The sequence below is a fragment of the Pan troglodytes genome, chromosome 1 (genome assembly GCF_028858775.2).
Source record: "Pan troglodytes isolate AG18354 chromosome 1, NHGRI_mPanTro3-v2.0_pri, whole genome shotgun sequence".
Classification (NCBI taxonomy): Eukaryota; Metazoa; Chordata; class Mammalia; order Primates; family Hominidae; genus Pan; species Pan troglodytes.
In genome coordinates this window covers 87516557-87633354 of record NC_072398.2, presented here as the reverse complement: position 1 = coordinate 87633354, position 116798 = coordinate 87516557, and the positions used below count along the sequence as shown (strand labels likewise).

At 43.8% G+C, this 116798-nt stretch overlaps 5 protein-coding genes and 4 non-coding genes across 15 annotated transcripts; 6 read left to right on the top strand and 3 right to left on the bottom strand.

The window, feature by feature from the left end:
* The first annotated feature begins 13398 nt into the window (after nt 1-13398).
* FCGR2A (Fc gamma receptor IIa) lies at nt 13399-27568 on the top strand. 4 transcript variants are annotated; one of them, XM_054679669.2, is made up of 7 exons: nt 13400-13543; nt 13978-13998; nt 14325-14582; nt 17809-18063; nt 18823-18945; nt 21880-21917; nt 25963-27568. In XM_054679669.2, exons 1-7 carry the CDS (start codon nt 13459-13461, stop codon nt 26134-26136), a joined length of 954 nt encoding a protein of 317 aa, XP_054535644.1. In that variant the 5' UTR covers nt 13400-13458; the 3' UTR covers nt 26137-27568.
* Nucleotides 27569-29155: 1587 nt separating this feature from the next.
* Nucleotides 29156-34802, top strand: HSPA6 (heat shock protein family A (Hsp70) member 6). The gene has a single exon (XM_054687507.1). The coding sequence runs from the start codon at nt 32648-32650 to the stop codon at nt 34577-34579; it is 1932 nt and encodes a 643-aa protein (XP_054543482.1). The 5' UTR covers nt 29156-32647; the 3' UTR covers nt 34580-34802.
* TRNAG-GCC (transfer RNA glycine (anticodon GCC)) lies at nt 31842-31912 on the bottom strand. Its single transcript has one exon. It is a non-coding gene; the product is annotated as a tRNA-Gly (tRNA).
* Nucleotides 34803-38346: 3544 nt separating the features above from the next.
* Nucleotides 38347-38429, bottom strand: TRNAL-CAG (transfer RNA leucine (anticodon CAG)). Its single transcript has one exon. It is a non-coding gene; the product is annotated as a tRNA-Leu (tRNA).
* A 688-nt stretch (nt 38430-39117) lies between these two features.
* On the top strand, nt 39118-39189 carry TRNAG-UCC (transfer RNA glycine (anticodon UCC)). The gene has a single exon. It is a non-coding gene; the product is annotated as a tRNA-Gly (tRNA).
* Nucleotides 39190-48267: 9078 nt separating this feature from the next.
* Nucleotides 48268-48341, top strand: TRNAN-GUU (transfer RNA asparagine (anticodon GUU)). The gene has a single exon. It is a non-coding gene; the product is annotated as a tRNA-Asn (tRNA).
* A 1507-nt stretch (nt 48342-49848) lies between these two features.
* FCGR3A (Fc gamma receptor IIIa) lies at nt 49849-58857 on the bottom strand. Of its 4 annotated transcripts, XM_024349634.3 has the most exons (6): nt 58455-58856; nt 57620-57721; nt 56934-56954; nt 56344-56601; nt 52719-52976; nt 49849-51227 (listed from the first exon to the last, which is right to left on the bottom strand). In XM_024349634.3, exons 2-6 carry the CDS (start codon nt 57657-57659, stop codon nt 51040-51042), a joined length of 765 nt encoding a protein of 254 aa, XP_024205402.1. In that variant the 5' UTR covers nt 57660-57721; nt 58455-58856; the 3' UTR covers nt 49849-51039. The 4 variants fall into 4 exon arrangements, with proteins under 4 accessions (XP_024205402.1, XP_024205421.1, XP_024205429.1 ...); XM_024349653.3 differs by lacking the exon at nt 57620-57721 and having other exon boundaries at nt 58455-58857; XM_024349661.3 differs by lacking the exon at nt 57620-57721 and having other exon boundaries at nt 56344-56598; nt 58455-58857.
* Nucleotides 58858-89126: 30269 nt separating this feature from the next.
* On the top strand, nt 89127-108097 carry LOC107973075 (low affinity immunoglobulin gamma Fc region receptor II-c). Its single transcript, XM_063796114.1, is given in 9 exon segments — nt 89127-89345; nt 96216-96236; nt 97357-97611; nt 98936-99190; nt 99922-100035; nt 101226-101282; nt 103357-103394; nt 107432-107466; nt 107468-108097. Coding segments are annotated over 9 exon segments (1023 nt in total). The 5' UTR covers nt 89127-89233; the 3' UTR covers nt 107604-108097.
* Nucleotides 108098-112258: 4161 nt separating this feature from the next.
* LOC748740 (heat shock 70 kDa protein 6) lies at nt 112259-116390 on the top strand. The gene is made up of 2 exons (XM_016931002.4): nt 112259-112904; nt 113102-116390. Exon 2 carries the CDS (start codon nt 114128-114130, stop codon nt 116084-116086), a length of 1959 nt encoding a protein of 652 aa, XP_016786491.4. The 5' UTR covers nt 112259-112904; nt 113102-114127; the 3' UTR covers nt 116087-116390.
* Nucleotides 116391-116798: the final 408 nt, after the last annotated feature.

The following is a 116798-nucleotide window of genomic DNA, read 5'->3' as shown; positions in this document are numbered from 1 at the left end:
TCTACCTCAACAAGGTGAACTTTTTGAGCTCCCATATAGGAGTGAGAACATGCCCTTTCTTTCTGTGCCTGGCTCATTTGATGTTACATTGTGACCTCCAGTTCTATCCATGTTGCTGCAAATGAAAGGATTTTGTTATTTTGTATGGCCAAATAGTATTCCATGGTGTATATATGCCACATTTTTTTTTTCATTTCCTGGCTGATGGACACTTAGGTTGATTTGATGGTTCTGCAATTATGGATAGTGCTGCATTAAACACAGGGGTGCAAGTATCCCTCTGATATCTGGATTTCCTTTGCTTTGGATAAATACCCAGCTGTGGGATTGCCGGATTCAATGGTAGCTCTACCTTTAGTTATCAGAGTGGGCAGGGGTTTGTTTGTTTTGTTTTGAGAAATCTCCATGCTATTTTTCATGATGTCTGTACTTATTTACCTTCCCACCAATGGTGTCTAAGTCTTCCCTTTTGTCTATCTGCTTGCCAGGATTGGTTATTTTTCCTTCTGTTTAATGATAGTCATCCTAATTGGGGTAAGATGACAGCTCATCATGGTTTCAATTTGCATTTCCCTGATAATTGGTGATGTTGAGCATTTTCTTCTTACACATATTGGTTGGCCATTCCTATGTGTTCTTTGCCCACTTGTTAATGGGTTTAGATGGTATTTCTATGTGGTGGTGGTCAGCTGTGTGTGTGTGTGTTCCTGGGCTTGCTCACTGTTGATATGTTTGAGTTTCTTGTGTATTCTGGATGTGAAAATGAATCTTGAGAGTTCTGGCTAGTTAGACCAACCTGGCAATGGAGGTTGAAGTGTGGAGAGAGAGGATCCTTTGGGGAAAACTGAACAGTCAAACTGACCAGGAGTGTGTGTGGTGGGGGGGTGGGCATCAGGATAGACTTCTAGCTGACATTTGTTTTTCACACAAAGAACAACAAGAACAACACACACACACTAACAATGGATGTATGTACGCAGACAGAGACACTTATAGAGAATTGGCCAGGACTTTGCCACAGCAATCCTTCTGCCAATGGAATCTTTGTGACTGAAAGGTTACTTTTCTCTCTGCTGAGGGCATCTTTGTCTACTGGTTTGGCCACGTGTCAGAGTCTGTGATTTCTGAGGATAACACTTATACCATCAAGTGCTCAGGCTGTTTCACTGGTTCCAGATCCTGAGCTGTGTGTGTAAAAAGTTGAGGTTGTGTACTCTCATTTGTGTTTCAAAAATTTCATTTAATTTACATATATTTATAGTGAAATGAGAAATCTTACTCATTTTTGGGATGTTGATGTATTAGTCTTTAATCAGGTATTTCTGCAAATGAGAAATCTTACATACTCATTTTGGGGTCTTTGAAGATGTATTAGTCTTTAATCAGATATTTCTGCAAGCATTCAGTGTGTCTTATCATTTGCAGCTTGGTGGACAGCCTGTGGATAAAGTGAAGGTAAATGCTGTCTAAAATGAGGAGAGGACACACACAAACACACTGAAAAGAAGTCCATCTGAAGGTGTAGACAGAGACTCAAGTCATGTTGCCAAAGACCAAGGAATGTCAAGGATATCTGGGAGTCAGCAGAAGGTAGGAGGAGGCAAAGAAGGATTCTTCCCTAGTGGAAGCATGGGAAGCCTTTAGTGGGAGCATGGTCCTGCTGACATCTTGATTTCACACTTTTAATTTCCAGATCTGTGATAGAACAAATTTCTGTCATTTTATGCCACCCAGTTTGTGATAATTTGTTGCAGCCATCCTGGGAAACGAATAATACTTGCAAACTCATCTAGATTTTGTCTTTAACATCCTATGTCTTTATCACATGTCCATCCATCTATGCAAACTTCTAATTTGTGATATTTTTTAGCCTTTGGTATTATTTTAAATATTTGGTAGTGCAGCATTGCTGAAGGTCTGAGAAAATGGTCACTATTATCGTTTTTTTTTTTTTGAATGTGAAATTATAGTACTGTTACTGCTGTTACTGTACGGGAATCCTAGGTTCTTCTTAACTTGGAAGCAGGAATGCAGCCAAGAGACGTATAGCAAGGGTTAAGTAGCAGAGTTTATTGAAGAAAGACAAAGTACATGCCTAGAGAGGAGTAAAAAACAGCTCCAAGCTGGCCTGGCTGAAAAAATAGTAGTAGTAGTATCTATTTAAGTAGACATTACACTCTGAAAGATGAGTCTGAGTGGGTTGCTCAAAAGAATAAGCCAGCAGCTGGTAGTGCTGGGTGACTCTCTCTATGAGAATCTTACATAATTATTCATGAAAGGGCTTGAGGGGGTGTCACTTGCAAGCATGTTTTGGGAGGTCCCTTTGGGCATGCATGCTCTGTGGTTGTACATGCTGGTATACATGTTGCAGGTCTAATTAGCATTTAAAATCTCCACCTAAGGGTGTGTTTTTACTGTTAAAATGAGCAAAAGTATAGTCTAGGGCAAGTTTTTGGAGGATTGCATTTGCCAGTGGGGAAAATCCCTAGCATGGTTATCTCTAGCTAGGGCCTGATAAGTCCCCTTCAGGGCTGGAGGAGCCTAACCACAAGGCCAGATGTAGCCAATTTAGCCACTGTCTTTTTGGTGACTGTCAGTGGGCAGCACTGACTATAGTGGGCAGCATCTCCAGGACTTCTTTCTCCAGGGGGCTCCGTTGCCTGCTCATTTCTGGCTGTCTACCTAATCTAACACTACAAAGTTTTGGAATAAAAATTTGGAAGAATGCGTCTAAATCTTAAATGTTTATTCTTAACCCTAACAATTCCACTCTAGATATTTATCTTACTCAAATATTTGCACCCATTGGCAAAGTTGTATCTTCATTGCTTCATTATCTCTAATATAGAAAATTAGGAAATATGCCACATATTTATAGTTAAGAGCCTGTTTATGAGCTACATAACACTATGTGGCAGTTTAAAAGTATAAGGGAGGAGTAGGTAAGTACATATGTCAGTTATACTTTTGTGGTAGTCAACCTCTAAAACAGCCTCTAATTATCCCACCTTCTTATATTCATACCCCCTGCAGATTGCTCCCACATCATATCACAATTTGTCTTTGTAAAAATAGAATATGGCAAAAATGTAGGTACATCCCTTCTAATATTAGGTTGTAAAAGCCTATGGCTTCATCTTAGGCTCCCTGTCCCTCTTTCTCTGTCTCTCTCATAATCCACTTTTCACAGAAGCCAAACATCATTTTGTGAGGACACACAGGTACTTCGAAGAAGCCAGTAGACATTTTGTAGGACATACAGGCAGCCGATGGAGAGGCCCACATGTGGAAGAGCTAAGGCTACCTAAGTGAGCAACCACCAGAATGAGCTTGGAATGGCATGCTCCAGTCTCAGTTGAAACTTCAAATAATGGCAGCCCCAGCTAACAGCTTGACTGTAACCTCATGAGGACCCTGTGCCAGAACCATGAGGCTAAGCTACTCCTGATTCCTAACCCACAGAAACTGTGACATAATAAATATTTGTTAGCTTAAATTGGTAAGTTTTGCAGTAACTTATTACACAGTCATAGATAACTAACATAAGTAGTTCATTAGAAAAGTAAATGGTATCAAAGTATAATCATATAGGTGATAATAAATCATGTGTATGTATTTTTCACATAACCCCCTGAAATTCATGACATGATAATATGATGAGTAGGGATTTATGTCATTTGTCTTTCTGTATTAAATATTTTTACAATTAGCTTCATTTCACAGCTTTATTGACATGTAATCAACAAACAATAAAATGTACATATGTTGATGTTCTATCTCCTAGTACCTGCAAGTGTGAGCTTATTTACAAATGAGACTTCTGCTGTCTACATAGTTAAGCTTAGGTCATACTGGAGTAGAGTGGGCCCCTATCTAATATGACTTGTGTCCTAATTTAAAAAGTGAAATTTGGATAGAAAGACAGACATATAGACAAGGAGAACACCATGAGAAGTTGGAGCTCTGCTGCCATATGCTAAGGAACTACCAGAACCTAGGAAAGTGGCCTGTAACAGATCTTTCCCTAGTGTCTTCACCCTACTGACACCTTGATCTTGGACTTTTGGCCTCCAGAACTGTAAGACAATAAATTTCTGTTTTTTAAGACACCTAGTTTTTGGTACTTTGTTATGGCAGCTCTAGAAAACTAATACATTGGGTTAAATAAAACATATTGTTAAAATTAATTTTAAAAATGTAAAATTGAATTTCTTATATTTCTATTGGTATATTTTAGAGGTATATTCTAGAGGTATATTTAGCAATAAATTTATCCTGTCAGGTTTAACAGGAAGTGATTTCTTCTCCAAATGCTTTATGTGGGGATGCCTATCTACTTCACGTCCCCAGTTAATATAGAAAGTCAATCTATAATCAGCAAACAGCAAACAGCAACTGGTATTGCTTTGGTATTTACCTAGACACTCTTCCACTGATCTGTAACCCAAATCTCAAACTCTCAGGTCTCTCTTTTTCTTTTTTTTTTTTTGAGACGGAGTCTCGCTCTGTCGCCCAGGCTGGAGGGCAGTGGCGCGATCTCGGCTCACCGCAAGCTCCGCCTCCCGGGTTCACGACTCTCAGGTATTCTTGATAATGTATTTGGAAAAAGTATCTGTCTTTGACATCTGATACTCTCTCCTGAACACAATTCTTTGTTTGAACTTAAAATTCATGCACCTTCAGCTATAGAGATTTAAAAAATATTTTTAGAAAGCTATGATTTTTAAAATTTATTTTAAAATTTTTTATGGATATTTTTGCTATCAACATACCAATAACCATCCATCATCCATGACCCCATAGAACCACATCAATTGGGCTGACCTGCTTGATTTTGATACTAGGGGTGGAGAACTAAACACAAGCTATATTGTTCAAAAAGCAGTCAATCAATGGGAATGTAAACATTGTTCTATGAGCCATGGTGAGCATTTTAATACCAGTTGCTTTGACAATTTTCTAGGTAAATATCATCTTGACTGTATGCAATGGTATTAAACTTCAGGGACAAATTGTTGGCTTATTTATAAGTTGATGAAGATTCTGTGTGCTCTTTGAAGTTCTGGCCTGCAAGAACTTTCTCATCCTATCTTCTAATGAAACAATATAGAAAACTAAATTTGGGGGGAATATTTACCCCCAAAAATCACTTTAGAGAAGCTGATATTAGAGAGATAAGCTGATATTACATAGAAAAATCAGTAATTATGATAAAGTCGGATGCTCAACAAATAGTATTCTTGTCTTCCTGTGCCCATTTACCCAATTCAGCAAAAATAAGTGTAATGAATCTATTAGAATTTCTGCCCTAGAGAAACTTTCATTCTGAAGGTCTTACTCTTGAATTATGGAAAAACTAACAACAGAGACAATTAGATACATGGACATGATAAAATATGTCTTGAGTAGGCAGTGCAGATAACTGAATGGAGACAATGAGGTAGAGTGGCATGGGAGAGGTCTGCCTTGGGTCAACTCACAATTCTTTTCTGAGCTGTGGTTTCCTTATTTGTAAAATGAAGGGGTTGGATTTCAATGTTCTATTCCTGTGATTTATAAATAAACCTTCTGCCCTTAAATTCTGATGTCAGCAGCTGGAATTAGCTGTCATCAGATGTCATCCTCCACATTTTTCTCTGTCTTTCCTTTTTTTTTTTGGCAATGCATAAATCTATTGTAAAATTTATCAAAAATTCAAAATTTTGAGACAAGATGCAGCACTTAAGTACTCTTGCATCCTGGGAGAATAAACATTCCTATGCTTATTTAGGTAATGTTAACTTGAACCCCTAGGAGCCAAACTATATTAGAAACAATTATGGTAAGGGATAACTATAGCTGTTAAGAGGGATTTTGGTAACACTAAACTAACAATTGAGGTTATGCTAATGAAATAATAAAAAAATCGATTACAAAGAAAGTTGAGATGAAGAGATTTTAAGAGGGCGTTGATACCCCTTGTACATGTGAAAGTTACCAGGTTACAGCAAAATAAAGGAATTTTGTTTGCAAACCTCTGCCTACAAAAAACCTGGGGGCAGGGGCAAAGGCATTCAAGCTTGGAACTCTCAGAAGCCTGAGGGTTCTAGGATTTCTAACTCTCAAGAGAAATGATGAAACTCTGACCATATGGGGAAGGAGTGCAATGCTTCTAAGAAGGGTTCGGAGGGATCTCACACATGAGTTTCCAGATGTCTTCAGCCCCATCAAGGGTATGAGAGCAGCTCTGTCCAATACATATATCACATAAATCACATATATAGTTTAATATTTTCTAGTAGCCACATTAAAAAGAGTAAAAAGAACCAAGATAGTAATTTTATTAATATTTTATATAACCAACATATTCAAAATATCATTTAACATGTAATTAGTATAAAATATTAATGAGATATCTAATATTCATTTTTTCATACTGTTTTCAAAAGCCACTGTGTATTTTATGCTTATAGCACATTTCAGTTTGGACTAACCACATTTTTTAATAGCCATATGTGGCTGATGACTCCCATCATATTGGACAGCAAAGGTCTGGAGGAAGACAATGTATAAAATTACTAATTCCCCAAAAAGGTCAAGATTGGTCCCTGTTCCCTGGGACCAAGACCTTAGATTACCCAGGACTTCTACTGTAACCCACTTTATCCGGGTCAAGAAAGGCCATATATTTGGAGTACTGCGTGGCTTCTCTAGGCAACCTCAATTCCATCAGCTGGGGTCAGCACACTCAGAATGAACTCAGGACTTACAACCAGTCTTTTGTTAACAGGCATCAAGAGAGAGCCCCAGATTACCACTGTCCTCTACATGCCAACACTCATAGCTTCACTGGCATTACTCATCTTGAATATATCATGATATCCTTTATCCATGTTTATGCCAGTCAACACAAGAAGCATTATTCTCCCAGGTCATCTCCTGCATTCAAATCTGCATAAAACTCTACCACTGACTGCAGTAGCATCAAAGACCCCAAACAAAAATGCCCAACTGAGCCCAGTCAACCCACAGAAGAAGCATAAGAGATAATAAGAAATTGGTTGTTTTAAGCCATTAAGTTTTGGGGTGGTTTTTTATGGTGCAATAAACAACTGAGACATTTAGGTTAAAAATCTTGGACTCATCTCCTTCTCATATCTAGTCTATCAGGAAATTCTGGTGGTTTTATCTTCATTTTATTTTTTTATTTTCATTTTCTTTTTGAGACAGAGTCTTGCTCTGTTACTCAGGATGGAGTGCAGGGGTGCGATCACAGCTCACTGCAGGCTTGATACCCCAGGCTCAAGCAATCCTCCGACCTCAGCCTCCTGAGTAGCTGGGACTACAGGTGTAGTCCTACCATGGGTGGCTAATTCTTTTGATTTTTTATAGAGATGAGGTCTTGCCATATTGCCCAGGCTGGTCTCAAACTCCTGGGCTCAAGTGATGCTCCTGCCTTGGCTTTCCAAAGTGCTGGGATTACAGGTGTGAGCCACTGTGTCTGGTTGTTCTGTCTTAAAACATGTATAGAATGTAGACTTCCTACTACCTCTATACTACTACCCTAGTACTAGCCTCCATCTTTTCATGCCTGGCTTGCTGCAACAGCGTCCTACTTGTCTCACTGCTTCTGCCCTTACCCTGCTACAATCTTTTCTCAAGACAGCAATCAGAATGGTCTTTCAAAAACATTTCAGATCATATCATTCCTATGCTCAAAATCTCCCAAAAGTTCCCCATTTCATTTGTGTCAAAGTGAACAATCTCATGAGGTCTTGTGTGATCTGGTCTCTCATTTCCTCTCTGACCTCATTTCCTACCTCTCGCTCCCTCCCTCAGTTCCACTCCAAACAACTCCTGGAACATTCCAGGCATAAAGCAGTTTCAGTTCCTCTCCTGATTGTTCTGTCTGCCAGAAATGTTTTTTCACTAGATAGCCGCGAGCTCAGTTCCTTCATCTTTCAATTCTTTGCTCAACTGTCACCTTCTCACCGTACTTAAAATTGCAATCCACTTCTGCTTCTAATCCCCTTTCCCTGCTCTTTTTTCTCCCATACTTTGTATCATTTCATATAATATTATATATTTATTTAATATGTTTATTATTTACTTTATGTCTCTCTCCAATAGAATGAAAGCTCTCTGAATGCAGAGATTTTTGTCTGTTTTATTTACAAATGTATCTGAGGCATCTAGAACAGTCTGGTACCTGGTAAGCACCCAATAGATACTTGCTGAATGAATGAAAATCTGTTGTCTGGGTGCTCTGAGGCTGTTTCCCAGGCAATTCTCACAGTTATACCTGAGGACACCCCTCCGAGGCTCTGTTTGCACTTTGTCATTCTAATGGGTCAGAGGCATATCTAATCACAGGAAAAATAACATTGCCCAATATAATAATGAGAGAAGATATTCTTTTCCAGTGGCAGTTGTGCTCAGACACATTTTAACTCTCCTGCCTCAGGGAGCATTTCCTATATATGAACTTCTTCCACAGAAAGGGGAAGACTTTGTATCTTTGTTTTTGTGGGCCATACTGTTTCTATTCCTGATCTTGTTCACAGGTTATCATAATCCTTACACTCTTTTAGGTCTTTTGCACTAAGTTTGAAATCCTCTTCAACACCACAGGAATGCTGCTCCTGAGATCTGGATGCTGAATAGAATTTCTATAAGTTCTGGAAAACTTATAGACCTCAGCCTCTGGAAAACTTATATAGTGTTGGGGTAGGTGGTTAGGAAATCTTACAGCAGGATTGTTAAAAATCCAAGCCTCGTAGGATTTCCTCCTACAAAGGAACTGCTACAGTTCTGACCACTAACCTGAAATAACAGAACAAGTCACCAGGAGATGTGTGTACACAAGGGCCCTGAATCTTCTTGGAGTGAACTCCTCTTCCCCTGCCTATCATACATTTAAATATTAAATCCAAGTACATATTTCTTCTCTCAAGAACTGTTCCTTTACAAAACCTGTCTATAAAGCCTGCAAAAACAACTAATCTTCTTAGGTTCTTTGTAAATTCTATTGCCTGCCTTTCTCAATATCAAAACAGACAAAAAAACAAAAATAAAACCTTGGGCCCCCCTAGAATATGGGATGACTCATGGTACTCTGCTAGGTCACATTTACACACACACAGAGATACATACACACACAAACACATACAGATACATACAAATACACACACACACACATGCACACATATACACATATGTACACACACACATTTTTCTCTAGAAAAATATACCCTTTCCTAATTTTCCCTAGAAGGGGAAAAGTATACATCTATTGGCTTTTGATATGTCATTTACATCTTTAGTAGGTTCCCTTTTATATTTCTTCCTCAAAAATGCCTTTTTCTTCTATTCTTGTGGTCCGAATTCCAATTTCTGTTCGGTCTCTACTTGCAGTGTGGTAAGACTATAGTGCACTCTCAGCACATTGTGAGTAGTAACAAGCCAAAAACCAGGGGTCATGTCCAGGTTCAGATGCTCATGTGGGAGAGGTAAAATATTAATATATAGAGGCAAAAGTGGAGTAAGGGGGAAGGCAAAGGCTGGAGCTGAAGTTTTGAAAGAAACATACCTTATTTAATGCTACTGACTGCTCAGAAGTCCTAGCATGTTTAATTTGCCAGGACTTCTTAATATCAAATTGCTCTTGTGTCTGAAATCCTGGTTCTCTTGAATTCTTTTTTTTTTTTTTTTTTTGAGACGGAGTCTCGCTCTGTCACCCAGGCTGGAGTGCAGTGGCACGATCTCGGCTCACTGCAAGCTCTGCCTCCCGGGTTCACGCCATTCTCCTGCCTCAGCCTCCCGAGTAGCTGGGACTACAGGTGCCCACCACCACGCCCGGCTAATTTTTTTGTATTTTTAGTAGAGACGGGGTTTCACCGTGTTAGCCAGGATGGTCTTGATCTCCTGACCTCGTGATCCGCCCGCCTCCCAAAGTGCTGGGATTACAGGCTTGAGCCACCGCACCTGGCTGATTCTCTTGAATTCTTTGTTGTGTAGTAATGAATAGTTTTCTATCTTCTTTAGTATTAAGAAATGGCTTTTCTGATCTTCTGAGAAAGTAAAACGTTATTATTTCTAATTTTAGATTTCCCCTCACTTCTCAAGGCCTCAAACACAATATCCTCTAATGACATTGTCTTTGGGGTGACCCAAAATTATCATTTATTTCTTACTTATGAGCAGAGAGTTTGCAGCTTTTACTTGCCTTGTCTCTTTTAATACCTACAGCCACCCCCTGGGAGCAGAGGAGGGAGTGTGTATAAAGTATCACATTTCCACAGTTTGCCATTTATTTCCACTTAAACTGATTACAGGTTGTGTTTACTTTTCGTTATTCCACAGCATCTCTTTAGCTCTGTTTCAATGGTAAATCCCTCCAAAGTGCCAGTCTTTCTCCCTGAATTGGATTCGATCTGAAAAGTAACTTAATAAAATCCTAACTGTAGACTCCCTCTCCCTTGGGGTCAAACTAGAACCCCACTGAGGAAGGAACTCCTACAAACAAAAAAGCAGGAGTAGCCCTTCTTGAGCTGGCTTGACATTATTGATTATGTGTGGGTGCCAACATCCCAGTCATCTCAAAGAGGAGATTTTGTGAACGAAACAACATGAAGAGGTGAACTGTCTTTTGAGAACATAAGCCAGAGGTAGATGTCCTGGGAATGTGAGTGCTACAGCATTGGGTAGGTGAAAGGAGATGCCTACTTCCACACTCAAACAGAGCACTGCACCTCGTGATTTGCTGCGCAGGGGGAGTGGGTGGTTGACCTAGAGGCTTTGATTCAGACCCACATCACAATTTCCCTCTAGAATCTTCTTATTTAATAACTGCTGACCCTGCTATAATAGGTCTCTGGGGGATACACCAATTCTCTTTCAATGTTCTGGCCAAAGAGTGGACAAAAATCCCTTCCCTTGATTTTCCAAGACTTGGGACTCTCAAGAGATTTTACTAAATGACAATGAAAAACAAATAAATTTAAAAAATTATAAAAAAATAATATCCATTGCAGAGGGTACAATAGTTACTTAGGAATGAGGAATACAAAGTATTGTGAAAAGTCTGAAGAATTGACAAATATTTGTGGCTGGTTTCTAGGAAATTTCTCCTTGATGAGAATAGCTTTATCTGGCTACCCAGAAGGTTTAAGTCCCTTCCACAGAGTCAGTTCCTAGGAGTCACTCAGGATGTGGTCTTGGTGATTGGGCAGAATATATTGCTATAAAGTCTGAGAAAAGTTTTAGGAAAAGTGCTGGGCTCAGTGACTCATGCCTGTAATCCCAGCTCTTAAGGAGGCAGAGGTGAGAGGATAGCTTGGGTCCAGGAGTTCGAGACCTGCCTGGGCAATATAGTGAGCACTCATTCTCAAAGGAAAAAGAAAAAAAGTTTTAGGAAAAGTTTAAACATATTTGTGTTTTTTAAAGGCTACCTTAGATACAAAATCATTGTCCTGAAATTTTACAGTTGGACTGGGGTGGGGTATAGTATATCTCTTGGGTAAGCAGACTATAGATGGCCTGAGAACAATTTGTTGCTCCTTCCTTTGCCACCTGCATATGTGAGGATAACATTCTTTTGCCTGTATAGAAATGAAGTGTGCATTTAATTTTCAGTGTATGGGTATTCCCCTAGGAATCTCTCTAGTCCTAGCCATGATCACAATGTCTGAATCTACCATAACCAGCCCCCTCTCAGACCCATATACCCTGTCACATTCTCTGTAAGATACTCTCCACAGAATATGTCTCTAGCTCTGCTGGCACCTCCCTGGGGGTCTTTACTAGCTTACTCCCAACTTGCCACTCCATGGAGCATACGTTGCTATACTTCCCACCCTGGACTGCATCCTGTATGCCTTGACTCTCAGGAGGTCCAGACTATGGGCATGATAACTAGCAACCACTATGGCGAGCAAGATTCCCACTGCACCAACAGTGGCTCTCCACCTGCTCTGGGAAACATTCTTCCTTAGGCACTGGGAATGAGCACCCTTTTCAGGTAAAATACCACCCACTAAATACAGGGGTGTCACTATCTTCTCACAGGCCCATCCATAAAAGAGTAGCATAAAGATAGTAATTAAATTATTTAACATTTTCTGATATTTTTGTTATTATTCTAAGTACTTTATACAATTAATTTACCTGACATTATTTAACCTTCAAAACAACTCTATAAGGCAGTTACTATTTTATTTTATTAAATTTATAAAAATAATAATTTTTTTATTTAATAAAATCCCCCATTTTATTTACTTTTTAATTAATTTTATAGAAATGAGATTTCACTCTGTTGCCCAGGATGGTCTTGAACTGTCTCTATTATCTTCTAATCTTGACTTTTTTCCTTATACGCTACAATACTGCAATGAATATTCTTGTTGATTTTTTTTTTCACACCTAAGTGTTTCTATTGGATGTATTTTTTGAAATGGAATTTTTAGGTGATAAGGCTTACAAATTTCAAATGTTTAATAGATAGTGCCTAAATCCCCTTCAAAAATGTTTGCCAATTTATAACCCCATTATTTGTGTTCCATTTTTGAAAGATATAAATATGTGTGCAAATCAACTGCTCCGCATGGGTAGTTCCTTACAATTTCTGTAATGGAAAACATAGAGGGAAAACTACTAGCAGTTTCAGTGGGAGAAAAGGTTCCCATTTCAAGAAAAGAAAATTTCAGTAGGAGAAAATATTGTGAAAAACAAGGTAATTTTCTACTTTAAGTTTCTGTCCTATGGGTATAAAAAATAGCTGGACATTATCTTCTTCCCAGGCTCTTCTCTCCTCTTCTCCGTCAGGCTGCATTGCTGGTCATTTTTGGCTCCTGTTGGAAGCAAACTGCTCTAATGCCTTTGGATAAGATTTTGACCAGGAATTATCTTTTTTTTTTTTTTTTTTTGAGACGGAGTCTCGCTCTTTCGCCCAGGCTGGAGTACAGTGGCGCTATCTGGGCTCACTGCAAGCTCTGCCTCCCGGGTTCACGCCATTCTCCTGCCTCAGCCTCCCGAGTAGCTGGGACTACCTGCTACCGCACCCGGCTAAATTTTTTTTTGTATTATTAGTAGAGACGGGGTTTCACCGTGTTAGCCAGGATGGTCTCGATTTCCTGACCTCGTGATCCACCCGCCTTGGCCTCCCAAAGTGCTGAGATTACAGGCGTGAGCCACCGCGCCCGGCCGACCAGGAATTATCTTAAACAGAAAAAGAATACTCTAAGGAGGGGTATACCGGCCAGCAGAACAGTAACCCCTCCCCGGGGTTTTCACAAGGACACAAGCTGGTGTGTAATAGACTTATCTATAAAGCAGACTCAACTCCTAACTGGAATTGTTCCTGATTGGTTAGCAGAAACAGAATTGAGGACTGACGACAGCTGCACAAGAAGATGAAACCATTTCCTTCCTCTTTTCTAAGCTTGTCTCTTAAACCCCACTGGACGTTGGCACAGTGCTGGGATGACTATGGAGACCCAAATGTCTCAGAATGTATGTCCCAGAAACCTGTGGCTGCTTCAACCATTGACAGTTTTGCTGCTGCTGGGTGAGTGAGGGTCATTCTGAAATAGGGCAATTTCAGACACTCCTACTGCCTGGACTCCAGGTACCAGTGTGGTAAGGAGCAGGCCTGGGCCCTGGAAGCAGGGGATAGATTGAAAGAGGAGAGAGGACCCTTAATTCTTAAGTGTTCCAATGGTTCCTAAGGTCAGAACTCAGAGGTAGTTTCGTAGTCCCTGGAAAGTCCATTCTGCACCAAACATTCATGTGTACTTTGTAGTCATGAGGAGGAACAGGAAATGAGATAAAGGGGACATATGAAGTGAATACTTTTATAAAAGATCAACTGGAAACAGGATCTTGAGATGGGTCCTGGAGAAGGAAGAGCCCAAGCTCACCTCCCCAGCATTTCACATACGCAGCTAAATTTGAAGCCGTGTTCTCCTGCTCGACGTTGATCCACTCTCTTCTCTTTTACAGCTTCTGCAGACAGTCAAGCTGGTGAGTATGCCCTTTGCTTCCTTGTATTGACAGTGTTGTATCCTCATAATATGATGCTGTGTTTGCTGGGGCGGCGGGGGGGTATGTCTATTCCACTGAAAATCAAGCTTGGGTTCAGCATGGGCAGTTCCCCCATTTTAGTGGGGTCTGGGATTTGCTTCTTAGCTCCACTGAAGACCCAAGGGAATGAGGCTGCTGCAAGTACAGATCTTGAACTACATCTACAATAGGACTCTTGGGTGCCTGACCTTCCTTGGGAGCTCCTTTGGCATCCACAGTCCCTTCAGGGTTATTTATTCCACACCCCTTTCCACTCTGCCCCTCAGCAGCTCCCCCAAAGGCTGTGCTGAAACTTGAGCCCCCGTGGATCAACGTGCTCCAGGAGGACTCTGTGACTCTGACATGCCGGGGGGCTCGCAGCCCTGAGAGCGACTCCATTCAGTGGTTCCACAATGGGAATCTCATCCCCACCCACACGCAGCCCAGCTACAGGTTCAAGGCCAACAACAATGACAGCGGGGAGTACACGTGCCAGACTGGCCAGACCAGCCTCAGCGACCCTGTGCATCTGACTGTGCTTTCCGGTCAGTGGAGGAAGGCCCCAGGGTGGACCTGGGAGGGCCAGGACGGATGAAATCTGTTTACAGACAGAGGTTTGCAGGAAAGAGTGGGCATGGACTGCTTACTGGGAAGCACTGTTGTGAGTTGCTCATTCATTCCCCATTTCACCCACCCCCTTTGCTTAGCATGCGTGGTGGGGGAAGGGGGAATTTCTAATAATTTTCTCAGCATGTGTTAGGTTGTTTTTGCCTCAGTCTTGATTGAGCAAGGGGGTTACGAGGCCACAAACAGCTGAGTGTGGGAGAAGCAGAAGGAAATCCCTTACTTTAAAAAACTACCCTCCTCCTGTGGCAATGTGGTAAAGCAGAGAGGTTGGGGGAAATAGACCTCTAAAGGCTCTAAGGCAGGAGGCTGACAGACAGGTGTGTGGAGGTGGGAGTACAGAATTCAGTCTGGAAGATGAGGTCAGAGGTGAGGGGAGGGTGAAGGGTAGATCAGGCAAAGGCTGATAGGCGGTTGCAACTATTTTGACTTTTATTCCTGAGTGAGTTGAGATGGCTTTACTTAAAGGAGTCACGTGATCTGATTTAGGTTTATGTAAACATCTGACAGTGTTCAGTTTAATAGAGTCTGTAGAGAAAATGCTTCTAGATAGTATTTCTTTTTTTTTTTCCCCCCCAAGTAGCTGGGACTCCAGGCACACACCACCATGCCAAGTGACTTGTTTTTATTTATTTTTATAGAGACAGGGTCTCAGTATGTTGCCCAGGCTGGTCTTCAGCTCCTGGCCTCAAGTGATCTTCCCTCCTCAGGCTCTCAAAGTATTGGGATTATAGGCGTGAGCCACCACGCCTGGCTTAGATACTGTTTCTACCTGCTTCCAATGTCTGAAAATATAAGCACATTTCTATTGTTGTTTACTTGAGCTGCACTCTTGGTGCATAAACCCTGGAGATGGTCACAGGTAAACATTCAGTGTTTTAGATTCTCCTGTTCAACACTGAGAGGGTGATTTGTTTTTGTGGTCCTTTAAGGCTGCTGCTGTACCAGAGAGATCCTGGCTGTGGAGTCGCTTTCTGTTGATGGTGCTTTACTGAAGGGGAATAAATAAATATTGAGTTGACCTCAAAAGCTGCCTAATGACATCATAGCTCCTCTCTGTATTGGCTTCCCAGAGACAGCCGATAGTAATTCTGACTCTTCTTATGAAAATGTAAAAATATAGATAATAAAAATTGAGGGCTGGGTGTGGTGGCTCATGCCTGTAATCCCAGCACTTTGGGAGGCTGAGGCAGGAGGATCACCTGAGGTTGGGATTTCGAGACCAGCCTGACCAACATGGAGAAACTCTGTTTCTACTAAAAATACAAAATTAGCTGGGCATGGTGGCGCATGCCCGTAATCCCAGCTACTCGGGAGACTGAGGCAGGAGAATTGCTTGAACCTGGGAGGTGGAGGTTGCGGTGAGCCAAGATCACACCACTGCACTCCAGCCTGGGTAACAAGAGTGAAACTCTGTCTCAAAAAAAAAAAAAAAAAAAAAAATTGAGATCTATAGCGTTGTTAGAGAGAAGCTACCTAGTCCCACCTATCCATTGTACAAAGAAATGCAACTGATTAGACCCAAGAGCTCAGCAGTTAATGGCACAGCCAAAATCCCAATCCTGACTTTAGTTTCTGTTTTATGCCATCTCAGTAATGGTACCTGGCCTTTCATATAAACAATACTTTTTTTTTTTGGCCAGGCACAGTGGCTCATGCCTGTAATCCCAGCACTTTGGGAGGACGAGGTGGATGGATCACTTGAGGTCGGGAGTTCGAGACCAGCCTGGCCAACATGGAAAAACCCCATCTCTACTAAAAATACAAAATTAGCCGGGCGTGATGGCGCATGCCTGTAATCCAGCTACTCAGGAGGCTGAGGGCGGAGGATTGCTTGAACTTGGGAGGTGGAGTTTGCAGTGAGCCGAGATCGCGCCATTCCACTCCAGCCTGGGCAATAAGAGCGAAACTCCATCTCAAAAAAAAAAAAGAAAAAGAAAACTGTTTTTTTAAATGAATTTTTATTTAAATAAGATCGAATAAATTATATTTATTCCTATGATACAGCAATTTGATTTTCATCTTTATTAAGTCTATTGAAACTTTGTTAATAGATTTGTCCTCCGAGGTAGCTGAATTTTGGAATCTGATTACTCTGCCATCAGTGAAGGGAAGGAATTGTTGGGAGTGAGGATGTTTGTAGGCAAAAAGGAAAAAGTGATTTTAAGTTTAAAATTTTTCTTGAATGCCCCTTTTATTCAGAGTCACAAATGAATACTGAATTCACCTGTGTGAATTCAAGTCATACCTTTTTATTTCTTATGTGGATGGAAGATTTTATGCAGGGTATAGTATGGTCTGAATGTTTCCGTGCCCCCAAAATTCATATGATATGAATTAATCAAATAGCAACCCCCAGGGTGATGGTATTAGGAGGTGAGGTCTTTGGGTAGGTGATTAGGTCATGAGGGCAGAGCCCTTATAAAAGAGGGCCGAGGGAGCTCAAAGGCCTCTTCCGCCATGTGAGGACACAGTAAGAAGCCTCAGTTCTGTGAACCAAGAAGTAGGCTCTTATCAAAGAAGCTGTAAGCACCTTGATCTTGGACTTTCCAGCCCCCAGAACAGGGAGAAATAAATTTCTGTTGTTTATAAACCACCCAGTTTATAGCATTTTGTTATAGCAGCCAGAACAGACTAAGACAGGGTGGATGAGGGATGATTAAGGCTCTATCTTTTTTTTTTTTAACCAGCAACAGCATGTGGAAAAAAGGGGGGAAGAAGGCTCTACTTCTTTGCTAATACAGTTCGTGGCTGCCCACCCTCACTTCCCAAAGCTTGTACAAAATTTACCATTAAATTAGTAATCTCCAGACCACAAAAACTGACGGCTTCAGGCCCTGTCGAGTAGCCTCTACAGTTACTGAAATGCGCTCATTTCTCTACTCAAACATAGTATTTTAAATTCCTCAGAATTGTTTTAAATATCTGCTCTGCATCTTTGAAACCTCTGAAAACTTCTGCTTTTAGAAGTCCCATAGATATAATACCATATATTGCCTATAAGAGAATGCTCACATCTGTCATGAAGCATCTTCATTTCTGTCTGCCAGACATCATGTCAAGTTCTGTGAGTAACGTACCTCTGAGACTGAAAAACCCTTGGAATCTATCCTTACAACTTTTTCTTATCATATTTGTGTCTTTCAGAATGGCTGGTGCTCCAGACCCCTCACCTGGAGTTCCAGGAGGGAGAAACCATCGTGCTGAGGTGCCACAGCTGGAAGGACAAGCCTCTGGTCAAGGTCACATTCTTCCAGAATGGAAAATCCCAGAAATTCTCCCATTTGGATCCCAACTTCTCCATCCCACAAGCAAACCACAGTCACAGTGGTGATTACCACTGCACAGGAAACATAGGCTACACGCTGTTCTCATCCAAGCCTGTGACCATCACTGTCCAAGGTATGGGGAGTCTGCCAAGATGTAGGGAGGGGAGAAGAGGGGATGGACAAGGGCTGAGGTCACATGGGCCTACATGGAGGTCTGAGAAAGGCCATAGCAGCAAAATTGGGCACTGGAGCAAAGAGGAGTGGTGTGGAAGCCTGGCTAAGTATTGACCAACAAGTAGGGGCCAGAGCTTGGAGCCCTCACATCCCAGGTAATAGGTAGTCAGGCTGTTGTTTCACTTTGAAATGTAGGCCCCAGACTAAAGATGGCAGCGAAGCAGAGCTCCCTCATTGATGCAGAGGTTCCCTAAGCTCCTGGGCATTCCTAAGAGCTGAGGTTTGCCTCGTTTCTTCTCATGGCTCATGTTATAGCCATTCACTCCAGAAAGCCTGGCACGTCATGGACTGTTCAAGGCTGTGCTCCATAGAGTAATGATGCCTCCAGCTATGCGAGGCTTTGGGCCCACCCTCCGTACTGTCCCCAAGGGCTAAGGGGAATCCTTCCCTCTGCTCCTGCATGCTCACCAGTGTGCTTTCATTCATTTGGTGGAGAAACCTGGGTAGGGAGGAGGCACAAGTCCAGCCACAGAAACCCTGTGCCAGTGAGGCTGGGGATGTGGTGAGTCTTGCATTGGTGAGTGACTCAGACACAGAAGAGCTTCAGGTGACAAGCACTGGGACATAGCATTGGAGGTGGGAGGTGGGACAGGGAGAATACAAACGTTGTCATTAAAATAGTAACCCCCCATCCTGCCCTAATGTCTGTCTTCCCTAGCGCCCAGCGTGGGCAGCTCTTCACCAGTGGGGATCATTGTGGCTGTGGTCATTGCGACTGCTGTAGCAGCCATTGTTGCTGCTGTAGTGGCCTTGATCTACTGCAGGAAAAAGCGGATTTCAGGTTTGTAGCTCCTCCCAGTCCCTTTTGTTATCAGTTTCCATTTGGCCCAGGGCCTAACCCCAGACATTGCCAGAATCCCGTTCTTAGGGCTAGATACGCATTCCGATCTAGGCCCACCTTTTATTTATTAGTTCATTTATTAGTTCATCCTCAACAAGAGCACTAATAGGAGTCACCTCACAGGGTTGCCATGGGGATGAAAGAGGCTGATGCTCTTACACCAGTGCCTAGTAGGCAGTAACAGCACACAAACAGGGCTGTTGCCATTCTGGAGGAGGTGGTATATGAGGGCAGCACTTAGCTAGGGAAGGAGGACTCTCCAGGCACTGGGCCAAGGCAGGGACTGAGGCTGGGTGGGGCTTATATGAGGGGGGAGTAGATACGGTACTGCAAGCCTCTGAGAAAGAGAAATAATCCCACTAACACCTCACAAAGCACTTTGCAATTGGTTCATAGCCAACACCTCAGTTACTGATGATAAGTAAATACAGAGAAACAGAGAGAGAGAGAGGCAGACTGTGAGACACAGGGGTGTTTTTAAAAGGCAGAGCAAGCCTCAGACAGATGCCATGGCGTGGCCTTTCTGACACTCCTGGGCGTCCCCATGGGTGAGCTGAATTCTGCCTCTGGACTAGCCCTTTTCCAGGTGGGAGCAGCCCCTGAGCAGGGGAACTGGGGGTGGGAGGACAGGAAACATCTGCCAGAGGGAAGGCCTGAGCTGGTCCCATCCAATCCTGGCCCTGGTCCTTGGTCCTGAGGACTCAGGCCCCACCGCCTAATCCTGCTAACCTCCTGTGTGTCCCTCCCAGCTCTCCCAGGAGACCCTGAGTGCAGGGAAATGGGAGAGACCCTCCCTGAGAAACCAGGTGAATACAGGGTTGTCTCAGGGATTCAGTGATGGCTCACCAGGGCTGCCGGCTGGACCGGAGCCAGCGAGAAGGGGCTTGTGCGAGTTCAGCTGGGAGCCAGGGAGGGAGCAGCGATGGGGGGATGGCCGGGGCTCAAATCGCCTGGTCAACTCTGAGTCTAATTTCTGGGCCTAAAGAGGACCTTGCTGGAGATGAGAAGAGAAACACCAGTCCCAGATACAGAGGAGAGGGCGGTGTTCAAATTTCTAGGACCAGGAATCTGGTGATATTTCCAGAGCAGGAAATCAGAGATACTTTGGTCTTTCTGTGGAGCTTTGGCAGAGCTGGCAGAGGATGGGGTTAGGGGCTGTAAGACTGAGGCCAATCGGATGTGGGAGGCAGGAGTCTAAGGGGAAAGGAGGAGGAGGCCTGGAAACCCCTCGATTTGCTGAGGAATCTGCCTCTGTGGAGGGATGGGGTGGAGTGGCCAGGCTCAGCTGTCTGTGGAACACTAAGAGGAGGTTTGGGCTTGAGAAAATTCTGGGGGACTAGGGGCACTAGTGGGCTCTACTCTGTGGGCAAAGCTCGGTTCCAATGCCCATGCACTCAAGGTTGACTGCATTTTGGCCTGGTTCTGCCCCCATCACACAGTGGAGCCCTGAGCAAGTCAGTCTCCCTGATGGGGTTCAGTCTCCTCACTGAGGAAATGAGTGGGTGGCCAGGGTGACCTCTCAGGTCTTCTAGATTTGACATTCAGGTGGGAGTATGTAAAGGAACTTCCAGGAGGATGCCAGGCAACTTCCAGACTGTAGTTAAAGTCAGAGCACAAAGGAAACCAGTGCTTTCTCTGGGGGCTTCCATGACAGTAGGAACAGGCAGGAAAAAGGCTGTCAAAGACCCCACCTCAGATGGCTGGAGTATGATTCAGAGCAGAGCCAACAGATTTAAGAGCTTGAGCAAAATATCACTTGTTCAGCTGTGCTTGCAGCAAGGTTGCATGTCCACTGGCCAGGCCCAGTGGTGATAGGGGCCTGTGTTCACACCAGGGCCAAAGCAGATCTGGAAAATACAAAGTCCAAGCAACTGGATTATCTGTCTTGTTGTGTGGTTCTGTCTACACTGGCATAAGCACACTTCACGAGGCATTTTTGCAGCCAGGCATTGGGGCTGCATAAATGGTTTTTTAAAAATCCTTTCCCAAAAGGCAAAGCTGGGTTGCTGGAATTGTTGGGGAATGTATTAGAATGGGAATTCAGAATGTGGTTTGCTGCAGAATTTACAGCATGGCAATAAAGGCTCTCTGTGTTCAGGGGGTGAGAGAAGAGACTAGATGCATTGTCTCAGATGTCTCCCGACTTCCTGAGAAATGCCACTTTGCAAATACTGGGGCTGCTTTTCACACTGGCAAAGTCAGTTTATGACAAAAACATGAGGCAATTAGGTGTGTTTTGGACACTAACCAGAGAAAGTCCTTTCTTCCCTTCCTCCCTCCCTCCTTCCCTCCCTCTCTCCCTTCCTGCCTTCCTTCCTTCCCCCTTCCCTCCCTCCCTTTCTCCCTCCCTAAGCTCCCTCCCTGCCTCTCTTTTTCTCTCTCATGTTACTTTCTCTTTCTGTCTTCCTTTTTAATGCCATGGAGTACTATATTCTTCAAAGTTCCAACAAAGATGCACTACATTTGGACAATGTGGAAATGGCCCTCAGCCTTCTCTTCCTGATGTGGTCAGCAAAAATCTGGACTTTACTTCACTCTGATGCTGAACACCCCGCTCCACGTCTTCCCCAGTATCTCAGATCCCCAAGCTGTCTGGTTTGCTTCTAGGAAAGCTCAGCAATTCCCTGAAAAGAGTGTGGCCCAAGTGACTGCTTCCCTCCACCAGTGTGGCCTGTGGGGAAGGCTTGTGGCTGGGTGAACCCAAGGGTGGGTACATGAGGCCATATTTACTTAGCCCTTGGCCTTACAGGACTGTGTCAAGGGGTCAGCAGTCCTTGCCTTGAGTCTGGTTATGGTTTTGCAGCCTCAGCATCAGCATGGGCAGGCCCTTTTCAACAGCAGTGCCCTGGCTAATCTTTTTCTTTTTCCCCACAGCCAATTCCACTGATCCTGTGAAGGCTGCCCAATTTGAGGTGAGTAATCCCAGCCATCTCCTTTTCCTCCTGCCTTGTCCCTTCTCTCCTGTTTCCTCTCTTTTTTGCCTTTGTTAATGCAAAATTAAAATGGAGACTGGGCCTGAAAACTCCTGAGCAAACAAAGCCACCCAGGCCTTAGAAATAGCCTTATCATTGCTTAAACTGCAAACATAAGTGAAACTCAAGTTGGATTGTAACTAAAAATAGGTAATACTTAACTTGGATCATTTCTGGTAAATGTTTATGTTAGACAGAAATAAGATTTAACCCTAGCCAATCGTAAGCAGCCAACTAACATAATTATGTGACTAAGAACACTTCAATAAGGTACCTCACCCAAAAGACAATTATGTAACTGCAAACCTATCAAATTTCTTTATTTTTCTTCCACATTTTCCCAATTAATATTTGTCTCTGACTTTCTGTCATTAAAACATTAGACCTCTTTTTGTTTGGTGTCACCCAATTCATGAATTGCTTCTTATTCAAATGAATTCTTTAAAATTGTATTGTGCCTTAGATTTTTCTTTAACAGTTTGGTGTCAGAAGTAGGATATAAAGTAGAATCTCCCCCAAAGATCCCTAAGAGCAATGGGTGACCAGGCATAGGTACCCATTAAGCCCATTGTGTTCACTGGTTTCTTCCTGTATTTGTGAGTCATTAGGTAAGTCCCTCTCAGATATCAGGCTTGCAACTTGTGTCCTGAGCTCTCTGAGTTTATTTGAGTAATTTTATTTCTCATTTGATTCAGCAGTTAATCTGGGTATTTGACAAGTTCATCTGTTTCCAACAGGAACTATACTAGGTCCAGTATAGTGTACTAGTTTCCAGACAAGGTCTGATTTCTGGATTGGGATCCAGAGGTCAAATTGGGTACTTGACAGATTGAACTAGGTGTTCAACAGAAACTGAACTGGGGGTCCAGTTGGAGTCCTCAGGTAGGTAAATTTCAGAAGGGCAAGATATTATGGCTTTGTCAGAATGTACAGAGTCTGGGACTCCTCCATCTGAAACACAGTGATTCTTATGTTCAGATAATATGGGCCCAGAACCTGTGACTTTCTAGAGAAATAGGTGTGCCTTACCTATTGAGCCTTACCAGAGATGACTTAAAGTTGCAATGGTCACAGTGAGGATGTTTAAATCTAGAAAAAATTGTTGATTTAAGGGATGCATTGGGAAAAAATGAGATCCCAAATGTCTCAGAAACAATGATAAATAATTTTGATTGGTATGTAAAGGTTTCTAAAAGAATGATTTTAAAAAATAGTCTCTCTAAGTAAATCTTTACAATGTGCTAATAAGAAAGTATTCTAAACCTATTAACCTCTTTGATTGCTTGCTTTTTCCATCTGAACCTACTCAATGCTAACCTCCTTAAAAAATTAGATCCTCAAATGCGCCAGGAGTATCTACAACAACTAAATTTAACTCTTGTTATTGCACACATGAACTATTATAAAAGCAACCACTAAGGCTAAAAATAATAAAAACTAATTGGAAATAGGCCAGATAAACTAGATGTCTCCTTAGTCGCTCATTTAAAATTTAATCCACAGTCTCAATAAGATTGACTCCTAATAATAGGTGAAAATGCCCCAAAACTCCTTCTTGGAGAAGCTTCGTACCCTTTCTCTGGGCCTTTGAGTTGTGTAAATGTTTTTAAAACACAAGCTTCAGCAAAATGACTCATCAAAAAGAAAAAAGGAGGAATTTTTTAGAAACAAACTGGCAAATGAAAAATCTTAATAGTCCTCTCCACAAATATCAATAAAAAGTGTCAGCCATCTGAACAGCTAACTTTAACCAGAGACTAGATCCAACTAATTAGTTTTATATTATTATACCTGGCACATGGCTAAACTTTCAGAACAAAAGCCATGAATTTCTGTTTGCATCTTTCTGTATGTTTACATATATCTACACATGTGTATGCTATTTGTACATAATATTATTCTATCTCCAGATGGTATTTATTAGAAACAGTATTAAAGGAGCTCAACTGGCCTAGAGAAAAATAAGCACTTATATAAATTACATATTTTCTCAGAAGGAAAGAACTTTGCCAAAATGCTTTTCAACTTCATATGACCTGAGTAATCTTTAATAAATAAGAATATTGGTATTAATGAAAGTGAATATTCTACCTAGTTTTACCCAAATAAGCTCATGTTGTCTGCTATACAATTTGTCAGAAAAATACCTTGAGATGACAGGTAGTTGGTTTTGTTAATATTATGTTTGCCACTTTAACTATGTTAAAATGAAATGACAGGTATTCATTAAATATCTACACCATTTCCAGATAAGACAAACTACTAAAACAAAAACAAAAAAGTGTTCCACTTATCTTTTTCTCTCTACCTGATTGTTTCAGAATTTGGAAACTCTTATTAAATATTTTTATTTTCAATCTGGGTAGTTGCATAGGTTCAATAAGAATCTATTCTCCTTATGACAGGACATAATTGGGCAAGTCCTTGGCTTGGCTTCTTAGCCGAGAGAGGCTTTTAAAGGTCTAATCTGAGATTTCTCAATTACTAGATAGTTTTTAAAAACTAAAGTTGACTGATACAAAGTCAGTAAAGTCTCTTGGATATCACCAAAGCTGTGGCTAAAATATATTTTAAAATTACTGTTTTTATTATACCTGTATAAATAATCAGGTCAAATTTAATGAAACTAGATTTATTTTTGCAAAAAAGTCAACTTTGATTTTTGGTAAAAATGGAAAATAAAAATATTTTTCTCCAGAATAAAAGAGATTATATTTTAGTAGAAAACTATTGTGCATCTATTGTCAAATTCTAGGCCTGTTCATTTTCTTTGAAGTTTTATTATCTCCCTATAAACCAGATTGACTCCTGAATTTTTGTTTTTTAGTTCCACTAAAAACTAAAACTGCCCTTTTCCAAAGCTCTGCAAACTGAAACGGGTGACTTCAAGCTTCAGAAAAATCACTGCAACAGAGCACTTATGCCTTAATGCCAATCTGAATGCCTGCTGCTATCTGGGTCACTCAGAGAGTTTACCAGAATGTTTAATGAAATAACCAGAGACATTCAAATTGCAAACCAGTAAAGCACATCACATTGCAACTGCTATCTTCAGTCTACCATTTAAACTTGCCTCAAACTCACCTCTAGAAATTGTTTCACCTAGCTGCCCTCTAAACTCAAAAACTAAGATCATAATTTGCTCCAAATATTAACTTTGTTTTTTTAATAGAAGAATACTCTGAATTCCTTTCAAGCAATACAATCTAAAATGAGCAAGTTAGCCTCAATAGCACCCCAAAATAGAAGTTCTTGATATCTTAACAGCTTAACAAGGAGGAGCTTGTGTTCCTACTGATGTCAAAAGAAATGCTTGAAGATCTCAGCTGGCTTTATGGTGATTCTAGAACTGGGCAACACTTGCCTCCTTAAATTAGAATAAGGTTTCCAATGAGTTACAGCAGAGGAGATTGGCTTCATAGACAGAAAAAGGTCTGAAGAGAGCAGAAACAAGGAATTTAAAGTGGATTGGCTATTTTAAAACTGGTTAAAGTTGCAAAAGACAGGAATAGGGAAAAAGAATAATAAATAACTGGTTGGTTAACATCAGGTTACTCTTTTTTAAGGATGCCAATTGAAACTGGCCTGTTTGGGAAATTAGATTTTTAGGTTATTAGGTTATTATCTCTCTCTCCTGATTTTTCCAAAGGCCAGATAAGAATGTAGTTTCTGTTTGATGACTTGAAACTTTATCATGGGTGATTCCACTTTGATTTTTAGTCTGTTCTGTTTGGGCCTAGTGCAGGAGCTTAGTGCAAAACAATAGTCTCCTAAACTTTAAAAGACTTTAAAGAACATACATGAGTTTTTCATCAGATAATATTTATTTGTATTCATTAATTTATTTGATTGGTTAAGTCTTGGCTCCCGAGAATCTTTGCTTACAGGAATTTTTCAATCTTTGGCTATTATTCTCCTTATAGTTATTGTATTTACCTCCCCGGTGTATTGAATTATCCTATGGGTTTTAAATGCTTTCCTGCAGCCACCTGGACGTCAAATGATTGCCATCAGAAAGAGACAACTTGAAGAAACCAACAATGACTATGAAACAGCTGACGGCGGCTACATGACTCTGAACCCCAGGGCACCTACTGACGATGATAAAAACATCTACCTGACTCTTCCTCCCAACGACCATGTCAACAGTAATAACTAAAGAGTAACGTTATGCCATGTGGTCACACTCTCAGCTTGCTGAGTGGATGACAAAAAGAGGGGAATTGTTAAAGGAAAATTTAAATGGAGACTGGAAAAATTCCTGAGCAAACAAAACCACCTGGCCCTTAGAAGTAGCTTTAACTTTGCTTAAACTACAAACACAAGCAAAACTTCATGGGGTCATACTACATACAAGCATAAGCAAAACTTAACTTGGATCATTTCTGGTAAATGCTTATGTTAGAAATAAGAGAACCCCAGCCAATCATAAGCAGCCTACTAACATATAATTAGGTGACTAGGGACTTTCTAAGAAGATAGCTACCCCCAAAAAACAATTATGTAATTGAAAACCAATCGATTGTCTTTATTTTGCTTCCACATTTTCCCAATAAATACTTGCCTGTGACATTTTGCCACTGGAACACTAAACTTCATGAATTACACCTCAGATTTTTCCTTTAACATCTGTTTTTTTTTTTTTTTTTTTTTTGACAGAGTCTCAATCTGTTACCCAGGCTGGAGTGCAGTGGTGCTATCTTGGCTCACTGCAAACCCGCCTCCCAGGTTTAAGCGATTCTCATGCCTCAGCCTCCCAGTAGCTGGGATTACAGGCATGTGCCATCATACCCAGCTAATTTTTGTATTTTTTTTTTTTATTTTTTAGTAGAGACGGGGTTTCGCAATGTTGGCCAGGCCGATCTCGAACTTCTGGCCTCTAGCGATCTGCCCGCCTCGGCCTCCCAAAGTGCTGGGATGACCAGCATCAGCCCCAATGCCCAGCCTCTTTAACATCTTTCCTATGCCCTCTCTGTGGATCCCTACTGCTGGTTTCTGCCTTCTCCATGCTGAGAACAAAATCACCTATTCACTGCTTATGCAGTCGGAAGCTCCAGAATAACAAAGAGCCCAATTACCAGAACCACATTAAGTCTCCATTGTTTTGCCTTGGGATTTGAGAAGAGAATTAGAGAGGTGAGGATCTGGTATTTCCTGGACTAAATTCCCCTTGAGGAAGACGAAGGGATGCTGCAGTTCCAAAAGAGAAGGACTCTTCCAGAGTCATCTACCTGAGTCCCGAAGCTCCCTGTCCTGAAAGCCACAGACCATATGGTCCCAAATGACTGACTGCACCTTCTGTGCCTCAGCCGTTGTTGACATCAAGAATCTTCTGTTCCACATCCACACAGCCAATACAATTAGTCAAACCACTGTTATTAACAGATGTTGCAACATGAGAAATGCTTATGTTACAGGTTACATGAGAGCAATCATGTAAGTCTATATGACTTCAGAAATGTTAAAATAGACTAACCTCTAACAACAAATTAAAAGTGATTGTTTCAAGGTGATGCAATTATTGATGACCTATTTTATTTTTCTATAATGATCATATATTACCTTTGTAATAAAACATTATAACCAAAACATTCTGTTTACCTTTTCAGGGCTGTATTGATTGGGGTGTAGACTGAACTTTCCGGGGTCTGTTTCTTTTCGGTGATGAAAGTCTTGAGAAGGTAGTAATGGATAAGATGTGAGGGAGAGGAGAGATGGAGATTTGGAGTGTAGGGTGAGTGCCCCTCTTCTTAGAACTGAATACTCTTCTTCTAATGAACTTGTATTCTCGTTTCCATGTCTTCTTCCCTTTCCTTCTATGGCAAATAAAGCATTCACTTTGTTTTGGAACACAAGTTCTCAGAAAGGCAAACTTCAGGTGAGTCGTCAGTGGAGACTGCTGACTTCCTGCACTGCTATTTTCCCAGTGCAGTTACCAGAAGGATGTGACCTTCTCAGAGAAGTCATTCCAGGCAGATTAGAAACATGACCCACAGTCTCCTTGATGGTTTGGTGAGTGCCCTTAAAGAGCCTTCCATTTTCTTGGGACACAGCATCACTGTGCACAATTCTTGCATTTGAAAAGTAGCAGCTTTCTCTGTTGGATAGTTCACATCGATTTTTAAGGAGGCTATGGAGCTTCCACCCACCCTTCCAAACTCTATGTATTAGTCTGTCTCTATGTATTAGTCTGTTCTCACGCTGCTATGAAGAAATACCTGAGACTGGGTTATTTATGAAGAAAAGAGGGTTAATTGACTCACAGTTCCTCATCGCTGGGGAGGCCTCAGGAAACTTACAATCACAGCAGAAGGCAAAGGAGAAGCAGGCACCTTCTGCACATGATGGCAGGACAGAGCGAGTGCAAGCAGGGAAGGTGCCAGACACTTATAAAACCCTAAGCTCTTGTGAGACTCACTCACTATTATGAGAACAGCATGGGGAAACCGTCGCCATGACCCAGTTACCTCCACCTGGTCCCACTTTTGACAGATGGGGATTATGAGGATGACAACTCAAGACGAGACTTTGGGTGGAGACAGAGCCAAACCATATCACCCTAGACAGAGGCTCCTCAAATATGTAAAGCCTTGTTAAATCCTGCTTTTACATTAAAATGCACCCAGCAATCTGACTGCTTCTCAGTATTCTACTCCTACCACCCTGGTCCAAGCCACCATCATTTCTCACTTGGATTACTGCAATAGCCTCCTGACTGGCCTCCCTGCACTCACCCTTGCCATCCTATAGTCTATTCTCACCACAACAGCTATTGTGATCTTTTAAAAATGTGTGTCATATTTGTCACTTCTTTTCCCCAAATCGTATACTATCTTCCCCTTGTGGTTGGAGTAAAGGCTAGAGCTTTTCCAATATTCTACAAGATGCTACAGGATCTTGCTCTTCACTCTCTCTGACCTCATCTCCTACTGCTTTTCCTTGCTTGCTGTTGGTCACTCTTGCTCTTCCTTGAACGTGCCAATTATACTTCTGCCCAGAGCCTATGTTATTTCCTGTTTCTGGAATGTTCTTTCTCATAGACCCACATTATGCCTCATTATGTCCTTTAGGTCTTTACTCACATGTCACCTTATCAGTGAGGTCTCCTTGATCATTCGGTATAACCCGTCGTCCTCCCATACTCTTAATGTCCCTTTCCTTCTTCATTTTTCTCCATTGTGCTTATTACTACTGATGTACTATTAATATATGTTTACTGTTTGTTTTGTGTCTGACTTCCCCACTCCTCTCATTAGAATGTGAGCTCCAGGAGAGGTCTTTGTCTGTTTTGTTCACTACCACATACTCAGAGCCCAGGTCAGTGTCTAGTGCATAGTAAAGTGCTTAATAAATATGTGCGGAATGAGTAAATTCTTTGACGTTTGAAATCAGAGACTTTAAACTGGAAAGTCCTTAGAAACAATGTAGTCCAATCTCTTCATTTTAAAACGGAGGAAGCTGTGGCCCAGACAGGTGAAATGACTTGTTCAAGGACAAACAGGTAGTGGATGTCACTGACTTTTATATATATATAGTTTGGATTATATTACAAATTTTGTTCTATAGTGAAATGGTTTGGCTGTGTCCCCACGCGAATATCATCTTGAATTCCCACAACACATGGGAGGGACCCAGTGGAAGGTAACTGAATCATGGGGCAGGTCTTTCCCATGCTGTTCTTGTGATAGTGAATAAGTCTCATGAGATCTGATGGTTTTAAAAAGGGGAGTTTCCCTGCACAAGCTCTCTCTTCTCTTGTTTGCCACCATGTGAGACACGACTTTCACCTTTTGCCATGATTGTGAGGCCTCTCCAGCCACGTGGAACTGTAAGTCCATTAAACCTCTTTCTTTTGTAAATTGCCCCGTCTCAGGTATGTCTTTATTAGCAGTGTGAGAATGGGCTAACACATACAACTTGCTTTTTTTTGTACTCAATATTGAGTCGTGAGCTTTGCACCACATTAGAATGTCTATTTAAGTCATTTAAGGTCGGTTCTATTTTTAAAGCTACTCAAACTAAGCTACTAAACATAAGTGGATATATTTAAGTGTATGTATAAAATTTATACTAGGCCAGCTGCAGTGGCTCATGCCTGTAATCCCAAAGCTGTGGAAGGTAGAGGTGGGACTGATTGAGGCCACGAGTTCAAGGCTGCAGTGAGCTGTGATTGCATCACTGTACTCCAGCCTGAGGGACAGAGCAGGAACCAGAAAAAAATAAAATAAAAAGAAACAAACAAAAAAACCCCCAACAACCCTACAGTGGCTCTTTTAGAAAAAACAAACAAACAAAACCAAAACTGTACTGCATGCATAAGCTCCCCTATGCTATGTTTGAACCACTCTGAAGAGATCAATTAAAAAGAAGTGAGTGATATTGGAAGCATGCCTCTGTGATGCTGTGGTAACATTCATAGGCTGCGTTAGGGCTATGCCTGTAACTCTTGGAGATGAGTGGGTAAGTGGGGTTTTGAGGTGGCTGGGGGCTGGAAGAGAAGGTTGGAGGAGCCCACACAAGACAGCCCCTTAACACGCCGGGGCACAGAACCCCAGGCTGGGCCAACTTTTCCCTGCTGAGGTGAAGACCCGTCTCTTGCAGGCCGTTGGCAAATGTCTTGACTCTGGCATCCAGGTGTGACCAGCTTAGACCCTGAGAGTGAGTGAATTTAAAGTTGACAGCTTCTTTCCCTTTTGGAGTTATGAAATAGGTTACTTCTTTTCAAGGACAGTTTGATTTTCAACTGTGTAAGTCATATATTGCACATTTGTTTAAACATTCCCTTTTTTCCTGAACTGATCACCTTACCAGTACGGCTGATCCTCTCAAGCAGCAAACTCTACCAGCTGTCACTGGTGCTCTCGGAGAGAGGATTAACCAAGAAACCCAGCCCAGGAACAGTACTGACCTCTACTTCTGGACTCCTGCCTCCCTCTTAAAAAGTCCCTTGAACTTCCTAGTGGGTTCTAACCTGTCAAAGGAGAAAATAGCCATCTATGGAGTAAGGGTTTTTAGTTTCTCTTTTTACAAATGGAAGTTTCCTTTGAATCAGGCAAGTAACGTTAAATAGAAGCCAACTTTTAAGTTTCTCTAACACACTGCTAAATTATAACACCAGACTATACCACATACTCTCCAGCTGCCAGCTATTGCAGTTGCCATCCTTGTTACTATAGTGCTGAGTATCTGTGCCTGTCATGCATGAGAGAGGGGGTCGATTCCCCGACGGGGAGGTCACGGAAAATTGTGTGAGGATTTTGTCAACCTTCAGAAGTCTCAGAAATGTCTCCTTGTTTTGGCTTTCAGCGGAAATCCGAACGCCAGAAGATCTGAGTGGAATGTTCTGGATTGAAGAAAGTGGGAAATGGCCTCAATTCACAAAATCACAGCCTGATAGAAACCAGTGTGACTTTACTGCCCAGTGAACCCATCTCGTCCTCCAGCCTTTAGGAGGTAGGTTGGACTGGAGCCTGCAGTAGTTTACTCTCCACCTGAGTCCTGGTCTCCGGCTGGGAACCCACTTAGGCTATAGAGAAAAACGCACACTGTGCCTCTCCACCGGGCCTCTGGAGACGAGGCTCCTCGGGGATACAAACACTGGGGAGAACATGAGGGACATCCCGACCGTACACTGCGTCCTCCTTTCCCAGGTGTTGCGTTCTCTCTTGGGCTGAGTGGCGAGGTCTCTCCCGAGTCCCAGGGCCACAGTGCAATGTGACATCTCCTTTGTGGAAAGTGACTGGTAAAGGAGAGAGAACAAAACTGGAGGAACGTAAAGTCTTCGGCCAGCTGGTTTAATTTATTCAAGAGTGATTAATCCTAGATGAGAAAAAGAATTGAAATGGATCGGAAAAAGGCTGAGAGTGCATTGGCCGGGAATCGAACCCGGGCCTCCCGCGTGGCAGGCGAGAATTCTACCACTGAACCACCAATGCTACTGTCGGCTAAAGACCTGCAGTATTGTCTCTTAAAGCTCACTATCTCTGGCCATTCACTAAGGAACCAGGCACCATCTTAAATCGCGGTTTGGAAAATATTTTGTTCAAGATAAAACCGTTTTAAGATATACGTGTATATATCTTATATATCTGTATTCGCATGGTAACATATCTTCGGCCTTCCTGAGCCGCTGGGCTCTCAGCGGCCCTCCAAGGCAGCCCGCAGGCCCCTGTGTGCCTCAGGGATCCGACCTCCCACAGCCCCCGGGAGACCTTGCCTCTAAAGTTGCTGCTTTTGCGGCCTCTGCCACAACCGCGCGTCCTCAGAGCCAGCCGCGAGGAGCTAGAACCTTCCCCGCATTTCTTTCAGCAGCCCTGAGTCAGAGGCGGGCTGGCCTGGCGTAGCCGCCCAGCCTCGCGGCTCATGCCTCGATCTGCCCGAACCTTCTCCCGGGGTCAGCGCCGCGCCGCGCCACCCGGCTGAGTCAGCCCGGGCGGGCGGGCGGAGGCTCTCAACTGGGCGGGAAGGTGCGGGAACTTTCGCGAAAGTTCGCGGCGGCGGGGGTCGGGGGAGGCGCAAAAGGATAAAAAGCCCGTGGAAGCGGAGCTGAGCAGATCCGAGCCGGGCTGGCTGGAGAGAAACCACAGGGAGAGCCTCACTGCTGAGCGCCCCTCGACGGCGGAGCGGCAGCCGCCTCCGTGGCCTCCAGCATCCGACAAGAAGCTTCAGCCATGCATGCCCCACGGGAGCTCGCGGTGGGCATCGACCTGGGCACCACCTACTCGTGCGTGGGCGTGTTTCAGCAAGGCCGCGTGGAGATCCTGGCCAACGACCAGGGCAACCGCACCACGCCCAGCTACGTGGCCTTCACCGACACCGAGCGGCTGGTCGGGGACGCGGCCAAGAGCCAGGCGGCCCTGAACCCCCACAACACCGTGTTCGATGCCAAGCGGCTGATCGGGCGCAAGTTCGCGGACACCACGGTGCAGTCGGACATGAAGCACTGGCCCTTCCAGGTGGTGAGCGAGGGCGGCAAGCCCAAGGTGCGCGTGTGCTACCGCGGGGAGGACAAGACGTTCTGCCCCGAGGAGATCTCGTCCATGGTGCTGAGCAAGATGAAGGAGACGGCCGAGGCGTACCTGGGCCAGCCCGTGAAGCACGCAGTGATCACCGTGCCCGCCTATTTCAATGACTCGCAGCGCCAGGCCACCAAGGACGCGGGGGCCATCGCGGGGCTCAACGTGTTGCGGATCATCAATGAGCCCACGGCAGCTGCCATCGCTTATGGGCTGGACCGGCTGGGCGCGGGAGAGCGCAACGTGCTCATTTTTGACCTGGGTGGGGGCACCTTCGATGTGTCGGTTCTCTCCATTGACGCCGGTGTCTTTGAGGTGAAAGCCACTGCTGGAGATACCCACCTGGGAGGAGAGGACTTCGACAACCGGCTCGTGAACCACTTCATGGAAGAATTCCGGCGGACGCATGGGAAGGACCTGAGCGGGAACAAGCGTGCCCTGCGCAGGCTGCGCACAGCCTGTGAGCGCGCCAAGCGCACCCTGTCCTCCAGCACCCAGGCCACCCTGGAGATAGACTCCCTGTCCGAGGGCGTGGACTTCTACACTTCCATCACTCGTGCCCGCTTTGAGGAACTGTGCTCAGACCTCTTCCGCAGCACCCTGGAGCCGGTGGAGAAGGCCCTGCGGGATGCCAAGCTGGACAAGGCCCAGATTCATGACGTCGTCCTGGTGGGGGGCTCCACTCGCATCCCCAAGGTGCAGAAGTTGCTGCAGGACTTCTTCAACGGCAAGGAGCTGAACAAGAGCATCAACCCTGATGAGGCTGTGGCCTATGGGGCTGCTGTGCAGGCAGCCGTGTTGATTGGGGACAAGTGTGAGAAAGTGCAGGATCTCCTGCTGCTGGATGTGGCTCCCCTGTCTCTGGGGCTGGAGACAGCAGGTGGGGTGATGACCACGCTGATCCAGAGGAACGCCACTATCCCCACCAAGCAGACCCAGACTTTCACCACCTACTCGGACAACCAGCCTGGGGTCTTCATCCAGGTGTATGAGGGTGAGAGGGCCATGACCAAGGACAACAACCTGCTGGGGCGTTTTGAACTCAGTGGCATCCCTCCTGCCCCACGTGGAGTCCCCCAGATAGAGGTGACCTTTGACATTGATGCTAATGGCATCCTGAGCGTGACAGCCACTGACAGGAGCACAGGTAAGGCTAACAAGATCACCATCACCAATGACAAGGGCCGGCTGAGCAAGGAGGAGGTGGAGAGGATGGTTCATGAAGCCGAGCAGTACAAGGCTGAGGATGAGGCCCAGAGGGACAGAGTGGCTGCCAAAAACTCGCTGGAGGCCCATGTCTTCCACGTGAAAGGTTCTTTGCAAGAGGAAAGCCTTAGGGACAAGATTCCCGAAGAGGACAGGCACAAAATGCAAGACAAGTGTCGGGAAGTCCTTGCCTGGCTGGAGCACAACCAGCTGGCAGAGAAGGAGGAGTATGAGCATCAGAAGAGGGAGCTGGAGCAAATCTGTCGCCCCATCTTCTCCAGGCTCTATGGGGGGCCTGGTGTCCCTGGGGGCAGCAGTTGTGGCACTCAAGCCCGCCAGGGGGACCCCAGCACCGGCCCCATCATTGAGGAGGTTGATTGAATGGCCCTTCGTGATAAGTCAGCTGTGACTGTCAGGGCTATGCTATGGGCCTTCTAGACTGTCTTCTATGATCCTGCCCTTCAGAGATGAACTTTCCCTCCAAAGCTAGAACTTTCTTCCCAGGATAACTGAAGTCTTTTGACTTTTTGGGGGGAGGGCGGTTCATCCTCTTCTGCTTCAAATAAAAAGTCATTAATTTATTAAAACTTGTGTGGCACTTTAACATTGCTTTCACCTATATTTTGTGTACTTTGTTACTTGCATGTATGAATTTTGTTATGTAAAATATAGTTATAGACCTAAATAAGCTTTTAAAACTCCTTCTTGTTTTTCATTCCAACCAATCGAAGTACAAAAGTACCCAAAGGCTTTCAGAAGCAGAAAATGTTGGGGTGGGTGCTGAAGGAGGAATGTGAAGAATATTCCTGAGACCGTGTGTATGATTCCTATAGGGGAAGGCAGGATTTGGAAAAGAATTTGAGGCCAATACATTGGAACAGTACTGAAGAGTTAGGGCTGGTAAAGAGGAGAGGATTGAGACTTACAATGCAGGAAGAGAGAGGGAGAGATGTGGAATTGGAAAAGCAGAGAATGAAGAGAAACTTAAGTACTGGCAGTGTTTCCATGTGTGATCTTATGATTCAAATTCTGTATTTTTGTCATAGGAACCTGGTTGAGTTTGTCAGTCTAGGTGTTTTAATAACACTAACAAATAGTTTACATGCTTATTAGCTGTTTGTAATCATGTCACTTTATCCATTGTTCTTTTAGAGAAGAGACTCTGAGTCCTGGACTCTGGAGGATGGTATATGTCAGAGGAAGTAGATCTGGTGGTATGATTAAAGTTACTATTGACTTTATCTATGTCAGAGAAATAGTATGATCCCATGTGGTTTCTGCCCATGGCATAATGAGGATGTTGGAACAAGACTCTATAGATTTTCAGCCCTGCCACTTTATATACTGTGCAAATTAAACTCTCCAAGCTTCAGTTTCCCCTTCCCTGCAGTGGGGATGATGATGATGATAACAGTACCAACCTCCAGACTGTTGTGAGGGTTCAATTAATTAATATATGTAAGAGGCAAAGAAGAAAGGTGTATAATATACTATCAACAAACATTAGCAATTACTATTAATTGTTAGTTGGGTGATAACTATGTACCAGGTACTTGACATACACAATCTAACTTAATCTTCACAGTAGCATTATGGAATACTATCTTCTTTTTGAAGATGAGCATTATGAGGTTCAAAGAGGTTAAACAATTTATTCAAAGACACAAAGCTATAAAGTGGGGACAGGAAGGCTGGAATGAAGAACCCTGTCCTGCCTGAGTCTAGAGCCTCAGCATGCCACCTTACAAATAGGCCATAACTCCACTTATTACCAGACCTTCCCCTAGATGTTTTGAAATTGGTCATATTATTCCTTTGAAACACAGCTGGATGCTGAGCCCCGTGAGAAAAAGTGTGCATTTTATTGTATACTTGCAGAGACAGAGTCTTGCTCTGTCGCCTAAGCTGGAGTACAATGGCGCGATCTCAACTCACTGCAACCTCTGCCTCCCGGGTTCAACCGATTCTCCTGCCTCAGCCTCCCCAGTAGCTGGGATTACAGTTGCCTGCCATCACACCCAGCTAAGTTTTGTATTTTTAGTAGAGACGGGGTTTCACCATGTTGGTCAGGCTGGTCTCAGACTCGTGACCTCAGGTGATCTGCCCACCTCAGCCTCCCAAAGTGCTGGGATTACAGGTGTGAGCCACCACGCCTAGCTAGTTGTATGTTTTTTATAGCAAGTGACGGAATCTGCAAAATATCCTTAGGCACAACTTTACTGCCAGTTGAGTCAATGACAATATAAAAGCAAGGATATTTGCCTTTGCTTTGTTGGTGTAAACAAAATAATCAAAAGGATAACCTTGTGTTAGTTCCCAGTCAATCCAATCCAGAGTATATTTGCCCTATGCGCATTGGGAGATTTATTTTTATCTCAGAAATTATGGGAGAGCTTGGCTAGAACAATGCTACATTATACATTATATTTCTTAGGTTGATTTTTTAAAGACGGAGAGAAGGTTACACTAACAACTCACTTGTCCCTGGCATTCATTTCACATTTTTAACTGCCCTCTTTTCCTGGCCCTGGCCCAAGTCTTACGCAGCCTGGCTTCACATGGAAGGAACCTGAAAAAAAAAAAAGAGAGAGAGAGATGGAGTGACACGTACATCCTGCATTACATTCTTCCTTTCCTGAATCTCATCTCAATTCTCAACATTGACCCCCCTCAACCTGTTTGAACTTCTCAAGAGGATTGATGGTACTCACTTTTATATAGTTTCTTAGTATTGTGATAGCATGCCTTTTCTCCTTTTAAAAAACCCAACACACACAGAATATAAGAAGAAAGATTTTTATCGTGTTTAGTTGTGACATATCAGATCCTCCCATTTGAGTGCAATCTGTTTTTCTATAGAGAAATATAAACAAACTTTATTTACTTTTAAACGTCTGTTGATCATTTTGGTTTAGTTTCTTTGGGGACTGTTTCTTGTATACTAGGTATCTAAAAATCCTTATATTGTATGTAGTCTTAGTTTGATTATTGTAATCACAACTATGTCACCCAGTTCCAAAGGGGGGGAAAAAGTTTGAACAAATTAAATCAGAACACATGCCCATTATTAAAAAAATCAATTCTTGGTACAAGCAGTTTCTTGCCCCCTTCCCAGGTCCTACTCCTCACAGGCAACCACTTTCAAGTTGTTGGTTTTTTAAAAGAATTTTTGATTTTGCAATAATTTTAGATGAACAGACAAGTTGCAAAGATACTACATAAAGTTATTACTCTATATCCTTTCTACTTCCCCTAATGTTAAAACCTTACATAACCATGTTATATTTATCAAATCTAAGAAATTGGCATTGGTATAACATTAATGACTAACTGTAGATTTTATTCATTTTACTTTTTTTTTTTTTTGGACACAGGGTCTCACTCTGTACCCCAGGCTGGAGTGCAGCCTGGAGTGAGCCGATCTCGGCTCACAACAACCTCTGCCCCCTGGGCTCAAGAGATTCGCCTCAGGCTCCCGGAGTAGCTGGGACTACAGGCGCGAACCCCGGGTACTTGGGAGGCTGAGGCACGAGAACCGCGTGGACCCGGAAGACAGAGGCTGCAGTGAGCCAAGATCGCGCCACTGTGCTCCAGCCTGGGGTACAGAGTGAGAACCTGTCTCAAAAAAAAAAAAAAAAAAAAAAAAAAAAAAAAAAAAAAGGCTGGGGAGCGGGGCAAGGCAGTGGAGAACCTGATCCTTACCAAAGTTTGACACTACTGCGTTAGCGTTAAAAAAAAAAAAAACCCAGCTAAGACTGTAGAGCAAATTAAAGGATCCTGAGTTGAGGGCGTTCTCTTGTTTAGTCAAAGGAGATGGTATCTGCCTGCCTTAGTGTGCTTGACGCACAGAAAGGGCTCAACACATTGTTGTTGAATAAAAGAATGGATAAATTGACACTGGGAAGTTGGAGTCCAAAGTTAATCTTAGTCTCAACTGCTCCCTGATTTCATAGACCAGACTCCAGCCCACGATACAGGAAAAATAGATTTAGTTCTATATGCGCAGAGAAGCACAAATAATTTTCGTAAATGTAGATACCTAGGATAAAAGGCAGTGTTGACCGATCGAAAAGTCTTTCTCTAAGAATTCAAACATAATTGCTGGTTGGTTCAAATCAGGAGGAAAAGTAAGGACGGAAAACATACGTTGTCAGGAGTGGGATTCGAACCCACGCCTCCAGGGGAGACTGCGACCTGAACGCAGCGCCTTAGACCGCTCGGCCATCCTGACACACATTTTACTGCGCTTCCTAATTTCTCCTAATTTTATCATATACTGATGGTGCACGCTATCAGGTCACATTAATGTGTCTATTTACTGTTTCAAATAAAATTCTAACTCTCTCTAGACCTTGTCGCAAAGCGGGAAAAATGAAACAGCCTCCGACAGCTCTTTCCTCTTTCCTCACTACCCAAACTAAACCTTAAGGCTCCATTTTCCCTGGCGACTCTTCGAGTGCCCCTCTGCTTCTGTAGAGGGGTCGAGCCATGTCAAGGTAGACCCTGTGTCGGCCCGTCTCCCTCGGATCCTCCGCACCAATCACTGTTGCTGAATCCGACACCCGGCGGATCCAGTGCGGAGTCTCGAAGAGCTGCGGAGCTGGGAGCTACGGGACATGAGGAGAGCTGGGGGGAAGAGAAGACGGCGGAGGAAAATCCCCCGGCGGTGCTCAACTGCGGCTTTCTCTCTCGGCTGTGAGCCGGCTCCGCCCTCCAGCTTCCAGAGCCGGTGGCTTCTGCGTTCACCGCCCCGCGCCGTTTGCGGGGCGGGGCTGATTCATAAGAATCGGTTCTCACCAAGTGAGGGCTTAGCATGTTTAACCTCAGGATCATAAACAAAAGACACTACTAGAACGGTCGGGAAAGTCATACGCTTTGCTTATCTTATATACAGATATCTAAAACCCCAAACGGGGTACGCGTTGGTGGTATAGTGGTGAGCATAGCTGCCTTCCAAGCAGTTGACCCGGGTTCGATTCCCGGCCAACGCAAGGGTTTTTGTCTTTCCTTCTACGAAAAACCTTTCGGAGTCAGAACCTATAGCGCGCTGTGTATCCGTTTTACGCCTCAACGAGGTATCCGTTTTAGGCCTCAACGAAACTGCAGCAATACCTCACTTTCCGTACTCGCTTCCTGTCTTTCCCCTGGCCTCTTTCTAAACCCAGGCGTTTTTTGAAGGGATTAAATTCTGATGGTTCTTTCCTCCCTTCCTTCCTTTGTAAACTTCCAACTCTTGAGGAATCTTTGGGATCATTTCAATCCTGGGATGAGTCTTAGCTTCAGAAAGGGGCTCTTGTGTCTTCACTTGCGAGGTTCGTTCGCTAGCCACGCACTATTGAGCACGTGAACTTGGCTAGTTTCTCTAAGAAACAGCATTTTCAAATTTAGTCTTAGTAAATAAATCAATTGAAATAAAATTAATAAGTGAAAATTTTAAAATGGATACTTAATAACTCAACCATTGGAGAAGGTTTCAGTGCATTTGAAACAACGTGGCTATTGAATCTACTTTTTCAATTGTAAATTTTATGAAATCTAAATACGGATTTTTTTCCGAAGAAAATTTCCTTTCCGAGTTGAAATGTGCCGTCTTTAAGTGTAAAATACATAGCGATTTTTGAAGACTAGCTAAGAAAAAAAATACAGCCAATTAATATTTTTATATTGATTACTTGTAATATTTTGCATATGTTGGGTTAAAGAATAGGATTTGTTATTAAAATTATCACCTCTTTCTTTTTACTTTTTAATGTGACTATTAAAAATGACATGTGGGACTCGAATTATGTTTCTACCGTAGTGTGCCAGTCTAGAGAGTAGAAATATAACTTTGCCAACAGTCAGCGACTTTCCCTGAAAGCATGCTGGTAGCTTAGGAGTATCTTTTTCTAAAAGACAATTTTCAAAAAAAAAAAAAAAAAACTCACGGTCGTTCTCGTTAGTATAGTGGTGAGTATCCCCGCCTGTCACGGGGGAGACCGGGGTTTGATCTCCCGACGGGGAGATTACAGTTGCTTTTTATTTTTTCTCCTCGTCTCTTCCAGTCAAGTAAAAAACAATTTACAAGCGCTTAAAAACCAAATTAAAATAATTAACAAAAAGAAACACAAACTCTAGTCCCAGTTAGCTACAACCCCTTTTTAATAAATTCCAGTCTTCATTTTAAACCTAGTTAGCTCCTAACACCTATTTTTCTTATATGCCTGTGTTAATGTTTAGGCCTTGTATACTCAATGCTGTAACCCAAATTGTTTCCTCTCGCCTAAAGGCTATCAAGCTCCAAAGGGCAATGCAATAAAACCACGCATAAATACGCCTTTCTTCCAAAAACCCTTCAACCTGCACCCCCCCCCCCAAAACCTTAGCTGCTGTTCCCCACACAACACCCCTTTCCAGCAAAAAATTGCCAAAAAATTCAACACGCAATCTCCCTAACAGCAGTTACGAGTGGAGACCCTAAGGGGGAACTGAAAGGAGTTAATTAGCTTGGTAGATAGCAAGGGAAGTGTCTCTGGAGAGCCCCTGGCCCCACGGGTCAGTGCCTCATTCCCACATAACAAAAAAGCAGCCTGGGAAAAAGTCAAGCTTCGGGCAAACTAGCACCGGAGGTTGCGCCTGAAAACATGCCGGTGGCTGCACAAATAGGAGAGCCTCCGACTTTCTGAGATAAAAACTTGCACAAACCTCCAGCTCACTCAAATAAGGGAACAAGGCCTGAAATAGAAATGCCTTTGTTCTTTGTATAGTCAGCGGGCTCCCAGGAAAAAGTTCCTTCTCTTTTTGTAGGCATAGGCACAGTAGGCTCCAGTGGGTTCCAGTAAGCACTTTCCTTTCCTTTTTTTAAACTGCAAGTCCAGCCTCTATAAATCACAAGTTCAGCCCCTAATTGGTCCTGGGGCAAGGTCCCGAGCCAAGCTTTCACTTCAGTTCCTTAATAGGTCTAGGGCCAAGCAAAGCAGCCTCTACAAATCATCACTTAAGCCCCTAATTATTCCCGGCCGAGGTCCTAGGCTAAGGTCCCGGGCCAAGCTTTCTAATTAGTCCCAGGCCAAGGTCCCAGGCCAACCTAAATCACGCATTCTCCAAAACAGTCGGCAAACTAAGCACATTCCTTCCCGTTTCCAGTCCATAAAAACCCCCCAAGTGGCCTCATAGTAAGCAACCCATTTGGGCCCCCTCTCTGCTGGCAAAAAGCTCAGATGTACTGGACTGAGCATTTGATTTGGAACTGAGTTACATGGGAGAGAGGCAGGGATTCAATTTGGCTGGGAATCAAACTCTTTTGATAATTTCCTAATAAACTGATAGTCATTAGATGACTTGTACTCTCGATAAGTTGAAACTTTTTCCTAACATGCTGTTTATGATACTGAGTTCTTTGTCACCGGTTGAACTAACAGCAATTGTATTCACAAATTTTCTAGCCTTTAAAATACTGTCTGAGGGTTTTATGTATCTGTTATCTTTTATTATACAAAAGTCATTTATTGGAATGACATATATAATTAGATTGACCCTAACCATTCAGGCTGGATGAGGCAACACAGTGTGAAGATTAAGTGCATGGGCTCTGTTGTGCTTCCTGTGTTTGAATCTTGGCTCTCTTTGTCTCCATTCCCTCCTGTAAAAGAGGATAATGATGATAATTTTAATTCTTAAATGGGTTAATATATAAACATATATTACAAATGTATAAACATTGCCAGGATGGTCCATTGTTAATGCCTGTAGTGGGATGATGTTTGAGATTTTAAGTGTCATTCCATAAAATGGAGGTGAAATTCAACAGGGATGGGAAGAAAGGACATCTGCACCTCAGCCACCCTTTAGCTCCAAACCTCCCTTATGCTCTCATCTGCCCCACAGCCTCCATCCTGTAACAAGAGGACCAGCTGTGCCAGTGGAGGCCACAGCATCTAGCTTATGCCTCCAATGTAACCTGTTACTGCCCACCTGCTCTCCCTGATATTCTCTGACTCTTAGTACTAAGGTCCCACAGAGGCTGCAGTGCCCACAGGCAAGAAGAACCAAAGGGTAGCACTGACTGGTAGTGGCTAGCCACAGCTGTGTGGGGCCAGATTGACACTGCGCAATCGCTAAGTGGATCAGCGTTCAGGCTGCCCTGTCTTGGGAGACATACAGGGACAGGGACCTATAACCAACACCTGCCATAGGCTGGCTTCAGTTAGCCCTTCAGGTTGGGATTCACTGAGTGGTTTTTCTGGAAGTGGCCACCTAGAGTTCCCTGTGGCCAGCTGAGGTATGGGGGCTGGCTTTTTGGGATGTCTAGGGAAAGCCAAAAGCAAAACCCAGAAGATAATTCTTTTTGTGGAGGAGTTAACAGATATAGCACTGACCAATCAGAATAGCCACTGGCTATACATTTCCCCATTATAACAGGATTCACTGCATTCCACAAATTTTGTTTTTTTAAATTTCCAAATATATGAAGGCTTTTAAAAGTTATTTTTTGTCATTGATTTCTGAGTTAAATTCCTTATGTTCAGAAAATGTGCTTCATATAGTACTGATTCCATGACATATGTTGAAGCTTACTGGCCTTAGCCAGGTGCGGTGGCTCAAGCCTGTAATCCCAGCATTTTGGGAGGCCGAGATGGGTGGATCACTTGAGGTCGGGAGTTCAAGACCAGCCTGACCAACATGGTGAACCCGTCTCTACTAAAAATAAAAAATAAATAAATAAAAAATATTAGCCAGGTGTGGTGGCACATGCACCTGTAATCCCAGCTACTTAGGAGGCTGAGGCAGGAGAATCACTTGCACCCAGGAGGCGGAGGTTGCAGTGAGCTGAGATAGTGCCATCCTACTCCAGCCTGGGTGACAGAGCAAGTCTCCATCTCAGAAAAAAAATAAATAAATAAATAAAAGAAACTTATTAGCCTCATATAAAGTCAGTTTTTATAATATCCCGTGTGGGTTTGAGAAGAATGTAGAACTAATAATTATTGATTGCAGTTCTATATATATATCTGTTAAATTGAGCTTGTTAATTGCATTCATATGCTTAATAAAAGTAAATAAGAAAAAAAGACACACGCTTAATAATTTTTTTCTGTTTGATCTAGTAAGGGTTGAAGTATGCGGAATTCTTTCACTGTGGCGACGGATTTGTTCATTTTCCCTTGTAGGCCTAATTCTTGTTTTCATATTTTAATGCCATTTTATCAATTACATATTCATCAGTAGGTTAATCTTTTATTATATGATGACCATCTTCATCCCTAATGATGCATTGTTTCTTAAACTTTATTTTGTCTGATATTGCATAGCTATATGCCAACTTTCTTTTTGTTAGAATATTCCTGGCATTCCCTTTTCCATTTAATCTTTCTGTTTCTTTACGTTTTAATGTCATTCTTCTAAACAGAATAAAATTGATCTTAAAAATTCACTTTATCTTTTAACTGGAAGGTTTTGTTCAGTTGCATTATTATAATTACTGTTATAGGCGGGGTCATGGTGGCTCACACCTGTAATGCCAGCACTTTGGGAGGCTGAGGCGCGTGGATCACTTGAGGTCAGGAGTTCAAGACCAGCCTGGCCAACATGGTGAAACCGCATCTCTACTAAAAATTAGGTGGGTGTGGCTGCATGCACCTGTAGTCCCCAGGAGGCTGAGGTGGGAGAATCGCTTGAACCGGGAAGGTGGAGATTGCAGTGAGCCAAGATGCCACCACTGCACTCCAGCCTGGGTGACAGAGACTCTGTCCACCCACCCTCCAAAAAAAATAGCTGATATATTTGAATTTATTTCACCACCTCGTTTTGTACTTTTGACCTCAATTATTCTTTTATTCTTTAAAAATTCTTCCTTTTTACTCTCCTGCTTTTGCATTGCTGTCACATACATGTAAAATGTAGCATAGGAAATGTATCTGTATCCACAATCAACTGGAAACTAATAACTTTTTATTTCTGCTGTCAATCCAACAATGGAGGAAAAGCACAGAGTGGTAGTTCCAAACTTGAACTTCACAGATGAACAAAATTTCCCCACAATGTTGGTTACTGGCCAGGCGAGGCGGCTCAAGCCTATAATCCCAACTACTTGGGAAGCTAAGGCAGGAGGATTGCTTGAGCTTGAGAGTTGCAGGCTGCCGTGAGCTAAGATCGTGCAGCTACACTCCAACCTAGGTGATGGAGCAAGACCCTGTCTCTAATGACATCAGAAAAGTTGGTTACTAGTATAGGGTGGCCAACTTTTCATTTTGCCAAGCTACGAAATTCATAAAACAAATAGCCACAAAACTATTATCTATCCTAATTTTAATTTTAAAAAAGAAAGGACATTTAAAAACAACTTATTTTGGCAAATGAAAAGTTATTACTATTGGGTTTTCACCATTAAAGCTGATGAGCTTGGTCTTTCCTCCTTGCTTTTGATTGGGCCGAAAGAGAGACATTGGCTACTTTAACAACTTTAAGGTGGACTCCAAGAATATCACCAACAGCATGACCTTTCCTGCCAAATCCAGCAACCAGAACTGTTGCAGGAAGTCAGGGACCCTGAACGGAGGGACCAGCTGGAGCCGAGGCAGAAGAACATAAATTGTGATGATTTCATGGACATTTATCAGTTTCCAAAATTAATAGTTTTATAATTTCTTACACCTGTCTTTACTGCAATCTCTGAACATAAATTGTGAAGATTTCATGGACATTTATCGCTTCCCCAATCAATACTCTTACAATTTCTTATGCCTGTCTTTAATCTCTTAATCCTGTCATCTTCATAAGCTGAGGATGTCTGTCACCTCAGGACCCTGTGATGGTTGCGTTAACTGTACAAATTGTAAAACATGTGTGTTTGAACAATATGAAATCAGTGCACCCTGAAAAAGAACAGAATAACAGCAATTTTCAGGGAACAAGGAAAGAAAACCGTAAGGTCTGACTGCCTGTGGGGTCGGGCAGAATGTTGTCATATTTTTCTTCTTGCAGAGAGCCTGTAGATGGACACGTGAGTAGGAGAAATATTGCTGAATTCTTTTCCCCACAAGGAATATTAATAATTGATAGCCCTGGGGAAGGAATGCATTCCTGGGGGTAGGTCTATAGATGGCCGCTCTGGGAGTCTCAGTCTTATGTGGTTGAGATAAGGACTGAAATACACCCTGGTCTCCTGCAGTACCCTCAGGCTTACTAGAATTGGGAAATTCCAGCCTGGTAAATTCTAGTGAGACCAGTTTTCTGCTCTCGAACCCTGTTTCCTGTTAAGATGTTTATCAAGACAATGCGTGCACAGCCCCACATAGGCCCTCATCAGTAATTCTAATTTTGCCTTGCCTTGTGATCTTTTATTGCCCTTTGAAGCATGTGATCTTTGTGACTTACTCCCTGTTTGTACACCCCTTGCCCTTTTAGAATCCCTAATAAAAATTTGCTGGTTTTGTGGCTCAGGTGGGCATCATGGAACCTGCCAATATGTGATGTCACCCCCGGCGGCCCAGCAGTAAAATTGATCTCTTTGTACTCTTTCTCTTCATTTCTCAGACTGGCTGACACTTAGGGAAAATAGAAAAGAACCTACATTGAAATATTGGGGGCTGGTTCCCCTGATACACAACTTCATCATTTTTTTCAATAAAACTCAGGCAATCATCATCAGGTACAAAGGCTGTGATTTTCTTGCTGTTCTCTTATCTGCCTCACAGCCTCCATCCTGTAACAAGAGGATCAGCTGTGCCAGTGGAGACCACAGCATCTAGCTTATGCTGGATGATCAGCTTGGCCCTGGCACACTTCTCAGTGGCAGAGCTGGGCTATTTGGCTCCAATCCCTACTTTTTCCAGCCCAATTCCCTTTGGGTGAGAAGCACCTCCAAAAGGGCTGGTCTTCAGGACTGTGCCTGAATGGGCTTTTCTGTACCATTTACCATGCCACTTCTGATCCTGTCGGTGACTATGGAGCTTCCTGGCGGTAGACAGTCCATGACGCTTGCCAATATTGCGGGCTCCACAGGTCTGAGCAAAAGAACAGAAACAAAAATTTAAAGTATAAAAGAAATGACTGTACGCCTGGTATGGTGGCTCTTGCCTGTAATCCCAGCACTTTGGGAGGCTGAGGCAGGAGGATCACCTGAGGTCAGGAGTTTGAGACCAGCCTGGCCAACATAGCGAAAGCCCATCTCTACTAAAAATACAAAAAAATTAGCCGGGCGAGGTGGCAGGTGCCTGTAGTCCCAGCTACTCGGGAGGCTGAGGCAGGAGAATGGCGTGAATCCCAGGGGGCGGAGCCTGCAGTGAGCCGAGATCGCTCCAACCTGGGCGACAGCGAGACTCTGTCTCAAAAAAAAAAAAAAAAAAAAAAAATACAAAAATTAGCCGGGCATGGTGGCCCATGACTGTAATCTCAGCTACTCAGGAGGCTGAGTCAGGAGAATTGCTTGAATGTGGGAGGTGGAGGTTGCAGTGAGCCGAAATCTCGCCACTGCACTCCAGCCGGGGTAACAGAGCAAGACTCCATCTCAAAAAAAAAATTAATAAAAAAAAAAAATGACTCTAGTTTAAAGATCATTTGGCAAATTTATTTATTTACTTATTTATTATACATATGATACTGTGTACATATAAACATATATGCATATATAATTTCTGCATATGCATATCTATGTTTGCATGTCTTCTCATTTCACTGAACATCATTGAAAACTTCCACCTGCACCTAAACTGGAGCCCACTGATGACAGAGGATGGCAGGGCAGAAAGAAAGGAGATTCTGTGTGGAGGCTATGGAGAGACCGTGGGTCTTGGGCAATATAGAAAATGGCTTTTGTCCAAGTGTTCTTATTGTTCAATTCCCATCTATGAGTGAGAACATGCGGTGTTTGATTTTCTGTCCTTGAGATAGTTTGTTCAGACTGATGGTTTCCAGCTTCATCTATGTCCCTACAAAGGACATGAACTCATCCTTTTTTATGGCTGCATAGTATTCCATAGTGTATATGTGCCACATTTTCTTAATCCAGTCTATCATTGATGGACATTTGGGTTGGTTCCAAGTCTTTGCTATTGTGAATAGTTCTGCAATAAACATACGTGTGCATGGTGGGGAACATCACACAGTGGGACCTGTCGTGGGTGGGGGAAGGGGGGAGGGATAACATTAGGAGAAACATCTAATGTAAATGACAAGTTAATGGGTGCAGCACACCAACATGGCACATGTATACATATGAAACGAACCTGCAGCTTGTGCACATGTAGCCTAGAACTTAAAGTATATATATATATGAATAAAGTATATATATATATATGAATAAAGTATATATATATATATATGAATTAAAGAACAAAAAAAAAGCCTTTTTAGACCCAGCACTGACGAGGTTCCCTAGGTCGATGGTGGTGGAATCAGGGGTCTCTGTCCTCAGATATTTGGATCTGGATATGTCAGCATGAAAGTCCTTAAGTTGCAGGCATTTTTTAAAAATATTTTTTATTTCCGAGCTGAATACCATTAATTGGAATGTTACAGGCTTTTTAAGCTCCGTGTTCTGTCTGCATGTCTAATATGCCGGTAGAAACCTTTCAAAACAGCGTGGGTTGAAGACTAATTTTGCAACACAAAACTCACTTACTTAGATATCACATTTTGCTGGACGTGATTGGACCTGTAAGAAAATATTTTTAATGCTCACGATAACAAGCTTATTATGAGTCAGCACTAAACGTGTGCACATGCATACATAAATTGTCTACATCAGCAAAAAAAGCTTATCGTCGTACTTCTCTGACCAAAATCAACGGAACCCCCGAACCCACAGAGAGCATCCATTTTGGATTCCCCGAAAACCCTTCGTTCCTGCATCCTCTTCTGCTCTCCTTTTCTCAGCTTCTTCTGCTGGAAGCTGAGTCCTGCTCCAGATCTAGGCAAGTGCTAGCGCGGAAAAAAGACCTGCCTCGCTCAGGGCTATGAGCCGCGCCCTGAAGCACGGAAAGCTAATTGTGTCACTGGTTTCAAATCAACCTCAATTTTTTTGGAGACGTTAGAGTGCTGAACATTTTTTCTTCAGTGAAGTGACTTGGCAGCCCAAATCGCCAACGCCCGTCTCTGTGGCGCAATCGGTTAGCGCGTTCGGCTGTTAACCGAAAGGTTGGTGGTTCGATCCCACCCAGGGACGGAAGTCGCATTTTGTGAACCTTCGGTTTTTGAAACTTTGACTGAAAAAACCGCGTGCGATGCTATCCGCCAGGAGCGCTGGGGCCTTGGCTCTCAAAACCAGCCGCGGTGCTAACCGCCGGGAGCTCTGGCAGCTGACCTCAGCGTTGTGTGGTTCCCAATGTCCTCTTCTGCCTTAGTGCTGTACGGGTAATTTTGAGGTATTTGGTATTTCCGACTAGGGTTGTAGTTTTAACTCTTAGCTGCTTAACCACGGCAATTATGTTATGGAAACTGACACTTTAAGAAAATTTACTGACCAAAGGAAGTAAGTACTAATAATACCAAAACGAATTGTTTGTCTTTCCACCAAACCTGTACCTGCCTTGCCTTTCTATTTCCTAACTCAGAAAACAGGCACTATGTGTGGAACCTGGTCCTTAGTCACGCCATGTACTGCTGGCTGCCAATTCTTGGAGAGTCGGCCTCCTAAATACCTTGTTGATTAAGCACCTTCCTCTCCAGCCTCACCGCCAGTTACTTCCTCATTGCTCCCTTTGGGTTACTGCATCCTGCCTTGCTGCCCTATCTGGCTTCCGGTCTTCAACTCTCCTGTCCCGTCCATCCATCAAGTAGTTGCCAGAGAATCCTTCTAAAATACTATACGGTACAAACCTGGTCTGCTTAAACTCTCTCAATGTATTGCAGGGTCTGATACGATCTTCTTAGTTTGGAAGGTGATGCCCTTCATGATCTGGCCCTGAAACCCTTTCCTCTCCCTCACCGACACAGAACCAAACTGCTTTCTTGAACTCACACTCTGGCTTTTGAATCTTTGCCTATGAACCTTGGGCTTTTCTTCTCTTCTTTGCCTGGCAAACTCCTACTCATCCTTCATGACCACACCCCCCAAATCAAGCCTCCTTTCTGCAGCCCTTTCTTCATTCTCTTCGTATTTAACTGTTTTTCTCACTAGAAATAAAGCTTCTCCAGGAAATGACCCTGTGTTGTTCATCTGGTATCTTCAGCACCTGAACTGAAGCTTGCACATTGTAGGTAGTAAATAAATGTGAGGTGAATGTCCAAGGTTTCCAAATGCACTTGTGTCGTGTCTGAATCTTATGTAATATTTATGTATGTAATCTAGCTTGAATCCTCTTGGTATATAGCTCATAATTCATACAATCAGGCTGACCCTCTACCTCTGCCCAGGCCTCTACCTCCAGTGCAGCTGTGCCTTCTCCTATCTGCCCCAATGCTCTCAAACTATCTCTAATGCTTATTCACCCTCCTATCCCATACTTCCCATAAGAATCCCCCTTAGCCCAATTGTCTCAGCAAGATTTGGAAAGCAAGCTGGCTAATTCATATGAGTTGTGGTGAGATGGTTGCTGGGAGGAGGGGGTGTTTCTTACCAATTCAAACCAATCTCTGTTACAGTGGTGGACAAAGGGAAGAAGAAAGAATTTTATCATTCATATTTTATTACCATGGTTTTCCCATCTTCTATCTGAGAGTAGCATGCAAGATCTTGTAAAATGCTTTATTGGAACCAAGAAATGTTGCACTTAAAGCTTACAAAACAGAGACAGCTAAAGCTTTCTTTCATAAGCAACAATTGTCTTCTCCATCCCCACCTCATTGGAACTGACATGATGAAGGATTTGAAAGTTTCATAACTTAACTCAGGGAAGCTCAGTAGTACATTTAGTATTGGTTATACAACATTTGTTTAATAAATGCAATGAACAAAGCTACACAGGAATTAGATATTGAAGCAGAAAAGGTGGTTTTACAGTCCCTGCGTTAACCTCTAATTCTTACTACCCCGGCCAAGAAAGCATTTTCACCTCCTGTGCTTTCCTTCCTGTGTGCTTGTGGTTGGTTCTTTCTTCTCAGGCTTTCTCATTCTGATGCTGAGATAGTTCTGTTCACTTAGCTTAACTTGGGACAGTGACACAAGGTTTGTTCTGTACTTTCTTTTCCACCCCACCCCCCACCCCAATCCTCAGTCCCCTTCCTAGGACCATTTTCTACTCCTAGCATTAAGAGGGCTCATCGTTATATACTTGGAGATGGTCCAGTTCTGATAGACTCCCCTGGAAGACTCAATTCTACCTCACCCTCATGATTTCCTGTTAATTCCACTACGGCTAATGTTCTAGGAAGACAGCCTTATCTCTGGGCTCAGATGGGAACACCTCCCTTAGACTATCCTGGACTACCCTGCTATTTCTCAGCCATGCTTTCATTGGTCCCACTGAATTCCCTAGATCCCCAGCAGTTCCCACACTCCGTATGGCCCTGCCTCAACCATTAATTCTACTTATCCATTTATTTAGGAATAATTGTTTTTTTCCCCTCTAAACTGGGTAATTTATAACACGAGCAATTTTTGTATGTTTAAAGGATTACCATCCCTAGCCTGTATTGTTGCTTTGCTGTAAGGGAATGGTTGGGACAGAAAAAGTGTTTGTGTAGCTCTGAAACTTCAATTTCTAGGAATGCAGCTACTCACTGGGGCTTCCCTGCTTGAAGATCATGGGCTTTTCCCTTCCACTGGAGACCAAGGAAAAATCGAGAGTTGGGTAAGGGATCTGGCTCTGAGTTCTATGTTTCCTGCTGCTTGTAGAGAGGCCTGAGGATGATGGGGTTGCAAATCCAGAGAAATGTTCAGAGATGCTGCTGCTACTGCTCTTATTACCCCCATGGGATGGGGGTCATTTGTCTTGAGAGTCCTTTCTCCATTTAAATTTATGGTCCTTCCAGTCTCTTGTTGAGCTTCGAATGTTTCTCTTCACAGAGAAATATAGTCCTGTGTCCACTGCAAAAAGGAGTACCATCACCAAGCAGAAAGAGACTTGGTACCCAGGTGGAAAGAATGATGAGATGGTTGACACTGCCAAACCTATTAGGAGAAGTGGAGAGATGAAAAAAAATGACAGTCACTAAGGCAGATATTTGGAACAAACAGCGAGGTCACCAGTAGAGAGTCTTTGACAACTGCCAACAGACAAGTGGTAGGAATGGTGGGGAAAGTATTGCTTCCTCCCATTGGTTCCTGATCTTAGTGCTATCAGAGCAGAGGACAGCTCACCAAACACTTAGCAAAGGCTCCTGCTTGTTTGACAGAGATGTGACAGGGAGCGTTAGCAAGTTAGGTTGTAAGCTGGGTTTTGTGTGACAGTTAAGAAATTGTCAGACAACGCTATGGTCTAGAAACTGGGACAAATTTGTTGATTTTGCATTTCAATTTTTTAAACTCTTGATTTTGATATATTTCCAAACTTAAAAAAATGACCAGAATAGTATAAAGAAATCTCGTATATCCTTTACCCAGATCCACTCATTGTTTACATGTTACCCCATTTGCTTTATTTGCTCTCTTTCCCTAACCACTTGGGAGTATTTACTTTCAGTTTAAAGTGTCATGAAATTATTTTTGTACAAATTATGGCATTGTAGTGTCAAAATCTCAAAAGGTGTTTTGCTGCCTTTCTACATGCAAATTGTTTACAATTTATGTCTTGGGCTAGTTACAGATAGAAGTTCTGTGAAACTGGAAAGTCCAGGCACACCACTCTAGAGCTCGATTCTGGAGGCTGGTGCTACAGAACCTAGAGATGTTTTGTGGATGACTTAATGGGATCATAGGATATTAGTGCTTGTTCAAATCTTTTACTTACTGGTTAGATATACAGGCTTTGAAGTCTTTGATGTGACCTTAGGACAACTTATTTATTTATTTTTGCACCTCGGTTACTTCATCTGTAAAATGGAATATTACCTATCTCATGTTGTGAAGGTCTACTGTGATAGTCAAACCAGGTGCATGTAAAGAATTGTTTAGCACAGAGTCTAGCGCACTGAAAGTTGCCCAATAAATGTCAGCTTATTTTTGTTAAGGAAGAAGAAATTGGGATTCAGAGAGACTAAGTGGCTCACCTCTGGTCAGATGGTTAATTAGCTGCAGGGCCAGAACCCAGGTTCTGGGCTCTTTCTGTGAGGGGATGAGGGGCTCCTGCCAGTTTGGATCATGGCTAAAAGGCTTGGATAAGAAGGAGGCCAGCACGATAGGAAGGTATGACATCGTGGGTGTGATTAGGGTAAGGAAAGACAGAGGTATTTATTGGGGAGGAGATGTGGCTTCTGCTCCTGCCATCATGCTGCACAGTGAATGACACCTCTTAGCTACCCCAAAAGAATGGACTGAAACAGAGCTGCAAACCTACCCTGCAATCAGGGACTTTTGGGGACCTCCTGGTGATCACCAAGAGGGAACCACATATGAAGAAGTGCGTGTAAGAATCAGGAATCTCCTCCCAACTCAACTTCCCAGTGTGAGTGCAGGTTCCACACACAGGCGTCCCTGGGCATTCCAGGGTGGCACATGTCTCACCTTGAGTGATGGTGATGTTCACAGTCTCTGAAGACACATTTTTACTCCCAACAAGCCCCCTGCAGAAGTAGGAGCCGCTGTCTTTGAGTGTGGCTTTTGGAATGTAGAAGTCAGAATTATGATGAAAATACTTCCTGCCTTTGCCATTCTGTAAATATGTGACCTTATGCAGAGCAGTGTTCTTCCAGCTGTGACACCTCAGGTGAATAGGGTCTTCCTCCTTGAACACCCACCGAGGGGCCTGGAGCAACAGCCAGCCTGAAAGACACAGAGACACCCCAGGCCCGGGAGGCCTCAGCTCTCAGTGCAGAGCTTTGTGAAGGGGCCACGTACCACCCAGATCCTGAGACATAAGGGAAAGCCAGATTGGGAGTCAACCCTGCATAACTCCCTTTGGGGAAGAGCTGATGGGGCCCTGCAAGAGAACTGAAGTCATACCAAGATCTTTGTCTAATGGAGAAGAGGGACACACACACATGTGATCAACACACAGGGTTAGAGCAGAGGGACTAAGCAATGAGGTAAGTGAGAAGCAACGATGAGCATATCTGCAGGATCCTTAAGTGCTAGACTTAGATTTGCTGTGGCAGGTGACAAGGATTCACAGTAAGTTCTAGATCAGAGTAAAAATTGCATTTGAAAATGATGAATTGCCCTATTAGAGGAAAAGGTAGATTTCAGAAGGAATAGGCAATCAAAGGAATATTGAAAGACTCTTGTGGCAGTCAGGAATAAGGTGACGGTGGCCACGGAGTGGCTGCAGAAATTGTGAAGGAGAACTCAATGTAAACATCAGGGAGGGGAAGGGCGTGACTGGTATTGCTCAGCGTGGCAATTCGTGGTTTCTGAGGTGTCACAGGGCCTCAGTGAGACCAACTTTATTACTGAGCATGGCCTTCAAGAGAGGAAATTCTTATATCGCCAGAGCTTATTCTCACAATCATGTCACCAAGTAATCAGACTTCACAAAGAGAGAACATGAAGTCATGGTCGGGAAAGGGCCTGAATAATTAAAAAATAATGATATTATAGATAAGTATTATAATGGCATAAGAAAATATTCATGAGACAATTTTAAGTTAAAAAAGCATAATACTTCAAATATTTTAAAAAGTATTATGCACAGAAAAAAGAAGGATATGCACTTACATATTAACAGGTGTTTCTCTGAAGGAGTGAGACCGAAGGACATTTTAAATTTCTCCTGTTTACTTTTATATATTTTTGAAATTGACCCCAAACGACTTTTGTAATAAGAACAAAACAAAATTTACTATAATTTTATTTTTTAAATCTACATTCTCAGGTTGAATTACTATAATTTTAAAAATCTGCTACCTGATGCTAAACAAAATTGGTAGGACGTGTGTTGGTCATGATTCTCTACCACAAAGATTTGCCAAACAGAAAGTAATCTTCATTACCTATTAAGAGATATCATTTATCAAAAGAAGCCATGTGCCTATCTATCCACTTACTTTTTCAGCAGAGAGATGAATCATTATTAGCATAAAGTCATGGTTAGTATATAGTCTGGTGGCCTTTGGAGGAACATTCTTGTTCGAATCTGTCCTGTCATGGACTCAGTGAATGTCCATATGTATATTCCTTCAAGTGATATTTCATCAAGCACTCACTATGTATGACACACTGTGGACTGGAGATACCCAGATGATGGGACATATAGTTCTCAGCCTCAAAGAATCTACAGTCTAGACATAGAAACATAAATATTCAGAAATAATCACAATACAATATGACGAGTGCTACAACAGGCTAAGAATAAAGGACTGCGGGGCTGACTAGATTGGAATAAAGAAATTCTGCCTGAAAGAAGTAAAAAATGCAGGCTGGGTGCGGTGGCTCACATCTGTAATCCTAGTACTTTGGGAGGCCGAGGTGGGCAGATCATGAGGTCAGGAGATCAAGACCATCCTGGCTAACGCCGCGAAACCCCGTCTCTACTAAAAATACAAAATATTAGCCGGGCGTGGTGGCATGCACCTGTAGTCCCAGCTACTTGGGAGGCTGAGGCAGGAGAATTGCTTGAACCCGGGAGGTGGAGGTTGCAGTGAGCCAAGATTGCGCCACTGCACTCCAGCTTGGGTGACAGAGAGAGACTCTGTCTCAAAAACAAACAAACACAAACAAACAAACAAACAAAAAAAGAAGTAAAAAATGCTCCTCAGAGGAGGACATAGGTGAAATGGGTCCTAAAGGATTAAAGGATGCTCAGAAGTTTACCTGGTGAAGCTAATTCTCATGGTCACAGTTTAATATAGCCTTGATTGGCTAGACTTCTAAAGCCAGTTTCTAGAGCCAAGTTCAAGGCAAACTAGTAACTCCTAGACTTGATTTTTCTATTGCTTTCTCTTGGTAATTCCCCCATTTTATTTGGTTGTAGGTGGACATCTCTTACCTAGCTAGAAATGGACATACCTTCTTGTAGCTCTGGAGAGTGAAGACCATGTCAGTTGAGTGGTACTGTCAGAGGCCAAAGAGCCACAAAAATCATTTTCAGAGGCCCAATTCCATGGAGCCCTCTTGCAGATCCACCTCCTTATGCCGTTCTTCCCCCAAAGCTTGTTCCACCCATAAACATTGTATGAATGGAACAGCCGCGGAAGTAGAGTTAGGTTTGCAGGGCGACACTGCAGGGACCAGGCTATGTGGTAAGATTGTAGGGACACCAGGAAAGACCCCTGCCTTCAAAATATTTCTCCTACCTGTGTCTGACGTCTATATTCTGTTAATAGTACACAAGGACTTTCATGTCATGATTAATGTGCAGGCTGAACATGTATCTGCCTCTATTGGAAGAGCTATCACATTACCAAATTTATGCTTAATTATAGGTTTGAGTATAGCATTGATGAGGAGACAGAAAGATATGATGCTAGGCCACTAGGATTGCTTTGGGAGGTGGCTTAGGGCATTACATGTCTGAGAGCGAGAAGGAGATTGAGGTCCTAACACCAAATTCATTAATTTATTCAATAAATATTATTGGCCAGGTGTGGTGGCTCACGCCTGTAGTCCCAGCACTTTGGGAAGCCAAGGCAGGTGAATCACCTGAGGTCAGGAGTTTGAGACCAGACTGACCAACATGGTGAAACCCTGTCTCTACTAAAAATACAAAAATTAGCTGGGTGTGGTGGCAGGCGCCTGTAATCTCAGCTACTCGGGAGGCAGAGGCAGGAGAATCACTAGAACCCGGGAGGCAGAAGTTGCAGTGAGCTGAGATCGCCCCATTGCACTCCAGCCTGGGTGACAGAGTGATACTCTGTCTCAAAAAATAAAATTAAAAAAAATGAAAACAAATAAATAACTATTATTGAGCATCTATGCCATGGCCTAACCTTCACATGACACATTCACATTGTATGCATTCCATATGGGGATTCCTGGAATTGTGCAATGCAGCAGTCCTATATCTATTGTCTGACAGGCTTTGACATTTTGCCGAAGACCTACTTAGAGCTAGGACTACAACTCTGATACCATTCAGTGGGACCACACATCATCTCATCTTAGCTTTTATCTCTAAGAATATCATCTCTGGTATTTCAGGACGCTTTGTTTCACCCTTTATTGGTGATTTTCCTCTTCCCCTTCATCAGCTCACCGATATGGACTTCTAGCTGCACCGGGTCACTGAGGGTGGAGAGGCTTGTCTGGCACCTGTACTCTCCACTGTCGTAGACTGTGGCAGCGGCAATGAAGTAGCTCGAGGCCTGGCTTGAGATGAGGCTCTCATTGTGAAACCACTGTGTGGAATTGTCCTCAGGGGAGTAGGCTCCCTGGCACTTCAGAGTCACATTGTCCTTCTCGAGCACCCTGTACCATTGAGTCTCCAGGAACACCACAGCCTTTGGGAGATCTTCTGAGGAGCCGAGATAATGTGGGGTGAGGACAGGGAGAGGAGCAGGCTCTACACTGCCATTCCCAGGGAGCCTCAAAGCCAGAATGAGCTCATTGCAAACCCATGCTTGGTGGCTCAGTCTTAGAGCATCTTGGCCCCATTTTTGGCCTGTTCAGTATCTTAAGGAAAGCTGGCCAGAGAAGCATAGGGCCAAGTTCTGCTGTGTTGGAGGAACTATCCCTGCTAACCCCACATCAGCATTTTCCCATTCAATAAGCATTTCCCAATATCTTATGGCCTTTGTCCCCATATGTGCCCCACTGGGTCAATCCAAGACCATGAAGCTGACTCACCAGTCCGCATGCCAGCTGAAACTGCAAGAAAAAAGAGTAAATCAAACATTGAGTAGGGGCAGAGATCAGAGTGATTAGAACATAGAGTGAGTTTAAAACTCCCCTGCCCTCCTCTGCCCCAGGAGCCCAATTTTCCCAAGAATCAGGATGTTTCTGGTGGAAACCTTGCTACCTGCTCTCTGGTCTCCACTGTTCATGCCTCTTGCGCCACTGTCAACCCAAATCCCTATTTTCAACCTGCTCCCTTACCCCTTGCTCCCTGTGCAAACTCACAAATTAAGGGTACAGGTTGAATTTCCCTGAACCAAGCCACAGAAACAGCCTCAACCCATATCCCCACAAGAAAGGGTAGAAATTAAAAATCATAGAGGAGAACCCTGGAATGTCAAACTGAAAGAGACAGACCCTAGGGACCATCTAGTCGAAGCTCTTCGGTTCCACATAGTGATTCTGGGACCCAGAGGGGTGAAGTGACTGGCCTCACTCATGAGTATGCCCCAATTGGAACCAGCATTCTCCTCATTTCTAGCCCCATCTTGGCTTGTCCTAGGAGCTCAATCCACAGCTATAGATGTGGTGAGGGGTCCCATCCCTTCGTGGGAGTCTCATCCCTAGCCTAAAAAGGGGTCTCTGCTGAACCCAAGGCATCTCAAACTTCTCCCTCAACCAGGGAGACCCTGACTTACCTAGAAGTAGCAGAGCAGTTGGGAGGAGCAGCTGCCACATGATGCCACACTGGAGTGGACAAGTCACCAAAGATATCCGGAGCCCTCAAGGGACCAAGCCGACTAGACAGGAGGAAGTAAACAGCCTTTCCCCAGCCCCTCCACCCATCTCTGTCACCCACCAATTTCCTTTTCTTGAAACTTCATCTGACTTCTCAATCTGAAGTCTGGCAAGGGAGCCCCACCATAGAACAAGACCAGGAAGGAAAGAGCCTGGAGGCAAGGTGGGTGGGTCTGCCCCCTTTACTCCCCCAAAGGTCTGCGGCTGAGCATCTGAGGACACACACAGAATCTGCCAGAGTGTGCCCTCAGCCATCCCAGGATGCTTGCCCCCATCTCCTGGATTTGGATCCGCCCAGCACCAAGAATGGGACAGCAAGACCCTGGGGATGAGATTCAAGGTGGGAGGAGCATTCTTTGAGAGCTTCCTTCATTTCACCTCAGAACTTCTCACTCTCCTGCCTCGTCCAGACCCATCTATCTCCAGCCGAGGCCCTGCCTGCACACAGAAAGTGGTCCTTTCAAATCTTTAGACCACTAGCAGTGTCTCTGCCTCAATATTATTTCCACGCAGAATTTCTTTCAAAATTCAAAATTCAAAATCTATATGCTCCTGGGATATGTAATCCACAGGAGCTACTGACTTTTTAGTGTGATTTGATCATTAGATTTCCAGATTAGAAGAAACCCAGGTAGGGGAGAGAAATGGGCCCTGGAAGAACGAGTCACCAGTGAAAGGCTGAAAAGATCACAGAAAAGGTGGGGGTGGGGAGGGGCGAGGACAGGAACTCTTTACCTTCCTCGTGTTACCCAGGTCCTGCGGATTTAGCTCAGGCCCCTCCAGGCCACTGGATCTGGGCTGGTCTGTCAGCCTAGGAGCCAGGGCTCCAGGGCTCCTTACCAGAAAAGGTGGAGGGGGGTGGCCAGGAAGTGGGAGGGTTGTTAACCTCTTCTCTTCTCTCCAGATTCTTCCTCGTAACCCCACGTTGTTTACTCTCACAATGGTCCAGGTCCCAGGCAGAAAATCAGATGACTCTGCTTGATAGTGCCACTCCCGCAGTGGATTCGTGGACATCTGGGACAGGTCTCACCTGGCTTAGAAAAGCCCAGGAGGTGAGCAGCAGGCCCGTGTGGGCACCTGATACTTGTTAGGGGTGGAGTGGAGGCAGGGGCTGACACAGGTGCCCGCCAACCTTTGCTATAAATGAATGCTCTTTCTACTCCAGAATGACATAAAAACCACTACTCAGGTTTTGTTTTTTATTTATGTGTTTCATTTGGCTCCTGGGTGGAGTTAATTGATCCTCCCATTGCCATCCACGTACCCACCCCTCCCCCCACCACACACAGAGTCTTGCAGCAGCCCCTTCTCCACAGGCCCTTGGATTGGACAATGGAAATGAACCTAGGCAGCCATTCCAGTTCTCCTTCTCAAGTGACTCATCTACGCCTTGCAAAATCCAGACAAGTATCTGGAAACTTAAAGTTCCTTGCTGTAGCACTTCGGATGCTTATCTGGGAAACCTAAAGCAGAAACAAAGCCTTCAGGGCTAAGGATGGTCTCTGAGGCAAAAAGCGGATATCCCTCAATTCTTTCTTCTTTTCAGATATCCAGGTGGCTTTTTGCCACGTGACTTCTGATGCAAGGCCTTCACTTTGTTTTCCTTCTTTGAGGTCTTATTTTCTTATTTGACTCCTCTTTGGTCTGTGGCTCTCCAATGGAGGGAGGAATTCTTAGCTGCCAAAAGGGTGGGCTAGATAGGAAGAAGAGGAGAGAGCACAGGAGGAGAGAAAGGGACTGCAACAGGATGAGAAGCTTTCAGGGGGTTTTCATTAAGTGGTTGTTGAATGATTCTCAAGTTGAGTGTTGTTGGATTTGTAAGGGTTAATTTTACAGTAATGGATAAAATGCAAAATTTTGGCCTATGGTGGCTTATTGTAATCCCAGCACTTTGGAAGGCTAATGTGAGGTGGAAGAATTGCTTGAGGCCAGGAATTTGAGACCAGCCTACGCAACATAGAAAGACCCCATCTCTACTAATATAGTAATAATAATAATAGCCAGATGTGGTGGTGCATGCCTGTAGTCCCAGCTACCCAGGAGGCTGAGGCAGGAGGATTGCTTGAGCCCCGGAGTTAGAGGCTACAATGAGTTATGTTCATGGCACTGCACTCTAGCCTGGGCAACAGAGTGAGACCCTGACTCTTGGGGAAAAAAAAAGAGCAAAATTTTTACAAAAGGGTAGATGGTCTTGGGATATCATATATTGAAGTGTTTATCTTCATTTTTGCTTTTCTTTCTTCTCCTTCCCTTTTTCTTCCTTCCCCTCCTCTTCTCTCCTTTTCTCATTGGAAGGCCAGGCACAGCAGAAGTTTCTGACTATGGAGGTCAGTTGATTGTCATCCCCTAGGACTTACAGTTTCTTAGGGGGAGAACATCAGATAAGTATTTGGAGTGCTACAGGGACTGTGACAGTATTTTTGAAATGCTGTGTATGCACAAAGAAGACAGTGACTAATTCTATCTGAGGGAGGAGTGTACATGGAAGAGAGAACACTTTAATTAGATTGCAAAATATTCAGCAGGAAGATTTTTGAGAGAAATAGGCATTCCAGGCAAGAGGAGCAGCGTGAGCAAAGACTTGGAGTGAAGTAGACTGTCATGTTTGCAGAGCTGGCTGTAGTTCCACAAGTGCAATTGGGTGTACTTCCACAAGTGTAGTGAGTACTACAAAAGAGAAGCACAGGTTCCAAAAGGATTAAGATGTCTGGGTCTCACATGAGTCTGGGTGAAATCCCAACTCCACCACTTATTTAACCTTCTAGCCCTCAGTTTCCTTATCTGTAAAGTGAGGCTAACAATAATGGCACTCATGGCTTAAACGAGATAATGCAGATAAAATTGTTGGTTCCATATTTGGTACCACGCCTGCCGATTACTATTGTAAGTGCAAGATGGGAGGTTGAGACCTTCCTCAATTTTCTAAATTAGGTTGTGACCCCCACCCCCACCCCAACTCCTTTAGGAGCTTGTGCTTCTCCTTTGTAAACTCATTGCACTTGTGGACTGAAAGGTCTTGGAGAGCAGGGAAGCTGTTCACCTTGTTTACCCCTGTACCCTCAACATTTAGCACAAGGGCAGGCACATACTAGGCACTCAATTAGTATTTATCATGAAGAGTTTTGTGTGTCAGGATGAACAGTACATATTTTATTCTAAAAGCTAATGGGAACTAATAAAAAGGCTTTAGACTGGGGAATCACAAGATCTGTTTTATATTTCATGAAAAGAACTGTGATAGCAGTCCAAGGAATGAGTTAGAGGGGAGAGAGATGGAAGGTGGAGGGAAAAGTTGGAAGATTATTTCAACAGTCTAGTTGAGACAAGAGCCACTCTGTTTAAAAAGTGGATATGCAATGGAAGCGTCCAGGAGAGAAGTTAGGAAGGAAGGATGGACAAGACTTGGTGAGTGATTGGCTGAGGGGTGATGAAGGAGGAGAGGTCTGGGTGATGCTCGGATTTCTAATTTGGGTGATAAGGAGGATGGCAGCAGCTTTCATGGACAAAAGAAAAATGGGAAGATGAGCAGGCTTTGGGAGGGAGAGACAATAATTTCAGCTTTTGATGTTATTGAGTTTGAGGTAGCTGTGAAGGTTTCAGGTGAAGATTTCCAGTAGGCAGTGAGACACATGGCCCTGGAACTCAGAAGACAGGTCTTGACAAAAGACACAATTTAGGAGGCACCAACATGGTTGAGGTTTCAAACCTCTCATAAAAACCTTTGGGCCTTCTCCCAAGAAAGGATGCAAATATGCACATTATGTTTCCTTTAATTTAAGAAGCTCTATTTGAATCCATCCAGAGATCCTAGGTTAAGATAAAGTAAGGATAAGATCTCTCAAACTGTAAGAGTATTGAGAGAGAATTAAAGGGAAACAGTGAGGGAAAGGAAGGAGGGATTGCGAGGGGGAGGAGAAGAGGAGTCAATGACAGAAACTTGACATGCAAACATTTTTGAAGCGTGCACAGGAAAAATAGCTGACAAAGGAGTTTGTATAGGAGGGGCTGAAGAGGAGGGAACAAGGAAGTTTAGTGGGAACAGATCTTCAAGGAAGGAGGAGTCAACAGCAACAGTATTAATGTTGTAGAAAAGAATTCAAACAAGAGTTTGATTGAAATATGGCAATCAAGGAACTATTAATGACCTTTTCCTGAGCATTTTCAGGGGCTGGGGCTGAGAAACAGAAGTTTGACAGCTTTGGGTTGAAGACGGAGCAGGAATGAAAAAGTGTTTAGTGAAGTGCTTCTCCTCTTCAGAATCTCCAATATGAAGGAATAGTGCACATATCATCTGGCTGTCCAGGATCACTTCCTCCTCCCCTTCTTATTAGCATATCATTCTTCCTGGAGAAGCCCCACTGTGAGTACTTAATAGAAAGCAGTGATTGCTTTCTACTATGGAAACCCGAGGGTCCAGATCTTCCTTTTCCCCACTTTGGGGCACTATTAAGGACTAAATTGTGTCTCTCCCAGTTCATATGTTGAAGTCCACATGTGGAACCCCCTATACCTCAGGATGTGACTATATGTGGATATAGAGCCTTTAAAGAGGTAATTAAGTGAAAATAAAATCATTAGGTGGGCTCTAGTCCAATATGACTGATGTCGTTATTAGTTGGGACACAGACACATACAGGGAGAAGATGGACACCTATAAGCCAAGGAGAGAGGCCTCAGAAGAAACCAACCCTATGGACTCAAATGGGGAACAACAGACACACTGGGGCCTACTTGAGGCTGGAGGGTAGGAAGAGGGAGAGGATCGGAAAAAATAACTATTGAGTAACTAGGCTTAGTACATGGGTGATGAAATAATGTGTACAACAAACCCCCATGACAGGAGTTTACCTATGTAGCAAACCTGCACATGTACCCCTAAATCTAAAATAAAAGTTTTTTAAAAAAAATTAAATGAAACCAACCCTGTCAACACCTTGATCTTGGACTTCCAGCCTCAAGAACTGTAAGAAAATACATTTTTGTTGTTTAAGGCACCCAGTCTGTGGTACTTTGTTATAAAAGTGCTAGCTAACTGATACAGGCTGACAGACGACAGGCATATAACCGAGGTTTGGCCCATTAGAGTCTCTTCTGAGATGAATCCTGAATAAGTGACACTTGTTTACTCATAAGGGAGATTCACTTCTAGGAGAGGGAGATGGTTGGGTCCCAGTCATCACAGCAGTGGGATGGGCTGACCTCCTCTAGTTTCCATCCAATAAATTTTTTTCCTCTACTTAAAAGATCTGGATTCTGATAAAGTTGTTTATAACCCAGAGCCCTAAGTGACACAATAAGAAAGGAGAAGTGGAGGATGGTAACTAGACAGAGCTGATTCGTCAAGACAGGGGAATTGCAATAGAGAAAGACTTATTCATGCAGAGCTGACTGAGCCAGAGACCGGAGTTTAATTATTACTCAAATCAGTCTTCCAGAGCATTTGGGGAACAGAGTTTTTAAGGACAACTTGGTTGGTGGAGGGGAAGCCAGTGAGCCAGGAGTGTTGATTGGTCAGGGATGAAATCACAGGGAGTTGAAGCTGTCTTCTTGTTCTGAGTCAGTTCCTGGGTGGGCACCACAAGATCAGATGAGCCAGTTTATTGATCTGGGTGTTGCCAGGTGATCCATCAAGTGCAGGGTCTGCAAAATATCTCAAGCACCGATCTTAGGATCAGTGCTTAGGGAGGGTCAGAATCTTGTAGCCTCCACCTGCATGATTCCTAAACCATAATTTCCAATCTTGTGGCTAATGTTAGTCCTACAAGGACAATCTAGTCTTCAGACAAAAAGGAGGTCTGCCCTGGGAAAGGGCTGTTATCATCTTTGCTTTAAACCACAAACTATAAACTAAGTTTCTCCCAAAGTTAGTTCAGCCTATGCCCAAGAATGAGGAAAGACAGCTTGGAGGTTAGAAGCAAGATGGAGTCAATTAAGTTAGATCTCTCTCACTGTTTCAGACACAATTCTGCAAAGGTAGTTTCAAGAGAATGGGAGTTTTTGTTTTCCTTAAGTGAAAGATTTGAGCTTGGTTATAGGTCTTTGGGAAGAAGCCAGCAGGGTGGGAGAAGTTGGATGCCTAACAGGGACGGAATACCTAGAGAAGCAAGTGTGGGTCCTGAGGAGATGGAAATGGGACATGGACAGGGAGTTGGCTGTGAACTGGATACGGATTACCTCTCGCTCTGAGCTGAAGGCAGGGGCTGACGGGGTACATATGCAAATCCATTTTCAGATGTTGAGTGACCATCCACATCTGCTGGTCCTTATTTTCTTGGTTAAGGAAGAGTCAAAGACACCTGTCGAGAAAGAGTGGGTAACAGTTGTGGTGGGGGTTTGAGAACACCAGAGTTGAGAATGGCCATTATGGTGCATGGGAGAAGGAGCCGACTGTTTGTATGTACAAGAATTACCAAGAATTCCAAACAATTGTAAGGATTGCCAAGCAATGCCAAGGGCCCACCTGAGGTGGGTCACTATGGATTTGTAGCTGGATCAGTCTTCAGTTCTGGTAACATTTCTCCAGTTGTACTCAGTGCCAACTGCTGTCTGATTAGCCTGCTGAAAACAGTCCTGAGCAGGAGTGGAGGGAAGTCCTACAACCTGTATTACCTCCAAAGCAGCTCATCCAGACTGAGGAAATGCTAGAATGAAGGTATGTGGGCTTTCAGTGAGCTCATCCAAGACAGGTAGTCAGGAAGACTGTGAGAAAGGTAGGCTGGCCTGGCAGTCTTTGGTATAGTCCAGCAGTTGAATTCCAGTTACCTATTGCTGTAACTGTAGAAAAAACTAACTCAGTTCCTCCCACTATGCTCTCACAACACATTTCTGACAACAGATATGTGGGGATTTCTCTCCACTGGCAAGCAAGCAAGCAAGCAAGCAATTCAGCAGTGGGCACCAACTGGGTGTCTTCTAATCCAGTGGTCCCCCAAATTTTTGGCACCAGGGATTGGCTTCATGGAAGACAGTTTTTCCTCAGACAGGGGTAGGGGGGTGGGGGATGGTTTCAAGATGATTCAAGTGCATTACGTTTATTGTGCACTTCATTTCTATTATTATTACAGTGTAATATTTAATGAAGTAATTATACAACTCACCATAATGTAGAATCAGGGGGAGCCCCGAGCTTGTTTTCTTGCAACTAGACAGTCCCATCTAGGGTGATGGGAGACAATGCCAGGTCATCAGGCATTAGATTCTCATAAGGAGAACGCAACCTAGATCCCTTGCATGCGTAGTTCACAATAGGGTTCATGCTCCTGTGATAATTTAATGCCACAGCTGATCTGACAGGAGGAGGAGCTCAGGCAGTGATGTGAGCCATGGGGATCTACTGTAAATACAGATAAAGCTTTGCTCCCCACCTGCCACTCACCTCCTGCTGTGCAGCCCAGTTCCTAAGAGGTCACTGACAACTACAAATCTGGGGATTGGGACTTCTGCTCGAATTCAATTGAATGCCAACACTATCTAACTGGAAATAGCATCAGGTGACACAAGTGAAGGGCTCAGTCTCTCAAGACACTTCTGATACTCCAGGATGAAGCCCCAGGTTGTTTTACCTGTGCTTTTGACCAACCAGTTATAAATGGGGGTTCCCACCACCTGCATCTTGGGTTCAATTAATTTGCTAGAGTGGCTCTCAGTACCCAGGGAAACATTAACATTTATCAGTTTGTGATAAAGAATATTACAAAGGACACAAGTAAAGAGTACATAGGGCAAGACCTGTGGGAAGGGGCTTGGAGCTCCCATGCCCTCTGGTGCACTACCCTCCAAGAACCTCCCTGTGTTCGGCTCTCTGGAAGATCTCCAAACTCTGTCCTTTTGGGTTTTTATGGGAGCTTTATTACTTAGGAATGATTAATTAAATCATTGGCTATTGGTGATCAATTCAACCTTCAGCCCCTCTCCACTTCCCAGAGGGAGTTTGGAGGGTGGAGCTGAAAGCCCCAATCCTCTGACCTTGCCATGATCTTTCTTGTGCCCAGCCCCTGTTATGAAGCTACCTAAGAGCTGCCAGCCATCAGTTACCTCATTAGCACACCAAAAGACATCACTTTGGAGATTCTAAGGATTTTAGGAGTTGTATGCCAGGAAAAAGGATGAAGGCTGTATAAAGGACCCTTGACATAACTAACTCCATCTTAGAAAAAGACTCCATTTTATATTTCGTAGGGCATTTGGCCAACAAGATAAAATGTTCTAAGAAACAAATTAAAAATGATAAAGACTGCAGCCGACCAAATAAGGCCACAAACAAGCACACTCTTCCAACTTTCAGTTCTTATCACAGGACTCCATGACTAAAAGAGAAGGCCTTCAGCAGCTTGAAATGGCTATCTTAGCTGACACTGTCTTGCAGTCACTCATGATGATAATTTGGCATCTGCCACTGAAGGCTCTGCCACCTCAGACTCTTCTTTGCAAGACCAACGGGTAGCCAGGCCCAGACCAGGACTCCTTTGGTCTTCTTAGATCCTCATCAACAGGCTTATTAACCCTTTCTCCTGTCTCTTTTTCCTCTTGATGTTAAATAGTACTTAGCTTGTTGTGGAATGTGTAACCTATAACATTTATGTAAATGTTATAGGTAGAGAGGATTGCCATATTTGGGAGAGAGGGTCTCTCTCTCTCTCTCCCACTGGACGTGAACAAGGGCTCATGTTGTCCTAAGGTCTTGCTGGCAGCTATCGTTAAGACTTTATAACATTCAGGAAGCTATACAGCTTCTCTTTCTGCTGTATTCTAATCACCAGAAATTATAAGCCCACCCAGATTCAAGGGTAGAGGATGTAGGCCTCATTTCTTGATGGAGAGAGTGTCAAAGAATTTGCAGCCATGTTTTAATGCTGCCACAACTAGCTACTCTAATACACTTTAAAGATTTCTTGATTCTTTGGTCGTGTGATTAGAGTAAAATCCTTAAAAATAGAAAGGCCTGGGGGAAGGGGAGACTGTAAGATCTAGGGAAGGGAAGATTTTTTATCCTATTCTAAGAAGAATCACAGGAAGAAGGGAGGTAGTTGGTACTAACTAGAAAGAAGCAAGTCAGACAGACATTATCCATTCATCCCCTCCCAGGTCCAAGAGTTTGCTTACGATTATAAACAGCAAGAAGACTATTTCGTGATGCTATCTTAGCTCAGGGCTACAGAGCAATGCTGTTGTATGTAGGAAAGAATGATTTCTTGAACTTGAATCCACAGTAGGTTCTGAGTTTTTTCCAACTCAACAATTGCTATGACTCAGTTAACTCAACAAATAGAATATGATGTACTAGCCTGATATCCATCCCTCTCCCTCCCTTCTAATATAACCTTGATTCTATTCAGGAATCACCCTCATATGCAGAGGTGGATCTTGACTGATCTAAGCCACTCAGGGTGTAGCATTCCCCTGGCTTTTATTGGTTAAGTGGGAGAAGACGGAACTTTGTCCTAAATAGGGCCAATCTGGTAGAGGGGAGTGCCATGTTTGGGAGAGATGATCTCTCTCTCCCACTGGACATGAACAAGGGCTCATTTTGTCCTAGGTTCTGCTGGCAAAACCTAAGATTTTGAAGGCAGCCAGTCTGAGGTCAATGCCAAAAAGCCAAGGAGGACAGAGTGGAGGGATAGAATATGGTCTTGGTGACATCACTGAGCTTCTAACGCAACCAACCCAGATTTCTTACAATTTCAAGTAAATTTCCCTGCTGTTTAAGCCAATTTAAGTCAGGGCTTGTTACCTTCATCCAAAGGCATCCTAGTGAATACCTTGGTATTTACTGAGTACCTACTAAAAGGATAAGAAACTCTCTTTCTGGAAGGAGCTAACAATGAACAGGGGAGGAAACTTGACATTTAATGAAGAAGAAAGAAATGCTGACCTGGAGACCAGGAGCTCTAGACCTAGCTATCTCACCCAGGGTGACCACCAATTAAATTGTCTAGATGTCAGTCTCTACAATCATGAAATGAGAAAGTGGACTGTGGACTGTATGTTTGCTAAGATCTCCTCTGGCTAAATTACTGTGTCTTAATGTCAACTAGAGGAAATATGACGCCCCCACTTTTTTTTTTTTGGTAAGCATCAGTGGTCCACAAAGAATTTAACAATTGGTACCAACAGAGAGGCAAAAAATACCTTTTTTTTTTTAGACAAAGCCTCACTCTGTCACCAAGGCTGGAGTGCAGTGGCATGATCTCAGCTCACTGCAATCTCTGCCTCCCGGGTACAAGTCATTCTCCTGTCTCAGCCTCCCAAGTAGCTGGGATTACAGGCATATGCCCCCATGCCCAGCTAATTTTTGTATTTTTAGTAGACACGGGTTTTCGCCATGTTGGCCAGACTGGTCTCGAACTCCTGACCTCAGGTGATCCACCCATCTCGGCCTCCCAAAGTGCTGGGATTACAGGTGTGAGCCACTGGGCCTGGCCAAAAAGGAATATAATTGCCTTTTAAGAAAATATTCTGCTTGCTTTCTTTTTTAGAGGTGAGGTCTCACTGTGTCAGCCAGGCTGGATTAAAAAACTCCTGGACTCAAGCAGTCCTTCTGCCTCAGCCTCCTGAGTAGCCAGTACTACTGCCTGGCTTCTACTTGCTTATTTTAATATTAATAACAAAATATAGGAAGCTCTGAGCTTTAAATACAATAGATATCAAAATTATTTAATAAAAAATATTCATGGTCCCAGCATGGTGGCTCATACCTGTAATCCCAGCACATTGGGAGGCTGAGGCAGGAGCATTGCTTGAGGCCAGGAGTTCAACACCAGTCTGGGCAACCTGGCAAAACCCCATCTCTTAAAAAAATTCAAAATAAGCCAGGCCTGGGGCTACATGCCTGTGGTCCCAGCTACTTGGGAGGCTGAGGCGGGAGGATCACTTGAGCCTGGGAAGTGGAGGTTGCAGTGAACTGTGATCGTGCTACTGCACTCCAGCCTGGGCAACAGAGCGAGACCCTGTCTCAAAACAAAACAAAACAAAATATTCACCATTGTGTGTCTAGTGAAGTGAAGAAAAGAAATAGTAAAGGAAACTGTCAATATAAAAGAAAAGGGAGGAGAACAGGCAGAGTTAGAGACATAAAGACACAAAATGGGATGGGACTTAGAGGAAAACCAGTGAGAGAAAACTCAGAAAGACACAGTTACTGGGACAGTAAAAAACAAAACAAAACAAAAAACCCCCCAAAAACTGAGAGAGACACCTAGGTTTACAAATATGGTGTCTTAAAAATAGATGGAAAATGCATGAAGAGCAAGGCATCTACTGAGAGGTCTGGAAACAGACACACCTCGAGATACATCATACAAAGGCAGTCATGGGACAAGGAGAGAACACTTTCACAAAACCAGGAAGAGATAGACAGACAACAAGGGGAAAAAACCACATGGGATTGAAGTAGATTTTGTGGGATGACCTTAAGCTGCACCTGTTTGCGTTGGCTGTGGTTATTAAAATAATATGACCTGTTGACATACAAGAACTTTCCAAAATTTTATGCTATAGCCAAGAGTGAGTTTTAAATGCCCTGCCTTATGCTATCTCACATCAGAACATGCTTAGATGCCTCCCAGACTTGCAAGTTTTTAAAGTTTCAAAAAGAGAGTGATGGCGATGTGTTATGGGAAGGATACTGGTCAAGGAGGAAGGAAATCTCAGTTTTGGTTTCAGTCTGACAGGGGTCAGTTGTCAAGCCACTTCTCTTCCCTAAACTTGTTTCCTCATCACAAAGTGAGGTAATTGGGCTAGATTATACCTAACTCTTTCCATCTTAAATATTCTCTAATTCTGAATGTTGCCTTCCAGTGGTAATTTCTAGATATTGCAGAATGTAGTAGCCTTTGTCTTCTAAAAATCCTAATGAAGGCAGCTTTTGGGAGCCAAAAGGATTTTCTAGCAGAGCTAGCAAATTATACTTCTAAGAATTAAAAGTTAATTATAAAAACTAAATTCATGCTTCTGCTCATGTGCAAAATCTTCAGAATATACCAGAACAATAAAAGGTAACACCAAAAAGAAAACTTAGTTTTTGAAAAAGTTTTTGAAAAAGAAGTGGAAATACTGTTTTGTGTTGTTCTGTTTTTATCCGTGCCATCCCACTGGAGAAGAGAGAAAGGTTGGCAACATCACTGGGAGTATGAGCAGAGCTCAGAACCATCCCTAGAGACTCAGTCCTCGTCCCTTTCGCCAATATTTTGTTATTGTGGCTTTAAGCACTTTTTGGTTTGAAAATACACTCATGATCTATATATGTTCTTGTTGCAAATAAGTGAAACAATTCGGACGTAAATAAAATAAAAGTAAAAGTGAGATTTAATGACTCCCTCCCCCAATTTCACTCCCTTCCTCAGAGGTAACCCCTTAGAAGCTTGTAGTATATCTTTCCAGAACTTTCCCCATACACTTATATTCATATAAGCACACATCCACATTTATGTATTTATATTTTGCTCATTTTTGTAGTTATTGTTAGCATAGTACATAATGCATATTATTCTGCAACTTCCTTTTTTATAATGATTCCACATACACATAAACACCATGTTGTTTCACCATGTTGGCCAGCTGGTCTTGAACAACTGCAAACTCCACTCAACATCTTTCACATTTCACATTAAATGGGAGGAGAAATGCTTAAAAAATGTATTTGAGGGTGTGTGGAAAGGAAGAAATGGTATTACTTTGACTTTCTTTCTTTCTTAAAAGATTTGGGTCATTTTGGCCACCAAAACAGGAACTTTATCCTGTATGGGCAGTTGCCTACTACACAGCCATTTCTTCCCTTCTTCTTTGCTAACGGAACTTCATGTCGTTTAGCAATATTGTGGTCATGAGCTGTAGAGAAGCCTAGACCTTTTCCAGCCTCAGTGTGTGAACTTTCGGTTAGTCTAAACCAGTGGTTCTCAAATTTGAGCTACATCAGAGCCATTTGGAGGGCTTGTTAAAAATACAACTTGGTGAGCTCTACTCTACCCTCAGAGTTTCTGATTCTGGTGGGGCTTGAGAATGTGCATTTCTAACAAGTTTCCAGGTAATGCTGATCTTGGTACAAGGACCACACTTTGAGAACTGCCGCTCTAAGCCAATTATGGTGTTCTATTGTCTTGCCATGCTTAGGACTAAGCATATGATACAGTTCTGGACAATTAATCCTCAGGGATAATCTGCTAGAGGGATTCTGGGACTCAGGAAGTAACGAGTTCTTTCTCAGTCTTTGGACATGGTGATGCTTAAAGATGTGATGCTGGGAGCTACTACGGCAGCCAACTTGCTTCCAGAGAAGACTGGCTGACATGCTGAGAGTAGCAAAGCAAAGAGAGGGAAGAATCTGGGTTACTGATGACATTATTGTAGATTAAACAGCTCTGGAGCTGCCCTAACTTCAAGAAACTTAATATGTGAGATAGTAAAACATTTATTGTTATTTAAGCCATTTGAGCAGAGTTTTCTGTACTTGCTGCAGAAAGCCACCTAACTGATTCATTCATACTCCACTCTCTCAGTGCTCAGGGAGACTCCAGCTGGTGTAGCAGCAGAGCAATTTACTTGAAGCATGATTTTGGATATTTTAGGTTGTTTCTAATTTTCATTATCATTCAGTAGCTCTGCAAAGAGTAACAATGCTTTTGTATATTTTGGGATATTTCCAAAGGTCATTTTCCCAGAAGCAAAATTGCAGTGTCATAAGTATATGAATTTCCAAGGTTTTGATAGTTTTTCCAAATCTCTTTCCAAAACAATTGTTTTAATTTCTACCCTATTCAGAAATATATGCAAGTTCATTTAATCACTTTCTTTTTTCTTAATTGTGGGCAATTTCATAGCTGAGAAATGGGGTCTCATAATTTTTATTTGCATTTATTTGATTACTAGTGTGGAATCAACATTTACCATGTGTCTGTCAACAAGTTGCATTTCCTCTTTCCTGTTGCTATTAGATGGAAAGCACTTAGCACCATGTCTGGCCCTCTTGGATATTTATTTTTTGTTTAACTAAATGTTTTTGGGTTTCTCTATTGATATCCCTGCCTTTGCCTATTTATCAAAACTCTATGTTCTTCTCATTAATTTCTTATGTAATAAAAATACCCCTTTGCAGGGAGACACGAATTTTTACACATTTTTTTTTCCAGTTTGCAGTTAGTAGTTTGTTTTTGGTTGGTTTTAGTTTTGTATCATTCCAAAATTTAAAAGTTTTATGAAGGTGTTTTCTTTTCTTTCTTTCTTTTTTTTTTTTTTTTTTTTTTTGAGACAGAGTCTCACTCTGTTGCCCAGGCTGGAGTGCAGTGGCATGATCTCTGCTCGCTGCAACCTTTGCCTCACCTCCTGGGTTCAAGTGAGCACGTTCGGCTAATTTTTGTATTTTCCGTAGGGACGGGGTTTCACCATGTAGGCCAGCTGGTCTCGAACTTCTGACCTCATGTGATCCACCTGCCTCCGCCTCCCGAAGTGCTAGGATTACAGGCATGAGCCACCACGCCTGGTCTCTTTTCTTTCCTTCTTTTTTTTTTTTTTCTCTATTTTTTCCTAAGCTTAGAAATCTTTCTTCCTTCAGAGAATTTACTCAAGATTCAATTCTATTATCCTCTGGTGTATCCATAGCTTGATTCGTGTGTTTCACTCTATGATCCTTATGAAACAGATTTGCTTGTATTCTGAGAGGAGCTGTCTGCTTAACAACTTGCCTGGCTCGAGGGGCTTACTAATGCCCTTTAGCTCCCTGCTTTTTGACTCTCTTTACAACTCTCCTTAGAACCCAACAAAAAGAGATATAAAATAAGTGACATAAAAATGTGAAATGCTTAAACCATTTATTTTACATTGCTGACTTTTTTCCATGTATCTTTCCTTTCTGATTAGTACTTAAAATCAAGGCAGAAGCACCTTAAAGAAAGAAATGGCTAAATATTCTTGAACCTTTCAATCATAGGATGCCAGAACAGGCCTCTAGAGTAGAAAATGTCTATACTGAGATCAAAGAGTCTTCCCTAGAGCAGAGTTTGTTGTATTCTGAGTATGAGGAGAGTAGGACAGTGTGATGAAGCTGCAGTGGAGTAAATGGGTTTTGGTACCACAGTGCTTTACAGAACACATTAAGGAGTTTGGGTTTTGTCCTGAGGGTGTGGGGAGCCACTGAATTATTTGAAGCAGGAAAGTGACATAATATAATTTGTACTTTAACAAAATTACTCTGGTTGCTGCTTGTAAATAGGCTGGAGGAGTAAGACTGGGAGCAGAAAGATGAGTTTGTCTCTTGCAGAAAGATGAGTCATGGTGGCAGATGAAGATAGCCTCAGGCTAAGGTAATGGTGGTGGGGTTGAGATATTTAGCAAGGAGAACTGGCACAATTGGATGTGGGTTATGAAAGAGAATGTGGGAATCACAGTGATATCCAGATTCCTGCCTTAGGAGGTGCCATTCCCTGAGGTGGGGAATATGATGGAAAGAAGCTTAGCTGGAAGGGGTTGGGGAGAGATGGTAAGTTCAGGTTTGGATATTCTGAGTTTGAGGTGCCTGTGGACATAGCAGGGGAGTGGTCAATATCAGCTGGGTAACTGGAAGGAGAAATCTGGGCTAGAGCTAGAGACACAGACTGGAGCTGAATTGTGCTTTTAGAAAATTAACTGGAAGCCAAAGAGATGACTCCTTATTTGCTGATACCTTGCAGCAGGTCTATTACCAGTGACAAGGAGGCAAGTTTGAATTGGTTAGAGCCTCATTCACAGTTCTTCAAATGTTCTTGTCAAGTATTTACTTGCTACTAAGGAGGACGGCTTCAACCTTCCCCAGGACCATTTTCCAGCATCCTTCAGCATGTTTGGCTTAGGACCAAGTTCCCACCCTCCTGAATTTTTACCCTTGCTGGAGACACATGCACTTGATACAGTTAAAGGGCAAAACAGGCCTGATGGGGAGGTTCCAACGCATTTGAGTTGCAGACCCTAGGTGTTAGAATCTAACTCCTAGTTTTCTACTACAACTTCAAATGCCACCCTCCTCACTAAGGGTCTAAAGCCAGAGTGCGGATGAATGAATCAAGCCTTTCTTTCTGAGTACCACTGTCTGAAGTCATGCTGAGGTCAAGAGACATTCAATCAGAAGAGCAGACCAAGTGGCTTAAGGTAAGTGCAGCCCCGGGTTCTCCTTGCTCTGGACTCTTTTTTTTTTTTTTTTTTTTGAGATGGAGTCTGGCTCTTGTCACCCAGGCTGGAGTGCAGTAGTGTGATTTCGGCTCACTGCAACCCCCGCCTCCCGGGTTCAAGCAATTCTCCTGCCTCAGCCTCCTGAGTAGCTGGGACTACAGGCACCCACCACCATGCCCGTCTAATTTTTGTACTTTTGGTAGGGACAGGGTTTTGCCATGTTGGCCAGGCTGGTCTTGAACTCCTGACCTCAGGTGATTCCCCCCACCGCCTCGGCCTCCTAAAGTGCTAGCATTAGAGGTGTGAGCCACTGTGCCCGGCCTGCTCTGGACTCTTAATCTCACTCCCCTAGACCATTAGTTGGTTGTTTCTTGAGTTAAACCACTCAGATCTCTCTTTCATTTCCGTGTAAACTGGATTCCTTTGTCCTGCAGAAGAGATGTACATTGTCCACTTTTGTTTCAACAGAGGGCAGTAGAGAACAGCAAACAGTTTACATTTCTAAGCCCAGAAGAAACAAAACAAATCCATTTACAACATTCTCCCCAGGTCAAGGTACCCAAAATATGGCACACTGTGCTTCGTGTGTTCATAAATGGGGCATGTCCTTGTGAAAGCAGGGCAGATCCCGGAGAGTCAGCGACTCGTAGACGACCCTTCCTCTTGTGAACAACAGTTTAGCTATGTGTAACTCATGGAAGGCTTTATGGAGAAGGAGTTTGATCTTGAAGGATAAGTATGAGTTGGCAAGATAGCTTTGTTCACAGAAAGCAGCATGGGCTCAAACATGGCAATAGCATGGCAAGCTTGGGGAAGTTAAGAATAGGATTGGGCAGAATCTGACAAGACCGCAATATACCTCAAGACTCTAGGTGCTGGAATCTTCAGTATGGCACATAGCATCCTGTGCCGCCGGGCAGCTGTGATATTACATACACTCTCAGATGCTATGTGCCATCCCGAAGTGTTTGACTGTCACTTTGAAGGGTTTAATATCATCCTGAAAGCAATGTAAAATCATTGAAGAATTTTGAGTAGGGTGGTGATCTAACCTATTAGGCAATTTGAGATTTTCTTGTTTGTTTTTAATTGAGGTATATCATGGTCTTGTTAATCTTTTAAACTTTAGCCACCCAGGTGGGTATGCAGTGATATTGTGTTTTTAATGTGCGTTTCCCTGATAAGTAGTGACTTATTATCTTTTTATGTGCTTATTTGGTCATTTGGATATCCTTTTTTATGATGTTTCCGTTTAAGTCTTTTGCACACTTACGAATTAGCTTATCTTCTCATTGATTTTTAATAGTTTTTTATGTATTTTAGATATGTCTTTTGTCAAATATACCCATTACAAATATTCCTCCTACTCTGTGGCTTTCCTACTAACTTTTCAAATGATGTCTTAATTTTTTCTTTCTTTCTTTTTTTTTTTTTTTTTTTTTTGAGGCAGAGTCTTGCTCTGTCGCCCAGGCTGGAGTGCAGTGGTGCAAGCTTGGCTCATTGTAACCTCTATGTCCCAGGTTCAAGTGATTCTCATGCCTCAGCCTCCAGAGTAGATGGGACTACAGGCACATACCAGCATGTCTGACTAATTTTTTAATTTTTATTTAATAGAGATGGAATTTCATCATGTTGGTCAGGCTGGAACTTTTTTAATATTATATTTCAATAATGATTATACCAAAAATATATTTTGTATTATTTGAGAAAATCTGTAATGTATATTTGGGAGATTAATGAATACAATTATGAAGGTCACTGAAGCATGACTCTTCTAAAACAAGTTAATAATAATGACATCTTTTCATGAACAAGCAATTGATAAATCTTTTTGAAAACCCTATGAAAGATGAATTGGAATGGAGCAAGACTGAGGCAGGATGACTAGTTAAAGGCTTGTTTCAGCCCATCTGGCATTAGAGGACACGGAAGCTACCATCTAAGAAGCAGAGAGCAACCTCTCACCAAAGAGTCTGCTGGCACCTTGATCTTGCACTTCCCAGCTTCTAGAGCTATAAGAAATAAACTTGTGTTGTTTATAACTAGGAGGCCGTTGTACTATTATTATTACTATTTTATGGTTGAGAAAACCAAGGCATGGGGAAATTAAATAACTTGCTTGAAGGTTTTCTACTGCTAATAATTGGCAAGAGGAAAAGAAATGTGCAAGAACTTTATTGATTGGATGGGAACGGTAAATACATTAATTTGAAGGATTTTGTCTTAGTAGATCTTAGAGAAAGAAGAGTACATTTGGGAGAAATAAGTGAATTTTGTTTTAGAAAAAAAAATGTGTGTGTGTGTTTTATTTTTTAGACAGAGTCTCTCTCTGTTGCCCAAGCTGGAGTGCAGTGGCATGATCTCGGTTCACTGCACCCTCCATCTCTCAGGTTCAAGTGATTCTCCTGCTTCAGCCTCCTGAGTTGCTGGGACAACATGCCACCATGCCTGGCTAATTTTTGTATTTTTAGTAGAGATGGGGTTTTGCCAAGTTGGCCAGGCTGGTCTCAAACTCCTGACATCCTTGGCCTCCCATAGTTCTGGGATTACAGGCATGAGCCACTGTGCCCTGCCAAAAAAAAGTTTTGAAGTGGAAATGCCTAATAGGTAGCTATCATTATATTATATATATTATATATGATAAATATATTAATATATCTTTCTAGAGTTAAGTAGAAAAGTGTTGGCTGGAGATAAAGACTGAGGAGTCATCAGCATATAGGGAGTGAAGCAAGGCTCTCATTCTCAGCATTATTGACACAGGGGGCCAGATAATTCTTTGTTGTGGGGGGCTATGCTCTCCACTGGAGGATATTTAGCAGCTTTCTTGGCCTCCACTCAATAGATGCCAGGGGCAGCCGTCTCCAATTGTAATAGCCAAAAGTGTCTCCAAACATTGGCAAATGTCCCCTGGGAGCAGGGGGCAAAATCAACTCTGTTGAGAACCACTGGTGTAGAGGAAGCCAAGAATGTAGATAAAATCATTTAGAAGTAGTAAGACATATACAGGATCAAGTTTCTTAGCCCTTTAAAGTTCATTTTCAACCTTTTTGAACATAAACATACTTTCTTTAATTTTGTCTTAATTTTCATATCCAGTTTGTCAAGTTTACAAGTATTAAATTGTATTATAATGCTAAAAAGGCTTTTAAAATTACACCTCTACCTCTCCTTCCCCCTCCAATTCTGATGCACCCTTTGAGGGAGTCTCTTCTCACTTAGAAAATTATTGATAGAGAATTATGTAGAGGACAGAAAGCTGAACAAACACCAATATTTAATGGACAGGTGAAGACAGAGGAGTGTTCAGGGAGAGTAACGGGAGTCATCAGAGGGACACCAGGAAGGGAACCCTGGTAAGTCGTGATGAAACAGATGGTGAATGACTTCAGAGTATTTTGGCCCTGCAAACTGCAAGGGTACATCGTAAAAGACTGCATACTGCCCCTGGGGTTCATAAATCACTTCTTAGAGAAGTGAGAGAATTCTGAGTTCTCCCTGGGCTTAGAGTAAAAAAAGGCATTTCCAGTGATAGGGCCCAGTGCAACATTTAGGACAACTCAGGGAAGAAAACTTTGAGATTCAGAAAGAAAAATGACTTCTTCTGTCAAGGAAGAGATAAGGAAAACTGCAGATGAGGAGATGGCCTGAAGTTTTGGTCTTGAAGGGAAGATCAGAAAACAAGGTCTGGGTTCCCATTTATTTTGGAAGCGAAGTATTATTGTGCATTAGAAACTAGGCTCTGTACTCTTCTTTTGCTTATCTTCATATCTTAGAAAACTTTTCTTTTAAAATCTTCCAGCCAGTTTAGTTGGCCAAGAGAAAGATTTAGATATTTTGACATTTCCGCCAATATAACTTCTGTTTATCTCCTTTGTGGCTGGCTAGAGTGGTGGCACTGGCATCCTAGCTCTCCAAACAAAAATTTAAAAATAAAGATCTGGCCGGGCGCAGTGGCTCACACCTGTAATCCCGGCACTTTGGGAGGCCGAGGGGGGCGGATCACCTGAGGTTGGGAGTTTGAGACCAGTCTGACAACATGGAGAAACCCCATCTCTACTAAAAACACAAAATTAACCAGTCGTGATGGCACATGCCTTTAATCCCAGCTAGTTGGGAGGGTGAGGCAGGAGAATTGCTCGAACCCAGGAGGCAGAGGTTGTGGTGAGCTGAGATTGCGCCATTGCACTCCAGTCTGGGCAACAAGAGCGAAACTCCATCTCAAAAAAATGAAATAAAATAAAATAAAATAAAGATCTATGGGCATTTTAATAATGCTCTATTTATCTGTGATTTTCAGCAGTTTAAATATGATATGTTTAGGAGTGTGTGTGTGTGTGTGTGTGTATTTTAGTCTGCCTATGCTTCTTTGTCCTTCTTGGATCTGTGGTTTGATAACTTCCATTATTTTTGAAAAATTGTTGGCCATTTTCTCTTTAAATGTTTCTTCTCTCCCATCCTTTCTCTCTTCTCTGGGATTTCAATTACATATATGTTAGGCCAGTTTATATTGTCCCACAGTTCTTGGGTGTTCTGTTCTATTTTCTTTTTTTTTACTCCTTGAATTTCAGTTTGGGTAATTTCTATGAACCCATTTTCAAAGTACTGATTTTTTTTCTCAGCTGTATGGCATCTACTGATGACCCTGTCAAATACATTCCTCTTCTCTTTTACTCTGTTTCAAAATTTGCTAACATTTCCATTTGACTCTTCATATAGTTTCTATCTTTCTGCTGAAATTCCCCATCTGTTTATGTATGTTGTCTACCTTTTCCACTAGAGCCTTTAACATGTTAAATAGGGTTGTAATTAATGGTTTGATTTTAAAATTCCCTATTTGATAGTACCAACACCTGAATCATCTTTTAGCAGTTCCTATTGCTTGCATTGTCTGTTGACAGGATTTTTAAACCTTGCTTTTCTGTGTTGGCTCATTGTTTTTATTGAATTCTGGACATTATATGTAGGACAGTAGGGACTGAGGTAAATTGCATTTATGATTGGAAATGAGCACCCCTCTTATTCTGGTAAGCTCTTAGTGTGGGCCAATCTAGTCAAGAGTTGAGCTGGGTTTTATTATTGCCATCGTTACCTTCAAATTCTTCTAGTGTTATCTTGTGCTTGGGTGGAGGCAGCATTTCAGTAGACCAAGAGACACCAGTATTCCGGGATGGTATTTTCTCAATTTTCCTGCACTACCCCAACTTTAGGCCTTTCTAAAGTATGTGCCTGCACCTCAGAGATTCTCTCTTCAGTGGCAGAGTACTTTTGCTTCTTATTCAGTTCTTGCTAGCCTGGGAGGTAGGGCAGAGGTTTATCCATTGTGAAATTGCCTTTGCAGAATATATATGGAGAGAAATCTGGCTGGGCGTGGTGGCTCATGTTTGTAATCCCAGCACTTTGGGAAGCTGAGGCAGGTGGATCAGCTGAGGTCAGAAGTTCGAGACCAGCCTGGCCAAGATGGTGAAATCCAGTCTCTACTAAAAATACAAAATTGGCTGGGCGTGGTGGCAGGCACCTGTAATCCCAGTTACTTGGGAGGCTGAGGCAGGTGGAGAATTGCTTGAACCAGGGAGGCAGAGCTTGCAGTGAGCCAAGATCCCACCACTGCACTCCAGCCTGGGTGACAGAGCAAGACTCCATCTCAATAAATAAATAAATAAATAAATAAATAAATAAATACAAATAAAAAATAAACGAATAAAGAGAGAAATCTAACATGACTGACTGCATCCTGCTTCTAACCCACAGGCGAGTTTTTTTTTCTTATTCTAGCATGGAGGTCAAAATAGCTATGAGAGAAGTTTATAGTTAAACTTTGAGTCAAGGGAAACTGAACTCCCTCCTTGTTCAAGATTGAAACTGCATTCATAAGGCAAGGTTAAAATATGGTAGGGACTTTAACTTTGCTGAAGAATAGACTCAGTTAAACAATGACCTGCCATTGCTTAGTGTGTCTTCCTCACTTCCTTGCTATCCATGTGTCCTTACAGTAGCATGTTGCTTACTGCACCAGAGTCACGTAACCGGGGATTGCAAAATTTATAACTTCCCCAACTACTCCTATAGATAACATCACTATTGTGAACCCTGAAGAACGAGTCTTCGAGGTATTTTTGAGATTCAACATTTCAGTAGACCAAGAGACGCCACTAGGTCCTGAGATCCACCCACTCCTGGGAACTGACTTGGCTGCGCAATGACAGCTTTAGACATCCCTGTAATTTCATCCCCAGCCAATCAATTGTTCCAGTTTCCAAGCCTCCTGCCCACCAAAGTACCCATGAAAAACCCTAGTCTCTGAATTGTCAGGGAGATGTGTTTGAGAAATTGCTGCTTGCTCTCTTCACATGGCTGGCCCTGTGATTATTAAACTCTTTCTTTGCTGCCATAGCCGCTGTTCTTATTGATTTTTTCAGGGCCGTGGCTAAGAAGAACGTGTGGGGTTGTGACAGCTGTTCTAGTCCCGCCTCAGTTTTAATCGGGCCTTCTGTCCCTGGATCTTGAGGATAGGGCTTTTTCAGTGATCCTAGATCTCACTCAATGGTAGAAGACCTGTAATCATCTAGGCTCGGGATGGGTTCCAGCCCCTTCCCCAAGGGTAGAGAGTTGGTTTTTGTTGTTGTTGTTGTTGTTTTTTCCTGTTCCTTTCCTCCAGGTGTAATGGGCTCTTTTCATGTGCCCTGGGCCCTTCTTCTAGTGATTTAAGACATTTGTTCCTTAGAAAAAAGGATTCAGGTGGGCTTCATGCCTTTCCCAGAATGATGGCTGCTCCATTACCTAGGTATGTATTCCCTGGCCACAAGCTTTTCATGAGCTCTGGTGGAGGCCCATGAAGATGCTTCAAATGGGTAGGAATGGCCGTTGTATCATGAGCTCTCAGTTCTTGGCCACATCTGGCTTTCAGCGATTTATTAAAAATTTTAGTTGAATTCTTCTAACCCATTTGAATGGTAGCCCTGCCTTCCTTCCACGCTGTCTTACAGGTGAGCCTGTGCTCATATCCTAGCCCTCTTTAGAAACACCCGTCTTTTCTTAGATTTCAGGGTACTTGGTTGCCTCACTACCTCAGCACTCTGACGGGTTCAAGAAAAGTTATCACTTTGTGTATTATCTGTTTTTTTTCAGGTGTTTCTAATTAATACAGGTTTTTTGGGGGGTGTTTCTAATGAAAACATTTTAATGAGGCTGGTTTTCACAGCTGTTTTTATACCACAAATGAAAATGGCCAAGTCCAAAATGAAAAATTACCAGAATGGCAGGGCATAATGAATTTAAGCACAGAAATTAGATGAAGTTATCTGTTTCTCACATGACTTGATAATCTAAAAAGCAGAAAGTAAAATGGTATGTTTTAAAAGTTATCATCAAAAGTGTCCTTGAGGTCGGCACTGACTGTGTCCTGATGGCCATGCAGGCAGGAGTTGTGCTATGTAGGTAGGCTCTGCTATTTGCTCTTCACACCTCTGGTTAAGTTTACAATCTCTCCTTGTTCTAAGTTTTCACCAAAGCCTGATACTGGCTTTTGTTTTCCTTGAGGCTATGTTGTTTCTCATATAAACATGATTTCCATTTTATGACTGTCCTAACCCTTCATGGTGCAAGCCTGTTTCTCTGAGCTACTACATTCTTCATCCATTTATGTTATTACTTCTTACTATTCAGAAGTACCTTAATATTCAGAACTACCCTCCAAATTGGAGGGCTCTTTTCTGACCATGTTCTCAGCTGTTGGACAGGGGACAGGGACTGATCATGCTGGGTGGTTGGAAAAGCCTATGGGAGGCCAAGTAGGGGAGACCTACTGCCAGGACTATCACTCCAAGCTCAATTCCTGGGCCTTCCACCTTCACATTCTAGAGGAAAGCATATTGCCACTCATCCAAGTTGTGTGCTGTGATTGCTAGTGAAATCTGATCAGCTCCGGGGGCTCTCAGCTCTTGGCTGTCAATGCAGGGTGATAGTGGGCTACAGGGGGAAGAGGTAAAGAAGAGAGATTGTGCAGATATGTCTGAAATCACAATCTTTCTGATTAGATATTTTGGCTCTATAATCAATTGTTTCTTCTAACACTCACACTTTTCCTCAATTTTTATTTATTTATGTATTAATTTATTTTGAGACTGAGTCGCTTACTCTGTCACCCAGGCAGGAGTGCATTGGCGTGATCTCGGCTCACTACAACCTCCACCTCCCGGGTTCAAGCAATTCTCCTATGTCAGCCTTCCAAATAGTTGGGATTACAGGCATGTGCCACAACGCCTGGCTAATTTTTTGTACTTTTAGTAGAGATGGGGTTTCACCATGTTGGCCAGGCTGGTCTCAAACTCCTGTCCTGAGGTGATCCACCTGCCTCGGCCTCCCAAAGTGCTGGGATTACAGGCATCAGGCATCGTGCCCAGCCTCAATTTTTAATTCTACGACTTTCTGCTCTAATTCAGGTGAAGCACAGGATAGGTTTGTATTGTTTTTATATCTGTCTCCTGCATGTATCCTATCTTTCCCATTGTAATGAGGGTTCCTCAGGACAGAGGCCACTGTTCTTCTCATTTCTTCATTTCTTCCTCCCATCCATCCCCACCCCATCTTTCTTACCTAGCAGAGTCAACATTGGGTTAGAGCACTGGATATGGGTTGAGTAAATCAGTCACTAGTTGATCCCCATGAGTTATTGCTTTCCTGCTCAGAATTTGTTGCTATTGCCACTCTCAGTATCATTTCCCTCCAGTGATTCCTGAAGACCTCATTTTACTTCTGTAATTCTGCCAGGGACCAAGTTAACTGCAGCCTGCTCTTCTGCTCCAGTCACAGTAAACTCTTCTCCTAGGGTCTCTACTGAGACTGGAGGCCACAGGAAAGAACAGGTGCTGAGCAGGAACTTCCACTGTCCTCTCGTACAAAATACTTTTCCCAGTTTCTAGAACGATAAACCGCAACCCGATTGAAGGGGTTTTCCATAAGACTACTCAACCAGCAGCAATACTTACCTTCGTATTTGCAACTTTACTGAAATACCTTGGTCAGAGGAGATCTCCTTTTAATTTTTATTGTATATTTATTTAGTAGAGGCAGAGATCTCCTTTATTTACATTCCAATCACTTTTAGGTTCTGTCCTGCCTTATCAATCTGCCAATAAATGCACAAAGAGAAATGGATGATGGGAACTTGATGGTGGCAAGATTTGTTTCTTTTTTCTTTTTTCTTTTTTTTTTTTTGACAGAGTCTTTCTTTGCTGCCCAGGCTGGAGTGCAGTGGCATGATCTTGGCTCACTACAACCTCCACCTCCTGGGTTCAAGCAATTCTCCTGCCTCAGCCTCCCAAGTAGCTGTGATTACAGGTGTGCGACACCACAGCTGGCTAATTTTTACATTTTTAGTAGAGATGGGGTTTTACTATGCTGGTCAGGCTGGTCTCGAACTCCTGACTTCAAGTGATCTGGCTGCCTCAGCCTCCCAAAGTGTTGGGATTACAGGCGTGAGCCACCACGCCTGGCTGACAAGATTTGTTTCAAACTGGCCCTGGACCCGGCACCCTCCCTTCTGCTTCTGACTCCTCACACATCAGTCCTTCTGCTTTGGATACCTGATTAATGGACATTTCCGGTTCTCGGCCCTTCTGCTTTCTCTCCAGGGGATGGCTGACATCTTCCTTCCTGGCTAGCACCTTTTTAGGGTGGCACTTACAGTAAGCTATCTCTTTGTCCTCACCCTTCTGTGTTTTGCCCCAGAGATGAGCCTGCCCAGGTGTTACCTAAGATCTCAACTCTCTTCTGTCCCTGACAGGTTGTGGCAGACTGGGCACCCTCATACTGAAAATCATCATTGAAGAGAGAGTAGAATCTGGAGCTTCATAGAGGTAGAAAGTTGTGATAACTTTCCTTGCCCATCATGAGCGTCATAGCTGACACTCCTACAACAAAAGATGAGTTAGCAAGAGAAAAGTATGTCAAAGTTTTATTTTATTTTATCAAAATTTTACATGACGCAGGAGCCTTCTGAAATGAAGACCCAAAGACTCAGGGAAGACTCTGTTTTTATGCTTATGTTCAATGAGGAATGCCTAGCCCTGTAGAAATGTGACTGGATAAAGGGTAGAGTCTGATGCTAACAGACTGATGGGGAAAACTTAGCAAGGCCTGTGTGTTTAGATTCTTCTTGGCCTGTGTACCATTCCTTCCTCCTGGGTGTGGGGCAGTACTCCTCTGAAACGAGGGTCTTTAATGACTTTTCTCAGTTGCTTTGCATTTGCTTCTTTGTGAAAGATCAGTTGACTCTATTCATGTGAGCCTATTTGGGGGCTCTCTATTCTGTTCCATTAATCTATTTGTCTGTTCTTTCACCAATAATTGGATACTTTTTACAAGTTCTTCCTGGTTCTAACCACCATGTTCCTAATGATGATAAGCATTGACTCATTTCCAATTTTACCCAGTGTCGCCAGCTGGGGCACAGAAACAATACCCCAATATATGGCACTTTGGCCTGCTGAGTGCTTTGAACTAAGGGAGATTGGAAGACCTCAGAAGCAAGGTCTCTCTGACATTCTCTTGCCCTTCTGTCCTTTACCCTTCCTTCTCCCCTGAAGCAAGTCATAGAAACCAAAATCCCTCTTCCCCAAAGCAAGCCATAAAACTTAGAAAGGTTACTCTCTCCCTCCTCCCTGGCTAAAGTGATCCACCCACTTTGGCCTCCCAAAGTGCTGGGATTACAGGTGTGAGCCCCCACTCTTGGCCGGGTATTTGCATTTCTAATGGGTTGTTAGAGATGATGATGCTTTAACACAAAGACCTGAATTCCCTGAGGAGGTGTGGCTGATGCTTAGACCTGGCTGAGGCCTCTCCAACCAGAGCCTCCATCAGTCAATCATCCTTTTTGTTTGTTTTCCTGGTGCTTGCCTTCTCTGCCAGGCTTCCCTCTCCTTTGGGGTTGGCAGCTGACTGTAGTGCCTGGCTGTCTCAGCTTGTGGGGAAGTGGCTATAAGGAGGAAACTGTAGAGAGGATTGATAAAAACAACCACAGGGATTCACTGAGCCTGTGGTCAGGATATTAAGAGGAAGAGAAACAAAATTCAACCAAGCAGAACAAAAAGAAAGGAGTACATTCTGAATCAACAGGCTGGAATCTGAGAGTATGTAAAATTGGAACCATTTGAGTTTATAGCATTTATCTGCCTTCCCAAAGTGGGTCTATAAACACTAGTCCCAACTGGAAGCAGAGACTAGATTCTTCTAGCCTTTTAATGATAATAATGATAAAGACTAAATTTATATGGCAGGTTCTGTGTTTAGCATTATTTATGGATTTTCTCATTTAATCTTCACGTTATAAGGTGAGTACTAATGTAATCTCCATTTCACAGATGAGACAACAGAGCTTACAAAGCATGAATAGGCCAGGCGCGGTGGCTCACATCTGTAATCCCAGCGCTCTGGGAGGCCGAGGTGGGCAGATCACTTGAGTTCAGGAGTTCAAGGCCAGCCTGGCCAACATGGTGAAACCCCGTTTCTACTAAAAATACAAAATTAGCTGGGCATGGTGGCACATGCCTGTAATCCCAGCTACTCGGGAGGCAGAGGCTGGAGAATCGCTTGAACCCAGGAGGTGGAGGTTGCAGTGAGCTGAGATCGTGCCACTGCACTCCATCCTGGGTGACACAGCAAGACTCTGTCAAAAGAAAAAAAAAAGGATAAATAAGATGTCCAAGATTGCACAGCTGATAAGAGACAAGATGAGGCTCTTGATCTGGGTCTGTCTCCAAGCATCTTCATTATGGGTTCTCATGATTTTTGAGTTATTCATACTTTTCCCCTTACCAGAATACACATTTTATATAAAATCATCCCTTTCAAAGAATTCTCCTTTCTTTTCTTCCTTAGAGAAAAGTCTTGCTCTGTTGCCCAGGCTAGAGTGCAGTGACATGATCTCAACTCACTGCGACTTCTGCCTCCTGGGTTCAAGCGATTCTTGTGCCTCAGCCTCCCAATTAGCTGGGACTAAAGGCATGCGCCACCACGCCCAGCTAATTTTTATTTTTTATAGAGACAGGGTTTCACCATGTTGGCCAGCCCGCTCTTGAACTCCTGACTTCAAGTGATCTGCCCACCTAGGCCTCCCACAATGCTGGGATTACAGGTGTGAGCCACTGGGCCCTGCCCAAGAATTTTCCTTTCTGACTGACATATTTCAGTTTTAATAAATAGTGTGCCCCTCTATTTGTAACCATTTTGTTTAGAAATATCTCCTTGTATTTTGTGCTTTCCCTTTCCCAGCTGTGATGGGAAAAAGAGACTCATTTCTGTTTTGATTTAGTGTCCTTGGAAATGCCCTACCTGACTCTGTGTCTATCTCCTTTAATAAGTCATCTAAAAGATATTGTCTGGTTCTTTTGTCTCAGTCAAATGTCTAGTAGTGGTATTTGGATCCTGAGACAATTCAGGGAAGTAGCATGTGCACTGTGTAGGACTTCCTGATCATTTTTAAATCGTGGCACAGAGAAAACCACACAAGTAAAGTTGTAAACAAATGAGGCTGCTTTCAGCCAGGGGCAACTGGCCCTACCTGGTTATTCCTAGGCCTGAGAGCCACTCATTAGTTCTGTGTGCTGGTAACTCATACAAGGCATGTAGGTGGTCCCTGCATACTGTTTGTGAAGCTCCTTTAGTGTTGTAGAAAACCTAAGTCTTTAGCGTCAGGCAGACTTAGTTTCATATTCTGACTCCACCACTTATTAACCATGTAGCTTTGGACAAATCATTTTAACTTCTCTGAATCGAAGTTCTTCATGTGCAAATGAGGGTGATAATACTTATCTTCTGGGATTGTTGAAAATTAGAAATAATGTGAGTCTAGTGCCTCCTCCATAGTAATAATGTGAAAGGAAAATAAAACTCAGGATTCCAATACACTGTGCCAAAAGAAAAAACAAATTAAACTGAAAGCTGAGTCATGTAAGAAACTGACTTTCTGTTCGATCCTAAGCAGATAGCTACAGATAAAAGATTAAAAATCTCCGTAGACGGCCAGGTGTGTTGGCTCATGCCTGTAATCCCAGCTCTTTGTGAGGCCAAGGTGGGTGGATCTCTTGAGGTCAGGAGTTCAAGACCAGGCTGTCCAACATGGCAAAACCTCAGTTCTACTAAAAACACAAAAAAAAAAAAAAAAAGAAAGAAAGAAATTAGCAGGGCGTGGTGGCAGATACTTGTAATTCCAGCTGCTTGGGAGGAGGAAGCAAGAGAATCCCTTGAACCCGGGAGGCAGAGGTTGTAGTGAACCGAGGTCACACGTCTGCACTCCCGCCTGGGCGACAGAGTGAGACTCTGGCAGGAGAGGAGAGGAGGGGAGGGGAGGGGAGGGGAGGGGAGGGGAAGGGAAGGGAGGGGAGGGGAGAGGAGAGGAGAGGAAAGGGAAAGAGAGACTCTGGCAAGAAAGAAAGAAAGGAGAAAGAAAGAAAGGAAAATCTCCACAGGTTACTCGTTTCTACCTTATCTTACATGAAGTGCCAATTTACCGAGAGCAAGACAATACATAATCGACTATTCCCCTACCTGCTACTTTTCCCTTACAACATGTGGATTACCATACTCTTCCTCTTTCCCCCCCAGCCTGCTTTTCCTCTAAATATTGAAACCCTCAAATTCATCTTTGGAGAAAGTCACAGACCACATACTGTTTCTGTGATTCTGTGTTTTTTTCTTCCAGGCATGTCCTTAACCTTGGCAAAATAAACTTCTAAATTAATTGCCACCTGTCTCAGATACCCTTGGTTTTACAGTAAGAATTCACATGCTTACATAGTAAATATTAATTTTGGTTTCTTAGTGTGTTACCTATATATTGTATGCCTTTGTTTCTAATGATATTTATAAAGTATTGATGCCAGCTCATTGTTATCACATTGCCAGTTAAAAAAAAAACTAATTTTTAACCTAAAAATTAGATAAGAGCTGGAGATGGATCTGGGGGTAGAACGGGGGCAGTAGTAAAAGCATGCGTCAGAGTGGGTGGGGCTGTTGAAGGTTTCTGAAGACCACAGAGTGTGATAACAAGGTTTGACAGTGTCATTTCCTTAAGTATTAAAGTATTACAGCCTGCTTCCTGAGAAGGCATTTGGGAAAGAGTCCCCAGAAAGGGGCCCCAGGAGAGATTCTCGTGTTTTGGAGATGTTGAGGGTGAACAAATGGTAATGAGGAGGATGACAGAACGCAAGAAAAGAGAACTAGCATTCACTGGACACCCACGATGTACCAAGCACTTTGCTAACCCTCATATTCTCTTTTACTTTCCAAAAACCTGTAGTACTGTGGTTCTCAGCCAGGGGCAATTCGTCCCCTGGGGAACACTTGCTAATATCTGGGGGCATATTTGTTTTCACAACTGGGAGTGCCACTGGCATCTAACAGGTAGAGCCCAGGAGTGCTGCGGAACACCCTACAATGCTCGGGGAAGGTTCTCACAAGAATAATTTGGCCCAAAATGTCCATAGTGCTGAGGCTGAGAAACCGTGCTTAAATGGTAGGCACAATAATCTTCACGTTTACAGATTGGAACCTGACACTCTGAGAAGCCACCTGGCATTCAACCCGAAACCTAACACAGCTCCAAAGCCCATGCTCTTCCACCATGCCATTGCAGTGAGAACAGGGATGGAAATGAGGGTGGCAAAAATGACCAAGATACAAAACCAGGGCACAGATTGGTGCTCAATAGATACTTATTGGGATATTCATTAAATAGAAGAATGAATAAGAAAAAGAATGAATGAGGGCAGGGGAATAATGAGGATGAGTGTGGTCATTCTATTGCCATCCTGACATACCTCCTTGTCCTTGTTCCACAACTCAGCAGTGAGTCTGGGATTATGACAATAGAGAAAATTAAATGATGGTAGGTGGCCTGGAGTCCCCATGCTCAATTTCAAGAAGCGTCCAGATTCCAGGGCCTGGGTCTCCAAATGGAAGTAGAAGTACTAGAAGATTGCTGGTGCACGCTGTCCTCCATCACCCTTTCTCAGGAGGATAGAGACTGAAACAGGAGGTTCTGAGCTGAGTTTTGGTGACCATTTCCCTCTTTCTCCCAGAGGCCCAGGCCAGCTGTGGCCTCAGAGGAAGAAGAAGGGAGTTGTTTCCCTAGTTTCTAAAATTTCTGTGAATTTGAACATGGGCTACACCAGATTTATTCTGGGAAGCTCTGAATCTTCTAGGAGGGAAAGACTGAGAGGAAAGAGGGTGGAAAGGGAGGAGCCTGTGATAAAACAGAACATTTCTTTTTCACTTCCCCTTTCAGACTCCAGAATTTGTTTGCCCTCCAAGGTAGAATCCGCCAAGCTTTGAGAGAAGGCTGTGACTGCTGTGCTCTGGGCGCCAGCTCACTCCAGGGAGTGATGGGAATCCTGTCATTCTTACCTGTCCTTGCCACTGAGAGTGACTGGGCTGACTGCAAGTCCCCCCAGCCTTGGGGCCATATGCTTCTGTGGACAGCTGTGCTATTCCTGGGTGAGTCAGGGCCCCCAGGAGGGAGAGAGGAACGGGAACCTCAGTTGAGGATAACCCTGGGCAAGGATGAGGGGTGGCATGGGAAGCCCGTCAGGCCACCCAGGGGAGGGAAGGCAGGCTGGTGAAGATGAAACCCTGATGACTCTGCTGGCTTTGGAAAGTCATCCAATGTGGCAGAGTTCAGGGTTTTTTCAGTGTCTTTCACCCAATCTTACTGAACACCCAGACTCTTGATGTTCTGTTGCTTCCCACATCAGAACCCGCTCTGAGAAAAGTCTAGTAACCTATACTTGAATGATAAATGAATGGCCAGAGTGTTTGCCTTCTTTGAAATTTATGTTTCACAAAAGACCAAATCTTAGGCAGGAGGGCCAGTGCTGCCTTGGGTAAGGGGTAGGGAGGAAGTTGTAAGATGCATTTTTGGGAGGAGGTGGCAGTGGCCATTCTCTGTGCCCCTGAAACCACTTCGTGTAGCAGAAGCCTATTGTCTTCATGTGTAAGAATATTCCCCTAGGCAGAAGCATAGGGAGATCTGAGTTATCCAGGGAACAGGGGCTCTGAGAATACAAAAACCTGGGTAAGTCTGGAGTCATCTGTTGTGGGACCAGAGAAATCATGCATGCTGCTTTTTACCACACAGACCATGATGGGGAAGTACTGCATCTGATCAGCAAGAAAGCCAGGGTCTTAGGCCAAAATGGAGGGCTCTTTTCTAACCATGTTGTCAGCTGTTGGACAGGGGACGGCGACTGATTATGCTGAGTGGTTTGAAAAGCCTAGGGGAGGCCAAGTAGGGGAGACTTACTGCCAGGACTATCTCTCCAAGCTCAGTTCCTGGGGCTTCCACCCTCACATTCTAGAGGAAAGCATATTGCCACTCAGCCAAGCTGTGTGATGTGATTACTAGTGAAACGTGATCAGCTCTGGGGGCCCTCGGCTCTTGGCTGTCAATGCAGGATGATACTGGGCTACAGGAGAAAGAGGTAAGGAAGACAGAGTATTCCCCCATGAATAGGATGGAATGGATTAAAGTAGAAGAGAAAGTAAAGTGAACTACCTCATTTGTCATGTGGGGAAGTTCAGGCCTAGAGAGGTGATGTGCTTCTCTACCACCTGGGCAAGACTCCTGGGAAAGATCTTCGGTATTTTCTCCCATTTGCCTTTTACTAAGTCATCAAAGATTTACCCCATTTTTTCCATTCTTATTGGGGCTGCCACATTTAGGTCTTCATCACTTGATAAGTCAATTTTTATAGCACCCACTGATGGGGTCTTGATTGATCCTGTCTCCCCTCCCCTGCATCCATGCTGCCCACCAAGGCCACGGCATCTTCAGGTCCAGCTATGGCTGTGTCAGTGCATTTAATAAATGCCTTCCGTGCTGCTCCATTGCCCACTGCAAAAACTCTAATTCTGCCCTGCAAACTGTGTTCCCCATTGCACCCCACATGAATCTTCTTCTACAGCCAGGCAGTATGTACACTGCACTTTCTGTTTTTATCACCTTTGCTCCTGCTGACTCTCCAAATTCTATGTGCAGGCACTGTTCTAGGACTTGGAGACTTATCAGTGAACATGACTGACAGCCTTCCTGACCGGAAGTACGGGGTCAATGAACTTATTGTGAAGCAATAAGTACACCGGGTGGGAGCATATTTGGTATTTACTACTATTTATTAACTGTGGAATGGATACATAATTGGTGACTTCTCTCTCCTTTCCTCATCTTTTCCTTTTTTTCTCTCCCTCTTCCTCTTCTTCTTTTTTATTCTCTCCCCCACTACACCGTCCCCCTTGCCAATCCTACATACTCAGGTTTTTAGCTACCACTTCTATGTCAATAACTCCTAAACCTATTTCTCTTGCTTGCTTCTGTCAAGTATAATTTTATATTTCCACTGCTGGTTGGACACCTCTAAAACGATTCTCCAGCTCAAAAACAAAGTATATTCAAAATCCAACTTATCATCTCCTCCTTACAAATGTTCTCTTCCTCCTAACATTTGTATTTGTGTAAGCGCAGCCACCCTTTTCCTAGTTATCCAACTTAAATCACCCCCCCAGTCTATTAAATGCCAACTTCTCTCTGCCACTTAAATTTCTTCTGCATCTGTTTCCTCTTCTTCACCTCCTATTGTCAGTACAACTTTGGGCTCTCTTATCTCCCACCTAGATTCAACCAGTGAATGATTTCCAGAGCAATGGCACATCAAATTAATATGGCTACTGCTCTCTTTGAATTTATATTTTACTGAGGGATATAAACGGTAAGTAAACAAACAAGAAGGCATAAGTACAAATGGAAAAGGGCTATGAAGATGTAAACAGGGTATTGTGATAAGATTAGTTGTGGGGAACAGAAGAGAGCAGCCTACTTTAACCAGGATGTTATGTAAAGAGTTTTCTGAGGGGGTGACATTTAAGCTGAGACTTTCAGCCATTTGGTGATCAAGGACGCATTTCAGGGTAGAGGGATTGGCATACAGAAGATCCCCAAATTTGAAGAATGCCAGGAAGGCCAGTGTTAATGAAGCTCAATGAGTAGGTGATGAGGGATCTGAGCTGAGGCTGGAGAAGTAAGCACGGACCCAATTTGATAGGGCTTGCAGGCCATTTCCATTTTCTTTTAAGACCAAAGAAAGGCAACTGAAGGCTTGTAAGCGGGGGAGGGATATCATCTGATTTTGTTTGTTTTTTTTTTAAGGAACTAGCTTCTTTATGGAAAATGGATTGTAGGGTGACCATAAGAAGTGAGGGGACAAATTAAGATATGGGAAAAAGCTGATGGTGAACTAAACTGAGTAGTGTCTATAAAGGGGGTGAAGAGAAGTTAGTGGGTTCAAGATCTAAGTTGGAAGCAGTATCAACCAGACTTCCTGATGTGGAAGGGGCTGGATTTTGGGAGACAGAGAGGTTAAAAGATGGCTTGCAGGTTTCTGGCCTATGTAGCTGGGTGGATAACGAAGATACATATTGACATGGGGAAAACGGAGAGAAACAGAATGTGTCCACTTGATATGACAACATGAAGCCATTGGTGATTTTGACAAGAAAAGTTTTAGTGGACTGCTGAGGGCCGAGTCCAAATTGCAGAGAATTAGTGAATGAGAGGAGAAGAAATGAGGACAGCCTATGTAAGAAAAACAATGGAGAAATTTAGTTTTGAAAGGGGTGAGACAGGCCAGGCACGGTGGCTCATGCCTGTAATCCCAACACTTGGAGAGGCCGAGGTGGGTGGATCACTTAAGGTCAGGAGTTCAAGACCAGCTTGGCCAACATGGTGAAACACCATCTCTACTAAAAATACAAAAATTAGCCGGACGTGGTGGTAATACAAAAGTTAGCCGGGCGTGGTGGTGCATGCCTGTAATCCCAGCTGCTTGGGAAGCTGAGGCAGGAGAATTGCTTGAATCTGGGAGGCGGAGGTTGTAGTGCACTGAGATGGTGCCACTGCACTCCAGCCTGGGTGAAGCAAACAACAACAACAACAAAAACCAAGAGAATTGGGGCAGTAGCTGGAATTATATGTGGTGTCAAGGAAAAGTTATTTTTTTGTTTTTTGTTTTTAATGGAAGATACTGAAATAAATTTACCATTGATGGGAAGATCCAGCTAAGAGAGAAACTGGTGATGCAGAAGAGAAAGTGAATAACAGAAAGGGAAATCTTTGAGAGGATTAAAGGGAATGGGATCCAGATTACTCGCTTTGAGACTGACCATAGACAGGAGGAGAGATGCTTTCTCCAGTGAAATGCAAGGAAGGAGAAGTCAGGTAGAGATGCAGAAAAGACTGGTAGATTTAGTAAGGGGACGATGTGAGATCTTCTGTGTAACCTCTTTTGTTTTCTCTGTGAAATATGAGGAAAGGCATCAGCTAAAAATGAGAGAGGACTGGAGGCAGAGGGTGGGACGAGAAAGCTTGGGGAATGAGGAAAAGATGAGTGTCACTACTCAGAGTAGCAGAGCAAATTTCTTGGAAAAAAGTGCCACAATGGCAGTTCAGTGTCCTTTTGAATGCGGTGATCGCACATTTACTGCGTCAACAGTTTGCCTTCTTGTGTGGTAATTTCAATAACACGCAGCTGAGCAAGTAAAGGCATGGGGAATACAGGTGCATTTGGTAGAGATAGAGAAAGGCAACAAAGTTAAGGGGATTTGAAAGGAGGTAATTATAATGATGCCTCATTGAATTCAAGCTAGATGGGGGAGGGTGGGAGGTAAAGGCAAACATGTGCTCAAGGACAGCCATTGGTAAGATGGATGCTTTGGGGTTCTTGATAAGGTCAAAGATTATTCTGGTGGCTGTACTTGAGCAGAGAAAGTTCATCTCCAAAGAAAGAAAGTTGACTGATGATGAGCAGTTCAAGGAATGAAGAGGCCAGTTGTTTGATGGGTTATCCACATATTCTGGATCACTACAGTCATCTCTTTTTTTTTTTCTTTTTCTTTTTCTCTGACCTCATTCTTCCATCACAATTAGTTTCTTTCTTAATTAAGCTCTTTGGCATTTGCCCTGTTCCAGTCTATTTGACACTGCACTTTCAGCCCCAATTTGAAAATTCGAAGTGACTTCCCACTGTATACTGAACCAAGGAGCGAACTTATAAAAAAATAACTTAAATTTATTTGAAATTCACCATGTGTCATGTAGCACACTAAACGCCTTCTCTGGATTATCTCATTTAATCCTAACAACAACCCTATGAGGTAGATACTGCTGTCATTATCTTCATTTACAAGCAAGGAAACTGAAGCAGAGAAAAGTTAAGTAATTTGTGAAAGGTCACTTAGCAGTAGCAGAGTCAGCATTTAAACTCAGTATGTGCTTTCCCCCACTGCCACACCACCTGGTACTAGGAGCCCTCCAGAGTATGACTTCTACCTTGCTTTCCTGCTTTGTCCCTCATTATTGGAAGTGCTTGAGGAGAGACCAGAAATCAAGTAGAAGTTGGACTGCAACTTGCTGGGAATGTTGCCAAGTACTTGCTGCTCCTTCCCGTGGAATACCTCTTCCCTCTCAGCCAAAATCCTATCAGTCCTGGAAGGTCCTTGATGAACCTGAAAGGTCCCATCTTCTCCGTGGGATTCCCCTCCTTATGAACCCCAAACCCTCCCAAACACAGAGCCCTGGGATCTTTTCTTTCTCTGAACCTCCATAGCATTTTATCCAAATTCCTCTAATGTCATCTCTTTTACATCAGATTATACATGTGCTTATCTCCACCATTAGATTCTTGTCTTCAGTGGAAGTAGGGACTTAACATTCTTTTCCCTTAGGTGAACTCAGCATGCATTGCAGGGCAGTAGGAAGCCAATGCAGGTTTGTTGATTAATTTTGGATGCAAAGGAAGGAAGTGATTGGTCCAAGTGTATATTTTGAGATATTGGAGCATCGGGACCAGAATCCAGTTCTGTAAACTTTGAAGCCAACACTTTCTCCACATTGCCCCCTTTTTACCTCTTGGTTCTGATTCCATTTCCTTCCGTACTTTTGTCCCTGAAAATATACATGCACTTGGAAGCTTCTTAACTTTCTCTCAGCCCAGATGCAAGAGAAAACCCTCACCCATGGACAGATGGACACACACACACACACACACACACACACACACACACACACACACAGCTCTGCTTCACCTAAGGACCCAGCTTTGCTTCTTTACCCAATAACAGCACCCACAAATCTTTATCCACCCTAGCCCACACTTTGCCTCCGCTACGGAAGCTCTTTTCTTAACCCAGTGGCATCCCCCTACCCCTGCATGAAGTCACAGATCTAGTGCCCTTTTGCAGTCTCTTCCTCCTTTTATCAGATATTTCTAATAGCAAAAACCTGGAAGACCTAAATGCCAAGCAAAAGAGTTGTTAAATAAATCACAGGACAGCCAAATAGTAGGATATAGTGTAGCCATTTAAAATGACAACATGGGCGGGAAACGGTGGCTCGCACCTGTAATCCCAGAATTTTGGGAGGCTGAGGTGGGTAGATCACTTGAGGTCAGGAGTTCCAGACCAGCCTGGCCAACATGGTGAAACCCCTTGTCTACTAAAAATACAAAACTTAGCTGGGTGTGGTGGCGTGGGCCTGTAATCCCAGCTCTTGGGAGGCTGAGGCAGGTGAATCACTTGAAGCTGGGAGGCGGAGGTTGCAGTGAGCCAAGATCGCGTTATTGCACTCCAGCCTGGGTGACAGAGTGAGACCCTGTCCCCCCACAAAATGAAATAAAATAAAATAAAATAAAATGACAACATAGAAACAGATTCATCTTCTAGAACTTGCATTGCTCAGTGAAAAATCAGGTTAAAGAACAGTTTTTAGAGTATATCCTCATTACACTTATGTATGTCTGTATGTGAACAGCGTGTGTGTGTGTGTGATCACAGAAAAAAATCCAACAGGATGTATGCCAAGGTGATAATATTTTGCTCCTGCGTATTTTCTATTTTTCTGTAGTGATCATGGATTACCTGTGCAATTTCTACCCCCTCCCAACAAAAGAGCGAATCTTGCTCTCAGGATAAACTCTGGCAAAATTATTTATACTGATGTATAAATCATATGTAAAGCCCAACAGAGACCTCTTTCCAGAGGCATATTTATTTTAATCAGTCAAGAGGGGTCAGCCAAAGGAAAATGCCACAAAACAGGTGGAAGAGGGTGTTATATAATTTCATTTCATTTTTGTATGTTACTGGGAGTTCTCAGTCGTTTTAAAAGTGCAGCTCATCCAGGCAGTCCCAGGGGATATGGCCATGAGGGCTGTGCTGAAGGTGAAGGGCGCTCTGGGCCTGGGCAGTCTCTGGGCCAAAGTGGGCAGGTGTCAGTTCAGACACTCCACTGTGGGCTGATCTTTGCTTTCTGTCTTACAGCTCCTGTTGCTGGGACACCTGGTAAGTACTCCACCCACAGCCTTTCCTTCCCTCGGGTCCCCTTTTCCTCTCCTCCCAGTGCCCTGTCTGGAGGTGCTCTAAATGCACCAGCAACTGAGCCCAGTACCAAGTCAGGGCCAGGAAAGGGTAATTGCTCCCGAAAGATCCCCTGCTCCCTCTTCCACTCTCCTCCTTCCTTTTCCTCCTTCCATGGAGGCAAGTGGTAGGCAGCCACGGTGTTCAAATGGGGGAGCTGTCACAGAAAATGAGAACTCTGATCTCTCTCTCAACTGCCTTCCGCTGTCCAAATAAAACCAAGGGCTTCCTTTCTCCAAATAAAATTCAGGCACATGCAAAATCACATGGCCTGCATATGTTGTCCCCCTGTGTTGCTAAATCCTTGACTGTGCATGTTTCTGAGAGCTCCAAGGCCTGTTCCCTGACAGAGTGGTCTCTGCATACCTCTGGCTACACTTTGCCGGGCACTTCTGTGTTTGTGCCACTCAGCCTCCACCGCTCCAGGACTGGCCCTCCGGCTTTTCTCCCTCTCTCTTTATCCTTCTGAGGCCAGAGAGGCTTGTCTATGCTTGGGTGTGAGGATGGGCCATCTTGACCTCGTTTTTAAAGTATACAGAATGACATTAGGTCAGAATGGAAACTTGATATCCAACTCCCATGCCTGCCATCTCCACCAGAGCCCCCACTTATCTTCAGCCAGCCCCAGGGGAAATTTATCCACTAGTGTCCAAATGCCTTTGTTTATTGGGGAGAAAAGTTAGTCTCAAAAGAGTATGTATGTATGGGGTGTCTGTGTGTCTGTGGTGGTGGGGAGAGGTTGGTGGGGAGAGAGAGAAGGAACTGTTGAAGATATCTCTGGTAAAGTATATGTATTACGAGGGTGTTTCTCTTGCCTGCTCGCTCCTTCTTCCCTGTTGCCCTGTCTGAGTCCTGGGCTCCCTGGGGCCCTTGTGGTGGGATGTATGAGCAAAAGCAACTTCCTTCAGTTGCAGAACCATTCTGGGCCTGGCTCAGCTTTTGGTGCCCCCAGTAGGCCTACAGGTGCTTTTTTGTCTGAGATTCAGGGCCTCTCAGGCTCTTGGGCTTCCTCTTCCTCACGCTACCTCCTCTCTCTGCCCCTCAGCAGCTCCCCCAAAGGCTGTGCTGAAACTCGAGCCCCAGTGGATCAACGTGCTCCAGGAGGACTCTGTGACTCTGACATGCCGGGGGACTCACAGCCCTGAGAGCGACTCCATTCAGTGGTTCCACAATGGGAATCTCATCCCCACCCACACGCAGCCCAGCTACAGGTTCAAGGCCAACAACGACAGCGGGGAGTACACGTGCCAGACTGGCCAGACCAGCCTCAGCGACCCTGTGCATCTGACTGTGCTTTCTGGTCAGTGGAGGAAGGCCCCAGGGTGGACCTGGGAGGGCCAGGACGGATGAAATCTGCTTTCAGGCAGAGGTTTGTAGGAAAGGGGGGTGGCCTGCTTACTGGGAAGTATCTCTGTGAGTTGCCTCAGCACATATCAGTGGTTGCTTTGCCTCAGTCCTGATTGAACAGAAGAAGGTTACAAGGCCAAAAACAGGCAGCCAAGTGTGAGAGAAGCAGAAGGAAATCCCTACTGCATAAAACCCATTTCCATTTTAATGGCAGAATTGAAAAGCACAGACCACAACTGAATCCTAGCCCTGGAAATGACGCACTATACAACATGATGAATTCATTTAACCCTTGAGTTTCCATTTCTTCACCTGCTCCGTGGGGCACTAACGCCTCCCTCAGAGGCCTCTGGTGAGAATCAGTGTTTCCCTGCCCCCATCCCGCCCTCCATGCCCCAGCTCCATGTTCTCACTGTGCTAGGCGCTCTTCTCTGTCTCTCTCTTCCACCAGCCTGTGGGAAACCTGAGATGAAAGTCGTGTCTTACCCATCTTTGTATTTCCAGCATCTGAAACTGGGCAGAGCTTAATAAATATTTTGATGGAGAGGTTGATGATCTTACAAAGCTCCCATTGAAAGGTGGCTCTCTGTAAAGCAAAGTTACAATGAGACTGTGATGAACATTGTCCTTGTGGCTTTTCACTTAGTCCCCTCCCTTCACCTGAAGAGCAAATTTTCCTCAAAAGTACACAGCAAACGAATGACCCACTGGTGACACTGCTGCCTTTAGACCCTGCTGGAAAGAAGCTCCACATTTATTAACATTCCCAAAGTAAATTTATCAAGTAGCATTCATCAGGTAACATTTGTTGCACATTCATGACTTTTCTACTGTCCACAAAGGCATATGTCCTTATCATATACAGACTCCTTGGCCACACTGGATTCCTCCTTCCCTCCTCGACATGGAAGAGATGGCATCTTAGGGTCTCTTGTGTTCTTCCTGCAGAGGCCTGTCGGGCAGGAAAAGGCTGCAGCTGCCTTCCTGGGAGAAGGAGGAGATGAGTGTATCCTGAACACCTACTATGTGCTAGGGGCTATTGTAGATACATGACATTATCATGCCCATTTTCACGAATGAGGAAACTGAGGCTCAGAAGACTTAAATTATTTGCCCAAGAGTTCATAAATGACAGAGCCAGCATTAGAGTCCAGGACTGTCTGATTTCAAACCTAAGCTGTTCCCTCTGCACATCGTGTCCCACCAGTAAGGAATATCTGGGTCTCAGAGCTGAGCCAAGACCTCCCGGGTCCTCTGTGGTTTTTTGTGTCTTTCAGAGTGGCTGGTGCTCCAGACCCCTCACCTGGAGTTCCAGGAGGGAGAAACCATCGTGCTGAGGTGCCACAGCTGGAAGGACAAGCCTCTGGTCAAGGTCACATTCTTCCAGAATGGAAAATCCAAGAAATTTTCCCGTCGAGATCCCAACTTCTCCATCCCACAAGCAAACCACAGTCACAGTGGTGATTACCACTGCACAGGAAACATAGGCTACACGCTGTACTCATCCAAGCCTGTGACCATCACTGTCCAAGGTATGCGGAGTCTGCCAAGATGTAGGGAGGGGAGAAGAGGGGATGGACAAGGGCTGAGGTCATATGGGCCTACATGGAGGTCTGAGAAAGGCCACAGCGCAAAATTGGGCACTGGAGCAAAGAGGAGTGGTGTGGAGGCCTGGCTAACTATTGACCAATGAGCAGGAGTAAGGGCCAGAGCTTGGAGCCCTCAGGTGATAGGTGGCCAGGCTGTTGTTCCACTTTGAAATGCAGGCCCCAGACTAAGGACAGCAGCGAAGCAGAGCTCCCTCGTTGGTGCAGAGGTTCCCTAAGCTCCTGGGCATTCCTAAGAACTGAGGTTTGCCTTGTTTCTTCTCATGGCTCATGTTATAGCCATTCACTCCAGAAAGCCTGGCACATCATGGACTGTTCAAGGCTGTGCTCCATAGAGTAATGATGCCTCCAGCTATGGGAGGCTTTGGGCCCACCCTTCCCACTGCCCCTGAGGGCTAAGGGGAGCCCTTCCTTCTGCTCCTGCCTGCTCACCAGTGTGCCTTTATTAGTTTGGTGGAGAAACCTCGGTAGGCAGGAGGCATAAGTCCAGCCACAGAAACCCTGTGCAGATGAGGCTGGGGATGTAGTGAGTGCTGCAGAAGTGAGTGACTCAGACACAGAAGAGCTTCGGGTGACAAGCACTAGGACATAGCATTGGATGGGGGGGGAGGTGGGACAAGGAGAGTACTGCCTCTCCTGATGTCTGTCTTCCCTAGCGCCCAGCTCTTCACCGATGGGGATCATTGTGGCTGTGGTCACTGGGATTGCTGTAGCGGCCATTGTTGCTGCTGTAGTGGCCTTGATCTATTGCAGGAAAAAGCAGATTTCAGGTTTGTAGCTCCTCCCGGTCCCTTTTGTTATCAGTTTCCACTTGGCCCAGGCCCTAACCCCAGACATTGCCAGAATCCCTCTCTTTGAGCTAGATACACATTCAGATCTAGGCCCGTATTGTATTATAGTCATTCATTCATTTATTAGATCATTCATTTGACAAGACTTGAACAAACTAGCTTATGTGTCAGCCAATGCGTGAGACGTGGTGGGTGATGCCAAGATGAAGTCCAGTCCCTGCCCTTGGGGAGTTCTCAGCATTGTGAGGAAGACAGGGTCATTATAATAAGATGGGATAAGAGCAATGATAGGGACATGAAAAGCCTAGGATAGAAGTACAGAGGAGGCTCCATAGCCCAACAAGGGCTGAGGGAGTTGGAGAAGGTCTCGGGGAGAGCAGTGTAGTGTAGTGATGGAGTGCACACAGTGGGGCCAGACTGCCTGGGTTCAAATCTAGTTCTACAGCATACCAACTATATGACCCAAGTGAGTCACTCCACCTCTCTGTGCCTCACCTGTCTCAAGTGGAAAATGGGGACACTAATAGGACTTACCTCACAGGGTTGCCATGGGGATGAAAGAGGCTGATGCTCTTACACAGTGCCTGGTAGGCAGGAACAGCACACAAACAGGGCTGTTGCCATTCTGGAGGAGGTGGTATGTGAGGGCAGCGCTTAGCTAGGGAAGGAGGACTCTCCAGGCACTGGGCCAAGGCAGGGATTGAAGCTGGGTGGGGCTCATATGGGTGTCGAAGGGGGAGTAGAGAGGGTACTGCAAGCCACCAAGAAAGAAATAATCCCACTAACACCTCACAAATCACTTTGCAATTGGTTCATAGCCAACACCTCAGTTACTGATGGTAAGTAAATACAGAGAAACAGAGAGAGAGAGAGAGAGACTGAGACACAGGGGTGTTTTTAAAAGGCAGAGCAAGCCTCAGACAGATGCCATGGAGTGGCCTTTCTGACACTCCTGGGCGTCCCCACGGGTGAGCTGAATTCTGCCTCTGGACCAGCCCTTTTCCAGGCGGGAGCGGCCCCTGAGCAGGGGAGATGGGGGTGGGAGGACAGGAAACATCTGCCAGAGGGAAGGCCTGAGCTGGTCCCATCCAACCCTGGCCCTGGTCCTTGGTCCTGAGGACTCAGGCCCCACTGCCTAATCCTACTAACCTCCTGTGTGCCCCTCCCAGCTCTCTCAGGATACCCTGAGTGCAGGGAAATGAGAGAGACCCTCCCTGAGAAACCAGGTGAGTACAGGGTTGTCTCAGGGATCCAGTGATGGCTCACCAGGGCTGCCGGCTGGACTGCGCCAGCGAGAAGGGGCTTGTGCGAGTTCAGCTGGGAGCCAGGGAGGGAGCAGCGGTGGGAGGATGGCCGGGGCTTAAATCGCTTGGTCAGCTCTGAGTCTAACTCCTGGGCCTAAAGATGACCTCTCTGGAGATGAGAAGAGAAACACCAGTCCCAGATACAGAGGAGAGGGCTGTGTCCGAATTTCTGGTACCAGGAATCTGATGATATTTCCAGAGCAGGAAATCAGAGATACTTTGGTCTTTCTGTGGAGCTTTGGCAGAGCTGGCAGAGGATGGGGTTAGGGGCTGTAAGACTGAGGCCAATCGGATGTGGGAGGCAGGAGTCTAAGGGGAAAGGAGGAGGAGGCCTGGAAACCCCTCGATTTGCTGAGGAATCTGCCTCTGTGGAGGGATGGGGTGGAGTGGCCAGGCTCAGCTGTCTGTGGAACACTAAGAGGAGGTTTGGGCTTGAGAAAATTCTGGGGGACTAGGGGCACTAGTGGGCTCTACTCTGTGGGCAAAACTCGGTTCTGATGCCCATGCACTCAAGGTTGACTGCATTTTGGCCTGGTTCTGCCCCCATCACACAGTGGAGCCTTGAGCAAGTCAGTCTCCCTGATGGGGTTCAGTCTCCTCACTGAGGAAATGAGTGGGTGGCCAAGGTGACCTCTCAGGCCTTCTAGGTCTGACATTCAGGTGGGAGTGTGTAAAGGAACTTCCAGGAGGATGCCAGGCAACTTCCAGACTGTAGTTAAAGTCAGAGCATAAAGGAAACCAGGGCTTTCTCCGGGGGTTTCCATGACAGTAGGAACAGGCAGGAAAAAGGCTGTCAAAGACCCCACCTCAGATGGCTGGAGTATGATTCAGAGCAGAGCCAACAGATTTAAGAGCTTGAGCAAAATATCACTTGTTCAGCTGTGCTTGCAGTAAGGTTGCACGTCCGCTGGCCAGGCCCAGTGGTGATAGGGGCCTGTGTTCACACCAGGGCCAAAGCAGATCTGGAAAAAACAAAGTCCAAGTAACTGGATTATCCGTCTTGTTGTGTGGTTCTGTCTACACTGGCATAAGCGCATTTGATGAGGCATTTTTGCAGCCAGGCATTGGGGCTGCATAAATGGTTTCTTAAAAATCCTTTCCCAAAAGGCAAAGCTGGGTTGCTAGAATTGTTGGGGAATGTATTAGAATGGGAATTCAGAATGTGGTTTGCTGCAGAATTTACAGCATGGCAATAAAGGCTCTCTGTGTTCAGGGGGTGAGAGAAGAGACTAGATGCATTGTCTCAGATGTCTCCCGACTTCCTGAGAAATGCCACTTTGCAAATACTGGGGCTGCTTTTCACACTGGCAAAATCAGTTTATGACAAAAACATGAGGCAATTAGGTGTGTTTTGGACACTAACCAGAGAAAGTCCTTTCTTCCCTCCCTCCCTCCCTCCTTCCCTCCCTCCCTCCCTCTCTCCCTTCCTCCCTTTCTTCCTTCCCCCCTCCCTCCCTCCCTTTCTCCCTCCCTAAGCTCCCTCCCTGCCTCTCTTTTTCTCTCTCATGTTACTTTCTCTTTCTGTCTTCCTTTTTAATGCCATGGAGTACTATATTCTTCAAAGTTCCAACAAAGATGCACTACATTTGGACAATGTGGAAATGGCCCTCAGCCTTCTCTTCCTGATGTGGTCAGCAAAAATCTGGACTTTACTTCACTCTGATGCTGAACACCCTGCTCCACGTCTTCCCCAGTATCTCAGATCCCCAAGCTGTCTGGTTTGCTTCTAGGAAAGCTCAGCAATTCCCTGAAAAGAGTGTGGCCCAAGTGACTGCTTCCCTCCACCAGTGTGGCCCGTGGGGAAGGCTGTGGCTGGGTGACCCCAAGGGTGGGTACATGAGGCCATATTTACTTAGCCCTTGGCCTTACAGGACTGTGTCAAGGGGTCAGTAGTCCTTGCTTTGAGTCTGGTTATGGTTTTGCAGCCTCAGCATCAGCATGGGCAGGCCCTTTTCAACAGCAGTGCCCTGGCTAATCTTTTTCTTTTTCCCCACAGCCAATTCCACTGATCCTGTGAAGGCTGCCCAGTTTGAGGTGAGTAATCCCAGCCATCTCCTTTTCTTCCTGCCTTGTCCCTTCTCTCCTGTTTCCTCTCTTTTTGCCTTTGTTAATGCAAAATTAAAATGGAGACTGGGCCTGAAAACTCCTGAGCAAACAAAGCCACCCAGGCCTTAGAAATAGCCTTATCATTGCTTAAACTGCAAACATAAGTGAAACTCAAGTTGGATTGTAACTAAAAATAGGTAATACTTAACTTGGATCATTTCTGGTGAATATTTATGTTAGACAGAAATAAGATTTAACCCTAGCCAATCGTAAGCAGCCAACTAACATAATTATGTGACTAAGAACACTTCAGTAAGGTACCTCACCCAAAAGACAATTATGTAACTGCAAACCTATCAAATTTCTTTATTTTTCTTCCACATTTTCCCAATTAATACCTGTCTCTGACTTTCTGTCATTAAAACATTAGACCTCTTTTTGTTTGGTGTCACCCAATTCATGAATTGCTTCTTACTCAAATGAACTCTTTAAAATTGTATTGTGCCTTAGATTTTTCTTTAACAGTTTGGTGTCAGAAGTAGGATATAAAGTAGAATCTCCCCCAAAGATCCCTAAGAGCAATGGGTAACCAGGCATAGGTACCCATTAAGCCCATTGTGTTCACTGGTTTCTTCCTGCATTTGTGAGTCGCTAGGTAAGTCCCTCTCAGATATCAGGCTTGCAACTTGTGTCCTGAGCTCTCTGAGTTTATTTGAGTAATTTTATTTCTCATTTGATTCAGCGGTTAATCTGGGTATTTGACAAGTTCATCTGTTTCCAACAGGAACTATACTAGGTCCAGTATAGTGTACTAGTTTCCAGACAAGGTCTGATTTCTGGATTGGGATCCAGAGGTCAAATTGGGTATTTGACAGATTGAACTAGGTGTTCAACAGAAACTGAACTGGGGGTCCAGTTGGAGTCCTCAGGTAGGTAAATTTCAGAAGGGCAAGATATTATGGCTTTGTCAGAATGTACAGAGTCTGGGACTCCTCCATCTGAAACACAGTGATTTCTATGTTCAGATAATATGGGCCCAGAACCTGTGACTTTCTAGAGAAATAGGTGTGCCTTACCTATTGAGCCTTACCAGAGATGACTTAAAGTTGCAATGGTCACAGTGAGGATGTTTAAATCTAGAAAAAATTGTTGATTTAAGGGATGCATTGGGAAAAAATGAGATCCCAAATGTCTCAGAAACAATGATAAATAATTTTGATTGGTATGTAAAGGTTTCTAAAAGAATGATTTTAAAAAATAGTCTCTCTAAGTAAATCTTTACAATGTGCTAATAAGAAAGTATTCTAAACCTATTAACCTCTTTGATTGCTTGCTTTTTCCATCTGAACCTACTCAATGCTAACCTCCTTAAAAAATTAGATCCTCAAATGAGCCAGGAGTATCTACAACAACTAAATTTAACTCTTGTTATTGCACACATGAACTGTTATAAAAGCAACCACTAAGGCTAAAAATAAGAAAAACTAATTGGAAATAGGCCAGATAAACTAGATGTCTCCTTAGTCACTCATTTAAAATTTAATCCAGTCTCAATAAGATTGACTCCTAATAATAGGTGAAAATGCCCCAAAACTCCTTCTTGGAGAAGCTTCGTACCCTTTCTCTGGGCCTTTGAATTGTGTAAATGTTTTTAAACACAAGCTTCAGCGAAATGAATCATCAAAAAGAAAGAAGGAGGAATTTTTTAGAAACAAACTGGCAAATGAAAAATCTTAATAGTCCTCTCCACAAATATCAATAAAAAGTGTCAGCCATCTGAACAGCTAACTTTAACCAGAGGCTAGATCCAACTAATTAGTTTTATATTATTATACCTGGCACATGGCTAAAATTTCAGAACAAAAGCCATGAATTTCTGTTTGCATCTTTCTGTATGTTTACATATATCTACACATGTGTATGCTATTTGTACATATTATTCCACCTCCAGATGGCATTTATTAGAAACAGTATTAAAGGAGCTCAACTGGCCTAGAGAAAAATAAGCACTTGTATAAATTACATATTTTCTCAGAAGAAAAGAACTTTGCCAAAATGCTTTTCAACTTCATATGACCTGAGTAATCTTTAATAAATAAGAATATTGGTATTAATGAAAGTGAATATTCTACCTAGTTTTACCCAAATAAGCTCATGTTGTCTGCTATACAATTTGTCAGAAAAATACCTTGAGATGACAGGTAGTTGGTTTTGTTAATATTATGTTTGCCACTTTAACTATGTTAAAATGAAATGACAGGTATTCATTAAATATCTACACCATTTCCAGATAAGACAAACTACTAAAACAAAAATAAAAAAGTGTTCCACTTATCTTTTTCTCTCTATCTGATTGTTTCAGAATTTGGAAACTCTTATTAAATATTTTTATTTTCAATCTGGGTAGTTGCATAGGTTCAATAAGAATCTATTCTCCTTATGACAGGACATAATTGGGCAAGTCCTTGGCTTGGCTTCTTAGCCGAGAGAGGCTTTTAAAGGCCTAATCTGAGATTTCTCAATTACTAGATAGTTTTTAAAAACTAAAGTTGACTGATACAAAGTCAGTAAAGTCTCTTGGATATCACCAAAGCTGTGGCTAAAATATATTTTAAAATTACTGCTTTTATTATACCTGTATAAATAATCAGGTCAAATTTAATGAAACTAGATTTATTTTTGCAAAAAAGTCAACTTTGATTTTTGGTAAAAATGGAAATAAAAATATTTTTCTCCAGAATAAAAAAGATTATATTTTAGTAGAAAACTATTGTGCATCCATTGTCAAATTCTAGGCCTGTTCATTTTCTTTGAAGTTTTATTATCTCCCTATAAACCAGATTGACTCCTGAATTTTTGTTTTTTAGTTCCACTAGAAACTAAAACTGCCCTTTTCCAAAGCTCTGCAAACTGAAACTGGTGACTTTAAGCTTCAGAAAAATCACTGCAACAGAGCACTTATGCCTTAATGCCAATCTGAATGCCTGCTGCTATCTGGGTCACTCAGAGAGTTTACCAGAATGTTTAATGAAATAACCAGAGACATTCAAATTGCAAACCAGTAAAGCACATCACATTGCAACTGCTATCTTCAGTCTACCATTTAAACTTGCCTCAAACTCACCTCTAGAAATTGTTTCACCTAGCTGCCCTCTAAACTCAAAAACTAAGATCATAATTTGCTCCAAATATTAACTTTGTTTTTTTAATAGAAGAATACTCTGAATTCCTTTCAAGCAATACAATCTAAAATGAGCAAGTTAGCCTCAACAGCACCCCAAAATAAAAGTTCTTGGTATCTTAACAGCTTAACAAGGAGGAGCTTGTGTTCCTACTGATGTCAAAAGAAATGCTTAAAGATCTCAGTTGGCTTTATGGTGATTCTAGAACTGGGCAATACTTGCCTCCTTAAATTAGAATAAGGTTTCCAATGAGTTACAGCAGAGGAGATTGGCTTCATAGACAGAAAAAGGTCTGAAGAGAGCAGAAACAAAGAATTTAAAGTGGATTGGCTATTTTAAAGCTGGTTAAAGTTGCAAAAGACAGGAATAGGGAAAAAGAATAATAAATAACTGGTTGGTTAACATCAGGTTACTCTTTTGTAAGGATGCCAATTGAAACTGGCCTGTTTGGGAAATTAGATTTTTAGGTTATTAGGTTATTATCTCTCTCTCCTGATTTTTCCAAAGGCCAGATAAGAATGTAGTTTCTGTTTGGTGACTTGAAACTTTATCATGGGTGATTCCATTTTGAATTTTTGTCTGTTCTGTTTGGGCCTAGTGCAGGAGCTTAGTGCAAAACAATAGTCTCCTAAAATTTAAAAGACATTAAAGAACATACATGAGTTTTTCATCAGATAATATTTATTTGTATTCATTAATTTATTTGATTGGTTAAGTCTTGGCTCCTGAGAATCTTTGCTCAGAGGAATTTTTCAATCCTTGGCTATTATTCTCCTTATAGTTATTGTATTTACCTCCCCGGTGTATTGAATTATCCTATGGGTTTTAAATGCTTTCCTGCAGCCACCTGGACGTCAAATGATTGCCATCAGAAAGAGATCTTGAAGAAATCAACAATGACTATGAAACAGCTGACGGTGGCTACATGACTCTGAACCCCAGGGCACCTACTGACGATGATAAAAACATCTACCTGACTCTTCCTCCCAACGACCATGTCAACAGTAATAACTAAAGAGTAACGTTATGCTATGTGGTCACACTCTCAGCTTGCTGAGTGGATGACAAAAAGAGGGGAATTGTTAAAGGAAAATTTAAATGGAGACTGGAAAAATTCCTGAGCAAACAAAACCACCTGGCCCTTAGAAGTAGCTTTAACTTTGCTTAAACTACAAACACAAGCAAAACTTCACGGGGTCATACTACATACAAGCATAAGCAAAACTTAACTTGGATCATTTCTGGTAAATGCTTATGTTAGAAATAAGAGAACCCCAGCCAATCATAAGCAGCCTACTAACATATAATTAGGTGACTAGGGACTTTCTAAGAAGATACCTACCCCCAAAAAACAATTATGTAATTGAAAACCAATCGATTGTCTTTATTTTGCTTCCACATTTTCCCAATAAATACTTGCCTGTGACATTTTGCCACTGGAACACTAAACTTCATGAATTGCACCTCAGATTTTTCCTTTAACATCTTTTTTTTTTTTTTTTTTTTTTTTTTTTTGAGACAGAGTCTCAATCTGTTACCCAGGCTGGAGTGCAGTGGTGCTATCTTGGCTCACTGCAAACCCGCCTCCCAGGTTTAAGCGATTCTCATGCCTCAGCCTCCCAGTAGCTGGGATTACAGGCATGTGCCATGATACCCAGCTAATTTTTGTTTTTGTTTTTTTTTTTTTTTTAAGTAGAGACGGGGTTTCACAGTGTTGGCCAGGCCGATCTCGAACTTCTGGCCTCAAGCGATCTGCCCGCCTCGGCCTCCCAAAGTGCTGGGATGACCAGCATCAGCCCCAATGCCCAGCCTCTTTAACTATGCCCTCTCTGTGGATCCCTACTGCTGGTTTCTGCCTTCTCCATGCTGAGAACAAAATCACCTATTCACTGCTTATGCAGTTGGAAGCTCCAGAAGAACAAAGAGCCCAATTACCAGAACCACATTAAGTCTCCATTGTTTTGCCTTGGGATTTGAGAAGAGAATTAGAGAGGTGAGGATCTGGTATTTCCTGGACTAAATTCCCCTTGAGGAAGATGAAGGGATGCTGCAGTTCCAAAAGAGAAGGACTCTTCCAGAGTCATCTACCTGAGTCCCAAAGCTCCCTGTCCTGAAAGCCACAGACCATATGGTCCCAAATGACTGACTGCACCTTCTGTGCCTCAGCCGTTCTTGACATCAAGAATCTTCTGTTCCACATCCACACAGCCAATACAATTAGTCAAACCACTGATATTAACAGATGTAGCAACATGAGAAATGCTTATGTTACAGGTTACATGAGAACAATCATGTAAATCTATATGACTTCAGAAATGTTAAAATAGACTAACCTCTAACAACAAATTAAAAGTGATTGTTTCAAGGTGATGCAATTATTGATGACCTATTTTATTTTTCTATAATGATCATATATTACCTTTGTAATAAAACATTATAACCAAAACATTCTGTTTACCTTTTCAGGGCTGTATTGATTGGGGTGTAGACCGAACTATCCGGGGTCTGTTTCTTTTCAGTGATGAAAGTCTTGAGGAGGTAGTAATGGATAAGATGTGAAAGAGAGGAGAGATGGAGATTTGGAGTGTAGGGTGAGTGCCCCTCTTCTTAAAACTGAATACTCTTCTTCTAATGAACTTGTATTCTTGTTTCCATGTCTTCTTCCCTTTTCTTCTACGGCAAATAAAACACTCACTTTGTTTTGGAACACTATTTCTCAGAAAGGCAAACTTCAGGTGAGTCGTCAGTGGAGACTGCTGACTTCCTGCACTGCTATTTTCCCAGTGCAGTTACCAGAAGGATGTGACCTTCTCAGAGAAGTCATTCCAGGCAGATTAGAAACATGACCCACAGTCTCCTTGGTGGTTTGGTGAGTGCCCTTAAAGAGCCTTCCATTTTCCTGGGACACAGCATCACTGTGCACAATTCTTGCATTTGAAAAGTAGCAGCTTTCTCTGTTGGATAGTTTACATCGATTTTTAAGGAGGCTATGGAGCTTCCACCCACCCTTCCAAACTCTGTGTATTAGTCTGTCTCTATGTATTAGTCTGTTCTCACGCTGCTATGAAGAAATACCTGAGACTGGGTTATTTATAAAGCAAAGAGGGTTAATTGACTCACAGTTCCTTATCGCTGGGGAGGCCTCAGGAAACTTACAATCACAGCAGAAGGCAAAGGAGAAGCAGGCACCTTCTGCACATGATGGCAGGACAGAGCGAGTGCAAGCAGGGAAGGTGCCAGACACTTATAAAACCCTAAGCTCTTGTGAGACTCACTCACTATTATGAGAACACCATGGGGAAACTGTCCCCATGACCCAGTTTCCTCCACCTGGTCCCACTTTTGACAGATGGGGATTATGAGGATGACAACTCAAGACGAGACTTTGGGTGGAGACAGAGCCAAACCATATCACCCTAGACAGAGGCTCCTCAAATATGTAAAACCTTGTTAAATCCTGCTTTTACATTAAAATGCACCCAGCAATCTGACTGCTTCTCAGTATTCTACTCCTACCACCCTGGTCCAAGCCACCATCATTTCTCACTTGGATTACTGCAATAGCCTCCTGACTGGCCTCCCTGCACTCACCCTTGCCATCCTATAGTCTATTCTCACCACAACAGCTATTGTGATCTTTTAAAAATGTGTGTCATATTTGTCACTTCTTTTCCCCAAATCATATACTATCTTCCCCTTGTGCTTGGAGTAAAGCCTAGAGCTTTTGCAATATTCTACAAGATGCTACAGGATCTTGCTCTTCACTCTCTCTGACCTCACCTCCTACTGCTTTTTCTTGCTTGCTGTTGGTCACTCTTGCTCTTCCTTGAACGTGCCAATTATACTTCTGCCCAGAGCCTATGTTATTTCCTGTTTCTGGAATGTTCTTTCTCATAGACCCACATTATGTCTCATTATGTCCTTTAGGTCTTTACTCACATGTCACCTTATCAGTGAGGTCTCCTTGATCATTCGGTATAACCCGTCTGCCCTCCCATACTCTTAATGTCCCTTTCCTTCTTCATTTTTCTCCATTGTGCTAATTACTACTGATGTACTATTAATATATGTTTACTGTTTGTTTTGTGTCTGACTTCCCCACTCCTCTCATTAGAATGTGAGCTCCAGGAGAAGTCTTTGTCTGTTTTGTTCACTACCACATACTCAGAGCCCAGGTCAGTGTCTGGTGCATGGTAAAGAGCTTAATAAATATGTGCAGAATGAGTAAATTCTTTGACGTTTGAAATCAGAGACTTTAAACTGGAAAGTCCTTAGAAACAATGTAGTCCAATCTCTTCATTTTAAAACGGAGGAAGCTGTGGCCCAGACAGGTGAAATGACTTGTTCAAGGACAAACAGGTAGTGGATGTCACTGATTTTATATATATATATAGTTTGGATTATACTATAACTTTTGTTCTATAGTGAAATGGTTTGGCTGTGTCCCCACCCAAATATCATCTTGAATTCCCACAACACATGGGAGGGACCCAGTGGAAGGTAACTGAATCATGGGGCAGGTCTTTCCCATGCTGTTCTTGTGATAGTGAATAAGTCTCATGAGATCTGATGGTTTTAAAAAGGGGAATTTCCCTGCACAAGCTCTCTCTTCTCTTGTTTGCCACCATGTGAGACATGACTTTCACCTTTTGCCATGATTGTGAGGCCACCCCAGCCACGTGGAACTGTTAAGTCCATTAAACCTCTTTCTTTTGTAAATTGCCCCGTCTCAGGTATGTCTTTATTAGCAGTGTGAGAATGGGCTAACACATACAACTTGCTTTTTTTTTGTACTCAATATTGAGTCGTGAGCTTTGCACCACTTTACAATGTCTATTTAAGTCATTACTTTAAGGTCGGTTCTATTTTTAAAGCTACTCTAACTAAGCTACTAAACATAAGTGGATATATTTAAATGTATGTATAAAATGTATACTAGGCCAGCTGCGGTGGCTCATGCCTGTAATCCCAAAGCTGTGGAAGGTAGAGGTGGGATTGATTGAGGCCACGAGTTCAAGGCTGCAGTGAGCTGTGATTGCATCACTGTACTCCAGCCTGAGGGACAGAGCAGGAACCAGAAAAAAATAAAATAAAAAGAAACAAACAAAAAAACCCCCAAGAACCCTGCAGTGGCTCTTTTACAAAAAACAAACAAACAAAACCAAACTGTACTGCATGCATAAGCTCCCCTATGCTATGTTTGAACCACTCTGAAGAGACCAATTAAAAAGAAGTGAGTGATATTGGAAGCATGCCTCTGTGATGCTGTGGTAACATTTATAGGCTGCGTTAGGGCTATGCCTGTAACTCTTGGAGGTGAGTGGGTAAGTGGGGTTTTGAGGTGGCTGGGGCTGGAAGAGAAGGTTGGAGGAGCCTACACAAGACAGTCCCTTAACACGCCGGGGCACAGAACCCCAGGCTGGGCCAACTTTTCCCTGCTGAGGTGAAGACCCGTCTCTTGCAGGCCATCGTCAAATATCTTGACTCTGGCATCCAGGTGTGACCAGCTTAGAACCTGAGAGTGAGTGAATTTAAAGTTGACAGCTTCTTTCCCTTTCGGAGTTATGAAATAGGTTACTTCTTTTCAAGGACAGTTTGATTTTCAACTGTGTAAGTCATATATTGCACATTTCTTTAAACATTCCCTTTTTTCCTGAACTGATCACCTTACCAGTACAGCTGATCCTCTCAAGTAGCAAACTCTACCACCTGTCACTGGTGCTCTCGGAGAGAGGATTAACCAAGAAACCCAGCCCAGGAACAGTACTGACCTCTACTTCTGGACTCCTGCCTCCCTCTTAAAACGTCCCTTGAACTTCCTAGTGGGTTCTAACCTGTCAAAGGAGAAAATAGCCATCTATGGAGTAAGGGTTTTTAGTTTCTCTTTTTACAAATGGAAGTTTCCTTTGAATCAGGCAAGTAACGTTAAATAGAAGCCAACTTTTAAGTTTCTCTAACACACTGCTAAATTATAACACCAGACTATACCACATACTCTCCAGCTGCCAGCTATTGCAGTTGCCATCCTTGTTACTATAGTGGTGAGTATCTCTGCCTGTCATGCGTGAGAGAGGGGGTCGATTCCCCGACGGGGAGGTCATGGAAAATTGTGTGAGGATTTTGTCAACCTTCAGAAGTCTCAGAAATGTCTCCTTGTTTTGGCTTTCAGCGGAAATCTGAACGCCAGAAGATCTGAATGGAATGTTCTGGACTGAAGAAAGGGGGAAATGGCCTCAATTCACAAAGTCACAGCCTGATAGAAACCAGTGTGACTTTACTGCCCAGTGATCCCATCTCGTCCTCCAGCCTTTAGGAGGTAGGTTGGACTGGAGCCTGCAGTAGTTTAGTCTCCACCTGAGTCCTGGTCTCCGGCTGGGAACCCACTTAGGCCATAGAGAAAAACGCACACTGTGCCTCTCCACCGGGCCTTTGGAGACGAGGCTCCTCGGGGATACAAACAGTGGGGAGAACATGAGGGACATCCCGACCGTACACTGCGTCCTCCTTTCCCAGGTGTTGCGTTCTCTCTTGGGCTGAGTGGCGAGGTCTCTCCCGAGTCCCAGGGCCACAGTGCAATGTGACATCTCCTTTGTGGAAAGTGACTGGTAAAGGAGAGAGAACAAAACTGGAGGAACCTAAAGTGTTCGGCCACCTGGTTTAATTTATTCAAGAATCATTAATCCTAGATGAGAAAAAGAATTGAAATGGATCGGAAAAAACTGAGACTATATCGGCTGGGAATCGAACCCCGGCTTCCTGTGTGACAGACGAGAATTCTACCACTGAACCACCAAGGTTACTATCGACAAAAAGGGCTGCAGTATCGTCTCTTAAAGCTCTCTATCTCTGGCCGTTCACTAAGGAACCAGGCACTGTCTTAAATCGCGGTTTGGAAAATATTTTGTTCAAGATAAAACGTTTTAAGATATACGTATATACATCTTATATATCTGTATTCGCATGGTAACATATCTTCGGCCTTCCTGAGCCGCTGGGTCGCAGCGGCCCTCCAAGGCAGCCCGCAGGCCCGTGTGCGCCTCAGGGATCCGACCTCCCACAGCCCCGGGGAGACCTTGCCTCTAAAGTTGCTGCTGCTTTTGCGGCCTCTGCCACAACCGCGCGTCCTCAGAGCCAGCCGGGAGGAGCTAGAACCTTCCCCGCGTTTCTTTCAGCAGCCCTGAGTCAGAGGCGGGCTGGCCTGGCGTAGCCGCCCAGCCTCGCGGCTCATGGCCCGATCCGCCCGAACCTTCTCCCGGGGTCAGCGCCGCGCCGCGCCGCCCGGCTGAGTCAGCCCGGGCGGGCGGGCAGGCGGGAGGCTCTCGACTGGGCGGGAAGGTGCGGGAAGGTGCGGGAAGGTTCGCGGCGGCGGGGGTCGGGGGAGGTGCAAAAGGATAAAAAGCCCGTGGAAGCGGAGCTGAGCAGATCCGAGCCGGGCTGGCTGGAGAGAAACCGCAGGGAGAGCCTCACTGCTGAGCGCCCCTCGACGGTGGAGCGGCAGCAGCCTCCGTGGCCTCCAGCATCCGACAAGAAGCTTCAGCCATGCAGGCCCCACGGGAGCTCGCGGTGGGCATCGACCTGGGCACCACCTACTCGTGCGTGGGCGTGTTTCAGCAAGGCCGCGTGGAGATCCTGGCCAACGACCAGGGCAACCGCACCACGCCCAGCTACGTGGCCTTCACCGACACCGAGCGGCTGGTCGGGGACGCGGCCAAGAGCCAGGCGGCCCTGAACCCCCACAACACCGTGTTCGATGCCAAGCGGCTGATCGGCCGCAAGTTCACGGACACCACGGTGCAGTCGGACATGAAGCACTGGCCCTTCCAGGTGGTGAGCGAGGGCGGCAAGCCCAAGGTGCGCGTGTGCTACCGCGGGGAGGACAAGACGTTCTACCCCGAGGAGATCTCGTCCATGGTGCTGAGCAAGATGAAGGAGACGGCCGAGGCGTACCTGGGCCAGCCCGTGAAGCACGCAGTGATCACCGTGCCCGCCTATTTCAATGACTCGCAGCGCCAGGCCACCAAGGACGCGGGGGCCATCGCGGGGCTCAACGTGCTGCGGATCATCAATGAGCCCACGGCAGCAGCCATCGCCTATGGGCTGGACCGGCGGGGCGCGGGAGAGCGCAACGTGCTCATTTTTGACCTGGGTGGGGGCACCTTCGATGTGTCGGTTCTCTCCATTGACGCCGGTGTCTTTGAGGTGAAAGCCACTGCTGGAGATACCCACCTGGGAGGAGAGGACTTCGACAACCGGCTCGTGAACCACTTCATGGAAGAATTCCGGCGGAAGCATGGGAAGGACCTGAGCGGGAACAAGCGTGCCCTGCGCAGGCTGCGCACAGCCTGTGAGCGCGCCAAGCGCACGCTGTCTTCCAGCACCCAGGCCACCCTGGAGATAGACTCCCTGTTCGAGGGCGTGGACTTCTACACGTCCATCACTTGTGCCCGCTTTGAGGAACTGTGCTCAGACCTCTTCTGCAGCACCCTGGAGCCGGTGGAGAAGGCCCTGCGGGATGCCAAGCTGGACAAGGCCCAGATTCATGACATCGTCCTGGTGGGGGGCTCCACTCGCATCCCCAAGGTGCAGAAGTTGCTGCAGGACTTCTTCAACGGCAAGGAGCTGAACAAGAGAATCAACCCTGATGAGGCTGTGGCCTATGGGGCTGCTGTGCAGGCAGCCGTGTTGATTGGGGACAAGTGTGAGAAAGTGCAGGATCTCCTGCTGCTGGATGTGGCTCCCCTGTCTCTGGGGCTGGAGACAGCAGGTGGGGTGATGACCACGCTGATCCAGAGGAACGCCACTATCCCCACCAAGCAGACCCAGACTTTCACCACCTACTCGGACAACCAGCCTGGGGTCTTCATCCAGGTGTATGAGGGTGAGAGGGCCATGACCAAGGACAACAACCTGCTGGGGCGTTTTGAACTCAGTGGCATCCCTCCTGCCCCACGTGGAGTCCCCCAGATAGAGGTGACCTTTGACATTGATGCTAATGGCATCCTGAGCGTGACAGCCACTGACAGGAGCACAGGTAAGGCTAACAAGATCACCATCACCAATGACAAGGGCCGGCTGAGCAAGGAGGAGGTGGAGAGGATGGTTCATGAAGCCGAGCAGTACAGGGCTGAGGATAAGGCCCAGAGGGACAGAGTGGCTGCCAAAAACTCGCTGGAGGCCCATGTCTTCCATGTGAAAGGTTCTTTGCAAGAGGAAAGCCTTAGGGACAAGATTCCCGAAGAGGACAGGCGCAAAGGGCAAGACAAGTGTCGGGAAGTCCTTGCCTGGCTGGAGCACAACCAGCTGGCAGAGAAGGAGGAGTATGAGCATCAGAAGAGGGAGCTGGAGCAAATCTGTCGCCCCATCTTCTCCAGGCTCTATGGGGGCCTGGTGTCCCTGGGGGCAGCAGTTGTGGCGCTCAAGCCCGCCAGGGGGACCCCAGCACCGGCCCCATCATTGAGGAGGTTGATTGAATGGCCCTTCGTGATAAGTCAGCTGTGACTGTCAGGGCTATGCTATGGGCCTTCTAGACTGTCTTCTATGATCCTGCCCTTCAGAGATGAAGGGCTGGGGGGGTCTTCCCTCCAAAGCTAGAACTTTCTTTCCAGGATAACTGAAGTCTTTTGACTTTTTGGGGGGAGGGTGGTTCATCCTCTTCTGCTTCAAATAAAAAGTCATTAATTTATTAAAACTTGTGTGGCACTTTAACATTGCTTTCACCTATATTTTGTGTATTTTGTTACTTGTATGTATGAATTTTGTTATGTAAAATATAGTTATAGACCTAAAGAAACTTTTAAAACTCCTTCTTGCTTTTCATTCCAACCAATCAAAGTACAAAGTACATAAAGGCTTTCAGAAGCAGAAAATGTTGGGGTGGGTGCTGAAGGAGGAATGTGAAGAATATTCCCGAGACCGTGTGCCTGATTCCTATAGGGGAAGGCAGGATTTGGAAAAGAGTTTGAGGCCAATACATTGGAACAGTACTGAAGAGTTAGGGCTGGTAAAGAGGAGAGGATTGAGACATAATGCAGGAAGAGAGAGGGAGAGATGTGGAATTGGAAAAGCAGAGAATGAAGAGAAACTTAAGTACTGGCAGTGTTTCCATGTGTGATCCTATGATTCAAATTCTGTATTTTTGTCATAGGAACCTGGTTGAGTTTGTCAGTCTAGGTGTTTTAATAACACTAACAAATAGTTTACATGCGTATTA

What these genes read in the sequence shown, in the direction of transcription:
- FCGR2A (XM_054679669.2), top strand. Translation starts at nt 13,459, where the DNA reads ATGACTATGGAGACCCAAATGTCTCAGAATGTATGTCCCAGAAACCTG. An exon ending in TTCTGCAGACAGTCAAGCTG is followed by an intron (nt 13,999 to 14,324) that starts GTGAGTATGCCC and finishes TCTGCCCCTCAG; the next exon opens with CAGCTCCCCCAAAGGCTGTG. An exon ending in GCATCTGACTGTGCTTTCCG is followed by an intron (nt 14,583 to 17,808) that starts GTCAGTGGAGGA and finishes TGTGTCTTTCAG; the next exon opens with AATGGCTGGTGCTCCAGACC.
- HSPA6 (XM_054687507.1), top strand. Translation starts at nt 32,648, where the DNA reads ATGCATGCCCCACGGGAGCTCGCGGTGGGCATCGACCTGGGCACCACC.
- FCGR3A (XM_024349634.3), bottom strand. Translation starts at nt 57,659, where the DNA reads ATGTGGCAGCTGCTCCTCCCAACTGCTCTGCTACTTCTAG. An exon ending in AACTGCTCTGCTACTTCTAG is followed by an intron (nt 56,955 to 57,619) that starts GTAAGTCAGGGT and finishes TTTTTCTTGCAG; the next exon opens with TTTCAGCTGGCATGCGGACT. An exon ending in GCAGCTAGAAGTCCATATCG is followed by an intron (nt 52,977 to 56,343) that starts GTGAGCTGATGA and finishes TGTGTCTTTCAG; the next exon opens with GCTGGCTGTTGCTCCAGGCC.
- LOC748740 (XM_016931002.4), top strand. Translation starts at nt 114,128, where the DNA reads ATGCAGGCCCCACGGGAGCTCGCGGTGGGCATCGACCTGGGCACCACC.